The 131022-nt window shown below is 31.7% G+C and overlaps 7 protein-coding genes and 2 long non-coding RNA genes across 13 annotated transcripts; 3 read left to right on the top strand and 6 right to left on the bottom strand.

Annotated features, from left to right (window-relative positions):
• Window positions 1-14444: 14444 nt before the first annotated feature.
• Window positions 14445-21448, bottom strand: LOC126741871 (uncharacterized). Its single transcript, XR_007662416.1, has 5 exons — window positions 20903-21448; window positions 20407-20517; window positions 16610-19942; window positions 15729-15895; window positions 14445-14916 (listed from the first exon to the last, which is right to left on the bottom strand). It is a non-coding gene; the product is annotated as an uncharacterized LOC126741871 (long non-coding RNA).
• A 377-nt stretch (window positions 21449-21825) lies between these two features.
• LOC126741869 (integrin beta-PS) lies at window positions 21826-71636 on the top strand. 2 transcript variants are annotated; one of them, XM_050448318.1, is made up of 14 exons: window positions 21826-21990; window positions 24617-24789; window positions 26348-26660; window positions 30492-30720; window positions 31387-31471; window positions 37214-37384; window positions 37444-37830; window positions 42425-42592; window positions 42650-42877; window positions 49415-49702; window positions 50399-50531; window positions 69719-69852; window positions 70719-70871; window positions 70928-71636. In XM_050448318.1, the coding sequence occupies exons 2-14, from the start codon at window positions 24634-24636 to the stop codon at window positions 70994-70996; spliced, it is 2514 nt and encodes an 837-aa protein (XP_050304275.1). In that variant the 5' UTR covers window positions 21826-21990; window positions 24617-24633; the 3' UTR covers window positions 70997-71636. The 2 variants fall into 2 exon arrangements, with proteins under 2 accessions (XP_050304275.1, XP_050304276.1); XM_050448319.1 differs by lacking the exon at window positions 31387-31471 and adding an exon at window positions 30846-30930.
• Window positions 50560-69364, bottom strand: LOC126741870 (equilibrative nucleoside transporter 1-like). Its single transcript, XM_050448320.1, has 9 exons — window positions 69096-69364; window positions 64690-64935; window positions 64356-64623; window positions 56790-56840; window positions 56554-56733; window positions 56213-56503; window positions 51154-51239; window positions 50900-51096; window positions 50560-50799 (listed from the first exon to the last, which is right to left on the bottom strand). Exons 2-9 carry the CDS (start codon window positions 64798-64800, stop codon window positions 50688-50690), a joined length of 1296 nt encoding a protein of 431 aa, XP_050304277.1. The 5' UTR covers window positions 64801-64935; window positions 69096-69364; the 3' UTR covers window positions 50560-50687.
• Window positions 71637-74347: 2711 nt separating the features above from the next.
• Window positions 74348-89190, bottom strand: LOC126742242 (dnaJ homolog subfamily C member 16). The gene is made up of 11 exons (XM_050448870.1): window positions 88916-89190; window positions 88522-88782; window positions 88164-88444; window positions 87929-88109; window positions 87690-87876; window positions 87425-87635; window positions 80864-81057; window positions 80637-80809; window positions 80306-80545; window positions 80057-80255; window positions 74348-75115 (listed from the first exon to the last, which is right to left on the bottom strand). Exons 1-11 carry the CDS (start codon window positions 89077-89079, stop codon window positions 74909-74911), a joined length of 2298 nt encoding a protein of 765 aa, XP_050304827.1. The 5' UTR covers window positions 89080-89190; the 3' UTR covers window positions 74348-74908.
• Window positions 89191-89446: 256 nt separating this feature from the next.
• LOC126742092 (ADP-ribosylation factor-like protein 8B) lies at window positions 89447-97051 on the top strand. The gene is made up of 4 exons (XM_050448628.1): window positions 89447-89743; window positions 89962-90116; window positions 90168-90329; window positions 90557-97051. Exons 1-4 carry the CDS (start codon window positions 89621-89623, stop codon window positions 90675-90677), a joined length of 561 nt encoding a protein of 186 aa, XP_050304585.1. The 5' UTR covers window positions 89447-89620; the 3' UTR covers window positions 90678-97051.
• On the bottom strand, window positions 94088-95151 carry LOC126742493 (uncharacterized). The gene is made up of 5 exons (XM_050449134.1): window positions 95108-95151; window positions 94887-94975; window positions 94623-94766; window positions 94433-94546; window positions 94088-94335 (listed from the first exon to the last, which is right to left on the bottom strand). Exons 1-5 carry the CDS (start codon window positions 95149-95151, stop codon window positions 94088-94090), a joined length of 639 nt encoding a protein of 212 aa, XP_050305091.1.
• Window positions 97052-97085: 34 nt separating the features above from the next.
• Window positions 97086-98109, bottom strand: LOC126742093 (MICOS complex subunit Mic10-like). Its single transcript, XM_050448629.1, has 2 exons — window positions 97770-98109; window positions 97086-97409 (listed from the first exon to the last, which is right to left on the bottom strand). The coding sequence occupies exons 1-2, from the start codon at window positions 97846-97848 to the stop codon at window positions 97237-97239; spliced, it is 252 nt and encodes an 83-aa protein (XP_050304586.1). The 5' UTR covers window positions 97849-98109; the 3' UTR covers window positions 97086-97236.
• Window positions 98110-101208: 3099 nt separating this feature from the next.
• On the top strand, window positions 101209-130652 carry LOC126742395 (proto-oncogene tyrosine-protein kinase receptor Ret). Of its 4 annotated transcripts, none has more exons than XM_050449049.1 (19): window positions 101209-101446; window positions 120036-120109; window positions 120180-120354; window positions 120526-120761; window positions 121465-121627; window positions 121684-121775; window positions 121828-121910; window positions 123039-123209; window positions 123264-123470; window positions 124579-124745; window positions 124800-124961; window positions 125012-125283; window positions 125339-125453; window positions 125504-125690; window positions 125739-125886; window positions 125935-126064; window positions 126212-126413; window positions 129755-129930; window positions 129983-130652. In XM_050449049.1, exons 1-19 carry the CDS (start codon window positions 101389-101391, stop codon window positions 130168-130170), a joined length of 3006 nt encoding a protein of 1001 aa, XP_050305006.1. In that variant the 5' UTR covers window positions 101209-101388; the 3' UTR covers window positions 130171-130652. The 4 variants fall into 4 exon arrangements, with proteins under 4 accessions (XP_050305006.1, XP_050305004.1, XP_050305005.1 ...); XM_050449047.1 differs by having other exon boundaries at window positions 121675-121775; window positions 125015-125283; XM_050449048.1 differs by having other exon boundaries at window positions 121675-121775; window positions 129989-130652.
• Window positions 105617-106193, bottom strand: LOC126742397 (uncharacterized). Its single transcript, XR_007662550.1, has 2 exons — window positions 105966-106193; window positions 105617-105914 (listed from the first exon to the last, which is right to left on the bottom strand). It is a non-coding gene; the product is annotated as an uncharacterized LOC126742397 (long non-coding RNA).
• Window positions 130653-131022: the final 370 nt, after the last annotated feature.

The following is a 131022-nucleotide window of genomic DNA, read 5'->3' as shown; positions in this document are numbered from 1 at the left end:
AATATCATAATTCGACCAGTCAAAAATTACTATTTATGGCTAATGAGTTTCATTACTGCCATATTTAAAGAATTGAATAAATTTTCGTTGTCATAAATATTGAAAATTCCTTTTCCATGTTTGTCTGAATATAAATTAATGCAAAAGTTCATAAAACCCAAATTTAAAAAAAATTAACGGCTTACCAATAAAAAAATCTATAAATAACTATCCAAAACAACTACACTGAACCGCACTGTTTGTCCTAAACGTATTACACTCAATGAAGAACTTCTAATAATTAAATAATTAGACAATTTGTTGCTCCTTTAAACGGTTTAAAATGTCCGTTTCCTTATCAGCTATGAACTGTTTGTTGGAGGGGTCCGTATTTTATAAATTACCTTCGACAGAAAGAATGTTAACCAGATGTATTGGAAATTTCGAACATTACCAATATAAGCCCCAGTGCACATTAAATAATGTATTATAAATGAAGTTTTTGGGAATTTCTCAGTAACGCTAATGATGCCTAATAAATAGAGCGGTTTCTTTCAATTGATTACTACTACTATTTGGTGGCTGAACATCGTCTTTTATATTATGTGGGAATTGAAATTATTTGATTCATTCGAATATTTTCCCACAGTCAAATGGGGCAAAAACAGAATAGAAATTGGTAAATACCGTATTTATTTCATTCCTTATTTGTAATCGATATAATTTTAGGTATTGAATAGAATATGGTACAGCTTGGAAATTTGCTATATACCCTTATACGATGATTTCACGTCCTAGGGAATCTTTCCTAAGAAACGCAAAAACTTGACGAAAGATCCCCTTGAAGTTTGCTCGCCTACCACATTAAAATTCATTATACTTTTCATCAGCGAAAAAACCAATGACTTATTACCTACATAGAAGGCTTATTTACAATCGCGGTTTGTTTAACAAAAAAAATATATAATAAAACTATCTCTGTCGCACCGATTATATCTTTATATAGATCTATCTCTATTGGATATAATGACTTGAGTTTGACAGCTGAAGATGATTAATTTTGAACGCTCTGTACAACAAGGCAATAAAATCCTAAGGAAATTAGTGGTACGTATATAGGAAATCCTTGTATCTATTTTATAAGATTATTATGTAATTATAAGCAGGTAGAGGTAAAATGTTGTGGTTGGATTTTTTACAATTAATTAGCGAACTGTGGTTTCTTACCATGTGTGTCGACGACCGAAAATATACGTATATACAATTAAGGTTTTTAATATAAACAGTCTCGTGTCTTTAGTATTTAAAAAAAAACAGTTTTGGGAATTTTACGTGTATTTTGTGAGTAACAAATAATTGGAAAATTATCTTGTGCTATTCTACCTTGAACCCTGGAGAAAAGTCTAAAAATAAGACATTAAAATACATATCCCAGTTCAACGTTTACCTCTTAAAAAAAACCCTTACTTTTTAATATTCCCATATTAACGACACACATGTTCCATTCACCTCGGCCTCAGAAGGGATTTCCAACAAACATGCGGATGAACACACACTTTTTATTATTGCGATAATGGGTTTAACTTTAAACGCCGCATCTGATGCTTTTCAGGCTGTTAGGAAAACCCCGGTAGTCACTATAATAAGCCCGAAAGAAAGTCAAGCACAATTAAACATGGACTTTTGGAACATTAAAAGGTCTGTCATGTTAAAATTATTGGAAAAAAAAATAGTCCCAAACTAGTGCTTTAACGTGTGTTGCCTGAACTCATATCTTCCTGTTTCCAGGCACAAGGAAAAAAATTACTAGAAATATTATATAAAATACCATTAAACTAAGCTAATACAACATACATAGCTTTTTAACTTACTAATGTAAATAGACCTCATTATAGTACTATTTTAGTATATAATTACTGTATTAAAGACAGTTCATCTACAAAATACCTTGGAGTTGTAATTGATAGTTGGTAAAATGGAAAAATTTCTACACAAAAAAAATTATTTCTCAAAATCTAAATTTTTTTTCAAAAAACCTTGAAATAGGTGTCTAATGAAATTAATTGAGGAATCCGTGTACAAATTTTCAAAACCGTATTTTGAGTGGTTTTTGAGTTATGGTCATTTTTTGGATTTTTCACTGAAAAAAATTCACTTTTAAAAAAAAAAATTATTTCTCAAAAACTAATTTTTTTTTCAAAAAACCCTGAAATAGGTGTTTAATGAAATTAATTGGAGAATACGTGTACAAATTTTCAAAACCGTATTTTGAGTGGTTTTAGAGTTATGGTCATTTTTTGGATTTTTTACTAGAAAAATTCACTTTCTACCAAAAAAAAATTATTTCTCAAAAACTTAATTTTTTTTCAAAAAACCCTGAAATAGGTGTCTAATGAAATTAATTGGAGAATACGTGTACAAATTTTCAAAACCGTATTTTAAGTGGTTTTTGAGTTATGGTCATTTTTTGGATTTTTCACTGGAAAAAATTGACTTTCTACAAAAAAAAAATTATTTCTCAAAAACTAATTTTTTTTTCAAAAAACGCTGAGATAGGTGTCTAATGAAATTAATTGAGGAATGCGTGTACAAATTTTCAAAACTGTATTTTGAGTGGTTTTTGCTTTATGGTCATTTTTTGGATTTTTCACTGGAAAAATTCACTTTTTTGAAAAATAATAATTTCTCAAAAACTTAATTTTTTTTCAAAAAATCCTGAAATAGGTGTCTAATGAAATTAATTGAGGAATGCGTGTACAAATTTTCAAAACCGTATTTTGAGTGGTTTTTGATTTATGGTCATTTTTTGGATTTTTCACTGGAAAAATTTACTTTTTTGAAAAAAAATGATTTCTTAAAAACTTAATTTTTTTTCAAAAAACCCTGAAATAGGTGTCTAATGAAATTAATTGAGGAATGCGTGTACAAATTTTCAAAACTGTATTTTGAGTGGTTTTTGAGTTATGGTCATTTTTTAGATTTTTCACTGAAAAAAAGTCACTTTTTTGAAAAATATTATTTCTTAAAAACTTAATTTTTTTTCAAAAAACCCTAAAATAGGTGTCTAATGAAATTAATTGAGGAATGCGTGTACAAATTTTCAAAACTGTATTTTGAGTAGTTTTTGAGTTATGGTCATTTTTTGGATTTTTCACTGGTAAAATTCACTTTCTACAAAAAAAAAATTATTTCTCAAAAACTAATTTTTTTTTCATAAATGCTAAAATTGGTTGTAATGAAATTAATTGAGGAATGCGTGTACAAATTTTCAAAACTGTATTTTGAGTAGTTCTTGAGTTATGGTCATTTTTTGGATTTTTTACTTGAAAAATTAACTTTCTACCAAAAAAAAATTATTTCTCAAAAACTAATTTTTTTTTCAAAAAAACCTGAAATAGGTGTCTAATGAAATTAAATGAGGAATACGTGTACAAATTTTCAAAACTGTATTTTGAGTGATTTTTGAGTTATGGTCATTTTTTGGATTTTTTACCGGAAAATTCCCATTCTAGAAAAAAAAAATTATTTTTCAAAAACTTAATTTTTTTTCAAAAAACCCTGAAATAGGTATCTAATGAAATTCAATGATGAATGCGTGTACAAATTTTCAAAACTGTATTTTGAGTAGTTTTTGAGTTATGGTCATTTTTTGGATTTTTTACTTGAAAAATTCACTTTCTACCAAAAAAAATTATTTCTCAAAAACTAATTTTTTTTTCAAAAAAACCTGAAATAGGTGTCTAATGAAATTAAATGAGGAATACGTGTACAAATTTTCAAAACTGTATTTTGAGTAGTTTTTGAGTTATGGTCATTTTTTGGATTTTTTACTTGAAAAATTCACTTTCTACCAAAAAAAAATTATTTCTCAAAAACTAATTTTTTTTTCAAAAAAACCTGAAATAGGTGTCTAATGAAATTAAATGAGGAATACGTGTACAAATTTTCAAAACTGTATTTTGAGTGATTTTTGAGTTATGGTCATTTTTTGGATTTTTTACCGGAAAATTCGCATTCTACAAAAAAAAAATTATTTTTCAAAAACTTAATTTTTTTTCAAAAAACCCTGAAATAGGTATCTAATGAAATTCAATGATGAATGCGTGTACAAATTTTCAAAACTGTATTTTGAGTAGTTTTTGAGTTATGGTCATTTTTTGGATTTTTCACTGAAAAAATTCACTTTTTTGAAAAAAAATTATTTCTCAAAAACTTAGTTTTTTTTAAAAAACCCTGAAATAGGTGTCTAATGAAATTAATTGAGGAATGCGTGTACAAATTTTCAAAACTGTACTTTGAGTGATTTTTGAGTTATGGTCATTTTTTGTATTTTTTACTGGAAAATTCGCATTCTACAAAAAAAAATACTTTTCAAAAACTTAATTTTTTTTCAAAAAACCCTGAAATAGGTATCTAATGAAATTAATTGAGGAATGCGTGTACAAATTTTCAAAACCGTATTTTGAGTGGTTTTTGAGTTATGGTCATTTTTTGGATTTTTCACTGGAAAAAATCACTTTTTTGAAAAAAAATTATTTCTCAAAAACTTAATTTTTTTTTAAAAAACTCTGAAATAGGTGTCTAATGAAATTAATTGAGGAATGCGTGTACAAATTTTCAAAACTGTATTTTGAGTGATTTTTGAGTTATAGTCATTTTTTGGATTTTTCACTGGAAAAATTGTGTACAAATTTTTAAAACTGTGTTTTGATTGGTTTTTGAGTTTAGGTCATTTTTTGGATTTTTCACTGGAAAAATTCACTTTCTACAAAAAAAAAATTATTTCTCAAAAAGTAATTTTTTTTTCAAAAAACGCTGAGATAGGTGTCTAATGAAATTAGTTGAGGAATGCGTGTACAAATTTTCAAAACTGTATTTTGAGTGGTTTTTGAGTTATGGTCATTTTTTGGATTTTTTACTTGACAAATTCACTTTCTACCAAAAAAAAATTATTTCTCAAAAACTAATTTTTTTTTCAAAAAACGCTGAGATAGGTGTCTAATGAAATTAATTGAGGAATGCGTGTACAAATTTTCAAAACTGTATTTTGAGTGGTTTTTGAGTTATGGTCATTTTTTGGATTTTTTTACTTGACAAATTCACTTTCTACCAAAAAAAATTATTTCTCAAAAACTAATTTTTTTTTTCAAAAAACCCTGAAATAGGTGTCTAATGAAATTAATTGGAGAATACGTGTACAAATTTTCAAAACCGTATTTTGAGTGGTTTTTGAGTTATGGTCATTTTTTGGATTTTTTACTTGAAAAATTCACTTTCTACCAAAAAAAAATTATTTCTCAAAAACTTAATTTTTTTTCAAAAAACCCTGAAATAGGTGTCTAATGAAATTAATTGGAGAATACGTGTACAAATTTTCAAAACCGTATTTTGAGTGGTTTTTGAGTTATGGTCATTTTTTGGATTTTTCACTGGAAAAAATTCACTTTCTAGAAAAAAAAAATTATTTCTCAAAAACTAATTTTTTTTTGAAAAAACGCTGAGATAGGTGTCTAATGAAATTAATTGAGGAATGCGTGTACAAATTTTCAAAACTGTATATTGAGTGATTTTTGAGTTATCGTCATTTTCTGGATTTTTTACTGGAAAATTCGCATTCTACAAAAAAAAAAATATTTTTCAAAAACTTAATTTTTTTTCAAAAAACCCTGAAATAGGTGTCTAATGAAATTAATTGGAGAATACGTGTACAAATTTTCAAAACCGTATTTTGAGTGGTTTTTGAGTTATGGTCATTTTTTGGATTTTTTACTTGAAAAATTCACTTTCTACCAAAAAAAAATTATTTCTCAAAAACTTAATTTTTTTTCAAAAAACCCTGAAATAGGTATCTAATGAAATTAATTGAGGAATGCGTGTACAAATTTTCAAAACTGTACTTTGAGTGATTTTTGAGTTATGGTCATTTTTTGTATTTTTTACTGGAAAATTCGCATTCTACAAAAAAAATACTTTTCAAAAACTTAATTTTTTTTCAGAAAAACCCTGAAATAGGTATCTAATGAAATTAATTGAGGAATGCGTGTACAAATTTTCAAAACCGTATTTTGAGTGGTTTTTGAGTTTTGGTCATTTTTTGGATTTTTCACTGGAAAAAATCACTTTTTTGAAAAAAAATTATTTCTCAAAAACTTAATTTTTTTTCAAAAAACTCTGAAATAGGTGTCTAATGAAATTAATTGAGGAATGCGTGTACAAATTTTCAAACCCGTATTTTGAGTAGTTTTTGAGTTATGGTCATTTTTTGGATTTTTTACTTGAAAAATTCACTTTTTACCAAAAAAAAATTATTTCTCAAAAACTAATTTTTTTTTCAAAAAACCCTGAAATAGGTATCTAATGAAATTAATTGAGGAATGCGTGTACAAATTTTCAAAACTGTATTTTGAGTAGTTTTTGAGTTATGGTAATTTTTTTGATTTTTCACTGGAAAAATTCATTTTCTACAAAAAAAAATTATTTCTCAAAAACTAATTTTTTTTTCAAAAAACGCTGAAATAGGTATCCAATGAAATTAATTGGAGAATGCGTGTAGAAATTTTCAAAACCGTATTTTGAGTGGTTTTTGAGTTATGGTCATTTTTTGGATTTTTTACTTGAAAAATTCACTTTCTACCAAAAAAAAATTATTTCTCAAAAACTAATTTTTTTTCCAAAAAACCCTGAAATAGGTGTCTAATGAAATTAAATGAGGAATACGTGTACAAATTTTGAAAACCGTATTTTGAGTGGTTTTTGAGTTATGACAACTTTTTGGAACTTAAAATTTCTCAATACTCACTGAATAGAAAATAAAATTTTTATTAAAACGGTCTTAAACGTGTGGCCTCTATTAGTGTCAATCAACTTTAAATAGGTATCTGGAAATTCCGATAGGAGGGGCTTATCATTAGTATAATGTCTATGTAGTTTTAAAGCTAAATTAGGGTAATTTGTCATGTTAATTATAAACATTCAAAATGAAAGAATATATAGAAATTAATGTTCAGATCAGAACATTATTGCTCAGACCTTTTTTTATTATTAGCTTATTGGCTAATGTGATTTTCTTAAAATGACTCCTTTATTACTCATAAAATTCAAAAAAGTTCCAAAGAATTAGCCTTTTTCCCAGATCAGGTAAAATATTTAAGACCCCCAACATAAATCACGTATATTTGCACTAAGAGGATGGCGCCAGATATTGATTGTCCTAATGAGTAATAGGAATACCCTGTAAGTACTTCTTATCTCTGTGAGTGAACAGTACTTGGGCATCTTAATAATCAATCATTGTGAAGTTTTAGCAATAAGAAACGCTAATTTTTATGAAATGTATACACACCTATGTATTATTCTAAAAATAACAAAAAAAATCTGAATTAATGGCCGTGGAAAACCCACCAAAAATCGACACTCGATGAGGAATTTAACTATAAAATGATTGATTTATGTGACGTTTAGTATATAATAGTTTATTAATAGCCTTAAAATGTTAATGCACGTAGACAATTTTTAAAAGGTTTTATATCTAAAAGACGAGCCTCATTAAAATTATAGTTTTTTATCTGATATTCTACTGAAGGTAAAAATGTTGAAAAATAAGTCTATTTATTAGTAAATTTTTTTTCATGATATAATACACCTAATCTTACTAAATCCGCACATTATCTGGAAAATAATTTGCGAAGCTTTAACGAACTAATGCCACAATTAAAAAGTACAAGACCAACTCCGTCCATAAATTGCTCGTAGCTCTTCAACTCTGGCGAGAATCCTAAGCCCAATTGTGCCAGTAATTCCAAGGATGAATCGCTCATTAAATTGAAAAAGAAGTGGATTTTCTCTTGGTCGTCTCTGATCATCTTCATCTCGAACAACAGGTCAAGTCTTTGACGTAGCACCACCCATTTCATCGTGGTTGATTCTTCTTCGACCACATATTCCACCACGTGACGCTCACCCATAGTTTTTTTAAAAATTATCAATTACACCGAAAAATTAGATAATGGTATACTGTTGTCACTGAAGAGCAAGTGGATAATGTGTAGAAATTGGGCTTTTAAAATACTCTTATACGCCAAAAGGGTTTTACAATCATGCAGGTACTATAATATAATAAGGTGTATCCAAGTAATAAAGCCTTATCTATTATTTCTTTTAAGAAAGGGCTTCTAGGAAAAATTACCTGCACCAAGATTTCTGAAAAATATAATAATAAAATTTAAACTTACATTTGTTTAAAGCCTGAAAACGACCCTCGAATTGGTTCTGTCAGCACTAAAACCTATTAAACAAAAGATTCCCGATTCAAAGTATTTTGTCAATTAATTTCGAATGTGACAATCACCGAATTAAATCCAAATTTAACAACGACCAAAATGTAATTTTCGGTAAACAAGAAATACTCGTTCCCGCGTCGAGGCGCCAACAACAACAAATTCATTAAGTTAATAACAATTATTAACTCGCGCTGGAAGACTTTCTTCTCTTTTTATCACGAACGTAAACAAACGACGATGATGATTTAAATCCAAAAAAATGCACGTTTCTTCTGCGGGGAAATTATTCGCAACAACGTTGGTGAACATCGTGTGAATAAAATCGTATCGGAGCGCCTATTTTCACGGACGTATATATTAGTACAGTCAAATTGAAGCGAAATATATTTATTATATAAGCGGGAAAATGACTAGTGCTAAATAATATTTGTTCAAAAGCCCAACCCAGTTAAGTTTTTTTTTAAATGCCCTTCACAACAACCATAAATTTTTTTAATAATAAAAAATATATTTAGTCCTTGATACGACCCTGATTCTAAGGTCACTTGTCAAAACTCCAAATGACAGTTGACGTTTAAGCGATGGCACATCTGTCAATAAAAAGCCAATGACGTAAAAGTAAGGGCGGTATCCAGGTAACATTCTATGAATATTTTTTTTAGTGTTTAATATAATTTCGAAGTTGACCGAATTAATGTACGACCAACGGGATTTCCGAAAAATGACTAGGGCCAAATAATATTTGCTCAAAAGTCCAACCCAGTCAGTTTTTTTTACTTGATATACAGGGTGTCTCACGACGAATAGACGCGATCGATATCTCAAAAACTAATTTTTCAAAAATTTTTTAAATTTGGCAACATGGCACAGTCGATGGGGGCTACACAACTAAAATATTTTGACAGTTGTGACGTTTCCGGTTATACCGAAAGTAAGTGTCAACTTCGTTATTTTAAATGGAACACCCTATATATTTTTCCAATTTACTAAAAGGAAGTAATCGGTAATTATGTTAGGGCTTATAAACATAGTTTTTTACATGAAATTAAAAATATGTCAAAAACAGTTACACTTAGGTATAGGATATTATACACAAAATATACTTAGAATTTCACGTAAAAGCCAAAAATGTAAAAATATATAGGGTGTTCCATTTAAAATAACGAAGTTGACACCTACTTCCGGTATAACCAGTAACGTCACAACTGTCAAAATATTTTAGTTGTGTAGCCCCCATCGACTGTGCCATGTTGCCAAATTTTAAAAATTTTTGAAAATTTAGTTTCCGAGATATCGATCGCGTCTATTCGTCGTGAGACACCCTGTATAATACTTACTACTTAAATGGCCCTAAAAAATATATTTATAAGTCCTTGGTACGACCCTGATTCTAACTCCACTTGTCAAAACTTCAAATGACAGCTGACGTTTAAGCCATGGCACATCTGTCAATAAAAAACCGTTGACGTAAGACTCGGGGCCGTATCCAGGTAACATTCTGTGAATATTTTTTTTGTGTTCAATATAATTTCATTTTTCGGAAACAGGATTTCCGAACTAGGGCCAAATAATATTTGCTCAAAAGTCCAACCCAGTCAGTTTTTTTAACTTGATAAATAATACTTCCCATTTAAATGGCCCTAAAAAATATATTTATAAGTCCTTGGTACGACCCTTATTCTAAGGTCACTTGTCAAAACTCCTAATGACAGCAGACGTTTAAGCCATGGCACATCTGTCAATAAAAAACCGTTGACGTAAAAGTCAGGGCCGTATCCAGGTAACATTCTGTGAATATTTTTTTTGTGTTCAATATAATTTCATTTTTCGGAAACAGGATTTCCGAACTAGGGCCAAATAATATTTGCTCAAAAGTCCAACCCAGTCAGTTTTTTTAACTTGATAAATAATACTTCCCATTTAAATGGCCCTAAAAAATATATTTATAAGTCCTTGGTACGACCCTTATTCTAAGGTCACTTGTCAAAACTCCTAATGACAGCAGACGTTTAAGCCATGGCACATCTGTCAATAAAAAACCGTTGACGTAAAAGTCAGGGCCGTATCCAGGTAACATTCTGTGAATATTTTTTTTAGTGTTCAATATAATTTTATTTTTCGGAAACAGGATTTCCGAACTAGGGCCAAATAATATTTGCTCAAAAGTCCAACCCAGTCAGTTTTTTTAACTTAATAAATAATACTTCCTATTCAAATGGCCCTAAAAAATATATTTATAAGTCCTTGGTACGACCCTGATTCTAACGTCACTTGTCAAAACTCCAAATGACAGCTGACGTTTAAGCCATGGCACATCTGTCAATAAAAAACCGTTGACGTAAAAGTCAGGGCCGTATCCAGGTAACATTCTGTGAATATTTTTTTTAGTGTTCAATATAATTTCATTTTTCGGAAACAGGATTTCCGAAAAATGACTAGGGCCAAATAATATTTGCTCAAAAGTCCAACCCAGTCAGTTTTTTTAACTTGATAAATAATACTTCCCATTTAAATGGCCCTAAAAAATATATTTATAAGTCCTTGGTACGACCCTGATTCTAACGTCACTTGTCAAAACTCCAAATGACAGCTGACGTTTAAGCCATGGCACATCTGTCAATAAAAAACCGTTGACGTAAAAGTCAGGGCCGTATCCAGGTAACATTCTGTGAATATTTTTTTTAGTGTTCAATATAATTTCATTTTTCGGAAACAGGATTTCCGAAAAATGACTAGGGCCAAATAATATTTGCTCAAAAGTCCAACCCAGTCAGTTTTTTTAACTTGATAAATAATACTTCCCATTTAAATGGTCCGAAAAATATATTTATAAGTCCTTGGTACGACCCTGATTCTAAGGTCACTTGTCAAAACTCCAAATGACAGCTGACGTTTAAGCCATGGCACATCTGTCAATAAAAAACCGTTGACGTAAAAGTCAGGGCCGTATCCAGGTAACAATCTGCAAATAATTTTTTTAATGTTCAATATAATTTCGAAGTTGACCGAATTAATGTACGACCAACGGGATTTCCGAACATTCATTTACAGCGCACCACTTTGAAAATGAGATCTGTTTAAATATATTCGTAATTTATTTTTTTTTTTTGCTGAAGGTTGGTTTATAGGTACAATATGTGTGTGTGTGTGTGTTATCGATTTTACTGTTATCAGTAAACGTAAATAACCCACTTTTTCAAGAGGATTTGAAAACCTAAAGGTTTATTACCGTCATTAGTTTTTCCCAGTTTTATCTGTAAAGTATATGACGCAACATAAAAAATTGATTTTTAATGGAATTTCTTAAACTTTTCTTAGGATTATTGGAGATTATAAGAAATCTTGAATTCTTATTTAAGTACATTAATGTATCGTTTAATGCTTCGGATTTCAGATATAGATACCCAAAAGCCACTCTCATTACATAGGCAAAATTTTTGATTTTGACCTAGATTTTTTTCCACGATATAACAATAGGGATTTACCACAGCCAAAGTACTATATACTTGTGTGAATTACCTTAACCCCAAAACGTATATTGGATTTTCTATGTTTTATCAATAAATTTTAACCATAATGATATTTATTATTTATGATATACCATAAGTCACGAGATATATATTTATGTAGAACTATAACCATCGTAAATGTAAAAAGTCCATTATTAATCACTGTTAAAATAAATAAATAGGTTTTATTAATAAGTGCTTCCAATAAAACCCTTCCCTTCTTATTTTTTTTTTAAATTTTCAGGTGAATGTAACAATAATATTAATAATAAAAGTTTCTATTATGCATAATATTATTTCATAATTCTTGGATTAAGCGTAGTTGACGTTTATTGCAAGAGATTACAACAAAATGACTGATAAGGCGATATTATAAAATGTTTACACTCATATACCACAAAGAGTAATAAGGAAAAACCCTTTGGAAAAGCCACCAATATAAATTAAAACTTATTATTTATATATATGTATTTAGGGATTAGCAGGGGTGCGATAATAAAAAGCTCATTAACCAGTAATGCAACTCTATTATTTGAAGGGCGAAAAAACGATTAAGTTAGATAAATAATTTATATTTAAGCTTGTTATTACTATCATTAAGTTGTTATAGTTTTTTGAGATTGTATCGCATTTCATTCTTCAGTTACGGTCTAAATCTTCTTGGCATGTACAATGACTTATACTAAACATTATTTGCGCTAGCATTAATTACTGTCCTGGTCTAAAGCAAGCTGACGTGAGGGGAAAAAAAGGAGATATTCGAGTAAAACAAGTTAAAAAATAATTAGTCTAGTAGCAAACCGCACAAATATTTACATTCATTCTATTAACAATAAATAATTTCGTATTTATTAGCACATAATATGTTATTCCTGATATATTAGAGCGTTAACCGAGTGGAGAACTTCTGCAGTCTATTTTGTTGTTACTGGACTAACTGCTAATTAACTTAATTCACGTCATTTTAAAAAAAGGATAGCACAAGACCCTAGTCTATGTTTTTATTTCCCGTTTACCCAGTTTTTGCCCAATGTATTTCTCCCGCCAATCCAACCAACAAAAATGGAACAGTCAGTGTTTTTGTGTAATAGGTTCCATTTTCTTTTCGCGATTTACTATTTTCTTTGAAGAATTCCGTTTTTTTTTCATACTAGAATTTTCTGTTATATGTCGCTAATCATGGCATGATTTGCAGAAAAATAAGGAATTTTTGCAAGTTATTAAGCGTCAGTAGGAACAACACAAAATATTCAACATAAAATTACACAGTTGACATGCATCAAACATTATTTGGAGTAACGCGTTTTGGTTATAAGGAGATAAATCCTACTTACGCAGAAAAATCCAATGAAGTATTTTTTACGCACATAATTTATTTATATTACATTATGTTCTAAATATAGAACGCTCTAAAAAAATAAATAAATATGTATTAATACCCTGTTACTACTGGACAAATTGGATCTTTTTACAAAAATCAAATTGAATCCTGTAGCAACAGTCTGTAGTTTTTTACTTTTATTTAAATAATACTGTATTTATAACAGATATTTCTCCAACAATTATAATTAATATAGAATAATATTTTACTAAGGAAATATGCAAATAAACACTGTTGGACTATTAAGTCTTACTATTCAAACAAGCTTAAGTAATCCGGTAGCAACAGTATATAATTTTATTATTTATATAGAAATCAAAGATTAAGCAAAAATGTGTGAATTTGCTTAGTTGCTACTGGACCATAGACTTATAACCAAGGATAGACCAAACTACTCATTCATAAATCGCAATAAGTAGCGATCAGTCATGGAAATTTAGGAAAAGCGATAAACTATCGTTTGGCAACGTCGCACCGTCCGCTGCAGCGACTGCTGCTCTGATGTCGCCGTGAAACACGCATGCCTCAATGTATCGATTTTTCATTTCGGTCATTTCGTTTCAACAGCCATAGGCGTAGTTAATTTTTTGTAATACTATTTTTTCTTTTCAATATATTATTTATTTTAATTGACTTTACATTTAATAAATCCTTAATTCTTATAAAATATCTTTATCAACTGATAAAATATTGTAAATATGATATACAACCGGATGTCATTTGGATTACTGAGACAATTTGAAAATTTGTCAACAAACTTATACCTATTACGTGTGGCAGATAAACGAAAAAGTGGTAAAATGAAAGTACACACCCGTTTTATATCATAATAACAATAATAATAAATTATTATTGCCATGCGAAACGTACGGGCTGTTTTTGGAGCGGAAATTTTAAAAATTGCAAAAAAAGTAGGTCGGCAGCAGGTTGAAATTTAAAGGGCTTGTTTATTTTCGTGTTAAGATAGCATAAACAAATTGTGTCTCTACCGCTCAGTGTTTTAGAAATTGAAGCTTGAATTTACGCGAAAATTTTCATTTATTTTTTTTAAATCGGTATAAAATATTATTTAAAATTGTTAAAAACCGACAGCTTTGGCCGGTAACATTGTTATGAATTTATTAATCAATTACATATTTTAAAAAAAAAATATTGTCTTTAAGACTCGAGGTATTAAGGTTCTCCATGGGATCAATACTTTTGTAATAATTGTTTTTTCCACTATGAGCATTTTATAAGAGATTCTTTTTTCTTATAAAATGTTATGGGGTATGCAGTAAAAACGAAAACCAAAGATTTTCTAAAATAATATATAAATTTATTCACATAAATAAATTCACAGTATTACTGTCATCACAGTATTAATCTGATACAATTAATTACTAAGTCTGCTTTAGCAGCAGATTCAAGCCCATTTAGAAAAAAATACCCAACAGGCACTTTTCAAGAATCATTGATGGGTACCACCATAAACACCAGTGCCTCCTTAGCTTCAGGAAGGCTATCTCCGTCAACTGCCTTGGGCTGTAACGTGGAATGATCAGCTGAAACACTAGTACAGGCCTCTGATTCAGCTTCAGAGGCAGTAGCTGTCCTAGAAGATGTAGGTGATGATCTCTGTATCATTTCTGAAGGGCCAGGTATGCAGGATAATTCATGATCAATGTCTGGTGAACATTTCGCAGTAACATTACGAGCGACCGGCTCATTTTCTGTAAGCTTGGATCCACAAGGTGACAAACTGATGTTAAAACTTTGAGATGATAAGCTGAAAAAGTTTTACTTATAAATCTACAGCAATTGTAGGTACTAATATACAAACGTGACATAAAAATTATATTGTACATATTATTGATAAAAATATGTACTATTAAGGTTTTTTCTTCCATTAAAGTAGGCTATACAGGGTGTCTTAAATGCCATGTGCCACTATTGCTATCTCGGAAACTATAAAAGATATATGAGGGCGGTTAAATTAGAAAAAGGTTGCCAATTTTGATGCTCACTCCAAATCTTTTACATTGTTGCAAAATTCATATTAGTTTCTAAATGATAGGAAACACTGTAAAAGGATTTGGAATGAGCATCAAAATTGGGAACTTTTTTCTAATTTAACCGCCCTAATCGCCTATCTTTTAGAGTTTTTAAGATAGCAATGTGGAACATGGTATTTAAGACACCCTGTATATATTTTGTTTTTTTTTTAGGATATAAAGATTAGAGGGGAAAGATAAAGACTAAGAAATTTAATTAGTCATTATTATAGTTCAAATTTCAAGAACTGTTAATAGGATTTTTTTTAATAAAAATAGTAATGACTGAATTTCATTAAGAATTACTTAAGCAATTATTAAATAGACCCATATCGATTTTTATTATTGTAAAATGCAGGTTGTTTGAAGAAGAAAATTGTAAAAATCAAATCTATATATACCTATACATACATATGTATATTTCAAAATGTCATGAGACTTGAAATTCCAATATTTTCTTGGTAAGTTTAGGTAAGTTTTTTTAAAATTTTTAAAGAATATAGCAAATATTTTAAAATAAGCAGAAAATAATTAACAAAATTCTTACCTAGTCGAAGAACTATCATAAAGAGATCCCACTAACTTTGGAAGGGAACCTGGCTTAAGACATTTTTTGTCATCTCGACTCTGAAAAAAGTCAGATGACTTAAAATGTTCAGAGCAAATCAGTGCAGATTTTGGTAATTGGTTTATTCAGCAGGTTCAGATGGAAATCTAAAAAATTAAAATCTAGTATTTATAAAGTACTTTAGGGGGTAAGTAATAAAATAACATTATTACTAGTCTAGAATAAAATAGATATTTTTAACGAAAGATTTAGGTACCTAATATTTGTTTCATGCCAACAAAATAAAATAATAAGTGTTTTTATTTTTATGAGTTCATGCAGGAAAATAAAATACCTACTTACTCTTACTAAACATTGCACAGCATGATAAATTTTCTTTACTTGTTTGGGATAATTACAACAAAAAAACAAAACAAACAACTTATTTTCAAGAAAAAATATCAAAAAATAAATTTGAAAAAAGCAATCACTTAAAAAAAGTTTATTTTACTATGGACAAATGCAAATCCAAGGCAAATCAAATTGATTTTAGTATAAAAAGTTAAAAGTTGACCAATCCTTATTTTATATAATGAGATAATGTTATTTTGCCTAGCATGTACTGTGCATAAAAAAACAAAACATACCGTGAACTTTTTTTATTTAATTTCTTAATTTATTTTATTATACCTACCTAAAAGTTATAATATTTTATTTCGTGAATGAACTCACAAAATACAATATATAATATTATAAAATACACTACTTTATTGTGATGAAATGAAAACGACATTATTTTATGGTATGGTTTACTATCATTTCGTGGCGTAGCGCCGCCACTGATACTCAAAATCATGCTTGACGTAAATATTCTCGCTTACCTATGAAAATATACATTTTCCGACGTAGTACTCGTTCTTTGGCACACGTGACACTTTTTAGTCATGGTATTAAGTCTTAATAGTCCAAAACAACACAAAAAACGTTAAAAACAATCAAATAATCACAAAAAAACGACTATAAAGCTCGAGATCTCTGTTAGGCAACAGCGCACACGAAAAATGAATGAAATAGTAAAAATGAATTTACGTCGTAAACAGATGAGTTGCCACTTTCGTCACCAGGTCAGTTTGTTTCGGAAATTCCGTTGTTTTGGGTGCGGTCGTATAAAACTGGTATTTTATTGTATTTTTAGGTATTTAGGTACCTGAGGAACAAATTTTGCATGACACGAATATTTTATATTTGATATGGGAACTTGTTACAGTAAATAGTGTGATAATTTGTGGATTATTGGCAATTAAATAGAAAAATAATACATTTTCCGGCGAAACATCTTTTCAACTTGGCATCATGGCCTTTATATCTATATGCGTGTATGATTTCATTTAATGTAAACATGCTGGGTCTATCCTTGGTTATAAGTCTATGTACTGGACGAAATATTTTTTCACTTTGCTTCACGTCAACTCGATTTATCTCTTTCTAAACAAGGACAACCAAATTCGCTGATCTACATTTTGTTTGCCGCACGTCACGTTACTCAGACAAATATTTTTACCATTTACCGTAAGCAAAGATACAGACGGAATATACCCTTATTACTACTTACCTGTATCATACAAATAAAGAAAATATTTGTTAAAATAAAAGACTTTAAATTGCCCTACATATTTTATTCACATATGCATAATGATATATCGATGGTTTAAAGCGCAAATATTGTATGTCCAAATTTATAAATTTTGCAGAAATACGAAAAATAGATTTTCTTCCGCATTAATTCCGCAAGTAAATTTCTGGTAAATATTTGGTATTTTTTAAGTGAGTTCAGGTATTTGTAATACCAATATATTATGATATTACAAATTGCTATCACCATTTTTAATAAAAATAGTTATAATTCGAAATATGCTGGAGATACAATATATTAAATATCCTCGAGTGGACATACTACAAATAGGCTTAATAAAAAAAACAATTTATTTATTATTACAATTTCAAGATTTTATTGAGAAAAACACATTCGGTGACAAATTGAAGGTAGAACAAAGCTTATCGTATTATCGGCATTTTAATCCTCTTCATCGTCGACGTTAGGATTTGTTTTATATTGAACAAGGGAATAATTTGCTTACCAAGCAAATAAAGTAAGTCTTTTTTTTTGGCTTCTGAAATTGGCAATCTTTTATTTTATTTCTTTTCTATTCTTTATATTTTTGTGCTCCAGAGTTTCCCATGATACAGTTTTCTTTTTTCTTTCTTGCAAAACATTTAATTCTAAGAATTCATTATCAGTCAATGAATATTTTTATTGAATGATGAATGGTTTAGATTTATCAAATCTTAGCCATTTAATGTGAAGCCATTTCATTTGTTCCTTAGAAGTATTTACTTTGGTATTTTGCATTACAAGTGACGCCAAGTCCTAAAAATCTGGAAAAGCAACTATATAGACCTGATACGGACATGGTTTTTTTCTTGCCATTTCTATTAACAACGCCTATTCTTCGGTTGTGAAAATTTTGCGATGTTTACGTGCTCGTTCAATAGTGGCGTGTATTGAATCTGCCTCTAGATAGGAATGGCCGGATTTCATGAACTTTAGATCTACAATTTGTAAGTGTTCAATTTTATTGACAGCAAACAACATCGCTGCAGTAACAAATTGATCCCGATTTTGCCCTCCGCAAGTATCAGAAAAACTAGAAACATGTGACACAGTCTGAGGTAAGTTATACAAATACTTTAATAGGCACGTACCAATTTCTGAAGCTCCTTTAGAGCCATGAGTTTCATCCCAAAGAAAACAGTGACCACTGTGATCAAAAGAATCAAATATGGTGAAATTAAAAACAGAGAGCTTACGCTTGTAATAGATTTGAAAATCAGCGGGGAAAAGGGACTAACAAAATAGCTTCTAAATCAAAAGAAATTGCTGGATAGATTGAGTCTTCTAATGATCTTTTTTTATCTCCATTGCTTCTTCCTCCTTCTTTTTGTGAAGTTGCCAGCTTTCCTCCAAATTGGTTTTGTCTGTAGCGCTATAATACACATTGCATGTGGAACATTGGTCCTTTTTAGGGACATGGAACGACAGTTGTGAATCAAAACTATTAAATATTTTTCGGTATACATTAATAAAAACAGAAGGGATTGATTCACTTGTACAATAAATTTCAACATACAAACGATACATAACAGATAAATTCAAATCAGCTGCCAAATACAATTTTTTCGTATCGCGCCGACTGTAGTGACTTTCCATACGAGGAAAGCTGTCTATATGTTTTTTAATATGATTTGTTGCTTTTTCGGATGTAATATTGGCAGGAATTTTTCCTTTTCGTCCATCAGTACCAATATAAGCTTCACCTGGACCACGTTTTTTCAAAGCAAGGTCAATAATTTGAAAACTTATGCTAAAAGTTGCACAAAAAAAATTTAAGCAAACTCGCACATTAGAGCCTTGTTCATCAGGTAGTGAATATACGCGTGATTTAGTTTTTGTGATATTGCTTTCTGGCTTTCGTTTCCTGTGATGTTGAATGCTATTTTCTGTGACCAACGAGCATAAGCGTGCTTTTTGTGCTCTCCAAAGATATCTTATCAGAACATTTGAATCTGCACCTTGAGCAATTGATGTAGCTTGGCTTTTTTTCTCGCATAACGATATTTTTTCTGGTTTGATAGCTCTTACCAGACATTCTTTTTATTTTTCGTTCGTTTCTTTTCCATGTATCTGGTTCTGCATTCCTTTTCTGTGTTTTTTTAACTTCAGGTACCAAAACTTCTCTGGATGTTGTTGGTTGTAGAGGTATTTCTATAGAATTTGTTTCACCATCTTCATCATTGTCACTTGTTGACTCGTTTTCTTCCTCTTCTAGGACATATTCCTCAGAAGTAAATGAACTTTCACTCGGTATTTTATTAGTGAGTAAGTCTTTATCATTCTCGGTTTCAATTGTATACTCGAACAGATTGAATTCGTTGACCGAATATTTGATGTTTTCTATCAAGTTTTCTGGAACTCGTGGTTTTTCTGCAAATTCTTCGCAATGGACCACAGGCAGGATTCGTCTCAATTGACTCTACCAAATTTTCTAGCACTTGTAACGATGCCGATTGTTCTTCTGCAATCTCTTCGCATTGGACCACAGAAACACCACAGGAGGGATTCGTCTCAGTTAACTCTTTAGCTGAATCTGTAACAACTGCGTACAATAAAATTTGATCAAATTTTATTAAGACTCCTAATAAATGAGGCTTTGTTCAATGAGGTAATTATTAGAATGAAGCAATAGTTATTTACCTAACAAGTGCGGAAAGTGATACTTTATCGCACACGATAGCAGTTGACCGAACAATGCAAAGCGAAGTTCGGTCAAGCCATCAAGGACGGTAAAGGCACTTTCTGTATGTGTCAAGCACAAAATTTTACCTACGAGCATTAAAAAAGGCATTATTGACTTTGACTTTAATTTTCAATTTTACTTTACCGCACACTATGCGATAAAGTAACTTTACTGCATTGTGTGCAGTAAAGTGATACTTTCCGTCTTGAAAACAGTGCTGTAAAGTGCACTTTATTGCACGCGAGTAGGTAAAAATTTTAAAAAAGAAGATTTAAAATTATCAACGATATGAGTGTGGTAAGTGGTAATTCAATATAACATACCAAAATGAATAATCAAAATATCTGATTGAGCAGAATTTGGATCATGTGAAGAACTATAATCCTCGCGAAAATCGGTGGACTCCTTGCAGGTTTGTAATGCATTTTGCAGATCTAAAATTAAATCAGAATAAGATGTGTGCATATCCTATAATTTTTAATTTTGCACCAACCCAGTAATTTTTAAATAATAATATAAGGACCAATAGAATACAATAGTAATTATTAGTTAAGCTGGATTTATACAGATAAATAACATAAAATAGCAAATAAGATAAAAAATTAAAGAAAGGCCTTATTGATAGTTCCCATTTATACAGGTAACAAAATAACAAATAAGAAAAAAGGGTAACCAATCACGTTATCGAACATACATCTGACATCTCTCTTGTTAACTGGATATTATGACTAATACAGCCTGCGCATTTGCATTTTATTCTAACCTTATTCGTTATTTTATCTTATTCCTCTGTACAAATCCGGCTTTACTGTTTCTTACTCGTTTTAATTCTCTTAGAAGCTGTTTATTTTACTACGTTTAAACATTGTTGCAACAATAAAATTTCACTTTAACGACGTCAATAAACACTAACACTAACCAACCAATCCCTTACGGATTCTGTCAAAACCCGATCAAACAGCGTTACCCCCAATAATTCTTTGTTTAAATTTTTTACCACGGTCGTAAGACCCAAAACTTCCACACGTCTCTAGGCGGCCAGCAATTAAAACCATAACGTAACAGCGTCAATGTCACGCAAGGTCGAAGTTAGCCGATGATTTAGGGTTGGCATTTCTCGTCCTTCCCCACCCCTCATCAGCAAAAGGGGTTAGAGGTCTGCCATGGCGCCCCCGTTCCCGTTTCATCACTTTTTCAAGTACTTTATTCAACTTTTTTTTGAATCCATTGTCTCAACGCGTATGCGTTGAATTTTAACGCTTTGCTGCTAACCGTCGCGAGACCATGTCATATCCGGAAGTTCTCGGAACTACGACCAATGGGGTCCAATCTCTAATGGACAACTTTAGCGCGATAAACTTTAACACTTAAATAGCGTTTACAAATTTAACACAGCAGGATAATAGCAGGGTCGACCTCTGTTGAAATTACTTCTAAGTTCTCTAAATAGGCTTTATCCCTTTTTAATACTTCATCTCTAATCATAAGAGAATAAGACAGACATATTACTAAAGACTGGGGCCATCTATACGCCAACTGATAACACTCCCAAGCAAACGCAACAGAATTCTGTAATTTGAATTCACTAGCACAGTTGCTAAGTAACATCATATAAGACTAAAAACATGTATTCTTAAAACGTCATTTTCTTGCATTCTACTGATAATTCTGGAGCAACGGCAACACCGCTTCTTCTAATCCATCTCTCTCACGCCTGCGAGAAATTCCCGAAGGTGATCTCTCTCTAACACATGGCCGAGGCCAAAAATGGAATCGGTTTTGTTCCTCAGCTTTTGGTGCTGTGCTGTGTACTCTGGGAAGTGTAAAGGGTGTGCGAGTCTTTATCTAGTGACTAATGTGATAAAAAGCCTTATCTTTCCTATTTATAGAATCTCTATTAGATATAGGTAAGCACCCGTTCGTTTGTTTTATTGTAAATATAACATGTAATCCTAGACCTCCTCATCATCATCATAACATCCCAATCTATAAATAAACACATTACTAATGCAATCTTATAATATGTTACTTCCGTTGTTTAAATAATAATATTTTGGCTTCAAAACACCCTTATAATAATTTAATCTAATCCACACTCCCTTGGGAATAACCTCTCATTGACCTCGAGATTCTTTTAAGTACAAAAAACCCAATTTAGGCCAAGAACATTGATATCCAAAAAGAGTAAACAATATTTTTAACCTAAACAAATTCACCCAGAGTTTGTTTACGTCTTGAAACCCGTTCTAAGGGTCCTTAAAAGGGCTTTAAAGGAACATACTTAGGCTTAAAATTGCATAAAATAAACGGACAGTGTAGGCGTTAAATTATGGTTTTAACACACCATGGCTTGTTATTGAAACTTTCGATTTCAGATGGTGTTCCAAGAAATAAATTTATTCATATAATCGCATTTGTCACAGATTTACTGTTAATAATATTGAGACCAATAAGTTTCCTAAAATAGAAGATGCTGTTATAGAAAATGGATTTATTTAGTTAAATGACTCATTATGTTGTCTATTATATACATGGTGGTTCATAATAGTCAAGAGGTGCAGTGTTGAATTTCTTCATGATACCATGGGTTGTTTATTAAACCAAAATTCCTGCTATCGATTTGTTGTCATAAGAAAACTCACTAGTAGAGAGTTTTGGTTTTTTTAGTCTATTTTTCAGGAACATAACCCTACTTTTATTTTTAGAAAATCAATTCCTTACATTTCCAAGGCTTTTCTTGACAAGTTTGTTATGCAACTGATCCTTCGGTCAGCCCCAACAATATTCTGACCCCATTTTTACCAAAAAAAACATTAGCTAAGATGTAGTCGACAGAGGGTAGTAAAGGGAACATTTTTAGGTTAGAATTTTTCAGATGTCATTATAAAAGTCAAATTTAAACCCATAATCTGTTCACTTATCACTTATAAAACCCTACTTGTCTAATTCATTAACCAAATGATCCTTTGGCCAACCCAATTGTTATTCTGATCCTCTGTTTACCCTGAAAATGTCTAAAATTTACTGACATACTGGTAATAATAAAATAATGACAAAAGGTTACAGCATACAAACTGATGAAATTATTCTGACAAATCTGCTAGCATCCTCTCGCTTGGCAATGGTAACTGTTGTAACTAACTTGGCAGTTTGTGGTACCTAATTGGACGAATCAAAATGGTGTAAAGGCTTGTCCAATTTAAGGCGAGAAAATTCAAATTTTATTTAATAAGAAATCGCATAATTTTATTATTTAATTGCAACATTTAGAGCAGATGCCCAATCAAAAAGATTACTGATTAAAAATAGGACATTTTTGATAGTGTTTAATGCCCACCTATTATATTAGAAACCCTAATGATTTCATTCTAATTGATGCAATACTCTACAGATTTTAAACATTATTGTGAATAAAAGTTTAATCATTTAAAAGAATAATTAAAAATTTTGTTCTAATTGCTTTTAATATTGTTTTATTATAAATGTATTTTTCTTTTCTTTTCATACTTACCATACCATTGTAAGTGCTAAAATTGTACAAAAAAGATATAACCTTAAAATGTAGGCGCAAAGCAAATATTTTTAGGTTAGAATTTTAGGAGATAACCTTTATAAACCAGAAACCCATCATTTCTTTACCTACAGATCGTTAATACCGATACGGGACGTATAAAAAAAGATCGGCGAACCATTTACGTTACTTACGCTATCTCTACCTAGAATACCTTATTTGTTCTGTAATAAATCCAGGATCATCGACCTTTAATCGTTTACCGAGTTTATCGATCTCTTCTATTGGATTTCTTTCGATTGTACTTAAGAGACAACAAATAATATTGACAATTACCTAAGCTTATCCCTGCAAACTTTTTTTTGTTCATTCATCATTAATTAATTAACCATCTTTTTATTGGGGTAGGCCTCAATAAAAATTCACATAAAATTGTGTATGCGGCTTTTTTCAAAAGCCTTTGATACCATACTTCCGAGGGGATGTGACCATAAGTTACTTCTACAAAGATTTATTTTTTTATCTCTGAGGCATTGTGCTATTATAAGTATAGTTTACTCACGGTTCAATATTATACACAGCAATAATGATATTGACCTGTTACTGTTACATTTAAAAACAAAATTACTGCAATTACGACCTTATAAACATCAATTATTCTCTCTTTCTTTTTTGTTAATTTAAACTTCCTAAAGTACATAGTTTTTTTAAGTTTCTGCTTTGCATAATTACTTCTTGATCTGTCAAGCATATATAAGTTGTCTTATTATTACAAATTTCCTGTTAGACAATGTTTGATAAATAAATAATGTTTAATGAAGCAGAAAATGTGGTTTTCTTAGCACATGCCGTCAAGGTAAAAATCAAATTTTTATGGTTTTTTAACATGTTTTGGTCCCTATGCCACATGTTCAATTTTAAACAGTACAGCTGACCCAAATTCAAGAAATAAAGCGGTTAAACACTGAAACGCGTTATTTATAATGAAATATGTAATTTAAAAATTAAATGTCCTTTTCTAGGTTAATACATCATCATCATGGGTTACTCCAAGTGCATACTTTTAACCATTTTAAGTGTGTCTACAGCCTTGGCTCAAGTTCCACAAAGATTCACCGCCCAAAACCCATGCAGCTCGAAAGGTACTTGCCAGGACTGTATCCAGACTCCTTCTTGTGCTTGGTGCTACGATCCTGTAAGTATATTATATATTAATAGTGATTAAATAGGAATCAAATACAGAAACGAGCAAATATATAACAAACATATCAGAGTGATTAAAGTTATTACCCGAAACAAAACATCCTGTTGCATAATAATGGTTTATTCCTAGTCATGATTAAAATGTTCTGACAGACTATAAAATGATTCATTTTTAAGGAGTGATGCAACAGATCTTTTGAAGCAAAACTGAGTGTGTGCAAACTTTATCTCAAGTGGCAGATGGTTGAAATTTGTATTTTTATAAATTAAACATGTTGCTTCCTATATAAACAAACAGCACAATATAAGTTTTATGTATTTTTATAGTTTACATGGTTTACATTTCATACATCTACACTTTATTCCCATTCTCTTCTAATTCTTCAACTGAGATAAGAGAGAGAGATGAGAACTGAGATTATATAAATGAGAATTCAACTTTTCCCTCTATTTTCTATATCATGGCTTCATAGTGGGTAATTATTCAATTCCAGGGTAATTTCATCAGTTTTTAAGGCAACGGAATTAATTTTTCATTTCTTCCAGGCAGTTGAGGCCAGTTTTTAATTAGATTTCCATGATCTATTGGGATTGACTTGACAATTTGCCTCATGCCAGACAAGAATTCCAGAGACAACATCTCTGAAACCATAGCATCGGAGCTTATTGAGTATTCATGCAATCAAATGCTTTGGAGGAATCACAGAACACTGCCATTTTTTTTGTTTTCTCTAAGGAACTCAAGTAATTTCCTATTCATTCTCTTTGAATCCAACTGTCCAAATATTAAAGTGACATGAACTTCAACTACCTAGAAGCAGCTAATCATTTTCTCAGATGAGATAAAGAATGATTTCCACCACATAGAAGAAACCGATAGTGAACTGCCTGGAAGAAATAAAAATTAAAAAATAAAATAAATATATTTTTCTTAACCAACATATCTATGATCTTCAATGGTAAAAGTTAGTAGCAGGGTCATTTAGTTCACCACCTTTAAATAGAGGTTTCACAATAGATAATTTGAGGCAATTTGGAATGTTGCTGTTGATCTAGTAGACTTTGAAGAATCTTGACAGAAAATTGATTAATCCCATAAGTGTGCTTATTCTTAACTGTATGAAGAACAATTAACCCCATGTGTTAGTGAATCCTTGGCAGAAGTACGTTGAGTAAACTGATTAAACATATTTGCATCAATTGGATATTGTTTAGTTTCCATTGAGTTCATTAATAATTCTGCAATTTTCCTTGGGTTTATTGTGTGCCATCTCCAATTTAAGCTTGTAGTAATCTTCCTTGGTTGTAAGGAACAAGGGAACTGTATATCATCGTCCAGTCTGTATTATCGTGGCCAAATTATAGAAACAATTAATTAATTAAAAAGCTGTCAACTGTAGTTTCACTTTGGAAAGGTTGATCCTGGCTACAACTGCTTGGTGATCAGATAGAGATGCAATTCTCCTGTGTCGTGTAAACCAAGATAGACCATGAGTTTTTTTTTTACTACAACTCCCTCTGTTCTCTTCTAAATACGATAATTCCTTTAGGAGTTCAAGGGTACTGCCAGGTGCTTCCAACCGTCCTTCCCATTGACCGTCAAAGAAGAACAATGCAAAGAGGAGTACATCCACAACCCTGACAATATCATGAGCGTCATCTCGAACGTTAAATTGACCAGAACCCACTCGAAAGCAAACGAGGGGGGTTTCCATTGGGGTACCGGATTCGAGGGTTCCACGAACCAGTCCTCCAAGACGGAATATCACGGTTCCTCGACGTACGCTTATACCGAGGGCGGAGGACATGGCGGTGGAATCGTACAAGTTGGTCCGCAGAGGATCAATTTAAAGTTGAGAGCCAGTAAGTCTTATTTAGAGGTGATTAATGTGAAAAGTGTACTAAACTTATGATATTTGATTAGCTTTTTGAGTTATGAATTTTGTGTCGAAGGAATATTAAAAAAAAATGAATATTTTCGAAAAATATTTTTTTTCTCAATTTCTTGTTAGAATTTTGAAAAACGCTGAAATAGGTGTCGAACCAAATTGTTCATAGGTTATGTGTACAAATTTTCAACATGATATTTGGTCAACTTTTTGAGTTATGAACTTTGTGTCGAAGGAATATTAAAAAAAAATCAATATTTTCGAAAAAATATTTTTTTTCTCAATTTCTTGTAAGAATTTTGAAAAACGCTGAAATAGGTGTCCAACCAAATTGTTCATAGATTATGTGTACAAATTTTCAAAATGATATTTTATCAACTTTTTGAGTTATGAATTTTGTGTCGAAGAAATATTTAAAAAAATCAATGTTTTCGAAAAATATTTTTTTTCTCAATTTCTTGTAAGAATTTTGAAAAACGCTGAAATAGGTGTCCAACCAAATTGTTCACAGATTTTGTGTACAAATTTTCAAAATGATATTTGATCAACTTTTTGAGTTATGAACTTTGTGTCGAAGAAATATAAAAAAAAAATCAACATTTTCGAAAAATATTTTTTTTCTCAATTTCTTGTAAATATTTTGAAAAACGCTGAAATAGGTGTCGAACCAAATTGTTCATAGATTATGTGTACAAATTTTCAAAATGATATTTGATCAACTTTTTGAGTTATGAACTTTGTGTCGAAGGAATATTAAAAAAAATCAATATTTTCGAAAAATATTTTTTTTCTCAATTTCTTGTAAATATTTTGAAAAACGCTGAAATAGGTGTCGAACCAAATTGTTCATAGATTATGTGTACAAATTTTCAAAATGATATTTGATCAACTTTTTGAGTTATGAACTTTGTGTCGAAGGAATATTAAAAAAAAATCAATATTTTCGAAAAATATTTTTTTTCTCAATTTCTTGTAAATATTTTGAAAAACGCTGAAATAGGTGTCGAACCAAATTGTTCATAGATTATGTGTACAAATTTTCAAAATGATATTTGATCAACTTTTTGAGTTATGAACTTTGTGTCGAAGGAATATTAAAAAAAATTCAATATTTTCGAAAAATATTTTTTTTCTCAATTTCTTGTTAGAATTTTGAAAAACGCTGAAATAGTTGTCCAACCAAATTGTTTATAGATTATGTGTACAAATTTTCAAAATGATATTTGATCAACTTTTTGAGTTATGAACTTTGTGTCGAAGGAATATTAAAAAAAAATCAACATTTTCGAAAAATATTTTTTTCCTCAATTTCTTGTCAGAATTTTGAAAAACGCTGAAATAGGTGTCCAACCAAATTGTTCATAGATTATGTGTACAAATTTTCAAAATGATATTTGATCAACTTTTTGAGTTATGAACTTTGTGTCGAAGGAATATTAAAAAAAATTCAATATTTTCGAAAAATATTTTTTTTCTCAATTTCTTGTAAATATTTTGAAAAACGCTGAAATAGGTGTCGAACCAAATTGTTCATAGATTATGTGTACAAATTTTCAAAATGATATTTGATCAACTTTTTGAGTTATGAACTTTGTGTCGAAGGAATATTAAAAAAAATCAATATTTTCGAAAAATATTTTTTTTCTCAATTTCTTGTAAATATTTTGAAAAACGCTGAAATAGGTGTCGAACCAAATTGTTCATAGATTATGTGTACAAATTTTCAAAATGATATTTGATCAACTTTTTGAGTTATGAACTTTGTGTCGAAGGAATATTAAAAAAAAATCAATATTTTCGAAAAATATTTTTTTTCTCAATTTCTTGTAAATATTTTGAAAAACGCTGAAATAGGTGTCGAACCAAATTGTTCATAGATTATGTGTACAAATTTTCAAAATGATATTTGATCAACTTTTTGAGTTATGAACTTTGTGTCGAAGGAATATTAAAAAAAATTCAATATTTTCGAAAAATATTTTTTTTCTCAATTTCTTGTTAGAATTTTGAAAAACGCTGAAATAGTTGTCCAACCAAATTGTTTATAGATTATGTGTACAAATTTTCAAAATGATATTTGATCAACTTTTTGAGTTATGAACTTTGTGTCGAAGGAATATTAAAAAAAAATCAACATTTTCGAAAAATATTTTTTTCCTCAATTTCTTGTCAGAATTTTGAAAAACGCTGAAATAGGTGTCCAACCAAATTGTTCATAGATTATGTGTACAAATTTTCAAAATGATATTTGATCAACTTTTTGAGTTATGAACTTTGTGTCGAAGGAATATTAAAAAAAATTCAATATTTTCGAAAAATATTTTTTTTCTCAATTTCTTGTAAATATTTTGAAAAACGCTGAAATAGGTGTCGAACCAAATTGTTCATAGATTATGTGTACAAATTTTCAAAATGATATTTGATCAACTTTTTGAGTTATGAATTTTGTGTCGAAGGAATATTAAAAAAAAATCAATATTTTCGAAAAATATTTTTTTTCTCAATTTCTCGTTAGAATTTTGAAAAACGCTGAAATAGGTGTCCAACCAAATTGTTCATAGATTATGTGTACAAATTTTCAAAATGATAGTTGATCAACTTTTTGAGTTATAAACTTTGTGTCGAAGGAATATTAAAAAAAAATCAATATTTTTGAAAAATATTTTTTTTCTCAATTTCTTGTAAGAATTTTGAAAAACGCTGAAATAGGTGTCCAACCAAATTGTTCATAGATTATGTGTACAAATTTTCAAAATGATATTTGATCAACTTTTTGAGTTATGAACTTTGTGTCGAAGAAATATTAAAAAAAAATCAATATTTTCGAAAAATATTTTTTTTCTCAATATATTGTTAGAATTTTGAAAAACGCTGAAATAGGTGTCCAACCAAATTGTACATAGATTATGTGTACAAATTTTCAAAATAATATTTGATCAACTTTTTGAGTTATGAACTTTGTGTCGAAGGAATATTAAAAAAAAATCAATATTTTTTTTCTCAATTTCTTGTAAGAATTTTGAAAAACGCTGAAATAGGTGTCCAACCAAATTGTTCATAGATTATGTGTACAAATTTTCAAAATGATATCTGGTCAACTTTTTGAGTTATGAATACTTTTTGAGCGACGCTTTTTATTTTTCTGCACAATTTAACCGTGAATCCTAGATCCTGGCAAAGATCTATCTAGAATTCATGCTTAAAGTAAAAATATCACTGCCCAACAAATCACTGAATAGTGTTTTTACCCTTTATTACAAAGAGCCAAAGAACAACAAAAAAAACTAAAGTACATACAGTGTCAAGATTTTAATTATTTTATTTATTTAAGGCTAATCATACAACCGCATCCTGCTTTTTACCCGTAAGCTTACTGTCCCTGTCTCTTTTAAAAACAATCATCAAAACTAAATTGTAGTTCATTATAAACTGAATCATTTAGCAATGTTTCAGTAAAAGCAATAATATCACAATTAATGTTCAATAAGTTGAACTTTTTCTACAATTTTGGTCCTAAACCTGCTAAGTTTTTCTTTGATCACATTCATATTTTGAAAATTACATGTGGAATTTCATTATTGGCTGCTTTATTTGTCAAATCATTATTACTATCAAAATTTAGCTCATAGTAGGTTTCTCTCTGAGACTTATGCCTTGAACTTAATGCTTCTTTGCTATTAGAGTCTTATTTTTTTAGTGATTATTTCATGTAATAATCAATAAACTGTCCTTTTTATTACAAATTTCAAAAGTTCGAGAAATAAATGCTCTTGAATTTAAATTAACGTGCTTTTATTTTTTTTAGGACAATCATACAGTGTATATATGAGTTATACCCAAGCCGAAGACTACCCGGTTGACATGTACTATCTTATGGACCTGAGTAGGTCGATGTTGGACGACAAAGAGAAATTATCGTTATTAGGAGACCAGTTGGCCTATACTATGCAGCAAGTTACCTCGAATTTTACCCTGGGGTTCGGCAGTTTCGTCGACAAAGTGGTGATGCCTTACGTTAGTACTTTACCGGAAAAGTAAGTTTATAAAAAAATGAATCGAATTATGGTGATGAGGGTTCGACTTTTGCCCCCTATAGCCGCCCCAGCACCGTTGTGCCGTCCCGTCTTTTTTTTTTCTCACACTTTTTGTCTATATATAGGTTAATAAGGCCGTGTAGCGTGTGCGTTGCTCCCTACGGATTCCATCACCATATGAGTTTGAGCTCTAACACTTACATGTTTTCAGTAAGTTCGCACAATTTAAGGTCCTTGCGCATTTTTCACAACTCATCGGGGATTTTTTCTTTAGATTTTTAAACAGCTTTCTCCAATGCATGTTAGGGTTTTTTGTTGTTTATGGTAAATTATTACTGTAGTTGGTAGAAGTGACGTTTATTATTATTATTATTGTTGGGTGCATACGTTCGGGTTACTAAAGGCATGAAGTTATTTATGAAACAGTTTAGCGTATTATACCAGAATTTATTCCATATGAAAAAATCAATTCACTTGCGGAAGTTTGTGCATGAATAGACTCGCGTCCTAAATATTCTCATTTTTATCCTATTCAAGTAAATAAATGATCACCGACCTCAATATTTGAATGACCTTAAAACAAGTAAATTATTTAGAAAAAATGTATGTAGAAATGTAATAATTTAGTTGCATCTGGATGTTAGTTAGTCTTGTTTCTGGTTGTAGTTTAAGGCATCCATGTAGTGACTGCGCCGCCCCCTACGGTTACAAGCACGCGATGACTTTGTCTCAAAACACCTATCAGTTCTCAGTAAGTGAATGACTTAACACGCTCTAACTGTCTTAATTTCTTTCCTCTTTTTTTAATAATAAAACAACTAAAAATGCCTTTTTGTCATATAATAATAACAATACATAACAACCGATTATTCACATGAAAAAAGATTCTCATAAGAAGTCCATCGATGTAATTTTCATGTATTTTTCTTTCAAGGAGGCCGAAAAAATCAACTGCTCGGGAAAAAATTAATTTTCCAGGGAGGCAATTGTGAAAATCACTGTCATAATTGAGTTTAATTTTCTCAAGGAGGGTTTTCAGTAAAGTCAGTTAAGGCTATTTATTGTAACCTAAAGAGTCAAAGAAAAAAATTGCCTCAACTGCCTGGAAAAATGCATTTCTTCCCCAATAATTCAGAAAATTCCTCCATGAAAGAAAGTTCTCGTTCAAAGAAGAATTTAATTTATTATTCCAGGCAGTTGCACAGAGGCACTTTTGAGGGGTTGAAGTTTCTCTAAAATGAAAATACAGTACGGCCTCGTTAAACCGAATCGAAATAAGCCAATAATGGTTCTCGAAATTCCACAAAACGCCCATAACTCAAAAACTACTTGAAATCAAAAATTTGAAAATTCGTGTGTACGTATTCTGCAGACAATATGACCAGACACCTGGATTTTAGGGTTTTCTAAAAAATGTACAGGATGATGAGAGAGAAAAGTAGATTTTTTGGAAAAGGCGTTTTTTTTTCTAAAAATTTGATAAAACGCTCATAACTCTAAAGTCACTGAGAATAAAAATTTGAAAATTCGTACACAGATTCTTCAGACAATTTGACTAGATATTTATTTTAGGATTTTTCCAAAAATGAACAGGGTTTTGAGCAAAAAATACATTTTTAAAAATGACGATTTTTTTTTCAAAAATACCACAAAATGTCCATAACTTTAAAATCACTAAACATAAAATTTTGAAAATCCGCATACGTATTCTCCAGACAATTTCAGTAGACACCTATTTCAGCGTTTTCCCAAAAATGTACATGGTATTGAGAAAAAAGTGGAATTTTGGGAAAAAACGCTTTTTTTTTAATTTATTGCATGAAATACCCATAACTCAAAAGCAACTGAAAATTTCGTTTAATTCTTCAGATATTTTGACTCCATCAGTTTAGAAAAAATGTAAAAGAAAAAACAAAATAAAGTAGAGAAACAATAAAGAAATTAAAGAAACGCACGGAGAAACCTGACAACGCTTTAGGAAAACCCTTGATAAATTTGTAAATAAAGCCCGCAAAGCGACGCTTTTTATTTTTCTGGATAATTTAAGCGTGAATCCTAGATCCTGGCAAAGATCTATCTAGAATTCAGGCTTGAAGTAAAAATATCACCGCCCAACAAGTCACTGAATAGTATTTTCACCCTTTATAGACACTTGGATTTCAGGGTTTTCCAAAAAATGTACAAGATGATGAGAGAGGAAAAAGTAGATTTTTTGGAAATGGCGTTTTTTTTTTCTAAAAATTTCATAAAACGCTCATAACTCAAAAATCACTGAGAGTAAAAAGTTGAAAATTCGTACACGGATTCTTCAGACAATTTGACTAGATACCTATTTTAGGGTTTTTCCAAAATTGTACAGGGTATTGAGAAAAATGTGGAATTTCAGAAAAAAAAGTTTTTTTTTATTTATTTTTATTTTATTGCATAAAATGCCCATAAGTCAAAAGCCACTGAAAATATCGTTTTTATTTATCAGATATTTTGACTCCATCAGTTTAAAAAAAATGTAAAAGAAAAAACAAATTAAAGTAGAGAAACAATAAAGAATTTAAAGAAACGCACGGAGAAACGTAACAATCCTTGAAAAAAACCCTTGATAAATTTGTAAATAAAGCACGCAAAGCGACGCTTTTTATTTTTCTGGATAATTTAAGCGCAAATCCTATCCTGGCAAAGATATATCTAGAATTCATGCTTGAAGTAAAAACATCACCGTCCAATAAGTCACTGAATAGTATTTTCACCCTTTATTACAAACAGCCAAAGAACAACAAAGGTAACAGCAAAAAAACTAAAGTATTCAAACAATAAAGAAATTAAAGATAAGCATTCAGAAGCCTCACAACTTGAAATTTTCATGTAATTTTTTTTCAAGGAGCCCGAAAATATCAACTGCTCGGGAAAAAATCAATTTTCCAGGTGATAATATCCTGAATCTGAATATTGTTGAAATAATTTGTAATCATCCAGGGAGGCAGTTATGAAAATCACTTTCATAATTGAGTTTAGTTTTCTCAAGGAGGGTTTTCAGTAAAGGCAGTTAAGGCTATTTATTGTAACCTAAAGAGTCAAGGAAAAAAATGACCTCAACTGCCTGGAAAAATGCATTTCTTTCCCAATAATTCAGAAAATTCCTCTGGAATTCCTCCATGAAAGAAAGTTCCCGTTCAAAGAAGAATTTAATTTATTATTCCAGGCAGTTGCACAGAGGCACTTTTGGGGGGTTCAAAGGCACGTTTCTCTAAAATGAAAATACAGTACAGCCCCGTTAATCCGAATCGAAAAAAGCCAATAATGGTTCTCGAAATTCCACAAAACGCCCATAACTCAAAAACAACTTGAAATCAAAAATTTGAAAATTCGTGTGTACGTATTCTTCAGACAATATGACCAGACACCTGGATTTCAGGGTTTTCTAAAAAATGTACAGGATGATGAGAGAAAAAAGTAGATTTTTTGGAAATGGCGATTTTTTTTCTAAAAATCTCATAAAACGCTCATAACTCAAAAATCACTGAGAATAAAAATTTAAAAATTCGTATACGTATTCTCCAGATAATTTCAGTAGACACTTATTTTAGGTTTTTTCCAAAATTTTACAGGGTTTTGAGCAAAAACAAAATGTTTCAAAATTACGATTTTTTTTTCGAAAAATTCCACAAAATGCCCATAACTTTTAAATCATTAAACATAAAATTGTGAAAATCCGCATACGTATTCTCCAGACGATTTCAGTAGACACCTATTTCAGCGTTTTCCCAAAAATGTACATGGTATTGTGAAAAAAGTGGAATTTTGGAAAAAAACGCTTTTTTTTAAATTTATTGCATGAAATACCCATAACTCAAAAGCCACCGAAAATTTCGTTTTATTCTTCAGATATTTTGACTCTATCAGTTTAGAAAAAATGTAAAAGAAAAAACAAAATAAAGTAGAGAAACAATAAAGAAATTAAAGAAACGCACGGAGAAACGTGACAACCCTTGAGGAAAACCCTTAATAAATTTGTAAATAAAGCCCGCAAAGCGACGCTTTTTATTTTTCTGGATAATTTAAGCGTGAATCCTAGATCCTGGCAAAGATCTATCTATAATTCATGCTTGAAGTAAAAACATCACCGCCCAATAAGTCACTGAATAGTATTTTCACCCTTTATTACAAAGAGCCAAAGAACAGCAAAAAAACTAAAGTATTCAAACAATAAAGAAATTAAAGAAAAGCATTCAGAAGCCTCACAACTTGAAATTTTCATGTAATTTTCTTTCAAGGAGCCCGAAAATATCAATTGCTCGGGAAAAAATCAATTTTCCAGGTGATAATATCCTGAATCTGAATATTGTTGAAATAATTTGTAATCATCCAGGGAGGCAGTTATGAAAATAACTTTCATAATTGAGTTTAATTTTCTGAAGGAAGGTTTTCAGTAAAGGCAGTTAAGGCTATTTATTGTAACCTAAAGAGTCAAAGAATAAAATGACCTCAACTGCCTGGAAAAATGCATTTCTTTCCCAATAATTCAGAAAATTCCTCTGGAAACTCCATTAAAGAAAGTTCCCGTTCAAAGAAGAATTTAGTTTCAGTTGCACAGAGGCACTTTTGGGGGGTTCAAAGGCACTTTTCTCTAAAATGAAAATGCAGTACGGCCTCGTTAAACCGAATCGAAATAAGCCAATAATGGTTCTCGAAATTCCACAAAACGCCCATAACTCAAAAACTACTTGAAATCAAAAATTTGAAAATTCGTGTGTACGTATTCTTTAGACAATTTGACCAGACACCTGGATTTCAGGGTTTTCTAAAAAATGTACAGGATGATGAGAGAGAAAAGTACATTTTTTGGTGGTGGTTTCAAGTGGCGATTTTTTTTCTAAAAATTTAATGAAACGCTCATAACTCAAAAATCACTGAGAATAAAAATTTGAAAATTCGTACACGGATTCTTCAGACAATTTGACTAGACACCTATTTTAGCTTTTTCCCAAAAATGTACATGGTATTGAGAGAAAAGTGGAATTTTGGAAAAAAACGCTTTTGTTTAAATTTATTGCATGAAATACCCATAACTGAAAAGCCACTGAAAATTTCATTTAAGTCTTTAAATATTTTGACTCCATCAGTTTAAAAAAAAAGGAAAAGAAAAAACAAAATAAAGTAGAGAAACAATAAAGAAATTAAAGAAACGCACGCAAAAACGTGACAACCCTTGAGGAAAACTTTTAATAAATTTGTAAATAAAGCACGCAAAGCGACGCTTTTTATTTTTCTAGATAATTTAAGCACAAATCCTATCCTGGCAAAGATCTATCTAGAATTCAGGCTTGAAGTAAAAATATCACCGCCCAATAAGTCACTGAATATTGTTTTCACCCTTTATTTCAAAGAGACAAAGAACAACAAAGGTAACAGCAAAAAAACTAAAGTATACAAACAATAAAGAAATTAAAGAAAAGCATTCAGAAGCCTCACAACTTTGAGGAACCGTTAACAAACTGAAATGTGACCCAAATACTTGCAATCAAATGAAATTATTTCTAAATGTTGTCCACAGTCTTGACTCACTTGAGTTGGTTTGATAATGCAGGCGCGCAATTTCATAAAAAAAGTTTCTTACTGCGTTACCTTACTTCTATAATTTTGCTCATTGTACAATCACTATACATGTCTGATCAATTCAGAGCTAAAAATAACAGGAAATTAGTACTTTAAAGACGGTAAAGAATGAAAACGCGATTAACAGTTTAAATATGGTCCTAAAGTGACGTCCCTTTAAATGCAGAAATATTATTAGACATTAGACTGTTTAAAACAAAATAGTTCGCTAGTCCGGATTTGTTATTAATCCGAAACATTTTGGTCTTTATTAGTTCGGATTAACGAGGTTCTACTGTATGAACTTTCGCCCCTTGAGAGAGAAATTAGCATCTTTTGCCCCTCGTGTTCTAAAACCCTGTTCTTACACTAATCCACTATCAAATGGTTTCTATACTAACAGACTGAGACAAAAAAAACTTTTATGTGTTTCATTGTAACTTGGTTGGTGTGCGTATATAACTAGTTTTTTGCTTATTTGTCGTAGAGTATAATTTAGGCATATAGTTTTAAAGCTTTAAGCATGATTCTTAAAAGCACAGCTGGTTTTGTGTAAATATAGGAGCACTATACTGAAAAATGAACTTGCATAAACGATGCTTGGACTTCGGTGTTTTTATAGTCATGTTTCATATATTACTACAAAAAACTTCATAATTAATAAAAAAATTAGCAGTGGCATGTAATAACGAGGCAATTAATAAAAAACGCCGGATTCCAGGCACATTTGTAATATAACACTACACATTTGCGACTAACTAATACACTTCAACATCCATCTCTGGTTGCATTGCAAAACTGGGATTTGGTCTATAAAAGATCACATTTCAAGCAAATCCCACTTTTGAAATCTCTCCGTCCTTTAACACTTTATAAATCAATTGAAAATAATTGCGTTCAATAGCGTATGGTGAAAGCGGCAAACGTGTCGGGCAACTTGGACGGTCCGGAGGGCGGTTTCGACGCAATCATGCAAGCGGTCGTGTGCCGTAACCACATCGGTTGGAGAGAGAAAGCGAGACGACTCCTCGTCTTTTCCACTGACGCTAGCTTCCATTATGCCGGAGACGGAAAAGTATTCATGCTCCCGCTTGGCCCGACAACAAACAAACGAATTTAAACTTTTTATTTCAGTTGGGCGGAATCATAAAACCGAACGACGGCAGGTGCCATCTGAGCCGCGACGGTTACTACAGCGAGTCTTCGTATCAAGACTATCCGTCCATCGAGCAGATCAACTTGGCGGTAAAACAAAACTCCATTAATGTAATTTTCGCCGTCACTGCCGCTAGTATAAGGGTGTACGAGTTGCTGACGAAACATATAGAGGGTGCCTCGGTCGCGAAACTAGAGAAGGACAGCTCCAATATCGTCGAACTGATTAAGGAGCAATACAAGCAGATTTCTTCGTCGGTCGAGATGAAACATAATGCTTCTAGTGCCGTTAGCATTCGGTTCTTTAGCAAGTGCCTTAATGCTACTGGTGCCTCAGTCAATACCAACAAATGTGGAAACATTAAGGTAATAATTGGGTTTTAGCTAGGGGTTTATTGTCAATTCTTGAAACTGTATGCTGTTTTAAAGGTTTTAGTCATAATAATAGACGTTTTTTATTGAAACTAAGCAACTTATAAAATTTACGTTTCAAAATTAAAAGAATGTACAAATGGACATTAATTATTAAACAAAGGTAAAACATTGCATGTAAAAAAATTAATATAAATAAATCAATTTTAAATTTAAATACCATACTTTCTAGTGCTTCTTTTTTAAAGGATATTTAAACTTGGTATCCTTAAGGTCTTTAAGTATAAACAGTAAATAGTTAAAAGATTATATAGCATCACATGTAAAAGACTGTGGAAAGAGAGCCAATTGGTGGTGAAACACTTTTTATACTATGTTTAACTACCCTTGAAACTACCCCATGAAAAAAAAAACTTTCTAAAACCATATGTTAAGTACACACATGCTTTTTGTATTCATCTTCATTATCAATAAAAAAAACCCGTATACAACTCTACAATAATTAAAGTGAGAAAGTACCAAAGAATCACATAGATTTTTTCAAAATTCATGATTTAAAAGATTGTAAGATTCCGGACACTTTGGACCACCTTATTTATCTCAATATTTTCCTTTATAGTATTGACTTGATGATCATTTTCTCAGTACATGTAAATCCTGATTAATCAAATCCACAGCCAAAGATTTATTTTCAACATTAAAACTAAAATAGACCTGAGTGTCATCTGCGAATGCTTATACCCTGCAATGCTTTAATGATTTCAAGATAAATAAGATATAACAAAGAGACCCTTGTAGTACCGCAGAGTTAATCTTGATTGAATCAGAGATCTTATTTAAAAAAAAAAAAACCTTTTGACGCCTGCCAGAAATTATTTTATTGATTGATAACACTCAGAATAACTATAAAAAATTAAAGCTTAAAGAATCATAGTGCAAGAGTAAACACTACTAACAAAACTGAGGTTATGACAGTTATATATGAAAAACAAACTTATCCGTTAAAATACAATCTTAATGGAAAATTTTGTTTAAGAAAAAAAATTGAAACTTTAGGATAATTACAATATTGTGGTTTTTTCATATTATAATTAGCTTTTAATATATTTTTTAATACTTTAACAAGAAATATGAAAATAGTAATAATCAATTTTTGATTAATAATTGTGTGTGCAATAATCGTTGCTTTTTATATTTTTAGTCTTTTAAAAAAAAAATTGTAAATTTTGGTAATGTAAATTTAATACAGAAATTTATTGAGAATTTCCTCAATAAAAAAAAAAGATGAAAAGATACTGGATGCGAATATGCTCATGACATTTAATAGTCATTAAAGAATGAAAGGGAAATAGTGTTCAATAGAGTTGACATTGAACCTTTAGATCAGATGACATGAAATATTAGTTAAAACAGTTTGTAATTTGAGTAGGTGCTCCATGAATGAATATGATATATTTTTTAAGAATAGAGTAGATATTTCACTAGGTCTAGGATTAGTATCAATGCTTAAGAGTCTTCAATCATTTTTTGACTTATCAAAGGCTTTCGGTTGCGTAGAACAAGAGAGTCTAGAGGCCAGAAAATATGAGAAATGATTTGAATTGCTTATAAGGTGCTGAAAATGATTTTAAATGCCTGGAAGGTACAAGAACTGCCCACAAAATCTTGTGCATAATTTAAAAAAACCTGAAAAAATTGTGCCTAGTCCTGTTTTGGAGTTGCACCAAAATAGTTATGGTCCAATATCATCCCACGTGTTGGGCGCCAAAATGTTGTCCCGACCAAAGCCTGTGAAATTTTGTTCATTTTTTTGGTGGCCTAATTAATTTGCGGAATATGAATTCACTATAATTAATTTATGAAATCTAATTAGAGGATGCTTTAATTATATATTTAAGAGTATATATTATTATATATACCTAAATAGAATAAGCAAATGAGTTTATGAATACTGCCTGGAAGAATGCCAATTAATTTCCAATTTTTACTTAGTTAAATAATTTAAAAAAAAATTGTCTAGGCAATTGGTAAAGTAGTTTCTTAACTTCCAAGTGCCTGGACTGATTAAAAATAATGTTCTTTTAATAATTCCTAAAAGAGACAAAAAATTGTTTAACTACCCAAAAGAAGTGAGAGAAAGAGTTTGAAATGCCCAGGGGTAGGAAGAAATGAATATATGCTTAGAAAAGTTGCTCAACTCTCTGGAAAATGATCCTTTGAGTTCAAACTTTAATGGTTCAGTAAAGTACCTATTGCGCCCATTGTAACCCTGTACGGCTGATGTTAATTTAATTTTTTATTTAAAGTACTGACAGATGCTGTTAAAATCACAAGGATTAAAGGGTGCTTTCTCAGTCCTGAACGTGTTGTTTTGTTGCAACCTGAGATATGGTACATTTAGTTATAAATGATCCATCAAAAGTTATCACATATAACTTTTTTAGTACCTTTCACATTCGTTCTTTGCATCTTCATCCTTTGCTCGCATGTCGACATGTATTACACGAAAAACGTTCCGTCTAAGAATGACACGCCTTCTCAAGAGAAGAGAAAGAGGTCCTTCAGTGCACATAGAACGATGAAATGGTTATCAAGCAAAGTTTTTATTTAAGTTCCTTTAACATTGTATGCTATAACTCATTTTGAACCGTGTGAAGGAGTGAATATTCTGACACTGGTTATAGAACCGACTTCCTTGGCTAAGGCACTGCTATATTTAAAAGAGGAACTAATTCATCTGGATCGGGACTTTCTCAAGATACAAAAGTGTATTTCCAGTAGTGTTTAGAACGCAAAGAGTCATTCTAATAAACAATCTGAGGTGTATCAGAGTTTTTTGAACAAAAGTTAATGCTACTAACAAAGAAATATGGACTGTATTATGTTTTTTGAAAACGTTTGACTTATTTCATTAAATAATTTTTTTGAGAAAAAAAATTGAACATATTCAATGAAAATTTTAATAAAATCAATTTTTGACCATCGGTATGTTATGGTATCCTAGTATATTCTTTATTTATAATGAATATCATTCAGGCTTTTGAAAAGTCTAATAAAATAAAGGCACTAACCTTGCTTTTGGGCTTCCCTTAAGGTTTTCTTAATATTTTCCATGCCCTTTTAGTCTATTGAAAATGAATTCTCTATTATCCAGGCAATTTAGTTGATTTTTTATTGGTTGACTGCCTGGACTAATTAAAAAATTCCTTTAAAAGTGTCATAGGAAAAAAATGCCCACAACTGCCTAAATAAGAAAATTATTAATCGGAAATCCTGGACGAAATAGAAAATAGAATATGCATTTATAGGTGACAAGTTGGAACCCATTGCAAGATCCCACTTTTTCCAATGTAATTTATTATCAACTTGAAAAGGGTCTTGTTTCAACACACTCGCAATAAGAGAAGAAATTTTTAAGATGATAATTATTTCTTAACTTAGATGTCGTGCAATGTACCATTCGAGAATTATTTGTTACTGTTTACATTTTGTGAATGTATTAAGTAACTTTCTTTACATTTTCAAGTACCAAAAACTTAAAGTGCTTTTTCCAGTCGATAACTGGACAATCTTGACCCAACAATCTTACAGTGCCGTGGTCTTGGAACACGAATTATGTAGAATTTGGCAGATGGCAGAAAAAAGTGTCCAATTCGATGGGGCAATATTGGACAAAAAGTAAATTAGCATGCCAATCATTGTCGAGTTGCGACCATCTGCGCAAAGTCTAATCACAGTGAAACGTGAAAAATCAATTTTGGAAAGAGTGTGATATACTGCTGAGCATATTTCATTCGACCTTTTGTTATGGTCATTCTCCATCCAGGAATAAGTAAAATCATTTTTATTAGTTAGCTTTGCCTTGGAAGAGCCTTGTATAATGGTAAAATTGTACGCATAAAGCTGCCTGCTATAATAGGCAATTTGATCTGGTACTTAAATTTTTTTGACAGTCGAAAGAAAAAGTGACCATATCATCCCTAACTGCTTTTAGTTTATCGAAAAAGGTATTTGCTCTTAATTTGTGCACCCTTTTTTCTATTATATCTTTTTTTAGATCAATATTAGTTTCTGATTTTATTTTATTTTCGCACCCAATTCAATGCATTTTGAACAGGCATCTCAGGAGTTCCGAAACCAATATTATATTCCCTATTAAAAAGCCTATCAAAAAAAAATGTTTTTGAACTGTTTGTAATATATTTTAGGGTCTGATGATGGCAAGAACACTTGCCGAAACGCGTCACTCCTGAAATTAGGATTAGCATTTTATTCTCCACTTTCGAATGGACTTTGTCCTTAATATTTTCAATTTTATTAATATGACCATCATAAAACGGTGATAAGATTTGGCATGTATATTCCAAGATAGACCGCGAAATACAAAATTTTGTAATAAAATCTACATTTTTATAAGCACCTCGCAAAATATTATTTCTGTAGTAACAAAAAGATAATTTACTCCAACAGGAACCCAATATTCTTTAATTTTTTATAAATACGATCATTTTACACTATAATCATATTCATAATCTACTCTACTAGTTTTTTTGCAATAAACCTTGTACATTATTGATCGGCATTATAGGTCGGTGACTTAATAGACTTCAGAGTCGAAATAGAGGTACTCAAGTGCCCGAAAGAGCGAAAAGACCGTTTCCAAACCATCCAAATCTACCCTGTCGGCATTAACGAAAGCTTGATCGTCGACCTCGAAATGTTGTGCGAGTGCGACTGCGAAAAGCCCGGAGATAAGGTACCAACTCACTTATAAAACCAATGATTTATTTAAATAATCAATTTTTTAATACAGTACTACCAAGAGAACGCCCCCGCGTGCCATTATCAAGGCACGTACAAGTGCGGCATTTGCGAGTGTAACCCGGAAGCGTTCGGTAGACGGTGCGAGTGCAGCGCCGCCACCAAACTGACGAAAACCACCGGATGTTTTGCGCAAAATAACACGTCGGGCGTGGAATGTTCGGCACGCGGTACTTGTATTTGTGGAAAGTGCGAGTGCGAGACCAGAAGCCCGCCAGAGGTAAGGCTCTATCTTAGAAAGTAGTAGCAATAAAAGCGAAAAAGTCGAGTAGCTATAGTCTATTTCTGTATAAGCGTTGTACTGTTAACAATTGCTTCTGAACAAAAACATTTATTTGAACTTCTAAGGCCAATAGCATTGTTCTTACTGTCTGTTACTTACACATTTTATTGCATTGGTAATTTAGTTAAAAGATTCGTATTTTCTCAGCAAACAGAAAAGACAAGGGCATTTTAATGTCGTTTTTTACTTTAGTGCAGGAATTTGGAAGTCAGGCATTCAAAGTTATAACTGTTCATTATAGTCCAGATATTTTAAGACATTTTAGTCAAGGCGCTCGGTATAATTGAATCGTTCATTTCAAAAACCACGTAAGTCAAATTTTCAGGAAACATAAAAAACTGATTATTTAAAAAAGTATGTTTTTTTAGTAGAAATAAATATTTTTTATTTGAAGTGATTAGTTACCAAAAGCAAGCGCATCGAGAAAAATTCCAAAAAAACTAGAATTTGTTGTTAAAAAAAATGAAATAAAAATTTTGACTTATGTTGTTTTTGCACGGAGAAAATTTGTTAAATTCTTTTTTGCATTTTTAGGAAGATATAAACTAAAAATTACATGTTCAAAATATAGGTTAAATAATATTTAGGGTACATAGTCAAAATCTTCGTCATTCGCGACATTCTCTTGGACATCTTGCTCTTCTCCTGTTGGCCATCGAAAAATTTCCTCATAAAATGGCATATGCTGTTGAAGTATGCTATTTCTGACTTGTTTAATGTTTTCAATTTTTTTGGGATTTATGGGAACGTGGCCCTATGGATAAGCCTGCTTGTCTGGTAAAGATATTTCCATAGCTTTGTTTCTAACCAACTGGAACGTATGTCTACTTAAGCCATCAATGAACTGTCTGGTAACAATGGCTCCTTTTTTATTCCTATCATATTCAAAGGACATATACGTGGATGGAGAAAATGACTCCTTATTTTATTTTGGAACGTGTCTTCCAAAACTCTCATCTGATAAAACATCTTGTCGAACTTGCATTGTCTTATTTATTTAATGTAACAGGACGTTTCGGTTGGTAAGTATCTCCAACCGTTATCAAGTGTAAACTGGTCTGATAGGCATCTGATAGGCATGTTCTTAGTAGGTAGGCCACCATTTTGAAAAATTCATGACTTCACGCGTTGACAACAAAAACACGGAAAAGCTTGGGTTTGCCTTTGGCATTATGTCATAATACTCTCCAGGGACATATATACGGTCACATTGCTTTATTTTTCTCTTCATAACGCCAAAGTCTTGGTCATTGGGAAGAAATGAATGACCGCGTATGGGAAAATAATGTGTTATTTTCGAAAAACGTTTTGTGTCAGTTAAAGATAATAAAAATCTTATCATTGTATTATTCTTATTTTGACCTGGACAGTTGTCTGAGAAAAGTTCTTGGATACTTTTCCCCAAAAAATTATCCAAATAGAGATGGATCATGGAACAAACCTCGTTGGCACCTTTATTTGCCATTCCTTCATGAAAAACGTAAAATACGGATTCATTAGTTTTGAGATTCTTGATCCCAAAACAGTTGACCCATAGTTGTCTAAGGTAAAATATCTCCTGTATTGGTATATTTGGGAGTGGCAAATTTTGCATATAATCATCAAACGTTAAAGCAGCCAGATCGTCCCGATTCTGACAAATTTCTTTTACAGCTGCAATCTTGTTATGAAATTTTTTCGCTCGTCTTTTATGAACCGCGAGCTCTGCGTCGGCTGCCATTTTCGCACTATGTCCTAAAGTAGGGCTCCAGATTTTGATCCCTAATTCTTCACAAGTAATGCATGCGTCGACCTGTGGTCTTCCAAACCGTAAAGAAAAAGTGTTTTTGAAATAGTTGGCGTAGAACGCATAGGTAACTTATAAATTCGGATGTTTTCTTCTAAACAAATCATGCATGGTTTTAACATCTAAATATGCAATATCTTTGCCTGAGTAATGAGTTCTCTTTCGAGGGAAATCCATAATATGATCGTGTATTTCTTTTAAAATTTCAGGCTGTGTAGTATTGGCCTTGGGATGTTGGCCTCGTTTGTCATGAGTAGTTTCCGATCTAACAAGTAGGTCGCATATGCGTCTTACTCGGTTTTCTGTTATGCCAAAAATGGAGATAAAAGCTTTCTTGCATACGACTTTATTTTTCAATTTTGTAACGATGAAATATTTGAAAGCATAATCTCTAGGTACAGCTCCTTCTTTACGTGGTCGGTGGGTCTTCACTGCTTTTTTTTCCAATAAGCTGTTGCATGAAAATATCCTGTTTATTCTTAGTTTGAAAAGAATTGATTTTACTGGTACAAAATGCCAAATCATCTTGAGTAAGATTTTCAAAGCATGCCATTTTACATCTAAAATATATTAAAATATCTCACTAATGATTCATGCCAATTAGAACGAAAAACTTACGTGCAACGGGGTCCGGTAGCACGTGGCGGCAAAACTTTTCCTTTCCAGTTGATATGTTCAAGCCCCTTAACTTTTGATTTCTTGATAATATTCCTTTTGTATGATTCTGGTCGCCGTTGCCTCTTTTTCAGAGGTTCTGGTCGATCTTCTATTTCACTACTTGAACTATCGCACATTTTTCGACGATATTTACGTACCAAAATAAAAAATTACGTTACGACGACTAACAGTCAACGACAAACTGAGAATGTAAACAACTAAGAATAGCCACACAGAAGAAACGTCATGATGACGCCCCCACTCTTGATAAGATAATCGTTGCAAAAACAACATAAGTCATTGACTAATGTGGTTTTTGCAGTGAATTCTGAAATTGGAGTCGGTTCATTTCTATATCGGTATATTTGACTTGCGTGGTTTTTGCCTATAACGTGCAGGAACACATGACAAGCCGTTTCATGGCAAAAACGACATATTGGAAAAAATTGACTTATGTGGTTTTTGAAATGAGCGATTCAATTGTAAATTTTACTTCAGGCATTTTGAATTTATTTTTCGTTTATTCCTTGGACTTTGAAGTCATATTTTATTTCATTCAAGGTCTTTCCGCCGTCCAAAGCATAAAAGTGGCTAATTGACATTTTTGTCGAATTTTTGCTGTTTTTTAATGCTAAAAAAGTGGCTGTGCTATCAAATACAAAATGAAATAGTAAAAATTTTTACGATTTAACTTAAATGCAGTTTTAGGCTTTGTACGTTAGCTTTGGTGTAATTCTAAACTTTAGTCCGGGCAGTTTAAAATCGTTTTCCATTTTACATGAAGAAATATCGATGTTAACTTTCCATTTCCAGTCCAGACATATTTGAAGCCATTTTAGTAGAGGCATTTGGTATGATTCTAAATTTTTTTCCAAGCATTTTAAAGTCATTTTCCATTTTAGTCCAGACATTTCTAAGTCATTTTTAGTTTATTTCGGGCAATTGAATTCATTTGGTGTGATTTTCAAATTTAGTCCACACATTTTAAACTAATTTTTCGTTAATTTATGACATTGTGAAGTCATTTTTCACTTAGTCGAGCCATTTAGTGTTTTTCAGTCCAAGCATTTTAAAGCCATTTTCCATTCTAGTCCAGGAATTTCGAAGTAATTTTTCTTTTATTCCAGGCATTTGAGCCCATTTTTGAAGTCAAGCACCTGGTCAGTAAACAGACTAAACGAGGGTGGTATTTTGTGTTTCTGCTTATTGACTTCTTCAGAACAAGGAAACATTCAAGAGATTAGGCGCAAGCTTATTAGATCTGTCTATGTTTTCTTTATCCCCTTTCCTGTATTTCTTGCTCACTTTGCCCTGAAGAAGTCACTATGCAAAAAAAAGTGTCAGGAAAGTACATATCACCCTTTGTCATTTAACCCCTTGTTAAGTTATTTACTACATATTTAAAGGTTGAGTAAATTTAAATTGAAAGTAAAAAAGTGCTTTTAACTTAATTCAAGAATATTTGAACACTGATTTGATATAAAATATCACACTGATTTTTTGTTTGTTAGATTTAGAAATTTCGTTTCTTATATTCTATTAGTATTTTTTATAATTTTATATATAGGAACCTTAAAATATCCCATATTTACATATACAAATCACTTGGAAATAAAATATATTTTTTTATTATTTACAATAATATGCAGACGATTCGCAACTTTATATGTCAATAAACCATGAAGATCTGACAGATTTAAATAAAATCAATGCAAAAAATCCCAGACAATTCTTATAAGCCAAAATAAAGAAGCAAGGGAGCACGTGCAAAATAATATGTCGATTATCCTAAATAGCAATATAATTCCTTAAATTTAAGGAGCAAAAAACCTTTACTTACTTTGTGATGCCCTGATTTTATTATTATTTAATTCCGGAGATGTGGTATACTCTGATTTTAAGTTTATATAACAAAAAATGCAGATATGACAAAAAACTTCTTTCATATAACTACACATCTAAATAATAATAATCTACTAGAAGAAAGCTTCATATTTACTGCTTTGTTCACGAGATAATCAAAACTGGCAAACCGGAGTATCTGCATTTAAGAAATATGTACATACATTTTTGCTTTATGCTTGTTTTTGGCTTTTCTTTTCTTTGTTTTTAAAAATATAAATGTACACATTCGCTTTTTGATTTAAAATGCAATCAACAAGTCAACATTATTAAAAATTGTCTGAACCGTCTATTATCCGTCTCTCACTATTGGTCGTTTCCTCTGTCCCATCTAGCTCCTAATTAATTATTAGGAGCTATTAAGGGAAAATTAGTAATTACTCTAACGTGTAAATCTGTTGTCGCTCTTGTTGTAATAGTTTATTTAGTTTCATGATTTTTTTGTGTATGTATGTAATTTTTATTTTCCTTATTAATTAACTTTAGGTTGACAAGTTTGTCTCACTCTTGACTTCTTTTGTCAATAGCTGAAGAATACACTACCGCTCAAAAGTATTTGCCCACATATGACTGTTTTAAAGTTATAACTAAAAATAATAAACCCATCAGTTATTCTTATGAAACGGTTTATTTATAACAAAATGAATATAAACAATACATTTTTCAATAAATTAAATTTAAGACAATCAAATTTTGGATTCATCCACATGTCCGCCTTGATTTTTAATAACATCTTCACAGAGTTTCGGTAGTCTTCTAATTAATTTGTCCAAAGTTTCCTGAGGTATCTTGTGCCACTCTTCTTGGATGATCCTCCACAAGTCTTCTTTAGATATGGGGCATGATTTTCGCACTTGGCTATCCACAGTTCATCCCACAGTAATTCGATAGGATTGAGCCCCGGTGATTGTGGGTGCCATAACATAACTTTCAGAAGATGTTGCCTTTGTAATTGACCTAAATATTGCTTGCACAATTTCGACGTGTGCTTGGGGTCATTGTCATGTTGAAAGATAAGGTTTTCCCCAATTATTCGAGTACCAGAAGGAAGTACATTTTCACTTAAAATTGTTTTGTAACCCTGTTCTCGAAGAATTCCCTCTATTCTAATTAGATCGCCTACTGCAGATCCTCCGAAGCAACCCCACACCATCACTGAACCACCACCGTGTTTAACTGAGGCCACCGTTCGTCACCCCAGAGAACTTTCTTCCAGTCATCAATGGTTCATTCTTTGTGTGATTGGGCCCACTCAAGTCTTTTTAACATCCTTCAGTAGCGGTTTTGATACAGCAAAAACGTCCTTTAAGACCGGCATTATAAAGTCGCCGTTTTACTGTCGAAACACTGACCGCTTTTTTACGCTCCTTGTCGATTTTTGCTGCGATTTCATTCAGGGGCGGTAAGGCGTCTATTGCGTTTGCTTGTAATTATAATATTTAAATCCTCCTTTGAATTTGTTGCCTTTGGCCTTCCCGATCGAGGTTTGTTGCTAATAGTCTCTTCTCTGGTGAATTTCCTAGCAGTATAATCGACAGTCCGCCTTGATATTCCCAAATCCGTCGAAATTTGACGGTTGGTCTTTCCAGCCTTATGAAGTCCAATGATAATACCTTTTGTTTTAGCCATTTTAAAGAATGTTGAAAAACCACCAAAGAAATGGTGAAAATCGTGAATAAGCAAGCGAAATTATTTACCAATGTTACACAAAATCAATTCTTGAAGATTAAACACCTTTAAATGTTTCATTTCATCGGAAACGAGCTATAAACAGATTAGTTTTTTAGAAGAAGTGCATGTTTTCACTACATTGTTTATTATTTGCAACACTATTTTTAAATACTCAGTGTTTTTCAACGAACCATAGTTGATAGGTATGCTGTTTAAGCATATTATGCAGTTTACAAAAGAGATACAATCTAAATATGGGTATAAAGATAAGATTTTTGTGTCTAGTTTAAAATATTAAAAAGAATACATGGTGGGCAAATACTTTTGAGCGGTAGTGTATATGGTTGTGAAAAATCGCGGGACAGACCTTTTTACCGAGAGACTGTGACTGCTTTCCTTTTTTTTTCGTTTCTAGCAATCGATTCATTCTTCATGATGGATAAATTCAATTATTTCAGCGTATCTACGGCGACTATTGCGAGTGCGACAACTTCAGTTGCGAACGACACATGGGCGAGTTGTGTAGCGGCGAGACGCACGGCACCTGCGATTGCGGCACGTGCCGTTGCAAACCGGGTTGGGCGGGGCCGAATTGCGCCTGTCAAGATTCCACGGCCTCCTGTTATCCGCCCGACGTGATCGGCGGCGAGATTTGCTCCGGCCACGGTACCTGCGTATGCGGCGAGTGTCAATGCGAGAATACGAAAGAGAGCCGATATTCCGGGAAATTTTGCGAAAAATGTCCCGTAAGTATAACTTGAAGGATATCGATTTATGCACCGTAATGAATGAAGCTCCGGTATATCATCATATTAAATTTTTTGTTAAATCATTTACTCGACTTACAATATCGTCGCCTCAGATTAACATTAGGACATTTAAAAAAAAAAAGCGATTCTGAGATAACTGCATATTTGGTAGCGCAAAGAATGCCTTTACTTGATTCAAATGCTACGATATGTCTTAGAAATATTCCCTAATTTAATAAATTCAAATTCGAAACAGTTGTACTCATCATGTAAGTGCAGTTAGCAAATAGGAATGCATTAAATAATATGATACAGGTATATCTTGTTAAATGCGAAACGAAAATGTAAGTGTAGACTTAACCCAGTACAGCTACTGAATGAAAAGAGTGGAAAAAATCCAAGTGACATTCATCTCAATACTAACTCAACACTATACTGGTATTAATAAAGGATAACATTCTCCTCTTTATGGTTTTCTCTAATACATTAGAAAATACACCTACCACTAAAATACGTCTGTAATTGCTCATGTTATTTTAATCAACTGACTAAAAAGTGGAGTAATTTTGCAGATTTTTAATTCTTATGAAAATATTTCTATTTTGTATAGTTTTATTGATTAATTGCAATAAAACAGGTAAAACGTAACCTCCAAAATTGAAAATAGGATAAATTTAACTAATTTTTTCATAGACTTGCCCGGACAGATGTTTGGAGTTTAAAGACTGCGTGCAGTGCCAAATGTACCACACCGGACCATTGAAAGACGATTGCAGCGCCAACTGTACCAACGTACCAGTACCTATTGGCGTAGATACCGTGAAAGGCAAGTAACGAAAAAAAACACAAAAAAAATTAATTAACCAAATCATTGGCGTTTATTCTTACTATTATTAGGGAGTAATACTGAACAGTTAAAGCTTTTACCAGAATTAAAAAAAAATATATATAGTCTCTCTGCTTACTCGTTGAGATTTCTCAGCTACAAAGAATATACAAGTATTAAACTGAAGAAGGAACTCAGCGCTGCGGCAAGCACCGCCAATATCACAGCCACTATCGTTATATCGCGTTTTTCCTCTACGGATTCGGCCCTAAAAACGATATTTTTTTAATGTAAAAACTTTCCTTAATTCCTAACTAACTAAACTCCCTATTGATTGCAAAATACTATTTACGATTAATAGAACTTACTTTTCCGATACGAGTAAGACGCATAAATTGATCATGTGTCCGTTAGAGAAGGCAAACGCTATGGTGAAAATGACGTAAGGCAGATCGTAAAACACCACCGGAATGCGCATTCTCGGTTGGGCGTTACATAAAATCATTAAAGGTATAAAGGCGAATCGAGCCACTGCTATCAAAGTGATGACCATCAAGTTTTTTGGCTAAAAAGGTCGGGTATGTTAAAACTTGTTAGGATTCAATGAATTTAAGAGTCTTACCCTTTGAAGCTTTGCTGCTAAAAGTCTTCCTATCAAGTCGAAAAGGCTTCCTACTAAAAAGGTGATTACTGGTACAAAGTATATCTCTAAAATAGAAAAAAAAAAAACAATATTGAAAAAGTTCGATTATTTCTCTTAGTTTTCTTAGCAATTTTCTATTAATTTTGGGAGTAATTAAAATATTCTTAAAGGCATTTCTTTTCCGATAATTTCAAGTAAGAACGTTACTTCTACCTCAAAAACTTTCTGAGTCACGGAATCTGAATATCATGTATTTGTGGGCATGACCCATTTAAAATAGTTTCATATTTTTTTAATATTAACATAGAATATTTCTTGAGGATGGATTTGAGAGTAAAAACACGTTTCTGAATTCAAAATGTAGGTAGTTAGAGCAGGTTTAGTTTGGACACTTTTTTTCTAATGTTTCCAGGATATTTTTACTATTCTTGAGAATATTCGTGAAAAAGTTACATTAAAAGAATGATCCCTTCTTACTCATGAACTTCATATAAAAGATCATCACTTCATATAGAGGCAGTTTTATCATTCAAGTCACGGAAATTGAATATCATGATATTTGTTAGGGGCTCTAATTCCTTTCCCAACATAATAGATAGAGGTTTTTATAATTATATGTAAATATAAAAAAAATGGTTTAATTCAAAAATGTTACCATTATACATTAAACTGCCAATATCTCCGAAACTAATGCATATAGCCAAATTTTCTTTTTTTTTGCTTAAAGGGCATATATAAGCGCTAACAACTGCAGTAAAATAATTGCAGAAAACTTCAATTCTTGTTAATAAAAAACATGAAAATTATAAAATTTATATTGTTGGTATTGAATTTTTCAGCAAGCGGTAAACTTTTTTATTATGATGAATTTTGCCATACATGCTACGAATGAAATGTAGGAAAAACTATAAGAAAGTTTTTAAAAAAAGCCACAGGTTTCTATCCGAAATAGTTTTTGAAATATGAATTTAGTAACGCGTAGGTGAAAATTGCCGCGCTCTATACCGTTGCCGACCGAACGTACTTCCAACTGCCGCCATTTATTAACCATCTACGAATAATTTATAGATCGAAGTTGGTGAATAATAATAGCTTTGAAAATTTTTAAGTAAACTTAAAAAAATTATTTATTTGAATATTTTAATTAAACGAACTTTAATTTTTAATAGTCATCATCATTTTGTGATTCCAATGAATCTGGTCTGTCTATAATGTCTTTGTTGCTACAAAATAAGTATTGCAGTTTCCATCGGAACATCGAAGAACTAAAATTTTCCGTAGTTCCTTTGGGACGGGATCCTGTGTCGCAAATATTGGAGTCCATATATTAGACTCTATATCATTTGTCCATCTATATTTTCTTGGGTCTTCAAAATTCATATATGGTATGTGACTGTTATACCAAATGTTTAGTTGATATATGCACCTAAAATAAGAAAAGCCATAAGTGTCCAAATTTTCTTTTTTTGTTATTATCTAAACTGTAATCTGTAAAATATGATTTTTTTTTATGTTTTACCTTTTTATGCTGTTTGAATGCATCGTCAGTTGGTGGCAGTTCCACGGCAAATTTATTTGCATTTGTAGTTAAATGCAATCGTAGTGCATTTAGGGTAGAAATATCATTGTCTTTGTTTCTATATAGAGGTAAAATAAATTGTGTACTCCGTTTAACTGCTTCTGTATCCGATACAAATGGCAGATCATATAGTTCTTTTAGCCTATCGATATTTTTTATTAGTACATCAAAGGCTGTTTTTTTACCAATTTTGAAAAACGAACTAGTTGTGTCGCATCCCGTGAGGCAATGAACTGCCAAAATGTTTCTTAAAACTGCTTTTCCTAATTTTTGAACTACATCCTTAATTGCTAAGAAGCGTTGATTTTTTGAATGCTCTTAATTCCATAAGTAATTTACAGTTCTTTATTTGTTTTGTAATAATGAAATGGTGTAAAAGTAAAAGTAATACGTCGGTATCCACAGATTTGACAAGAATAGAATTAATATGCTCTCGCTCTGCCAGGACGTGAAGAATAATTCGAGTATCTGCTTCTTCCTGATTACTTTTGTATTCTTCCCAAATTTGTGGCTCTTTATCGGTGGTTATAATATAGACATTTTCGGAATTTTTAGACCCTCCTGCTACTATTAAAGTTTCATTCTTATTTAGAGATTTTGCTGCAAATTCCAAAAGATAATTTACAGTAAAAACTAATTTCTAAGGCCTTCTTATTGTTGGATGATTTGAGAAAATCATTAAAAATTGGAACTTTTCGAGACCCAAAAATTTTGTATTCTGTTGTATTAGATGAATCACCACGTCTGAATCTCTCAGCAGATTTTAATGAATTACATGTGTAAGTGTCAAAAACAACTGTTATTCTCTTAGCATTGTGTTTCCGTCCGCAACTTAGCATTCGATTTAAGAATATTTGTGCTAAACCGTTAAAAGTCAAAGAGGAAGTTGGTTTCAGTTCTTGGATTATAACCATACCATCAATAATATATGATTCTATACTATTTGGAGAAACTATTGTATCTGCAATTGGCTCTAATCTCTTGCATAATTCAGACTTGGCAGTTTTTCGCATCGAACCATCTTCATAAAACATTGACGAAGGACAACGCAATAAGAACGTGTTTTAACGCACAAAAATCAAAAGCGTTAGCTTTAGGGGTTATGATATGATTAGTCACGCGTCTCCCGCGAACGTCGGTGACTGTTCTGGCCGTCGCTAATCTGGCACAACTTCGCAGGTGGATTTCTCGCAATCTAGCTAATATATCCGATTGCAGTTACTTTTAAAAACTTCGTAACAGTTTTGTCTACCTTTTATTCGCAGATTGTATGGAAAAATGTTTTCAAATAAAAAAGTTTCTCGCTTGCTCAAAAATTCATTGCAGAAAATATAATTTTAATGATTTTTAAATGTTATATTAATAAAAAGAAACGTTTTTTGGATTTATTTTCTCGCAGTTTTCAGCGCTTATGTATTCTCATTAAAACAAAAAAAAGGTCTTTTGAATATGTTAAAAAGTTCCAGAGATATTAAAAGGTTAAGGTTAAAAAGCACTTTTTTTAAATTCCTGCCTTTTGCAATATTCTCCATTTTATAAAACTCGGTACCACTAAAAAAAGTCGTAAATGTAGTGTCTTTCGTATGTACAATAACCTAATTAATGATTTGGTAAAGGTTTCATCTGGTTCTAAGCCGATTTTATTTTTTTTAAGAAGGGAGCTACTTTTATTGTCTTTTTTATATAATTTAAGAATTTATATTAAGAATTTATATATTGACTTTAAGAATTTATATAATTATATAAATTCTTAAAGTTTACACCCATAAACGTTTTAGGTCACTACTTATTTAATTTAGTGAAATAGGGCTTTAGAGATCGATAGGGAGTTATTTTACTTAAAGAGAGATTTTTAGAGAGAGATTCTTTCACATAAAGGGGAGATTTAGAGGAGAGCGCGCCTTGCTTATTTACATGACTTGCCCTATTAAAATCTTGACGGCCACTCTCTCCCGAATTGACGACCAGACAGACCCAATCTTATTTTCGGCGTTTTTTTTTTCCTCGAAACCGACCAATAGGATTAAACGTATGTCGTTTGTGAAGAGCCGCGGGGCCATAAATATTTAATTCCAATTATTATAATTTAGAGGAAACGAGTAGAAATTTGTACAGGGTGAGAGAATTTGAACAATATTTTTTGGCATAACTTAAGATCTATTGATATATTTCTATATGTAATCAATACAGAAAACTTCCTGAGGATGGATTTGAGAGTAAAAAGGCGTTTCTCAGATCAAAATTTAGGTAGTTAGAGCAGGTTTGATTAAGCATTTTTTTTTCTAATGTTCCCAGAAAATTTTCACTGTTCTTGAGAATATTTGCCTCGAACAATGAGAATTTTCTTAACAAAGTTCTATTAAAAGAAAGATTATTTCTTAGTCATGAATTTTATATAAGCAGATATTTTGTAGCTCAAAACCTTTTTTCAATTAGAATCAATTGTATAAACCAGGTTACGGAATTTGAATATCATTTTATTTTTGGACATAACTTAAGATCCATTTCAAATATTTCCATATTTTTTTAATATTATCATAGAAGATTTCTTGAGGATGAGTTTTAGGGTAAAAACGCGTTTCTGAATTTAAAATGTATGTAACTAGAGCAGGTTTAGTTTGGGCACTTCTTTTTTCTAATATCCCCAGGATATTTTATAGCCACGTCATGGAATTTAAATATTTATCATATTTTTGGGCATAATTTAAGACTCAATTAAAGTATTTTCATTTTTTTTTAATATCAACATAGAAAATTTCCTGAGGATGGATTTGATGGTAAAAACGCGTTTTTGAGTTCAAAATTTAGGTAGTCAGAACATGTTTAGTTTAGGCATTTCTTTTTCTATTGTTCCCTGGAAATGTTCACTATTCTTGAGAATATTTTCATTAAGTAAATGGAATATTTTTAACAGTTGCATTTATAGAAAGGTCACTTCTTACTCACGAATTTCATATAAGAAGATCATTTGTATCTCAAAAACTATAATATAATGAATTTAAAATATTTCCATATTTTATTTAATATCAGGATAATACTCGACTTCTTGAGGAGCGATTTGAACAAAAAAGCGTTCATCTGAGCTCAAAATCTTGGCAGGAAAAGCAGGTTTGGTTAGGTCACTTTTTTAATAATTTCCTAAGCAAATTTTTACTAGGATTTCTGAGAACATTTTCATGAAATAATAAAAATTTTCTTAACAGAGATTCATTCAAGAAAAGAGCGTTTCTTAGTTACACTATACATTTTTCTCAAGGTCTGAAACCTACATAATAAAATAAATTTGTTTACACGTGTTTCTCCCGTAAAAAAGCATCATCAGACCCCAGGTCTTAAATTGTGTATTTAAGACTTTAAGAAACACGCGTAACTGCATTTATTTTATTATAGATGTTCATGTGTACTTTTCCTCTACTTGCAAAAAAATATTGTAAATGGGATTTGAATGTAAATTCCTACCTGCCCATTCGTTATCGGTCCTTCCAGTGCTCTCCTGTGCGACAACTAACGACATAAAACCTGGATAAACGGTAGAAGAGACCATCACCACCAAAACCAACGCTCCCAAGCAAACTTTAACCTGCGCCGGCGACGATTTTACCACCCTCCAAATGTGCAAAACTAAATGTTTGCGTTCGCGCGGTTGCTGAACATCAACGCTTATATCGTTCCCGGTATTATAGATGAAATATTGGGAGTTTCGTTTCGAGAACCAATAGACCGCTATGGTGCACAACACCAATAAAGAACCTAAAAAAATATTTTTAACCCGTTGAGGATTGCAGCAAAGCGGTTTTTACCTATGGTGAAAAAAATGGTGCCCTGCGATATTGGATTGTCGGTATATATAATTGTGAGGATTTGTATCACCGCTGATATGGCCGCACTTAACGGCTGCCCCGTTAATATGGCCGCGTAGTATTGCGAGGGGAATTTTCGTATCATTTCGAAAAGGCTTATTAAAATTACGGCCCCGCATACTAAAAATCGCTTATGTGATTAGTACGGGGAATGAATGGGTCAGTAAGGAACTTACCTCCTAGACAGCATACAATCAGTAGCACCAGGAAGAAAAAGGCGAGCTGAACTACAAAAAAAAATTATTTGAAATTTTTAAGGCAGCAGAAACATTAACAAAGTTCTTAAATATGAGACTGCTGATAAATTTTAGACTCAATATAATAATAATTAACTTTATTTATTAATACCGATATAGCAACATTTACTCCACTTAGACGAAATATGAAACAGACAAAAATATACATATATTCATTATGTTCTAACTTTTATTTAATTTATATATTTTTGTGTATTTATTTCTTTTTACTATTTTTATATTAGAGATTAAGAAGGTTTGTATATATGCATACATAAATACTATGTTGAATAAAACATACTTCTTTTCCCGGTGTACAAAGTGACTTTAAAAAAACCTTTTTTTGCATAAATTTCAATTTGTAACATTAACAAAGAATAAGTGTTAAAAAATATTTAAATATAAAAAAATGTTAAAAATGTCCTAACTAGTGGCCAATCTTTAGAAGAATTAAAGTTAAAAAATAGTGACTGGTAAATAGGTACTATATTTTAAGACAACGTAAACAACTATTGGACCAATTTCTTTGTTAAGCCCCTTTAGGAAAATCCTGGATAAAAATAGCTAGATAATAACTGGCATTAATTTGTTATTAAAAAAATGTAAGAAAAAAGGGAATTTTGAAGTGTATATCATGAACTCTATCGAACATACTCTATTCGGGAGTTACTAAAATAGAAAACCGCTAAAAAAGTGTTATTGTTGCCTGTGTTACAATAAACAAAGCTTAAATATTGGAAATGCAGTTTATATAGTTGTAAAGCAAGTTGGTAAAGAACAAATAAATTCTATAATAAAAATAAATGGTAGTATTAAAAAAAGTAAATGAATACAAACATCTTAGACTTATCATTACAGACAATTTAATATAAAGTGTACAAGTGAACAGTATTATAGAAAAAATTGCACCAAGTTTATTGTCTATTGCAACAAGTCTATTGGTGCAATAAGAGGTTTGTTCTCCCTGCAAATTTCTTACAAGTTTGAAACTGTTTCCAAACCATTTTTGATAAGCATGCGTAAAATATTACAACTTCTGATCGATTTGAAAACATCTGTGCGAACATCAAATACGGGTTAAGTGGAGAAGAAAAATAACCTCACTTTTTTATGCCAGTGGGAAGTGGGTAAATAAATCAAACATAAACAAAACAAAATTATACTGCAACCTTGAAATAGCTGTATATTATTAATAGAAATCTTGAGTTTAGTTGTGGGATGGGATCGAAGGAATAAAAACAACGTCACTTTATGTTCTGGCCAACGTTTCGCAATAATTTTATTGCTTCATCAGGGCCCTAAGGTAACAAAAAAGACACAATAAAAAAGGATTATTATATATAAACAATATTTAACTTTTTGGGGTTATGTTAATACCACCAAAAAAGAAAAAAAAAAGAAAAACAAAAAAACAACAAAATCTTAGAATTGAATTAAAAAGATACATAAAAAAAAAATGATAAAATTGCTTACATAACAGTGTGATTTTGCTTGTCATAAAAAATCATGTTTACAGGACACACAGGTAACATAGAATATATAAATTTTTTTAACAAAAACGGTTTAAAATGATGGGTTGTATCACAGACAGTTGCTTTAAAATTGATTCTAGGGTGTACAATAATAATTTAGCATCTAGCCAGAAAAACCGGGTATGCGAGAACACAATAGACGCATTCTTTTTAGCGATAAGAACCAAAACAGTCCCAAAAGTTTACATTTTGATTTGATCTATTAGATTAAAATAAGAAGAACTTAGATTGCCTATATCCGTTCTTTTATTTACCGCGTTATTATGTTTTTTTATGTTTATCATTTCGGCTAGAAGTCTCTTTTTAAAAAGCTGCTGTTGGCCCATAATTGTAGTCTTGCCAAAATTAAAATTGTGTCCTGTATTCATTTTGTGCTCAGCTAAAGCAGTAGGGTTTTTTTTTAAGGGCTAAATTCCTACAATCATACTCATGTTCGTATAGGCGCTGCCTCAAATATCTACCCGTCTGACCAATGTAACACACATCACACGCAGAGCAAGGTATTTTATAAATAATGTTAGAATGTAAATCAAAGGCGTCTTTAGTTTTAAGCTTCGTAAAGAAATGTTTTCTTACCGAGTTTTCATTTTTTTCTGAGATTTTAATTACGTCAGATTTTGATTGTATGGTCTTTTTAATTTTATGAGAAAGTGTGTTAATGTAAGGAATCTTGAAATAAGCCAATTGATTATTTTCATTGTTTCGTGTAATATTTTGAGTAATGTTCTCGGTGTCGTTAATTATTTTTTTAATAATTGATAGGGGGTAGTTGTTTTTCTTTAAAATTGTCTGAACATAATGAAGGTTTTTTTTTATGATATTCTGGACTAGAAAGTCTCAAGCACCGATGTTTTAGGTTTTTTATTACATTTATTTTATGTGTCATAGGATGTTCTGAAAAATAATTTAAAATGCGTTCTGAAAAAGTTGGTTTTTTATACCAATCTGTTTTTATGGTACCATCTGTGGATCTTATGACTTTAACATCCAAAAATGGAAGACTACAGTTAATTTCTTGTTCGATAGTGAATTGTAAACGTGGATGGAAACTATTGAAGACTGATAGAATTTCGTTTTCTTTTTTATTTGGAATTGCCGTGATTATGTCATCAACGTACCTACAGAAAAAAGGTACATTAAAAGATAGTTCAGAAATACACTGATCTTGTAGTTGTCCTTGTGTTGGATATAATTATTCTCAATACAAAAATTAAACAGAAAAACAACTGTTTCAAGGTCTAGCGATGTATTAGGCCGGATAAGATGCCACGGATAAGATTATTAATAGAGTTTAAGGTTGTGTGATTATTTGCTACTTCAAGACTTACTCTAAAATAGTCGAGAAATTCTATTCTATTAAATTGGGACACAGTTTTATCAAAATAGTTTTGATTTTTGGGCTTTATCTGTTCTTCAATTAAATCTTTTTTTAAAAGTCTGTGTCGGAATCAACAAAATTCTGATCAGATTCTTCCGACGATTCAAAATCACTATTTCCTTAATGTTTATTTTTAGACTAATACAACAATTTAAAATACAATTTTCAAAACGAATATCAAGGAGTATACAAGGGGCAAGTTGATATGCAGTAAATTTTATTACTTGACATCGTTATATTAAGAGAAAGTCTGCGGTAACTACCATTAATACCGACACTAATAAACGCTTAGTCGGTTACGCTAAACACAGAAAAATATTCAACGATGCAGAGGAAGAAGAACTTGCGGAATACACCGAGCGTTCTGCTAAAATTTATTATGGGCTCACTACATCTGATTTACGGAAGCTTGTTTTCCAGTTTGCAACGGCAAATAATATATCTATTCCCGATAACTGGAAGGAAAAGAATATAGCGTCAAAGGACTGGCTATTTGGGTTTTTAAAAAGGCACCAGACCTTGTGAGTCAGGACACCTGAGGCTACTAGCATAGGCCTGCCTTTAATCGCCATAATGTATTACAATTTTTCAATAACCTTGGCCAAGTTTACGATAAATATAAATTCCAACTTCAATTCATGTCTATAATATGGACGAGACTGGACTTACTAGTGTCCAAAGGCCTACAAAAATCATAGAAAAAAAAGGAACTAGGCAAGTAGGGGCCATCACTTCTGGGGAAAGAGGTCAACTTGTAACCATGGCATTAGCAGTCAACGCAAATGGCAACTTTGTTCCTCCGTTTTTAATATTCCCACGGAAGAAATTCAAGGATATTATGGTAGCAAATGGGCCCCCAGGTTGCGTTGGCGCATCACATTCCTCCGGATGGATGACTTGCGAAAATTTTTTATTGTTTATGAAACATTTCGTCCGGTTTGTCCGATTGTCAGTTTCCCGCCACATACATCCCATAAGCTTCAGCCCCTTGATAGGACTGTGTTTGGCCCACTTAAAAGATATTACCTACCCAGGTAAAGTCATGAGCATCTATATTATTATTTTAACCTACCGTTTTAAAAGATTCTTTTTCCCTTGGTGTTTCACTTCACAACATACAGAAGGGGTTTAATGTAACTGGAATTTGCCCCTACAACAGATACGTATTTCAAGATGATGAATTCTTGCCAGCAGAAATAACAAACAGGCCATTTCCGGAAATTATTAACACAACAGTGGAATTGGAACCTACAACAACTGCAGAAACTCAAATCGAAAAACACAGGACGCCATCTCCACAGCCTTCTACAAGCTCCATTTTTCGAATTTCGAAAGCAAATTTGTTCCATTTTCCGAATCGAGAAACGAACAGTGGATCCAATGCACTGCTTGTAAAAGATGGGCACATGTTGCTTGTGGCGACGATAATGATTTTTATGTTTGTATTCACTGTTGCTCCGATACGGACTAGTTTAAGCTGTTTGATTTTATTATACAGGGTGTCCATTTATAAACTGACACATTTTAAACTGCTTATAAGTCGAGAACGAAAAATGACAACAATGTGCGGTTTTCACAGAACCTCATCAATATTTTTAAAGTTTTTTTTGACAGTATTGCCAAGTTTCAAAATTGACCTGAAATAGGAGGAAAAAATTTAAGATTTTCAAAGGCCGATTTCTCAAAAATTTTAAATGTAACACCCTGTACTTTTTAATTTCACATTAAAGCCTGTTAAATCCCCTTTCCGAAAATTTATAAATTGTCTTAAATTCATTATTTTTTTTACAGAGCTAATTTTAGTATATGACAGCTTTTTGAAAATTTTCCTAGAATACATATTCGGTGATTGTCGATTGATGAACATTTTCTGGGAATTGCCTATGTATCGCTTTAGCATGATCATAATTAAATAATTTGCGCTTATGCCATGTCTATAAAAAGTATTTATTCTATGTATTAAATTATAACTATTTATAACAATTTTAACAACAAACAATTAAAGAAATTAATTTTAATTTATAACTAATAAATTAGCTGCTGAATATGACCCCCATTTTGCTCGGAACACAAATGTAGACGGAGAAATAAGTTACCGAAGGCGTTTTGTAGCATTCGCGGTGTAATTTGGTTAAAAACGTTAACTATGTTGTTGCGCAGTTCATCCAAATTTCTTGGGGTTGGATTGTAGCAACGTCTTTTACATATCCCCATATACAAGAATCTGGAATGGTTAGATTGGGAGAATAAGGTGCCCACTCGATTGGACCTCCTCGCCCTATCTGTTTCCAAAAGTAATATCTAAGAAATCCCTTGCGACCCTGGAGAAGTGTGGTGGTGCACCGTCTCGCTGGAAGTAGACCGTGTCTAAAATTCCAAGAGGATAAAAAAATGTTTCCAACATATCAGTGTAATTGTTTCCATTCACTGTTGCTTCTTGAAAAAAAATGGCCAATAAATTTTAAATTTCGATACTGCACACCAAACGTTCAGCTTAGGAGAATCTCTTTCAAATTTGTTATACTTATTTACTCGACCACTGAAATGTGGCCTCATCAGACATTATTAAATTGGTATCCGGCTCATTTCTAAAAAGATCTAGTAGTGTTTTGCACATTAAATATCTTTTTTCAAGAGCGCGATTTTCTATTTTTTGGAAAGTTTGAATTTTGTAGGGTTTAAACTTAATTATAAAAAAAAATAATGAATTTAAGACAATTTATACATTTTCGGAAAGGGGATTTAACAGGCTTTAATGTGAAATTAAAAAGTACAGGGTGTTACATTTAAAATTTTTGAGAAATCGGCCTTTGAAAATCATCATTTTTTGTCCTCCTATTTCAGGTAAATTTTGAAACTTGGCAATACTGTCAAAAAAAACTTTAAAAATATTGATGAAGTTCTGTGAAAACCGCACATTGTTGTCATTTTTCGTTCTCGACTTATAAGCAGTTAAAATGTGTCAGTTTATAAATGGACACCCTGTATTTTGAGCATCACTTTTATTTCTTTTGTCTAACTGTTTTTTGAAATGTTCCTTGACATTAAATGTTAATTCCACGTCATTTATTCGTTTACCTTAGTTTGTCCTGTAACATCTTACCCCATTGACTGTAACAATTTACCCCGGGGAGGGGCAAGTTCTTACAATTTGCAAAATAAATTAAAATCATAATTACAAACCCATTTGATATGTTTTTAATATTTTATTATTGATATCATACGAGCAAATATGTATACTAACTCAACTAAGTAATAAGCTTCGTCTGAAAGATACACTATTGAAAAAATAAGTTACGGGAATGAATTTTGTAACAACGTGCCCCCTTCTCCCCTACAAATAACAATTTAGAGGTTATGTTCATATTCCGAAGATCAGCGTTACACGAATTCTCTGACACTTTGCTTGAAATAAATCCGAAAACAAGTCTGACTATCAGATGACGATCAGAAATTTGTGTAAGAACATCAAACTTTTGATTTGAAACCGATCAGAAGTTCCTGTGCGAACGCATTTTAGTCTATTGCGCATGTTTATTTGTCGAAAACTTGTTTCTTACTGCTGTGAGAACAAACCTAAGGTTTATTGTTATGTATATGTTAAATTAAAACTCAAAATATGTTTTATAGAACTACATCTAAAGTAACTGATTTCATGTTATGGAAATACCAGTGAAAAGGACTTACAAGTGTTGAAAACCTAAGCAGTAAAAACTAAATTTAATAAAGTGAAAGCCTTTTACATAGAATTCTATTTTTTTTTTTAAATAAACAACATAAATACTTTGAATAATTTAAACTAATGTATAAAACTAGAAACAGTTTATAAAAACAAAACTTATCCTTGTCAGGACTGTCACAGCTATGATATAAGAACAAACGAAAGACTTAGAGGTAACTACGCATGTACAAAAAAAGCGTTAGGATTCTCGGGTTTACCAGTGCACAAAAACAATGAATTCTATATCAAATACAGCGTTTGAAAAGACAAATTGTTGCAGGATTAATTACGCTTTAGACGGGATCTGGAGAATCTAAACTTTTATTCATTTGGTTAAAATATTTAAAAATTACCTTGTTATAAATTTTTCTTTCAAAACGTCATGAGTGAGTGAGTGTGAATGAGACAACTGACCAATACATTGAACCCACGAAGCCGGCCTGAGGTCCTTTTTTTATCATTTAATTTACCAGGGCTTCTGGAACCTATCAGACCTAGGAAGTTGTTCTTGTTGTTCAAAACTTTAAAATCAAAACTGTCGAACAAACTCAACTTCCTAGAAATAGTCCCTGTAATCCGGTTAGTCTTGCCGGACTATTATTTATGACATAACAAAATGAAAAGGTTATGTATCCTAACCTAAAAACCTCTGGTTAAACAGGGACAGCTGAGCAAGGAAAAAAATTATGTTAGTATAATTTAATGTCTGTGCCAGATTTGTTGTAATCTGATCTGAATAAATATTTATTTAAAAAAAATATGCAGTACAGAGTTTTGTCCATAACACTATCATATTTAAGAACTTGCATTGGTCCTATGATACCCTAGACAGGTTATATAAGATATTATTTACTGAAATTAACTGTTATACTTACACTTATCGGTGACCAGTTGGCAAAATATCAAATTAACGACATAAAACACCAAAGAGCACCATAGGGCGGCCGAAATCCTTTTATCGGGCGGCGGCAGTTTCTTCGAGCAAGTCGCAGTCAAAAAGATAAAAACCACCAGGGAAATTTGTATAGTGATAAAGTAACACGAGGGAAAACTGGCTTGTAAAACGTTTCTCTCTTTTGGGGGTCCAGGACCTGGCATTACCTCGCTCGGGTCCGGTAGGGGTCTGAGTTTGTACATCCAGTACTAAATTATTATATAATTTTTTTTTTTATTTAAAGAGAAATTTAATTTTATGAGTAAAAGACTTACCCTGCTAGCAGTGATAAAAAAATAGTTCGGGATCGAAGTGAGAATCCCCAATAAGTAAAACATTCCGTAAGTAATATAATATTTATCTTTTACGTTCGGTACGTCGATCATGATTGTTGCATTATTGCGGTAGCACCGTTTTGTTTCTGACCTTAATCTTTTTCAATAGTTGACGCTTCAAGTACATAGTGGCATAAAACTATTAAAGCATTCTATAGTATGAATAAGTTGGCCATCTTGATTTAGCTGAAACAGACGATTATTTTTTTATCAGTACTTAACGTAGATTCAAGTGGAAAATTACTAAAATGGTGTTGTTATAAGTACCACTTAACATACGTTATTAGAATAGGGATATACTTAACCAAACTAACCGATTTTTAAAGCTGTAGTAGTTAGTAAAAAGGGGGACTGTATGGTTCAATTTAATCAAAAAGTTTCCTAGAGAAGTGCTGCCCGATTGAGCACTGAAAATGTATTATTCCTGGTAATTCTTTAAGTATTAATTAGAAGATAACAAGTAATAATAGTGAATCATTAATAATAGGTTAAAATAATTTATTTTCATTTTCTAGGCTTCTGGTTATATCAAATTGCTCTTAAGGTCTCTGAAATGTCTCTAGGTATATAATGGTTTTCCTAATCCAGGCTACAATTCTTAAAGATATGAATAAACAATCAACCGTAAAAGTACTTTTATGTAAAAAATAATAATTTTGTGTTTTAGTCTGTTAGAGACTGATTTAGGCTTAACATGTCATTTATATAAAAAACAATCGTAGATCTGCCATTCTTCAGTTTTACCATCCTATACATTGTTTATTAAATTGTCAAAAGTTTCTCTGCCTATCTGGTTTATCCTGCGTCATGTTTATTTTTTTTTTTTTAATTTAATTGATCTTTAATATTTTCCAAATTCCAAGTCGGTACTATTGCATTTTCATTTATAATAAATAGTAATGGTCCAAGTACAGAGCCTTGAGGTTAAATTATATTTTTGATGATACTTTTTAGTCCATTTATTGTCAAAACTTGTTTTGTATTACTTAAATAGCTTTCAAGCAAAATACCGTGGTTTACAGTACCGAAAGCTTTCGAGAGATCAAGAAATATGCAGAGTAATGGCTTTAAAATTCTCTTATAGGTAATATGTTAACTGTAAAAGAGCATTTTCTTGAAAACAGCACTTATTTTCTGGAATAAAATTGAAAATAACTGTAAATACCTGGAATAATTAAAAAAATGATTATTTTAAGTGCCTGGAAGAAATAAATCGTAATTTTGACTGCAGGATCGAAGAAGTGGCTTTAAGTAGCAGGCCATTAAATGCCTGGAATCTAATTGAAAATGACTTGAAATCCCTGAAATAAATAAAGAAATGATTTTAAAATGTTGAAATAGGATTGAAAACGTTTCTATAAATAAAATAATATTTCAAGTGACTGGAACAAAAAAAAATCATGATTTTGACTGCGCTTAAGAACTTGCTTTAATAAGCAGGGCATTGAATGCCTAGAATAATTAGGAAAATGATTTCAAAAATTACAAATCAAATTGGAACCGTGTTCAAATGCCTGGAATACATAAAAAAATATTTCAATTGTCTATATGTGTATGATATATAGCCAGATATCGTGATTTATTTGGGATTCAAAAATAGTCTTTATGTTTTTTAGCAATTGTTTTAATTTTATCAGAAAAACCGGGGATAAAAGGGTTTTATTTATTTAATTAATAGAACCCAATAAAATGGGTAACTAAGTGAGAAGTGATGTAACATTGACCATTCAATTTTATTGTTTATCTGAAAGAAGAGAGTATCTGGTTGAAAATGACATCAATCTGGTCCTTTTTCGCAATGGATCTAAAATTATTAATTAATTTCATTATGTCAGACTTAATTCCATTAATACCTGACGCCTTTCCCTTTTTTAGACTGTTTTATGAACTGTATGACATCTGTAGGAATTTAAAAAAAATTGAATTCTGACAATTTTGCTGTCCAATTTTACTGAATATTTGTTTTACGGCGATTTGCCATAGATTCTTTATCATGCGCTGTTTCATGTTCAATTTCCTCTATAATGATTTTCTCTTTAGTTTCACCCTTGATTACCCCTGTGTCATATTCATCTGTATTTAAATGACTTTAGAAGATAACACCTCTTTGACCATCACTCAGTAGAGTAAGATATATATTTTTCTTCTTTTCCAAGTTCTCTCCTAATGTCTTATCAACTACTGTAAAATCATGAACCCCCACTGCAGGTTCAATAAGAGCTATTTGATTTTCACCTAGGCCAACATTGTCGGCAAATAATTCTTCAAATTCTTGTTCTATTATATTATATACTTCAATATCTTTTTCCATTTCATCTGTCTTTCCGGACATAATTTTTTATCATTAAAACTTAAATTATTATACTCAAATCTGCTGTCAGGATACGCAACCATATTTTTTAAAGTCAAAATATGGTGATTTTCGCTACAAGCAATTGTGTCTTCTTCATAACTATTTTTTAATTTGACATTATCATGAATAATAATTTTTGGGCACTGAACATTGTTATCATCGTTGCATAATGGTTGTTGGGACAAGGTGTTTAGGTTTCTTTGTTGAAGTATATTTCTAGCAGGAGACATACTATTACTAGGAATTGGCATTGGTGGATCACTGTCATCAAAAATCATATCCGAAGGTTCAACATTTTCAATGAAATCGAGCTGATGTTCGCGATATTCTGGTTCAATCGCATCATCCCTAATTACTGCCATTTCTAAGATTTTCTTGGCACGTGACATTCTACAAGTTTAATATCGATATCAATTATTAAAATCTTTTAATATTACGGTCAAAAGCAAATTTTAGAAGAAAAAAAATAGAAACTGTATTAACTAATTAAAGATTTTAGATAATATAAAAGTTGTATTTTTTAAGGTGGGTTCTAACAGAAATTTAATATTATTTTTCCTCTAATCTAATTTAGGACTTGATTTTATTTAATTTTTAAGTGTTTATGCAGACATATTATTTTGATTTGATTTAATATTTCTTCCAATGAAATAAATATATTCTGGTCACATGGCCGCTGCCAAGGGAACTGCTGATTTTATAGCTTTTAAAACCAGCAGTTCCCTTTTCCCCAGCAGTTAGAGTTAGTTAACTTTTAAATTACTTCTTAAATTAGATCACCTGCATAAATGCCTTTATTTAATACCATTGGTCTAACCTTTAAAATTAAGTTAAACTAAATGCTAAATTAAATTTGCCGTAAATGAACCCACCTTTAGTTAACTCCAACAATGACAAAAATATGTTTTATGTAAAAAATTAATAGCATGAAACATTTACCTGTCTGATTCCTTATGGTGAACAAGTCACAAATTAATAATAGTTACAACACTTACAACAACTTTATTTTAAACTTTTGATAAATTAGCAAACATTCAATTAAGTCAAACTCGTTCGTAGTCAAAACTATTACTATGTTTTGAGGCAAATGCGCCTTAACTGCAGAGTATACACGATTATTACGCATGCGTCGTAAGATCAGGCATTTTAAATTACACGGTTCTAAATGCAGCGTTGACTTGAGGCGTTATTGTAACAAGTTGAGGTCTTTTTCGTTAATATTTGTAGATAGGGCACTCTTAAATAACATGATCGTTAGATTTACACTTAAGGTGGATTTTTAAATGGCCATTATTCCCAAACCAAGGCAAGATAAGGTGTTTTTGTTTTTCATTTAGTTAGAAAATACCTTAATCTTTTTAATGGCACTTAAATCTCAATTTTGAAAAAAAATGTAGTTAAGGCGTTTTTTCTGAGCACGGCAGGTTACATACCCAAACCTTGTCACTGGACACTGCTGCCTATAAAAGGTCTCATATTGCTCAAATTACTATTAGATTGATTTGAATCCAAATCATTATTTGTAGAGAAGCTTTTTCTGAATAACATGCTTTTTATTTCATTTGGATATTCTTACTGGTTCTTAAGATATCGCAGTTTAAAGTGAATCATTACCCAAACCTTGTTACTAAACAATATTACCTAAAAAAGGCCTGATATTGTCCAAATTACTTATAGCGTTCATATGGACCTAAAGCATTATTCTTACTGGTTCTCAATAAAAATTATTTAATGCTTTAGGGTCGTATATTTTAATGTTTTGATAAGTGAATTTTTTTTAATTGTTAATTAGAAATAAAGAAATAAAGCAACAAACAAACAAAAGGCTAAACCTAAAATTCATTATAAAAAAGACATAAGCACCCATCGACTTTATGGAATATTATGCTTTAATTCAAAAGCAGTATAAATGACATTTTTTATTAAAAAAAAGCCTTTTTAGCTTAATCTAATTGAGAACACAAACAATACAATACAAAGAATGTGTACTTACAAAACGTTCGATAAGTACTAACTTCCTGTGGTTATTATAAAACACACCTATAATACGCACGGTTGAACCGCTGTTAAAACTGCACCAGAAAATTATAAATTCCGAAACGAAAATCAGCACACAATAACCCTAAAACTTAAATCTTCGTTATTTACAACACTATAATAATACAATAACCATATTTTCAGAGTTAATGGCCCCGTAAAATAAATAAAATAATAATTTCGATGCGCTATATAGGTAAATCATCTGATAATATATTATTTTGTTTTTTTTTTCAATGGGAAATTTAAAGTGGCGAAATTGCGCTGATAAAATTCCTTGCCGACGATAAGACTATCATCGCTCGGAGATTAAAACAGGTCGATTGTTCGACGATTATACGTTTTCGGTTACCTTAGGAATTTGCACGAATGCTGTTTAAATTTTGTTGGGGGTTTACTTTTTTTTTTTTTTTTGAAATTTTATCTGAATTAAGGGATTACATTCGCTCGGTTACTATCACCATATCCTCAATAAAGTAAGATATCTTATTTAGTTCAGTTAGAACAGTAATTAATTATCTTAAAAGATAATTAATTTTTTTTTTAAATTTGTGAATGATTTTAAATTATTTATTACAGCGAGTGAGGAAAACAACGAATACCTCTGCCGTTACACTGACGAGGATCATTGCCAATTTTCATACGTTTACTACTATGATACCGAGAGGAAACTACATATCAAGGCTCAAGAGCAAAGAACCTGCCCGCCAGAGGTAAAATATTCAATTTTCTCTCACACGTGTTTCGTCCATACTAGGCATCATTGGATCCACTTTTGTATTCACTGATAAAAAAAAAGAAGCAGAGAAATACACTACTGTCAAGGGTAGAAATTCAGTTAAAAGTGGTAAAATCGGACGGACTCTATTTACTACATATTAAAATTATATAAACAAACTCTACAGGGTGTTTCAAAATTCACTACATATATTTTAAGGGCGGATTCCTGAGGTCAAAATAAGACTTTTTTTTTCCTATAAACATGGGTCCATTAATATTAAAAAAAATGTATGTACACATAAAATTTTGGCCGTCAAAAGTGTGCACCTCCTCAGTTTACCCCTTAAAATTAGTTTTACGACTTTTCTAAGATAAAGAGTAAATAGACCGCCTAAAATAACGGGGGTATTCCAAATTTCATTAAATTTGATGCAAAACTGTAGACACAGTTTTAAAAAGTCGATTTTTTTTACACTTCTTACGATGGCTGTAGCTTGAAGGGGGTGCATTTTAGGACCCATGTTTATAGGAAAAAAAAGTCTTATTTTCACCTCAGGAATACGCCCTTAAAATATATGTAGTAAATTTTGAAACACCCTATATAAATATGTCTATCAAATGTAGGTTATCGACTTACCAAATTTATTTAAATTAACTTTTACGAGCAACTACCGGTGAAAGCAAACATGACAACTTAATAAGGTTTTATAAATTTTAAGTGCTAATATCAGGTGCATAAAAATGCATTGTCTTAAACATTTTTTCAAAAATTACGTGCCAAACCGACCTCAGAATAATTCACCAAAAGTGAGTGCAAAAAATCCCCTTCAATTTTACACTTTATTAATGTTATTTCCAGATATACGTTTTGGGTATCGTATTCGGAGTAATCGCCGCAATTGTGTTGATCGGAATGGCCATTTTACTGTTGTGGAAACTGTTGACGACCATTCACGATCGCAGGGAGTTTGCCAAATTCGAAAAAGAACGTATGATGGCCAAGTGGGATACCGTAAGTCTCGTTTTTCTTAATTTATATTTATATCACCATATGTACCACTTTTCCAGGGTGAAAATCCGATTTACAAGCAAGCAACTTCGACGTTTAAGAATCCGACTTATGCCGGAAAAGGTTAATCGCAATCGCCCGACTGATTTTACACAAAAAACCTTTTTATTTGATTCAATTTGTATATACTAATAACACAACACCAGAAACCGTAAAACATTGCCAAGAAAGTCTCTTGAAAGAACTGCCATACTACTTTAAGTTTTTTCTGTGCTATTTACTATGAAAGACTTATGTTTAGAGGGCAATTATTATAAGTGTGTTTTTTTTTTTAAATAAATATCTGTGCCTTTTTCGGCCAGATCATGTAGTTCATGTGCCTAAATACAACAAAAAGTGTCTTATAAAACGTGACTTAGAAAGTGTGTTTTTTTTGGATATAGCGTTTAGTATATAACGCGCACGAATGTTAGATTATATATAGTTAATTTAGTGTGAAGCTATAATTATATAACACGAATCTAATTTGTTAAGCTTTAATACTGTGTTAGGTGTAAGTAAATCGAAGACTAATATCAGATTTTTAAGTACTTATATGGTAGTTAATTATTGTTTTAACTAATTAATTTTTTTGTATTTAAACCCTCAACCAATCGTGTCGGGGATTTCGTTTTTGGCCTTCAACAATCACATTGTTTTTTATTTAAGTAAATGTATGTGTATTATTTATAATATAGTAAAAAAATAAAATTTTATTAATTCCATAAACGAGTGTAACTGGTTCTTGTGTCGCCAAAGTCTTAACTCGACAATTTTCCAAATAACTGTTTTCCTATCTGTAATAGAGCAGCAGTTTAAGTATCCCATGATAAATAATGTGATCAAAATGATATTTTTATAAAAATACCATTTTTTTCTTACAGGCACTTATAGCTTTTCCTTGAGAGCCTTAATATCCTACTTAAATGTTAATATTGACATTAAATCAGTCTTAGTAAAAAATATAAATTTTTCTTCCAGGCACTCCTGGTTTTCCTCAATTTTGGCCTGGACTAAACCAAAAATAATTAAATTAAGGGAAAAATACTCTAAATACTCTCTAATAAATGGCAGGAAAATTCTTAAAATAAGTGGAAAACTACAGATATTTTTAGAGAAATATGATTTTTTACAACAGGCACCAAAACAGTTTCTCCTTAAGTGTCTAATTATCCGACTTAAATGACTCAATATTGATTTTAAATCACTCTTAGTAAGTAGAATTTTTATTTTCTTCCGGGCACTCCCAGTTTTCCTCTAATGTCTGTGTTCGATAGGATTAAAGTCGAGGAGTTGTGCAGGCCATGAAAATAATAAAATTTCGGCCAAATTCAAAAATTCGATGCATATATTCATTTGCTGGGACAAACCCTTGAATAAGGACCGGATTATTTATAAACAAACGGGCAAACCCCCTCCATTAAAAATTTGACTTGAACAATCTAAATACTTGTAGATAATGACAAATACTATTAAATATAAAATTCAAAAGTCGGATAACAACAAACGTACATCCTGGTCCAACAAATGCATCACATTGTTTTAAATGTGCAGCGTTTGTGTCCAATTGGATAAAGGGATAAATATCGATCCAGAATATGTACAGTTAAGTACAGGATATGAATAATTGATTTTTTTTCTAATAAGTTATTGATTTCCCACATTTATTGCAGATACTTTTAGTTCTGGTTATGACCATTGATTTTTTTCTGGACAGTTCAATTTTCCATATTTCTTTGCAGGCAGTTTTAAGTCATATTCTGGTTATGGTAAATTGCTTTATTTTTCACACACATTTTTTTTCAATAGATAAGCTGGTACACTAAGAGCCAACTGCTCCAATAAAGCTGGGCAGTCAATTCAACCATTTTATAGAGAAAACAGACCTCATTAACTTTTCTTCTCTGAGATAAATACTCTAACATATCTAGATAATGACTAACATATTTATTTAAAATTGTAACAGTCTATGAAATGCCTTTGAACTTGTTCTAATTTATCAATATGTATAGTAAACCTTATCAAAGAGCAGTATAAAATTATTAAAGATGAAACTGAAAAAATCACGTGTTAACCTTAGAATAAAGCTCAAAGTTTTCATTATATTTCATATTAAAGATTCCCAGATCCTTTCATAACATTTTCAAGTTCTCAATTTTTATAGAATATACCCCGTTTCAATCCGGCTTTAATTTCTAACAAAACTAATGAAGGAGCATTTTCAGACATTAAGAAAGTGAAGGTTTATACGACTGCATCAATGAAAGAACTTAACCAAGCTTTGCTGCATAAGGGCTGGACTAAATTTAGAAGTAATAACCTTGTATCATGTCATCTGTAAACTTTAGATACTTGCAATATGTATGTTCTCTGTCATTAATAATCAAATTGAATAGGACAGGTGCACAGTGTCTATAAAATGATACATTGATCATACGAATATATCAATCCAGTCTTTTTTTCTTTAATTTTTTAATTCCAGAGCATTTTTTTTGTGTCTTTCAACTCAGTTTTCTTTGTTTTTAAATAATTCAGGCTGTATTGCGATAGGGATGAAGAAAAACTAAAAAGTTAAACTTTTTTCTCCCTTTGGTTCAACTTTTTCTAAGCAGTGTTTTATGGCCTTTGGTCAGCTTTTTCCTTCATTTTTCGCCTTAATTCCATTGAGTTAATCGGATTTTTAGGGTCCACAGTCTAGTAAAATTTTTTTCCAATTCCAGGCAGTTGAGCAGTTTTTTTTATGGCAATTATTTCAAGAAATCCGTTGTCTTTCCTATTTCAGGCAGCAGGGATTTTTTTATTGAATCTTACAGTCTAACGATCCATCGAGATGTTGTCCAACCATTTGAAATCTAATTCAACTAAAAGAATTTTATTAAGCGTTTGAGAGAAATCGGTGTAGATAGTTCGATAGATCGTTCATTTAGTCCGAAAAGTCCAAATCATCAAAGTTCCTGAGTAGTTTGCGCACAGACTTAAAAATGGACAACACATAAAAGAATACGTACTAAAGAATCATAGTCTCTAAAAATGTAAATTTTAGAAACTGTTGATCAGGTCTGATGATGCCTTAAGGGTCAAAATACGTGTTACCAATTAATCGTAATATAAATTCGAAACTTTGACCAAACTAGTTTCTTATTTAAAAAAATTATCTGGAATACTCTATTTTACTCAGAAGCCAGTACTCACCTAAAAAATGCAAGTGCTTTACTGGGCAAGTTGGAATATGAACCTCAATAACTCAAGACATGTTTTTTTATATAATGTTGAGCTCTTTGAGCACGATGTTTCTAAACAATTAGATTCATTCCCCATATATTTCCCAACCCAGTCCTAACTATTACATGAATTTGATTACCTTTAGGTGGTGAATCAAAATTGTATATGCCTAAAATGGACACGACAATTTGGGTATTAAATAAATACATAAAAAAACCTTTAAAGCTGGGATCGATACTTTATTAAACTAACACAAAAAAAAACTTACAACGTAGTACTTAAATCTCATTATAAACTATTAACAATCACTTATTTATGGCACAACAATGAGATACTGTTTTCTTGATTTAATCGTTTACCTGCCTGATTCGTGGCTAATTTGGTCCGTTTGGGAAATTGTGTTAAAAAAAACCTGCTTAAGAACTACACTGCATCATCTTAAACCTTTTTACAACTATACTTAATACAGAGTCAACCTTCTCTACTGGTTTACTACAAAAGACATAAATAAATAAATAAATAAAGAGAGTCCTAAAACCGTCCTTAAAAATACTTTAACTTGACTAGAATACAATCAGTATCTCGGTGATCCTAAATTGTCTAGAACCGTGCGAACGACTTATAATAAATAACAAGTATGAAATTGTACGCTAATTAAATAGAACCGTCTCCTATGTAAAGAGAGAGAGGAACTTATAAGCTAGAGTTCTAACGGTACGACTGCTAGCTTAAGAAATTAAATAAAATAAAACCGATCAAGTAGGAAAACGTAGTATAGCTTATTTAATGGGAAATTCGGGCCAATAATTGATGTGGTACCGCTGGGTGGTGCCCTCGAAGAGACGATCCAGCCAGTTGGAGAGTCCATCGAGCAGGGTGCCTTGAAGCAGAACCTCCTCTGGTTCCGATTCAGTGTCCGAGTTAAAACCGATAAATGCGCCGCTTTCGCAGTCTTTTTCTGTTGTTTTTTCGACCGATTTGGTCAACTAAAAACCGGAGAAATCTATTAGTTAAACTATGGGTACTAAGCCACTATTAAAATTAATTATTATAAACAGAAACCGTAAAATTAGCAAGCATTATATATTCTTATTCAAGGCAGTTGGGCCATAATGTATTTATGATGTTTCCAGAAATGAAATCCTAAATTATTGGAAATTTTTGCACTGTTAAGTCGGATTGGTTCCATTTCTATTTTAATTTTAGGTAAATGAGCCATGCATAAGTTTTTCCAAATTTCAGTCAATTGCTTTCATTCTTCATTTTTAAAATTTTTGGATTTTTTCACTTTTAAGTCAGATTGGCTCTATTTCTATTTAATTTCAGGTAGTTGAGCCATGGATAGATTTTCTCACAATTTTAAGAAATTCCAGACAATTTAGGTCATTCTTCATTGAATTCAAGGCAGTTAAATCAAGAATTTAATATAATTATTCCAGGCATTTGAGCCATTACGTCTTTATCGATATTCCAGAAATTAAATCGTGAATTATTGGAAATTTTCGGATTTTTGCACTGTTAAGTACGATTGGTCCTAATTTTTTTAAGTTTCAGATAGTTAAGCCTTGGCTAAGTTCTTCCATTATTTTAACAAATTTCATGCAGTTTTCATGAATTTACTTTACCTATTCCAGACAGTTAAGCCATAATGTCTATATGGATGATCGAGAAATTAAATGGTAAATTACAGACAATTTTTGTTTTTTTTTCACTTTTAAGTCAGATTGGCTCTATTTCTATTTAATTTCAGGTAGTTGAGGCATGGATAGGTTTTCTCACAATTTTAAGAAATTCCAGACAATTTAGGTCATTATTCATTGAATTCAAGGCAGTTGAATCAAGAATTTAATTTAATTATTCCAGGTATTTGAGCCATTACGTCTTTATCGATATTCCAGAAATTAAATCGTGAATTATTGGACATTTTCGGATTTTTGCACTGTTAAGTATGATTGATCCTATTTTTTCAAATTCCAGATAGTTGAGCCATAATGTCTATAAGGAATTTCCTGAAATTAAATCATGAATTATTGTAAATTTTGAATTTTTCCTCTTTCAAGTCAGATTGGTCCTATTTCTATTAAATTCCAGGTCCAATCAATTAGAGCCATCCCTAATTTTAACAAATTTTAGGGAATTCGGGTCATTATTTATTAGATTCCAGGCAGTTGACCCGTAAGATCCCTATGGAATCTTTAGGAATGAAATACTGAATTTTTTATTTATTTTTTACTTTTTTCACAGGAAAGTAAGTCTGATTGGTCTATTTTCATTAAAATTCCAGGTAGTTGAGCCTTGGATAAGTTTTGCCATTATTTTAACAAATTTCATGCAGTTTTCATGAATTTAATTTCCCTATTCCAGGCAGTTGAGCCATAATGTCTATATGGAATATTCAGAAATTAAATGGTGAATTATTGAAAATTTTGAATTTTTTAACTGTTAGGTCATTGGTCCTATTTTTATTAAATTACAGGTAGTTGAGCTGTTGATAAATGTTTTCCAAATTTGAAGGAATTCAGGTCATCCTTTATTGAATTCAAGTCAGTTGAATCATGAATATAAATTCCCTATTCCAAGCAATTAAGCCGTAATGTCGTTATGGAATTTCCAGAAATTAAATCGTGAATTATTGGAAGTTTTTGTTTTAGTTAAGTCCGATTGGTCCTATTTCTATTAAATTCCAATCAATTAGAGCCATCCATAATTTTAACAAATTTTAGGCAATTCAGGTCATTCTTTATTAAATTCCAGGCCATTGACCCGTAAGATCCTTCGATAAGTTTTGCCATAATTTGAACAAATTTAAAGAAATTCAGGCCATTCTTCCCGGATGTTGAATCATGAATTTAAATACTTTACTCCATGCAGTTGAGCCATAAGGTCTTTATGGAGGTTCCGGAAATTAAATCGTGAATTATTGGATTTTTCCACTGTTAAATCAGATTGGTCCTATTTCTATTAAATTCCAGGTAGTTGATAAGTTTTTTCTATAATTTTATCAAATTTCAGGAAATTTACGTAATTCCTTAATAAATTCCCATCAGTTGAATTATGCATTTAATTTTCTTATTTTGAGCAGTTAAGCCGTAAGATTCTGATGAAATTTCCAGAAATTAAATCGTGAATTTTTGAAACTTTCTTGACTTTATTCACAGGTAAGCCTGGTTGGTCTATTTTGTATAATTTTAACAATTTTCAGACAATTCAGGTTATTCTTCATTTAATTCCAGGCAGTTGAGCAATAATGTGGTTATGGATGTTCCAGGAATTAAATCAAAAATTATTGCATTTTTGCAATGTTAAGTCCGACTGGTTCATTTTCTATTAAACCCATGTAGTTCAGCCATGGATAATTTTTTCACTAATTTTAAGAAATTTCATTAACAATTCCGGTCATTCACTTCATTAAATTCCAGTCAAAATCCGATCACAAATTGCGAATAGTGAACACACTGGCAGTTGTGATATGGCTTTTAAATGCCTGAAGATGCTCTAGTTAGAACGAAACACGTATAGTCTATATGTTGTGAGACTGTGTGTTTTCTTTGTTTTCGTCCAATTTGTATATCGCTCTGTTTGATAAGAATGGATGAAATTTCCAGTCAGTTGAATTATCACAAATGAAATCCTAAATTATTGGAAATTTTTCCACTGTTAAGTCGGATTGGTTCGGTTTCTATTATAATTCTAGGTAATTGAGGTTTTTCCAAAGTTCAGGCAATTGAATTCATTCTTTATTAAATTCCAGCAAGTGTTAATGAATTTAATTTCCTGATTCCAAGCAGTTGAGCCGCAATGCATTTATCGATGGTCGAGAAATTAAATGGTGAATTACAGACAATTTTTGGATTTTTTCACTTTTAAGTCAGATTAGCTCTCTTTCTATTTAATTTCAGCTAGTTGAGCCATGGATAATTTTCTCACAATTTTAAGAAATTCCAGACATTTTAGGTCATTCTTCATTGAATTCAAGGCAGTTGAATCAAGAATTTAATATAATTATTCCAGGCATTTGAGCTATTACGTCTTTATCGATATTCCAGAAATAAATAAATCCTGAATTATTGGACATTTTCGGATTTTTGCACTGTTAAGTACGATTGGTCCTAATTTTTTTAAGTTTCAGATAGTTGAGCCTTGGCTAAGTTCTTCCATTATTTTAACAAATTTCATGCAGTTTTCATGAATTTAATTTCCCTATTCCAGGCAGTTAAGCCATAATGTCTATATGGAATTTCCAGAAATTAAATCATGAATTATTGTAAATTTTGAATTTTTCCTCTTTCAAGTCAGATTGGTTTTATTTTTATTAAATTCCAGTCAGTTGAATCACGAACGTAAATTCCTTATTCCAAGCAATTAAGCCGCAATGTCGTTATGGAATTTGCAGAAATTAAATCGTAAATTATTGGATGTTTTTGTTTTAACTCGAAAAATTCATCCATTATCCCAAAGATGCTGGTCATACACTTTTATAAAAGGTAAAAATACGAAATCTATTTGTGATGCTGTAGATTTCGTGTTTTTAACTTTTATAAAAGTTTTTGTTTTAGTTAAGTCCGATTGGTCCTATTTCTATTAAATTCCAGGTTTAATCAATTAGAGCCATCAATAATTTTAACAAATTTTAGGCAATTCAGGTCATTCTTTATTAAATTCTAGGCAGTTGACCCGTAAGATCCTTATGGAATTTTTAGGAATGAAATACTGAATTTTTTATTTTTTATTTTACTTTTTTCACAGGAAAGTAAGTCTGATTGGTCTATTTTCATTTAAATTCCAGGTAGTTGAGCCTTGGATAAGTTTTGCCATTATTTTAACAAATTTCATGCAGTTTTCATGAATTTACTTTACCTATTCCAGGCAGTTAAGCCATAATATCGTGAATCGTTGGATTTTTCCACTGTTAAATCAGATTGGTGCTATTTCTATTAATTTCCAGGTAGTTGATAAGTTTTTCTATAATTTTATCAAATTTCAGGAAATTTACGTAATTCCTCATTAAATTCCCATCAGTTGAATTATGCATTAATTTTCTTATTTTAGGCAGTTAAGCCGTAAGATTCTGATGGAATTTCCATAAATTAAATCGTGCATTTTTGAAATTTTCTTTACTTGATTCACGGCTAAGCCTGGTTGGCCTGTTTTCTATAATTTTAACAAATTCTTCGTTAAATTCCAGACAGCTGAATCCTGAATTTAATTCCAGGCAGTTGAACAATCATGTGGTTATGGATGTTCCAGGAATTAAATCAAAAATTATTGAATTTTTTCAATGTTAAGTCCGACTGGTTCATTTTCTATTAAACCCATGTAGTTGAGGTGTAGTTGAGCCATGGATAATTTTTTCACTAATTTTAACAAATTTCATTAGCAATTCCGGTCATTCACTTCATTAAATTCCAGTCAAAATCCGATCACAAATTGTTAATAGTGAACACACTGGCAGTTGTGATATGGCTTTTAAATGCCTGAAGATGCTCTAGTTAGAACGAAACACAAAGTCCAGTCAGTTGAATTATCAATTTAATGTCCTTATTCCAGGCAGTTAATCCATAATTTCCTTATGGGGGTTTCAAAAATTAAACGGTAAAAGACAATTTTTTTTTTCAGTTTTAAGTCAGATTGGTCTATTTTCTAGTAAATTATTTTTTATTTTTCCCATATAGTCGAGTTATGGATAAGTTTTTCTATAATTTTAAGAAATTTCAAACAAGTCAGGCCATACTTCTCCAAGCCAATAAAATCATGAATTTAATGTAGAGCCATAGTTTCGTTATGGAATTTTCAGAAATTAAATCCTGAATTACTGAAAATTTTTGGATTTAAAAGAAAATTAAATATATCGATAGTGTGTTTGTCCTATAATATGGAACACTATATAATTAGATTCTGATTGTGGAAATGTGTGATTATTCACTTACTTTCTTCTTCTTTTCCGTATGTTTCGCGTGAAACACACAAAAATACTTCCTGTGACCGTTCAGGGCCAGAACCGTGCCCACGCAATTTCTCGGGTTGATGTTGAGCTCTCTCTCTTCAAACAGGGACATCTGCAGTAATTCTTTGTACCAGTTCAGTCCCCGCTCGATATACATAAACGAGAAATGCAAGGTTTTATTCCTAAAAAATAATTAACAATTTATATGCCTTTACTCCATCACTTCACTTACTTTCTATAAGGCCAAACAGCTTTATGAAACGGTGGAATCAGTTGCTGCCTCGACTGCATATCGAGTATAAGTAAAATGGTTCTGCAGCCCGGTTTTAGTAAACGTACGAGTCCGTTATACTTCTCGGAACGTAACTCGTGCAATTTCAATTCCGGTTGGTAGTTTGGGTTCGATGTGTTATTGTTGTTGCCTTTGTCGTCCTCCGCTTTCTTTTTCCTTATGTTTTCCTCCTCTTTTTCTCTATAAAAGCGTAATAATGACAGTTTGCCCTAATTGCTGACCCACAAATTACGAACAAGCATAACTAATGTTTTATTAACAGTTTACTTACACCAAGTAAGACATTAAATATCCGATAGCGACAATGAAGACGAGCGTGCCAAATATCGACACGACCGGTAAAATTTGCTCTTTTCCCAAACTGTCATAAACAGACAGTAAATACATCCACACCCTATTAAGCAGCTTCTTAATAAAACCTATAGCATGTTCATCGAAAAGATCCTAAAAACATTTACAATGATTTCCCTCATTTTCCTCCTAATTTCAAACGCTTACAGTGACATATGCTTCATAAGGGAAATTCTCGACGTTTTTCAACAATTTCATAATGGTTTCAGCTAATTTTTCATGGGTGTGATTGAGGGGACCCTCCAGTTCCCATTTGATCGGGGCCCAAATGTATCTCACCAGTGATGTGTCTCTTCTCCAGAACACCAGGACTCTTAATACAGGTTCGATATATTTGCCGTCTAAGGATTATTGATTTAACAAAAGGTGTAACATACTATCATATCATCAGTTATCTTATATTCATTAATTAATTATTTAGAAACAGTTAAAGTTGGATTAAACATGTTTAAATAATTATCAAACAGTATACAATGAGAATCTTGTGGCACAACAAAAAGCTTTTGTTAAACAAAAAATAATAAGTTATTTAAATTCAAGTTTATAAGTAGTCAGCAAAAAATCTTCCTTTATTCTTTCAGTTGTTATTTATCCAATTTAATTATTTTTCAACGGTACAAAATTACAAAGCCAATTTTGTTTAATTATAGAACTCTTTTTTAAAACCAATAACCATCTTTAGAGATTTAGGAGCGTTTTTCAATCCAATTTTAAGTTTTAAAAACCACTATGATTATATTTCAAATAAAGCATTTCATCTAAAACTGTTGGGATTTTTAAAAAAGGACTCTAATAATATTGTGTGTTTTAAAAATGTTTACTGTTCCCTTGTGAGATTTGTATTAGAATATTTAAGTAGTATTTTGTCACCATGTTTTTTTTAGCAGATACAAAAAATAAACTTAAATTACAAAACTCGTAAACTATTAAACCTCAAACAAAAATAAAACAAGTTTTCTACTGCTAAATCCAGTGCACAATGATATATAAAAATATTGTGTGTGCACTCACATCTACATAACAACAATATAAATAAAGAGGTCATATTACATGAATATAAATTTATACTTTATCCCATTAATACACCCTACCAATATAAATTAAAACTAAAGAAAAACAAAACATTCCAACAAGAACGGCAGACTAATTCAGATCAGATAGGAAATTCTATAATTACTAATAATAATCCATTTGGCTATTTCTGACTTAGCTTTAGAATACTTTTGCATCTTTATATTTCTTGGAAGATCATTAAATATGTTTGGACCAACACAATAAATGTGATTTCTACATCTAGTGAATTTTGGATTTTCTAGTTGTACATTTCCTTGTGATAAATTTCTATTGTTTAGACCCTGCGTTATATCATCTCTGAAATATTTCGTTTTTAGCATAAATCTAATAATTACTGTTTTAACATATAGTTGATTTATATTTGGCACATTACTCTCTTTAAATACTAGATCTGTTGGATATGTTCTCTTTTTGTGGAGCATTATCTTTAGAATCCATTTTTGTGTAACTTGCAGCTTAGAGAGTATTGATGAGCCAGCATTCCCCCATAATACTAAGCCATAGTTCAAAATAGATTCAGCAAGAGCATAGTAAACAGTTTTTAAGGTTTTGAATGTTAAGATCTATCCGAGTTCATAGAATTTGTAGATCAATTTCCTGATTTTATTTGTAACATAATTTATATGCTCCATCCAAGTAATGTTTTCATCAAGGATTACACCAAGATACTCCAACGAAGGTTTTCTAGAAATTGATTGTTCACAATTACAGTTTAATCCATTACTACACAAAGAATCATGCATTTTCAGCTCTTGAAAGTCAGGCAAGGAACGAATAGAGAGGGAGAAGGTCATAAATTTAGTTTTTTCTATGGTCAATGAAAGAAGACTATTGTCTAGCCACTTTTTAATTTTCTGTAGAGCTGATTCGGCTCTCATCTTTACCTCATTCCAACTATTGCCACTTAAAATAATTGCTGTGTCATCAGCAAAGCAGAATATAGCATTATTGTCTAACAGCTTCATAATTCCGTTAATATATATAATAAACAAAAGGGGTGAGAGAACTGTTCCTTGTGGCACACCAAACTCCATTCGAAGGCTGTCACTTTCTTGACCTAGAATAGTTGTATTTTGTTTTCTCTCTTTTAAATAGGATTCTATTAATTTAGAATCGTAGAAATCGTACCTCGAATTCCAATTTGTTCTAGACGCTTCTTTAATTAAGGCCTTCTTTAAATCTAGAAAGATACCCACTACCTTTTTTCCTCCATCTAAACATCTCATAATTCTTTCTGTAGCTCTTACTAATGCGTTCTCTGTACTTAGGCACTCTCTAAAGGCAAATTGGTTATCATGAAGAAGGTTGTATTTTTCTAGAAATTTCAATATTTTTGCCTTGAGACATTTTTCAACTATTTTGCTTAAACTGCTAGTCAATGCTATTGGTCTATAATTTGATACCGATTTTTTATCCCCCTGCTTATGTAATTAAATTATAATAGTTGTTTTTAAAATCTCAGGGAAAACACCTGTATTAAATATGAGGTTAACTAGATGTTTCAGTGGTTTAATTAGTGAGTTATAGTTTAATTTAATTATATCAGAGGAAATATTGTCTTCACCACCCTTTACCCCTTTATTTAAACTTAATATTGCCTCTACTATATCCTCATTTGATGCAGGGCTCAAAAAGAATGAATACGTCCCTCTCTCCTCCCTCCAGTTCATTATGTTGCATTTGTTCAGCCAGTCTTTCTGCAATACTACAAAAGTAAGAATTAAATTCGTTTGCAATTTCCTTTTTATTGGTTATTTCTACATTTAGGTCATTTTTTATAGAATTAATTACCGATCTATTACCCTGATCATTTGTGGCTTCCTTGATCACCTTCCACAACTTTCCGGAGTCATGAGCATTTTCCTGTGCTAATGTTTTATAAAAAAGATATTTAGCATTTTTTATTCATTTGCTTAACATATTTCTGTAGGTTTTTTATCGATTGACTAGCATAATATTATTTTGATTGTGTGTGCATTCTTTTTTCAATCTATTTCTATTTCTAATTGATATTAAGAGACCACTAGTAATCCAAGGTTTCAATCTCCTATTTTTACTTTCAATTCTTTTAGTAAGGGTGGACTTAGAAATCATAACTTTTAGTTTATCTATAAAGATATTCATAGCTATGTCAATGTCTGTTTCCCTCATAATATCATCCCAGTTCTCATTATTTAACTGCTCGGAAAGATTTTCATAATTAATAGTGTTGATAATATAATTTTTGTGTGGAAAGTCTTTCTTTTCATTGTTCAGTTGTATATTAATAAGAATAGGATAGTGATCTGTAAGATCGTTCTCCAAAATAACAGAATTAATATTTTCAAATAATTCACTTTGAAATTTAATAAGACAATGGTCTAGACATGTGCCTGTATGCTCAGATTTTCTTGTTATGTTATTTATTATACTTCCAAAGCCATTTCCCTGAAGTACTGTAAGATAGTTATTTGTTATATCAGACTCAGTAGCTAAGAAGTCGATATTCATGTCCCCAACCCATACATTTATGCTGTTTTGATCTAACTTTAGAGATTGAAGTATTCTGGTCAAACTCTCAAGATAATTTTCCGGTGATAGAGAAAACGTTCTATATGTAGCTAAAACATTTACATTTTTGCAGTTCTTTTTCAGTGAGACCTTAAGAATCTTTAGACTATCATCAACTATTACCCGAGATTCAGTAAAATATTCATTTTTAACATAAACAAGACATCCATCACACGGGTTTAAAATGCTCTCATTGAAAAACACTATATACCCAGGTATGTTAAAATCACTCTTAGAGTATATGTTATAACATACAACAACTATCACACTTAGAGTATATAACAAACTATCACAGGTATAAGTAACTCTAGAGATTTGTTTATAATTATCCAATATACTATTAAGATCAGTGAATGTAAAAAGTTTTAATTTCTTATGTACTAAGTAAGCCTATATCTACTTTTTACTTAAGTTTGGGTAAGGTCCTCTTCTCTCCTTATTTTGATGGGACGGTCCTGGTCTGTCTTTTTCAGATAAATTATTCCATTCACACAAAATGCAGCCCGGTAACCTTTAACTTTCTGAATTTCTCAAGCTTTTCGAAAAAGGTTTCTTTTAAGAACGGGAAGGTCTTCATTGATGTTCTAAGGGCATTAAAAATTATTGAAAAGATTCCTTGAGGATTCCCCTGATTTTCTTTTCATCCATTTCTTGCGGAATATCCGATCTTTCACTGTTTTTCCTGACTTTTTTCGGTTTAACCTCACTTTGTTTTGGCTTTTCACAATAAGTGAACTTTTGAAAACATCTTGTCGGACTTGCATTGTCTTATTTATTTAATGTAACACGACGTTTCGGTTGGTAAGTATCTCCAACCGTTATCAAGTGTAAACTGACCCTAGTTTTCGTCAGTTTACACTTGATAACGGTTGGAGATACTTACCAACCGAAACGTCGTGTTACATTAAATAAATAAGACAATGCAAGTCCGACAAGATGTTTTCACTGTACCATTGTCTACCACCTTCAAAAACAAGTGAACTTTTCTTCCTTATTCAGCCTTCCCACCCTGGTAGAGCAACTTGGGTGATAGCGAGCTTCACAAAGGACACAAACAACAGGATCCAATGCCTTTCTTTTGCGATATTTACAATTATTTTCACTATTTTCTTTCAGATATTTACTTTGCAAACAATCCATGTCAACATAACCTCAAAAAAAATTTACAAATGCGATAGAAACAATTTTGAAAGTATTCAAAAAAAGTTCCTATGGTTTATAGCAGTGGCGAAGCGTGAACTTTTTTTTCGGGTAGACAAACAATAAAAATCGTAAGAAATTATTAAGAAATGTGTATTCGATATTATTCAATTTAACGAAATAGAGAATGAAGGCGCATGAAATATTAACTCAAAGAGAAATATTATGTAGTAATATAAAAAATTAAAAAATAATTACTACTAGCATAAAAAGATAGATAGATAAAAATAAATACAACTTACAAAAAAACACAACATAGGTATAACATACTATAATTACTATATCCACTATTTTAAAATTAATTAAAGACAAATAAAAACACAACTAAAATAGAATTGCCAATATCGAACAGTCGTCGATAAATAACCACTAAAATATCCACTAAAAAAACCTTTTCTATACACCCAAAAATAAAAATACTAATTATTAAATTACTATAGCACGCGCCCGCACTAAATGCAAAATGCAGATTCATCAAAACAAAACTGAAGATGTATTACGGCCGACCAGATCAAGCGTGTCCAAAAACAATAACCCTCAACAGCATAATAAAATAGCTGGTCGACTTCGATAGACAAAACCTCGAATGTCTTTCCCGCGAGTAAATTTTGCAGACGTAATAGGCTGAATACTGATGCGGCCGGACCTCTGTCACCTGTTTGATGTCTATTTGGTTCGATTAGATGTTCCAAATTTCGGAAGACAAATATCAATGTGTCTTCTTGGGGCTCATATGCATTAATTGGGTGTCAACCCTGCATTTTTATTTTAATTGGTGCGTCAGGCGGATTTGTTTGCCTTCGGATCTGTCATGTTTAGATACTATTTAATAATAGTAAGGAGAGGCTACGTTCTGTGTTAATTTTTTTTAAATTTTAATTCAACAATTACATGAAATAATTACGTGATAAATTAATAACAAATAACTGGATAATTTTGGGTAGACAGTGTCTACCTTGTCTACTCGTACGCTTCGCCACTGGTTAATAGCATATAATCTCCGCAGAAGAAATTAATTATTTTGATAGAAAGCAATTACTAAAGATTCCAACCGTAGAAAATCATAAGATTATGCTTGATTTAACTTAAAATTCTTAATAGACTCTCCAGAACTGTTGGGAAAATTTGGTTTAAGCATTCCCCAGAGAAACACTAGGTGTAGATTATTTAGTATAAATTATTGTTAAAATACAATTCTCTCTTCTTTTAATTTTTTCCAGACAGTTTAGTGAATGTAAGGGAGAACATCAAGCTACAAGTCAACTGCCTAGAAAAATATTTTTATTTATTCCAGGCAGTTGTGTGATTATCCTTATAATGCCTGAAGAAACATTTTATTTATATTTGAGGCAGTTAAATATTATTATAAGCAAACATTTGCCAATTTGCCAATCTGGTAATGCATTCTATGGATATTGATTCTATTTTACTTCTTCTTAAATTCATTTAAAAGGAAAATTAAATCTTAAAATTGTCATTGCCATAATTATTATAACAAAGTTGTGAAAGATGTTTTTCATTCAGCGCTAAGGCTCAGTAACATATAGCACTTTAGCACTGTGAGCAGCAGTTTACTTCCTTAGAACTACCTAGATTTTAGTACATGTAATTGATTCCCAATGACAACTTGCTTAAATATTATTCTTAGGGTAAGTTCAAAACTTTTGCATTTTACTAAAAGTGTTTATTATGTAATAAGAGTAACTTAGTATATTCCACTTTTTGTAACTCCACCTGTATAAACATTGCATATGCGTAATACTAATAAGCATTTCACTTGATGTTGAAACTTGATGTTGGCACCCTTTAAGAACCATATGATTGACAGGAAATTGATTCTTATAAAAAGGGACAATATGGAAGTGGAATTTGGATAAAACTTACCAGGTTTTAATGCATAAATAAACGAAGCTTGCCTCTTATGATACATATAAGCAAATCTAACTTTTTCAGTTCCATATGGAAAAGTCAGAGCGTACTCCCTAAATGTTTGCCTATGCGGGTCATGAGCTGCGGATTCTTCTGTAACTAAGGCCACACAAATTCTCTTTCTCGGTTTGTTCCATTCGGGGGGACATAACTCATCCAATATTTTCTAAAAGAATTCACTCAATTTAGATAGAATCTTATGGGTCGTATCAAAATCTACCTGTGATGAGAGCCTAGGAAGTGCCAAATATTGATTAGAAGAAATGATATTATATAGTGTATTACTTGGAATATCTTTCATAGTGATGCTTGCCATTGGAAAAGAGACATTTTCATTAAACAGTAAGACAGTGTCCTTGTCCAAAGGTACTTGATACTTCAAATGAATAGTTTCTGTGTCAGCGATACTGGAAACCCATAAAACAATAATTTAGGCAATCAATTATTTAAGTTCCTTACCCAAAAGCGACCCTATGGCGAAACTGGTATGCCGTAACCAAATATCTCAGCCTCATGTGTATTTTATGAGGCAAAATCAAGCCTCTTACTCTATTATCGGTCCAACCTTCCAGAAACTCATCCAAATTATCCTCTTTTAGCCTTGTAACCATTTTATATGGGAACTTACTTTTAATAAACTCTGCAACAAAAAACCCTTAACCAAAACCCTTTCAATTAAATAAACAATGCTTACCAATAACTTTTGGAATATTAATAACTGAATGCTTATAAACGTAAGCATTGCCATCTATGAGGAACACTAGGCAAGGTAAAGTGTGAACATTTAACCTCCTACTTAAATTAGGTTCCCTACTCGAATGTACAGTAACAAAGTTGATTCCAAGAGGTTCTAAATTATCATTTAGTTTCCGGCAAGTTGGGGCCGATTGAAGACAAGGAAAACACCAGTCAGTGTAAAAAAATAGGAGGTAAGGTGTTTTGTCACTTTTTGGTAAAATCACTTTGTCATATTGCCTAAAAGGACGGCAATTATTTACTTGCAAGCATAATCATATTTAATCACATTATTTAGTGTTTTAGTTCAAACCTACCTTGTGGTTATAGAAAGTTTATGAAAAAATGTAATATCATTTTCCTGAAAATTAAAGTGTCCTCCACTCGAAGCAAACAGGTCATCAAAAGGGCTCGGAGTAAAATATGAATGTTTCTCTGGCCTCTTATAGAAGTCATCCTCGGTAATCCCTTTTTTATCATACAGAGATCTTCTCTCTGGATCAGAAAGTAACTCATATGCAGATTTGATTTCTACAAAACGCTCCTCGGCTTCAGTGGATTTTGATTTATCTGGGTGCCTAAAAAAAGGAAGTTGTGGAGTCAGTATTCAGTTCTACATAGCAAAGGAACTGAAGAAGCCTTAGTAACTTAACTTGTAAGAAAACATCCCATTGAAATAATCATAATTATTATTAGATATAAAACTATTACCATTCTTTGGCCAGTTGCCTGTAGGCCTGCTTAATTTCTTGGGAGGAGGCTCGCCTGTGGACACCCAAGATTGAATAGGGGTCACCGAGCTCCCCAAAAACCCCGATTATCAACCAAAACACGAAGCAAATAAGGCTTAAAGAACGTGTGACGTTCCATATCATCGTATTTTCCTGGGATTCGTACAAACTACACTCATGTATCTAAAATTAGGTGAAATTTTAATAAAAATTGCAGTAATATATTTATTGATTGGCAGTGGCTACGGTTTCGAGGTTGTGATTATTCCTGTCAACTGTCAAATCGATCTGTCAATGTGACGTACGGATTGCTGACAGCACTAAGGTCAGTATAATGAATGAAAGGTGGTAAGAAAATTTGAGGACAATTAAAAGCCTAGTGAGTTTAAAATAATAATTTAAGAGTAACGTTTTATTATTATCATCAATAAAGCATAAATTAAATATCGATATCTCGTTGCATCTCTAGTCAGCAATATTGATTGATTTCAGCTGTCATCGACACTGACAGTTATGTCAAGTCGACAAATCGAAATTGAAAACAAAAAAGATTGAACCAAAATCCTCCCTAAATTTTTTTTCAAGCCCTCTATCTAAAATTAAGAATAAGTTTCGCGGCCTTACATCCAATAACGTTGGTCTATAAGTTGTTTAGTAATAAACCGATAAATCTTCAAACACCACTATGTTAGCCCTTATGAATAGAATTCTGGATTGGTTCAGGAGCCTCTTCTGGAAAGAGGAAATGGAATTAACGTTGGTTGGCCTCCAATACTCTGGAAAAACCACTTTCGTTAACGTTATAGCCGTAAGTAGTCCATTTGCGTGTTCTTTGTCAGCTTGCAATATGTTAAAATTATTGATCTAGGCATTTTTAATGATAAGGATTGTTTATCTAGTGCAGCAACTAAAACAATCATTTATGAGATGAATGTACATGGATTATTTAAATAATATATCTATTTAGTATCAGGGTTTTATTATCTAATTATATTGAATCCTAAAATGGTAAAAATCCTCTTCCAGTCAGGACAATTCAGTGAGGATATGATACCAACAGTGGGTTTCAATATGAGAAAAATCACCAAAGGAAATGTAACAATAAAAGTCTGGGACATTGGGGGACAGCCGAGGTTTAGATCCATGTGGGAAAGATATTGTCGGGGTGTTAATGCTATTGTGTATGTATTATAAATGCCTTTAAAACAGGCATTATTATATACTAATTTTAGTTATATGGTGGATGCAGCTGACTCAGAGAAAATAGAAGCTTCTAGGAATGAACTTCATAACCTTTTAGATAAACCACAGCTCGCTGGTATTCCAGTGTTGGTTTTAGGGAACAAGAGGGATAAACCAGAAGCTTTAGATGAAAATGGCCTTATTGAACGAATGTAAGTAGTATTCAATTTACTCTTAGGGCAGTTTTAATATAAATCATGTTTAAAAAGTTTTCTAACTAAATAAAATGTTAAATACAAAGTTCCTATTACAATTAAGTAAATTTAATATTATTAATGGTATTAGTTTTGAATAAGAAATACTCTTGAAGCTAAAGAACATAGTTCTCAATGCCAATTGCCTGTTTACATAAAGTATTTCTTTTTGGTGGGTTTCTCAGGAATCTCTCGGCAATCCAGGATCGTGAAATCTGTTGCTACTCAATTTCCTGCAAAGAGAAAGACAACATTGACATCACCCTGCAGTGGCTCATAGCACATTCAAAATCTGGCATGCGCTAAATTTAAATTATTTTTTTAAGTGTATTTTTTCGTTCCATATTGAGATTTGTTAGAGTAGCCATATAACTTGCTACAATTCAGTTATTAATTATTAATAATAGATTGGTAAAATTATATTTGATGCATAGAAGCAAAAGATTATTTATGTACATAAAAGCTCACATTTTACTGCAGGTGAAATTTTTTAGGGTTTTCTTTTTTTTGGTCAGATGTACAGGGTGTGCTAAAATTGAGGCTCACACAGTGGGAGTTAGAGATACAGGGTGTAATTTTTAGAGAATTTAGTGTAATATGAATTCTATGAAACATTGTATGAGCATTACTATCAGTTCTAATGAAATGTGAGTGTAGTGACATGCAACAGATGATAGTAGATATACAAGGCACAGTAAAAATATTCAGTCTTTTGAAAAATGCATCTACACCCTGTCTGATAGTCCAAGTTTAGCTTTGTTGCTGGTCATTCTGCTGAGTTAAATCTTGAATCTGTTACACAGTCTTCTCTAAGAGATGTTAATAGATTCTGGCTGTAGGTTGAATTGTATTTGATTGATATAGAGTTCAGGTTGTTTGAAATGAAGGTTATCAATCTAGATAGATCCCTGTGCTGGTGTTCCACAAGGGACTCAAGGGCCTTTGTTATTTATATTAACATCTTTCATTGTTTTCACTACTATTCTTTGCTTCTTTTTACTAATGACATGAAGATGTACTTGAAAATAAAATAGCATGATAATTGTGTTTGTAGAGTAACTTGATGATGGTGTAATAATAATTCTATGGACTTAAATGTCACTCAATATGTTTCAAAAGGAGTCAGTATATTATTGATCATTCTTACTATACCAATAACAATATTCTTATATTTGTTTCACACATAAGGTATTACACTTGTTAGCTGTTTAAGTTTTATACTCTACATACATGAAATCACTTCAAAGGCACTTCAATTGTTAGGCTTTATCTGAAGATGTTGTAGAGAGATTTTCAAAGCATTCAGAACATTTTGTTTATGCGATATTATGTTACTTTAAATTTCTTTTATTGGTTTGTAATTTTTTTTCTAATAAAAGTTTACCACCTAGTTGTTTTGGCATATCGCTTGCTGAGAACCATAGTGGCAAAAGTGAAAAAATGCACATTTTGAGATAATGGACTGCAAAGTATTGATTATTATTTAAAAGAAAATTTTAAGCTCATAAAATGGGAATTTTTGAAAACTAAAATTTGCTTTTACCTTGTTTTGTTGTGGTCTGATTATGGATATTAAATTGAAAAAATTTAGGTGTATAGGTCAAATTTTGATTTTGTTTTTTTGCCACTATGGAAAAAAAAATATTTTTTTATTTTAAATTTAAGTTTAATAATGACTTATGAAAAGAAAAAAAGAAACTATTATAATTGTTAAATGAGAAAAAAACCTTTATACAACAATGATAGTTTATAAATAAAATACAATAACAAAATGAAAAAACTTTATTGTCAGAAAACATCACTTTTTCTGTCACTTTCAAAATTTTTTTCTTATTAATAGTAGGTACAACAGTAGTAGCTTAAGTGGTAAACAAAAGCAAGTAAACACATTTAAATTTTAAAAAACCTAAAATAAACGCTTATTGACTAACAACTTAACAACTAAATTTAATAAGCAGTCTTATAGTGCAGAGATCAATAACACATTTTGTTTTGTTTAACAAAAAAAGTAGACTTCTGTTTCAGTACAGATTTTAATATTCGTGGTGAAGGTTTTCGAAAAAGGGTGCATGCGCTCGAGGAATGGATTTATTTTTAATAAGAGACTGGAGATCGTCAAATTTCTTTTTTCCAATAGAAATACTTTGGGTATATGCAGGCAATAAACCAAATCCCTTTGTCTTTTTGAATCGATTTTCTAGTTTTTGTAGCATTGTTAATAATCACATAGCGAAAGTTGATGTCGCTATAAGATGTTTTAAAAAAGAAACGATCTACGTGGTCCTTTTCAAAGGGGATAATAGAAATAGCATTAAAGTTAAACTTTTCACCATTTGAGTCTCGGTTAAATTCTTTATTTGCAATGCCCTCCTGTAACTTTTTAAGATCATAAAAATCCCCATGTCCCAGTTCATTAACAACAAATCTTGCACCCTTTTTCTTTGCGTTGTTAATAATTGGTTGCATATTGCGCGGGTACGTAAATAGGACCATTTTTAAGAGCTTTCTTGATTGCTTTTTCTATCACGGAATGACTTGCATCCCCTTCATTTTGACCATGCCCGACAACAAGAAATTTGTGAGTAAAGCCGATATGATAAATTTATTTTTTCCTTGGCCCCCACAATTATCAGAATATAATACTATATCCAGTTTTTCAAAATCACTAGCAGCCTCAGAGGTTTTTTTTAAGTAATCTAAAAGGCACGAGCCAATTTCGTTGGAACCACGTTTTCCTTCCCCTTCGTGCCAGAACTAGCATTGAACTGGTCCCAATCCTTTTTGTTCCAGTTGGCAAATGGTAAATTTATATGAATTTAAACGTGATTTGTAGTAGAAAGAATTTGGAGTGGGTAAAGCGGCCTGCAAGTCGAAGCAAGCGACTTTATAATTATCGTTCATCGGTGTCTTATCTATTTTTTTTCCTCTCTGGAAAGTTCTTTTTCTTTTATATGCGCATTGAAACTGACATTTAAAGCTATTTTCTCTTCAGGATTTGAGTTTTTAAATGTTTCACAAGTTTGGCACTGGTCCTTTTTCGGTGAGTGAAAAGACATGTTAAATTCGAAGAGAAAAATATGGCGGTACATGGAATATTTTCCGTAAGAAGTGTTATTTGCTTTACACATCTCAACATAATCCCTATAAGATTTTTTACCCCATCGATGAATTTTCTCTGTGGATTTGCCCTAACGTAATGACTTTTGACTGCTGGAATGGAAGCCAGATGCTCTCTTATGGTATTCTTTAGTTTCTGTGAAAGCATATTACTTGGTTTTAGGCCACGTTTTTCCCCCTCTAGAAATCCATTGTTATTTTTAGCCTTTACAGTTCTTACAAACCTTTCAGAAATACCTAATGTGTTTCTAAAAAATTTGAAGCACACAAGTATCTGTTCATCATTTTTTTTTTTTTAAATATGAGTATTTAAGGGTGCAGGTTTGAGTCGATTTAATACGAAGCGGCGAGATAATGGCTGTATACTCTGCATGTGTCCTAAGACGTAGTTCCTCTGCTTGTGCAAATTTCCCGATGTCCAAAATTTTTCAAACAAAAGTTTCCTTTCCTCTTCGGAAAATTTAGTAGCACATTTAAATCGACATTTTTCAACGTCGCATGCATTACGAATTGTTTTAGCTGGTTGCAACTTTCCACTATTTGCAGAGCAGTACTCTTGACCTGAATTGCGAAGAGTTTTGGCCACAGACTTTTTCCATTTATTCTGATTTCTTTGAATTTAAAGCTGCGTTATCATCAGGTTCGGTTAAATCATTACTTGAAGAACTCTCATCCGCATAGCCATCTGTATTTATATTAAAAGTGGGGTCAGCATCATCATCGTCCAATGAATCCTCTGAGCTGGATCCGTCCGAAGAAGAAGTATTACAGCTCGAGCTGGAAGAGGATGAGGAACTTGATGATTCCTGGGAATCCGACTGTTGATTATCTTCCAACGTTTTGATTCCTGAAGAAATAAAAAGTTAAAATGCTTAAAACAATAATAATTGCTATTCCTAAAATGCATGCATGCACTTCCTAAAATGTATTATGAAAAAACCTACCGTCTACAATGGGACTTGACTGGGCCATAAATGTTTCTTCATTACATTTCTCTGGTAGAGGAATCTGTAATTCAGGTTCAAAAAGAGGAACTTGCGATTGCAATTTTGATTTCACTATAAAAGTACTCTTTGATGTTTTCCTTGTAATAAGATGCGGACTACCTAAAATAATATTGACATTAAATAATACGAGTACTTCTAACGTCCAACTTGGGAGGAATAGTATGTTGAGCAACGTGTGTAGAAGATTGAGCAATTGTCGAAATTGCTTCAAAATCTTCAATGGAATATTCAAAAGTATCCATTTCAGAGTTTTCACTGCTGTTAATAATATCTGAAAAGTAAAGAACTAAAACGTATAAACGATTCCAAAGATTGGTAACAATATGCCTAATAAGTAACAGAGATAAAGATTTAGGTACTAAATTATATTTGGTTGCATACACCGACTCACCATCACAATTTTGACTGACTTGATTTGATTGTACTTGTGTCTTATCACTACTAATTCCTGGATTTTCGATTTGTTCAGACACCGGTGGCCTGTAATCAAAAAATATTTATCTAAGTTATTAAGGTTTTTTCTGTACATAAACAGGCCTTAATTGTGTATATAACTATATTATTATAAAATACTAAAAACGTAGAGTGTAAAATGTGATAAAAAAAACCTACCCAATACCTAAGGCATCAAACATTTTTCTTGACCGCTGATTCATCTTCCTGCAACGATTTATAGCTAAAAACAAAAACATTCTTATAATATTTATAAGATCCCATGTATGTATGTTAAGCTTTTATCTAGATAATTTAATTTCTTTAAATATTAAAACAAGTGCCTATTTTTTTTGCAAATTTTCCACTTTACTTCTTTAACCTTGATATTGTACAAAAACGTAGTAGACCATCTAAAACCTCTTTTCTGTTTAGGAAAGGCTAAAAATAAATCGCAAGCCTCAAAATGTTATAATGCTGAGTTTAATGTTTGAAACAAAACAAAAACGTAAGTTAAAGATGGTGCTTTATTCACTTTTGTTTTTGTGGAATATTTATAATAAAGGTATAAAATTTCAAAGCAATAATGGCGAATATTTTTTTTTTATCATAATGGTACCAATAAGTAACAAAAAAATTAGAGTAATAACGACGAAAAATCACACTCGCCGAAAATCAATCAAGTTTTTTTGGGTAATTTTAAGCATTACCGTCGAAAAATCAGTTTCGCCACTTTCGTACATAAAGTTTCAATATAAAATAAAAATTTAGTCAATGTAACTTACCTTTCATCACTAGTTTTTAATATTAATCCCTTTAATTTTGTGCAACAAAAACGAATCTGCCTTTTCGCCACTTAAGAATGAAAAATGGTAACCGTTCACCTTGACTTTTGACACAACTCTGAATTCGCCGCTATAGCACGTAATTGGCTGATCACTTTCTGCGCTGCCATAAAATGACGGGTGGCGCCTCTTGGATTCGCCGATATTGAATTTAAAAGAACGTTTGATTTAGAATATTTTAGATTATTTTCCCGATTTTTCTATTTTTGTTGTTTCGCCACTATGGTTCTCAGCAAGCGATATGAAGTTTACTTCATCTTATGGCATGCAATTGCGATTTGAAATCAATTTATTCTTTGTAATATCAGGCTATTTTTACGAGTCATACTTTAATTATTCAAAATCAGTAATTTCTTCTAAACTTTGTTTACTGGAGGAAATATTTATATGGCTACATTATCAATTAAATCGATTTCTTTGTATATATTTTGTTTAACACCCTATACCACATTTTAAGTGCAGATGGAAGAAACATGTAATTTATGAGCTTTAGTAAAACCCTAAGTGAGCCTCAAAATTAGGATACCCTCCCCACATTGCAATTATTTAACCGATATGGCGACTGTAACACCAAAACTGTGTAGATCTTAATCAAGTTATAATAGATTGATGTTGATTGAAAAAACAAAAAGAGAATTTGCAACACTGCAAGTGATAATAATTCCAGTTTTTTATACAGAAGGTTTATCTATGTGTGCTTCTTTTTAATATTTTGTATAACTATTGTAAACCCCACAACATATTAAATAATTGGTTCAGAAACGCTTTTAGGAAGTTTTTATCACAAAACAAAATCCTTGTTTAATTATTTCTTTGCTGTGTTATCTTTATGTGATAAAACGGACGTTTTAATGCGACTGATTGAGGTAATAAGCTGTCGCCCTTAGGCTCATTTTTGTTTGAAGATTTTCACTTTACAATTAGCTAGTAGTACGTAATTACCCCTAATTAGTTCTACGGTAGGCATCCTAGTCAATAAATGATTCTATAATATAGGGCAAGATTAATGTAATTTATTTTCCTATAGTTTTTATCTTATTTTTGACTAAATTACATGACAAAAAAAGATTCAGAAGTAAGATATGAACTAATTAGAATAATTCTCTCCATAAGATCTTGAATGAATATAGTTTAGACACCTCATATATTTATTAGTTTTAAGTTATCATAAAGTCTATGTTTGTACACACCATAGTTAATTATTATTTTATTTTCCAATTTTATTTGTGTTGGTACTGTAATGCTTTTAAATCAAAACAAATAAAATTATTGTAACAAGTTTCCTGTTTTATTTCACTCAAACAAAAACCAAATTATCGGAAAAACAAACATAATTATTTATTATAATAGAAAATATATATACATGCAGCCAGTAATTTCTGAATTAAAATAAATAACCATACAGTATATTAGTATTTACTAAGAAAAGGCAGTTGTATCCTAACCGATGTCTGCTATCTAGGTTCACTTTTCTGCAGGTGGACTCGGGGGTGCACAGCTGCGTATTGTGGCATTTAAGTCTTTTTCACAGTTGGAATATGCCATGCCCACCCCGAAACCTCCTCCCATTAGGATTGGCCACCTTTTCCTTTTGAAGAATAATAATGAGAATACTGTGCCTAGCACTATACCACCACCTGAAAATGCAAACACAAATTGTTTATCGTATTTTTACACTATTCAAGTAAAAATGGCAAGAAAGGAAACACCCTAAGTCTAAATTAAAATAAAAACGAAGAATAAATCCAAAACATATAAGTGGGTTCATGTCAGATTTTACTGGTTTTTCTCTCAATAAAATATTTAAGAATTAAGTAAATAATTAACAAGTTGTTCTCAATTCATACTGTAGAGTTTAAGATACCATTAAAAATTGTTGTATTTAAATACCTACATGATTTTAACTCTGCTAGGAGTGTACTATGAACTAATGTGTGTAAACTCGGGTGATGACATAACAGGGTGTTAATCTCTATAGAACCTCACTAAAGACTTACCGAACTTAATAACGGAGTCCGATATACATTTATCCCACTTTCGTCCCAGTTCCTCTTCGATATAAACGGGAGAACTCATTTTTTAAGGGTTAAAAATAATGTGGTTCGCAAGTACGGCCGTAGTCCTGTTGTCCCCGTGTGACTACAGTATCACGAAATCGACCGAATTTAGACCAAAAAAAAATGACAAAAAAGTTAAAAACTATTATGGGGAACTACTTCTTTTGCGAAAAGCAAAAGGGGTTTCCGATAAAATGGAAAAATTGGCCTGTGATTATTTTTTTAATTTTTCGATTTAGTGACAATTTTTTTTTGACAGGTCATATTTTTGACAGTTTAAACGTCATGATAGACGGCGGCCTCTGATAACCACATTTAGGCGTGTCTAGGGTTTCACTTGCAAGTCAGCAATAATAGGACTGAGACTACATTATCAGTTTTATAATTAATACAAGGTCAGTAAAGCTCTCATATACTTCTATTAAGTATTAATTCTTTTCAGATTATTCTAGGATTCGCCACACTATTTTTTTGAGAGTTAAAACGTCAAAGCATAGAGTTGCCTCTGATGACAGTTTCTCTAACTATAAATCAGTTTCATGTACAGTCCCAGACTACATTATCAATTATTACAAGGTCATTACATCTCTTGATAGTTAAACATTTAAACCGATTCCAAGCGATCTATCGGTTTTAACCGCGGTTAAGCCCTTGGTTGAGCTTGAAAAATCCCTTTATAACATAACCAATCGTGTCCGCTTGAAGTAACTTCGTAACTTGTCAGCTGTCGCTGTCATCATTTTGTTTGTTTGTAAATAATACCTCAGACGCCAGTAATGTTATATGTAATTAGTTCTTAAACATAACTATCAAAAAAGAAAACTTATTAGTCATAATAAATGTGTCATTTTTGAAAAGGAAATAATTTGTTGTTTGTTTTTATTTTTTCCCGCACTTATTTCAATATCTTTGACATTTGACGTTTAGAAAACAGCTCCGGACGTGGGTAATTTCTGTTCGAAATTGATGACGTATAAAGGGCTAATTGGTGACGTCACGTATCTTGTGACGTCTTGTCACTCTAACTTGGACGTGTTTGGTTAATACCATTTATGAATGGTATTTACCGATAGACCGCTTGGAATCGGTTTTAGTTCCGGTATTTATGTTTTTTTACTCCATATTATTGAACAATATTTTTGACAGTTAATATGTCATAACATAGGGCGACCTCTGGTGACAATTTCCGCAACAAATAGAAGTGTCTAGGGTTCCACGCACAGTCAGCAATAATAGAGCTGGATTTAAACTATCGTCTTCTATTAATGAATAAGGTTACTTACTAATGCTCTCAAAGGATAAATATTCAATTCCGTTAAGAGTGTTCAAATTATTATTATTATAGGGCTTAATAAAGATATCAATGATTCTTCCAAGAAGATGTCTCCACTTGTTCGTCTTCTCGCCATTTTGGCGCCATTTTCAAATTAAACTCATTTTCTTCCCCGTATTACGTACTATTGAATTTATTATTTTATATGACTGTGTTTTCGGGCCGCACAATAAATTTCCATGCCCGTTCTACAAAATAAATTAATCCTTACATAAATAAACCTCGATTTTCTACGAACGATTTGACTTTGACCCCCATTCGAGGCATCGCGTTAAAAAGGTCAAAAAGTAATTAATTCATTAGGGTAACTAATTTTTTTCCTGGGCAATTCGAAATAACGACCTGTGCGGCTTCATCGGCATAAATCCAACATGTGGGCATGATTAGTCCGGGATCTAGGGATTAAAAATTCGCAAGTAAATGCTGGATGACTTTGAGGATAAAAGTGTGCAAATAAATGGGGAAAAACAGCTGTGAAAAGAGCTGCTCTTTATAAGAGCTGAAACAGGCAAGAAAATAGTAAAAATGTTAATAAATGTCCCTATTCTATAGTTTGTTATTAGACTACGGACTACGATATATATATATATATACGCCTTATAAAAACACACGCAATCCGGTATGATGGGAGGGAGTGTCTCCATTAGAGGAATGGGCGAAATTTCGAAGAAACATGAAACTTCGGAGAGAGAAATTCGCCCCCAGCTTTTTATGATTAATATGTCGGACAACTTTCGGATTTGCACAAAAATCCCCATTTGATGAGATTTTAAATTTAGTTTTTCCTTCTTTTCCAAATAACATATTATCCCGAGAAAGAAGGTTAGCTTTAAAAGAGCTTTAAAGAAGTTGGAAGGAAGACTTGACACATCTGACGCTTTGTATGAATTAACCAAAAAATTTAAATAAAAATAAAAAATGTTGGGCACTGTTTCTAGACTTAGAAAAGGCTTTTGATACTGTATCCCATGACTTCTTGTCAAACATCTTAAATTTATATGTAGTTAAGGGTTGCAAATTTTTAAGAGTTATTTGAAGGATAGAAAACAAATTTTAAAAATAAATAATGAATTTATTTATGCCAAGATTGGTATTCCTCAGAGAACAGTTCCGCCCATACGTTTTACAACATATAGGTACTAACTCACTTACTAATAGTAATATTAACAATGGTTCGCTCATATCATATGCAGATGACACAGTCCTGCCATATTTTCTGGAAGCTCTTGGTAACCAACAAAATAATCAGCAAAAGATGAATAAGGGAAAATAAAAGATTAATGGTTAGATTCTTTTAGTAGTTAGCTTATTGGTAGTACCTATATAATATTTTACTTGTCAATTTAGTTTTAATTGAATCTAAAATGTACACTGAAACACTATGGTATTAGAGGTATGGTCAAACAGATATTTAAAAGTTACTTCGAAAATATACAAAATACCTAAAACTAGCTACTATACCTAGATATTACCTAAAAATAAATGATATATATAATATAAATATGTATACAGCGACCCAAAGTTAATAAAAAATTAAATTTCACACAGAACAGCAATGGGTCTAATTCTTTTATTGTCTATGTTAACTTAATGCCTAAGGTTAGAGTAAGACTAAAGTATCTTGGGATCATAATTGATCTAAACTTAAAATGGAGTGATCATACGGTGCGATAAAATTCGTAGTTTGATTCATAAATTCTACATACTTATAAATCTTTGATAAAATGAAATGTAACAAATGAATTATCTTAAATGTAATCCTGGAATTTTTATTTTATTTTTCAAAAGAAATTAAATTGGCAACATTGCTTACTACGCATATGACATTTGATAGATGCCCACCACTATTGCCATTTAGTAAGTACAACAATATCGCTGTCAACTGTCATGTTGCGCAACATTAAATGAGGACAATAATTAATTGAGGATCTAGGTTGGAAGATATATCGGAACCTAAAAAAAATCGGCATAAGAAAGTATAAGCGGTAATTAATTGTTTTCGTGCATGCAAGAGCGCGAAACTACGGTAGGTATAATATGCAGATATTTAGGCGGACGTCATACACGCAACCTGTTAGAGGGGCGCGCCGAGGGGTCCGGGGGGAGAGACGTCCAACGTCCCGACGCTCAATTTCCCACGCGATCCGACGCTCATTTCGGGATTCGCGTCCTCTAGGATAAGTTTCCCTTCGTTCGCAGGATAATATTGCGGTGGCGGGAAAGTTTATGCGATTTTACGGTAAAATCATGTATTTGGGCGTTTTTTGTGCTTTTCTCATTTTAGGTAAGTCGTGTTACTGTTTTTTCCAGTTTTATATAGTTATATTCTTAAAAAAATATGAAATTTTGACTATAAATCTTACTTTTTTAAACACAAAAAAATAAAAGAGGTAACTGGAACCTATAAACAGCGACAAGTTATAAATATCATATAGACACAAATGGAAAAATTATCATTGAAAAACAGATCAAATGGAAGTCATACCTAGAAAAGCTTTTTGATGATCAAACTATCGAACGAAGCTACATGCCCACCCATATTAATCCACAAGATAGAAATAGTACTAAAACGAATTAAAAAAAAGCAGTCGCAGAATTTCTAAAGCTAGACGAAGGAATAGCTTGGATTACCGATATTTTCAACCGAACCTGTAACTCTAGATTTGGCTTGGAAAAATCTCCGAAACAGATGAGCATCTGAAGAAGAAGAAGAATTTCTAGAGAAAAATGAATGTAGCCGAATGCTACCTGGTAAAAAAGATGTAATTACTGGGAAATCTGTTTTTGTATTACTTATAAAATTATGTCGCTAATTGTGAAAAAGCTGCGAATACTAACCACAATTTGCCTAGATTGCAACGAATATGTATGATCCAAGTCAGCAATTAGCTTACAAATTCTGGATTATAGAAAAAGAAAACAACCGGAAAAAGTTACACAAAGGACAGTTAAGGAAGACATCAATAAGAATTGTCAAGCAAGAAAAAAATCTTTTATCAGTACAAAATATTAACAGAATTAAAAACAACTTTGTCTGCAAATTCTGCACTTATTCACAAAACCACCTCATACAGTAGTTTGGCGTTATCAAAGCCGGCAATTTAAGTTTGTAGTGCATCAAGGTTGTGTTACTATATCCGATAATCTAAGACATGATTCAGCCATGCTCATTTACAACGCCAAGATACAAGAACTAGTTACCAGTGAAAAATATCTATATTTTTAAAGTGACCAATATTAAAATAAAAAAAATGGTTTTGTATGAAGTGTTGTCTAAATGTTTTTGGAGGAAAAACTTAATTTCTCAGTATATTTTTCAAAAAAAAGCTAAAACAGGTGTCCAATAATTAAGGATCTGTATTGAAAATTCCAGGGTTATGAGTTCTTTTGGGTCATGGATTTTATATAATTCATTAAGTGCATTTTCGAATTATTTAGGGAAAAATCTGAAGAAATCATTCAGTCGAATCAATTTAACTTACTTTTTCCAGACAGTTGAAGTAGGCTTTCACATTTTCCAGGCAGTAAAAATTAACTGTCTGGAAAAAAGCGAAATTCATAAATTCCTTCCAAGCAGTTCAGGTATTTTCTGTAGGCAATAGCATAGTATAAAGAACAAGGACATTCTAGTTTATGTTCGGTGGCAATAGGAATCAATAAAGAGTTAAAAATCCTGAAAGGATTTAATTTTTATACTGGGTTAGATTGGAGAAAACAGGAAAAATGTTTCAAGTGCCTGGAAAGAAAACAAAATTCTTTCAGGTCTCTCTGGATTGATTTTTTCCAGGCAATAACAATAAAATTAAGCTCAAATTCCTTGAAGATTGTTTTTTTGTATTCTATTAGGTTGAATTGAAAAAAAGACAGAGATCAGTTTAACTACTTGAAAGAAATTGTTAATTTATTCCAGGCAGTCAAGTTATTATCTTTATTTTCCAGGCCAAAAAAAAATGTAGGCAACTGCCCGGAAAAGTTAATTATTTCCTTCCAGGCGACTTGGTTAGTTTTATATTAATCCTGGAAAAATTAAAAAAAAAAACAGGAAAATTATTTAAACTACTTACAAAAAAAATTAATTTCTTTTAAAAATTTCTGAAATAAACCTTTTATTAAAAAAAATTTTTTTTTTCCAGGAAATAGGAACCGAAAAAAAAACTGAAAATCCTGATTTTTAGGTTGAATTTAGGAAAATTAGGATTGAAAAAAGACAGAGGAATTAGGTCCCCATATTTTCCAGGCAACAGAAACCAACTCAATTGCCTGGAAAAAAATAAAATTAATTATTTTCTGCCAGGCAGTTGAGGTAAATCGTAATTTTTTCCACATATGAAAAAAATGAAAATAAACCCAAAAAATCATTAATTTCTTTCAGGCTTTAGTCTTAGATATTTATGGAAAGTTTTAATTTTTTTACTAAAATTAAAAAATTGAAAGGGACCCAAATTCCGGGAAACAAAAATTAATTAATTAATTTATGCCAGGCAGTTGGAGTAAATTTAATATTTCCTCTACATATCCAAAAATTCTCCAAATTCTTGAAAAAGAAAAAATAATTAATATTTCCAGGCTAAGGCACATCATCAAAGTTGATCATGTTTCTACATTTCCTCATTTCAAACCCAACAAACTTGTCCAACTAATAATAAATTTAAAAAAAAAATTAAAGAAAGCATACACCCTGTCGGCATGTTATATTGCAGCAATAATTATTTTGATATATTACTTCTGCAATATTGTTACAACCTTACAGTAACATTGCATTTAAAATATAACAAATATAATATTACATATTTATTGCTACAATATTGCACATACATTGAAAAGGTAATAATGCACATATGCAGTAATTGTAATATTCTTGCAATATTTCATTATTGTTGAAAATGCAATTTATCGGTGAAATGTTAGTGTAACGTTGCATCTGTATTGCAAGCACACTATTGCTATAATATTGTTTATATAAAATTCCAGCAATATATTATTTCAATTTATATTTCAATATTTCATCTGCAATATTGCATATAACTTTATTTGAACCTGCAATACTTTTGCAATATTTAATAACCGTCACAAATGCGATATATATCACTGAAATTCGATGTGTAATATTGCAGCCATATTGCTTATGTAAGATATTTAATGATTGATTAAATAGCTGATTAATTTCACAGGGATCTGCTAAATTTTGCAAACAAATGTTTATTTATTAAGTGGGTTTCAATGAAATATAATACTATAATAATCTAAATATATAGAATATACATATATATAGATATATGTATTTATCATATGATTTTATCCCAATATATAAAATATCCTTTAACTTATTCATTATCTTTCATCAATAATATTATTAATACGAATGGAATATTAATTTTGTTATATTTTATCATTATTGCAAATTCAATATAAAATATAGCAGCAAAATGAGTGAAAGTTATAAGTAATATAACGTGAGTATTACTACAATACAGCGCATACATTAATGCAATATTACAGTAACATAACCCATTAAATATTGCTATAATGTTTCAGCAATGTTGCGGATGCAATGAAAAAAGCGGACAGTAAAACATTGCTGCAATATGACTGTAATGAACTAGTAATATATGTGCAATATTGCTGCAAGATGCAAGATTGCAGATGTAAAATTCTTGTAATATTTCTGCAATATAATTTGGCGACAGGGCAGTTACGGTCTCACAACATTATAATAAATAACTACACGCGTTTCGCTCTGACTGAACCGTCATCAGGTCTAAAATCGAACCTCATAACCACTGTGGATTGATGGTGATGTTGTTGAGTTCTACTTAAAAAACTATATCTGCAAAAAGTTAAACCTTGAAGAAGTATACTGGCCCTCATAAAGACGCACCAGATGATATAGGAGTTGCTGTAAAACAATTGGCAGATTCACTGGTTGCCAGAGGTACTAATATTCCCAATTTTGAAACACTAGGTGGTAGCATTTAATAAAAAGAAGGTCATAATTTATCCAGTTAGCGGTAATGAGCTAACACAGGATGATAAATTGTTAATAGAAAATATAGACAGTTTTTAAGGCACTATGCAGATTCACGGATTGATATGGACACTTCAACAACCCTCGGTATTGCAGTTCCTTAGTTTTAGATGCCTAAATTGCTCTCCATCATCAAAATGCTTACATAATCACTTGAAAAATATCGACTACAATGCAGCTACCAAAAGTATCATTTTCATATGCTCATATATTTAGTTTATCAATCTTTGTGAAATAAAGCAAAATATTGATTTGAACAAAAATTCGAAAAGATACAAATTTGAAAATTTGCACATAAGTTATTTAATTAATTTTATTAGGTACCTATTTCAGAGCTTTTTATTAAACATTAAAAATTTAAAGAAAAAGTGAAATTTAAAAAAAAATTAAAATCACAAAAGGCCCATAACTATAAAAAAAAAAACAAAATTGAAAATGGAAATACAGATTTTTTAATTAATTTTATTAAACATATATTTTAGAGTTGATTAAAATAAATCCAAGAATCTACACCCATAACTGAAAAATTTAAAAAGATCTTAAATCCCTTAAAATTATAACAGCAAGACAATTCGGATTTCAATCATCTAAATGTACTCAGGATGCAATGTACATCTTCCTCGAGAGTGTTTACTTTGGTGTGAACCAGGGTAATGTGTCGGCAGCGGTCTTCTGCGATCTGTCAAAGGCATTTGATTGCGTGGATCGCGGAATTCTACTGTCTAAGCTGGAAAGATATGGGTTTCGTGGAGTGGCACACTCATAGTTTAAATCCTACCTTGAAGGTCGAAGCCAATCAGTTGTGCACTCGGGTGGGAGACCATCAGCCCTTAACATCAATTGTGGAGTCCCTCAGGGTTCTGTTCTTGGGCCAATATTGTTCCTAATTTATATAAATGACCTTGTCAAACTGAATATCTCCGGAGAATTCACTCTATTTGCAAACGACACATCTATCCTGTGGAAAGTGAAAGAAATTGTAACTGTGTAATTGAAATTGAGCCATTTTTGCCAACGTTTTGTCAGGTGTCAAGTGAACAGCTGCTGGTACACGTGACTTCATTATGGTACCAGTGCTATACAAATTCCGTTCTTGGACGTATTCAAGAAGTGGAATGGTTGTAAAATATCTGTAGTGGTAAATATGTGATCCTGGAAGTAAAGTCTCTACCAACCGAACGACAGCAGACGGCCCAATGCCAAGATTTTTAGCTGTATTATCCAAAAATGTATTTTTGCCTTGATACATTTCAAAATCTACAACAAGGCCATCAGCAGCAGCACATACAAAATTTTCCAGTCGCTCAGGGTTGGGTTTACCTCTCACAAACTGCTTCATGTGACAAATTCCCCTGAAAGGAATCATCTGCTCGTCTACAGCAATAATTTTTTCTCTGGGTAGCTGCAAACATCCTTGTCTCACCCTTTCTAAAATTGGACGTACTTTCCAAAATCTATCAGATTTACGATTATCTTCAGAGATGTCACCATCTACCACAAGTTTTAAATTGCTCCTTATCGCAAAAAATCTGTCTCTGGCCATAACATCTGCAATCGCTGAAACTCTAGTTGTTTTGGCCCAGTACAGCCTAATCCTTGGATACTTTAAATAGGACATTAGGCATACTACGCCAAAAAATTGTTTTATCTCATTTAACGTAAGTTTCAGAGATAATCCTTTTAATTCAACATATCTAGCATTTGTACAGTCACACATTGTTTGAAAAAGTTCATCATCGATATACATTGCGAGGTATTGTATAGTCTTTTGCGGCCCATGTACTTCGACTTTCACAATCAGATTCAGCAGGAGAGTAATCTCCAAATTCCTGAGGTGAGAATACAGGATTTTTCTTCCAAACAGCTCTCCTTGAAGAAGTTGGAACTTCATTGGAAGTTGTTAAATTATTTTTAAGGACACTAAGAGGAAGGTTGTCCTCCTCATCTTCACTGCTAGACTCAACATTTCTAGCCTCATCTTCTTGCTGGTTGTTTTCAATATCCAGATCTTCAGTTTCCCCTTCGTCGTCGGACATTCCACTGTCTGAGTCGTCCTGGATAAGATTCAAAATTTTCTCTAACTTTTCGTCGTCTTCTCCAGGCCTCAAAAACTTTTTTCGGCCGAATGCAGCTTAAACAAACAAAAAGACGGTAATAACAAATTGTGGTGATTAAGTCCCAATGTCCATTAAAATGGACAGGTAATGTTTAGGCAGATTAAAGAAAAAACAAAGGACCAATAAAAAAACAATTTACGTTAAATTGTTAAATAAACATTATATTTTTAATTTCTCTAAATAAATTACCAGATGTAGAGTACATACCATCATAGGAAGTACGGCGCCCTGTCGCCATTTTTTTTTTTAAGGCACTATGCGGATTGATATGGACACTTCAACAATCCTCGTTATTGCAGTTCCTTAATGATGCCTAAATTGATCTCCATCATCAAAATGCTTACATAATTACTTGCAAAATATCGACTATAGTATTGCAGTAACCAAAAGTATCCATTTCATATGCTTATATATTTAATTTATTAATCTTTTTGAAATAAAGCAATATATTGATTTAAAAAAAAATTCGCAAAGATACAAATTTGAGATTTTGCACATAAGTTATTAAATTCATTTTATTAAATTTCAAAGCTTTTTGTTAAACATTAAAAATTGAAATATAAAAAAAAATAAAAAAACAAAATCACAAGAGGCCCATAATCGACAAACTAGAAAAGATACAAAATTGAAAGTGAAAATACAGATTTTTTAATTAATGTTATTAAACATGTATTTTAGAGTTGATTAAAAAAAATCCAAGAATCTACACCCATAACTGAAAAATTTAAAAAGACAAAATTCTTTAACTAATTTAATTAGATACATGTTCCAGGGTTTTTTTAATGAACGTTTTAAGGATTTTTCAATTAATTTACCAGACCAAAAAAACACTTTTAAATTAAAAATAAATACACACAGTATAATAAGAAGAAAATATACTTTGTATACACGGTAATATTTCTAGTAAGAAAATTTAAAAAACGACTATTTGACCCATAAATAAACTCCGGTGGGCACGCGAGAGAGTTGTAAAGTGCAACCGGTATCCACGTGGAGTTATTTGCCCTCATAAAGTTTGTCCGAGGAGTTATTATAACGTTTTTATTGCTTTTCATACCGTTTAAACTTTCAATATTCACAGTACATAAAATAAGAGAAAATTTCATGCAATAACTGTATTCCCTGTATTTAAAATTAATAATGTACAAGCTTCCCTAGATGACCCAACCTGTATAATATACTTTTTTATGGTCGCTGTTAAAAAGAGAAAATTTAATTTTTACCAGGAAAATATTAAATTCTTCATAAAAGTTACCGGAAAAACCTTTTTCAGCCCATTTCACTTAACGGGCCAGTGCGAGGAAAAATTTATTTATTTTATGAAAATCCCTGAGACCTTTATCCTAAGAATGACCGATAAAGTGACTAAATATCATACAAGAATACCCAGAATTAAGTGAAAGTCCATGAAATTTGTGTACGTTTTAATTTAAAAAAATAATTTGAACCTCGTCAAAATGCCGAATTTAAAAAATGAAACTGCATCTTTCTTAAAGAAAATTGAATGAAACCTGTCCTTTTCATACTGAAACTCTTCCGCTTTCAAAGGTGTTTAAAAAGAAAACTGGTCTGCATTTTCCTTTTTGATACTGCAAAATGTCGGCTATTGTTGAGCATTTAAGTCTATACGGCTTTTATTTGGTTTTATCGATTCCCTTATTATATGCACCAGTTTTAATTAATAACTCACCCACCAAACCCGTAATCAGATAAGAAAAATTGACACATGTTAACATGGTATTAAACATGACGGAAAGATAAGGATTATTTAGGTAAGTTGTAAATTTATCTAGTCACTTTTTAACCTCAATAGTAAACAACTCAATAATGGAAAAAATTCCCCACATTTCTTCCCTATATTAAAACCACGAGGCCCTTAACCCGAATACATGGACCTAAGGGGATGTCGTCACGTCTCTAAACGACACTTTTCCATGATTCATCCGGATGCAAAAATTCCTGTGATGCTCCAAATGAAATATTGACATTCCCAGTCTAGAATACGAATATTAAATAATAAAGAAATGCCATTTAAAGGGAAATGCTGTGCGTGCTAAAGCGTTTTATTCGGTTTAATACGATTTAATAGTTTTAGGCTATTAGGTTATATATGTGATAATTTAGGCATCATATATTACTTGCCATTATTGATTTTCTGCTGCTTATCTCACTCGGGACCATGTAATATATGTAATAATTATTAATAGAATATTATAGGCTTATCGAGTCAAATTTTTAAGTTAATAATAATGATATGCCTGGAGGAAACCTTCAATAATTTCCCGTAGGATTTCGAGCTTAATCTCGGTTATATACAAGTTTCTTTACTTATAGCTACAGATAACCCTATTCCATAAATAAACTTTTAAACACTAAACCGCTAACAAGAATTCCTGATAATTATTTTCGGGGAAATTAAGGGAATTCCCGGAAACGATTCGCATGATAGTGCGGGGGTTTTATAATATAGAAATAATCAATCAAGAGGTATTTGAATTTATAATTTTATGTACCTATTTTCAGCACTTATTTGTATAGAAAGGGTGGGAGTTAAACATTTTTGTTAGTATTAAATAAATAAATGCGGAAAAATTACAGTCGTCTCCGGAATCCAAATTCCCCGTTAAGTATTAAATATTATTCAAACCGATTGGGAGAGCGACTTTTCAAACACGCTTTCCACACTATCGAGTGGGAATTATTGCATTGGGGGTACGTTTTATTGGCATGGACTTTTAATAAATAATGAAATATAGTGTATATTTTATACAGGGTTTCCGAGATCTCATATCAATACTATCATTCATCAATACAAGGGTGAAAATACCATTGTGTGTTTCCCCGATCCTGAAATTGCAATACAAAATCCAATTCCCAGTTCATAATCTGGATTTGGCAATCGTGGTGCAATGCACAATTATACAGCATTGAATTTCTCGAAAATGAGTGTGGAACTATGACATTAATGGGACTAAATTGTCTATTTATGATAGTAAAAATTCTATTAATGTTTTTATGCAAATGATGTCAAAATATACCAAATAAATGAACTCAGTTTTGTTTGTTGAATAGCGACAAATGTCATTGTCAAGCAGTTTTAGATTGCCGAAGTTTCCTAACTAATAATAACTTCCAAACTAATTTGCATCGATAATAGCTCAATCATTGAATGGCCTATAATTTGAGTTTGACTCAAACTGTATATTTTTCGGGACAATTGAGTTGTTTACCTTAAGCAACTACAAACTACAAACAGAAATTAAACTTGAATTTGCTCTCGGAACTTTGTACTTCCTTAAAAAGTCTTTTATTTTTTTTACTATACAGACGCAAGAGAATCGTTTGAAAAGGAGTTTTCTTTAAAAAGTGAATTATAATGGATATTTACTTTGAAATCGGTACTATACCGAGGAATTTAATACAAAACAGTGAGTTGATGATGGTGCCCAATAATAAGGAACCATCATTAATTTATTACATTACCCCAATTTTTTCTATTCACACTTCCTTGAACGCTGTAAAAATAAAATAAAATTTACGATTAACTGCGGCCATGGCACCTGGAAAAGTGTTAAGTAAATATTAAATTTTCGTAAGTGAAACTCTATGAAATTGTTTTATTTACCCTGAAACTTTTACGGAAAGAGTTTTTATTTGGTTTAGAAACTTCTTGTTTGAGGCCCTTAAAGTTGTCCAAAGTTTCAATTAAGTTATTTATTCCTTTTTATTTAATGCCATTCAAGATTGGTATATTTCAATCAATAAAAGCATATCTACTTTCTATTCTAATACTAAATGATAAAGGATAATATAGAACGGGAATATAATGGAGGTGACCATATTGATAACGGATTTTATCGTTATTTATTCGAAACTTCTAAGCTAATAATAGGGGAGAGGGGGGTAAAATGATCCCCCTAAGAAAAAAATACTTTAAAATGGGAAAAAATTTTCTTTAAGCTTCAGTTTGATAGAATAGGCCTATAAAAGAGTAATTTCTCTTTAAAAAAATTATTTACTTTCTAAAAATTTAACAAAATCATAAAAGTGACAAAGGGATCATTTTACCCGCGTATTGGGGATAAAACGATCCCTTCTAAAAAACTTAAAAAAATACTCCGACAGTATAATACCGAGATAAACTGTATTTAAAACCTAAGCTTTCTCTGAACTTTTGCTAGTGCTAAAGGAACATCGGAGCAATGTTCGCAAATTAATTCATCCTCATCTTCTTCAACACCCGCACAATTCGTGAGCCCATGCTAAACACTTTTTGCATTGAATCCAACCATCAGGCATCAACTGATGTAAAATATTCTTCACAGCAGTAAAGACAAGTTGGATTTGTCTCGTCTCCCGAATCCGAAGAGTTGGAAAGGCTTTCTTTTATTTTATTTCCATTTTTCGGCGTCTTCTGCTTTAGTGTCTTCTTGTCATTTCTCTTTTTTGTTTTAATTGTGTTTTCTTTTACTTCCTTTTTCTTGATACTTTCTTCAAGCGCAGTTTTGTATGGCGTGCTGGTCAAGACTGCACTTCCACAAGACTTTCTCTTGCCTTGAATTTTTGGAAATGGTTGACATTCTTGTGGTGTCACTGAAAAACATGAATTTATTTGTTCATCTCGTTTTGAGCTGGGCCCAGGCTCAGGATTCAAGTACGGATCGTTTGAATCACTAGCATCATTATCAGAAGCTATATTGGATATATCTGTCAATGGGTTACATGGATTGGAACCTGGTGCCACATCTTCTACAGTTTCATCAGTCTCACTAGGTATTCATCGGCCAAAAAGTCAACATCTGAAAAAACCTCTGAGTCAAATGGAAATATGCCAGTTTTACGAAACCCGTTTATCCCATTTGATGGTATGCAAGCCTTTAAGTAGCCTTCGCAAAATATTTGACTTATTTGAAACACCGTCACGGTTCTACCAGGATGATGGTTTAACCATTTTTGCAATGCTTGGTCTAAATAAACACTAAGGGGACCCGTAACAGCAACGTCCAACGGCTGCAGCTTGTGAGTACAGTACGTGGAGGTAAACACAAGATGGTTACAAAGTTTTCTCTGGCACTTAAAATAACATCGAGATTTCTTGTGTGCGATAAATGTCCATCTAATATAAGTAACACTGGCGCATCCTTACTCGGCTTGACGAAAGATACGAAGTGAGTAAACCACTGCTTAAAAACTTCGGTACGCATCCAACCACCCGGAGGAGCTTCATCATGTTAGTTTCTACTAAAAATAAGCATCGGTGGGACAAAACTTCCAGCAGCTGATACACAAACCACCGCTGTTGTCGAAACCCCACGCTCCGCTGATGTTATCCTTGCCACTTGTTTGGAACCTTTTCGTGCCAATATTCTTGAGTTTCGCCCAGGAACAGTAGAAATCGAAGTCTCGTCTACGTTAAAAATTCGGTGAGGCGCATAATTATTTTTAGAGTAAATCTCTTTCAACAAATTGAAGAACTTTGTCACAACTGGTTTATTAAAGGCTCTTGTCCTAGCAGCTGACGTCGCTTCAGGACACCTCAAGGAAATCTCTAAATGTCTTCTTCTAAAACCGCTTAACCAATCTTTACCAGCAGCTTTTTCTACATGAGAAAACTTGTGTGGAATTTTCTTCTTTTCAGCAAGTTGATAAGCTAGTTGTCGCAAATCACGAGTTGTGAGTCCATACATCCTGCTTTCAAAATCTAGGATATGAGTTACTAACTCTTGCTCTTGTTTCGGCGAAAATACAGGGTGGCAGCTCCCAAGTGACTTTATCTCTAGCTTTGCTACCTTATTTTTGTCCATTACACGCCGTTTAAGCGACATTCTTGGTACGTTAAAGATTTGGGCAGCGGTTTTCAGAGGCATTCCTTGCTATGTCATTTTTCATGTGCTCAGCATCCCAATTTTGCCTATTGGTTATTCGCTTATATGTTCGTGGCATCCTGTAACAATACGACGTAAAATGAGTTTGTAAATAAAAATTAGGATTTACAACAATTTGGTAAGAACTAGGGGGTAAAATGATCCCCTTTTTAAAACGGGATCGTTTTGCCCCACGCTTAGAGGATCGTTTTACCCCAAAGGGACATGCAGAACCATTTGTTAAATGAAAATTTATTGACATATATTAATTGAAAACAAAAACCACAAATCAACTCAGCATCCCTTCCTCAACAAAACAACGTAAGAAGAAGATGGATCAGTCACATTGTTAAAAAAATAAATAAAACAAAACAAATACCTTACCTTATATTATAAACGTAAAAAACACAAGTTCACGCAACAATTGTTGGATTCGAACTGAATCGCAAATTCGCAATTCCGATTGTGCTCTATTTATAACCTAGAACATTGTTGCCAATATTACGCTTATTTTGCATAAAATGGGAACTTTTAAATTGCGGGATCATTTCAACCCGCAGGGATCATTTTACCCCCCTCTCCCCTACAAACAGAAGAAAAGAACAGTCAAGAGAGAAAATTTTACTGTTTGTTACACATTTTCTTCTCTAAATCTAATAATTAATTGACAATAAAATTTCGTCTCTATTTGTTTGTGATAGTTTAATCTTCATGAATGGGTACTTCAATGTATATGAATAGTTAACACACTATAGCTCAAACACTATAAATATAGTCAATTTTATAAACAAATATTAACTGTCTTAAAGGCGCAAAATCATTTTTAGTTCTAAGTCACATAAAGCCTTTTCTACAACGCTTACTGAGGAATTAATGTTAGTTTATTCATTGCTATGTGTATACAAATTCAAACTTAATTGGGAAATTAAAGAGAGATAAAGAAAACTTCACTCGTAATTTTAGTATTAAAATACATATTGAAAATATTAAATTTGTTGACAAAATAACATACCTTGAATTTATATTAAATAATCAATTAAATTTAAATGCTATATATGATGTTGTGGCATGATATATGGCATATTATAAACTAAAAAAATAATAATTAAGAATCATGAAGGCCTTTTATATATTTCCAGGCAGTTGTAGTGTGTTTTTTTAAATTTTCGTTTATACGTGAAAAATACTTTACTTACTAAGAATTTAAGCTTTTTAGTATTTTCTTGTAAGAATATATAACTTTTCCACAAAAATTAAGGTGGATTTGTTTATTTCAGAAATCATTAGGAAAGGTCCATAACTTCAATTTTAAAAAAAAGTATAAAATTGAAAATTTGCATGGAAGTTACATAATTAATTTGATTGGATATCTATTTCAGGAAATTTTGATATATCTGAAATTTTTTGAGAAAAAGCGGAATTAAATTAAATTAAAAAAAAATAGAATTATTTTTTTCATCATCACCAAATGCCCATATAAGTTTGAAAATTTATACATGATACCTAATTAAAAATTTTTGGAAAAAAGCAAAATTAAAAAAAAATAATTATTACCAAATGCTCATAACTGAAAAACCAAAAATTATACTAATTTAAAAATTGGGCCATATATTCTATAATTATTTTTATTAGACATATATTTGATAAATCTTAATATTTTTGAAAAAAGGCAAAATTTTGATTTAAAAAAAAATGCAAAAATCATCATAAAAGATCTTTAACTAAAAAATTCAAATTTAACATTCGCACATAAGTTAATTAATTAATTTCATTAAATACCTATTTCAAGCTTTTCTGATAAATTAAAAATTCATTAAAAATTTTAAAAACTTGCACATAGATTTTTCAATTAATTTCACTAGACACCTATTTTAGGGTTTTTGGCTAAGTCTTAATATTTTTGGACAAAAAGGCAAAAACATTTTTTTTCCTAATATCATCAACCGAAAAATTCAAACTTGAAGATTTAGTCACGAATTACTCAAATAATTTCATTGAACAGCAGGCTTTCCTGAAACCCCTTAGGTCCTACAGGAATTTTTCCTATCGATATTTTTGTGAAATTTTAAGGTTTTTCCTTGTTCAGACGGCTTAATCCAAAATAAATTTCTGCCTGATATGGAGTTATTCTTGACCAAAAAAAACTAATCCACTCCCAATTATACGGTCGTAACCGATCACGTCTAATTTTACCCCGTAGACTCGTAAAATGTCCATCTCGACCGGAATATTTTCGCGTGTCAAAGTGCTGTCAACCCCCGCATCAACTTTTACAACCCCAAAGGAAACACTGCTTTATAGTCAATACTGCCCCGGACCTGCCGTCGTCGCCTCGACATTTTATCCAATGTTTGCCAAATAACATTTGATATCCCCTGCCCGCACCTCTTACTCTTCTATCCCATATACCTTTACCTCGCCATTTAATTAACCCTTAATTTCTTCCCCCAACGATCGTTAATAATAATAATGAGGCGATGAGATGGCGGATAATATGCCTCTTAGGTGATTTCAGGTGGATTTTTTATTGTCATTAATGACCTGCAAAAAATCAAGTGTTGTTGTCATATGGTGCAACAATTACCTGAATTCATCTGGATTATTCTTGAAATCTATAAAAAGTGATAAAAGGGTCATTAGTTCCCTTGACGCCTTCACAGGAGCAAAATTGATAGTGAGTTTTTCCACGTTAGGCACGACACGAAAATCAATAGAAAAATGAATATTTTAAATAATGAGAAAAAATGTGATTTAATTTGACAATCAAACTGGTACGTTTTGGCGTACGTTTTTATTTTACATTTACCCTAAATTTTATATTAATGCCCTGCTCGCAGTAGCAATTTGGCAAATGAGCAAATAACGGGGTGTAAAATGAAAGTATTACGTTTCCTTGATGTAAGGCTGCTGACCTGAACTAAATAAATACACGGGGCAACAACGGAAATGAGCTTTGAAAGGATTAAAGTCCAAAAAGTTCGGGAAGGGGTGGAATTTTTTTATTCGGTTTGGGATCCAGGTGGGGATTAGGGGCTGTTTTTAATTTCCCTTGAGGGATGAAACAGATTTAGTACGTCCAGGGATTTTGGGACATTTATGCAGATTTTATGTCTCGATTGTCTACTAAAATTAAAATAATCATCAAAGGGAAATCAATCTATCATTGGGAATTTTCATGAAGAATATGAAATTTGTGGCTTAATTGTCTCGAAGTTCGAGAAAATAATTATGCGTGAACTGCTTGGAATGGATTTAGTGTCTAAAATAAAAAAAAAATTGTAAAACAATTGCCTGGAATTAAGAAATAAATTATTTCACCATCTAAAGTGAAAAAAGATAACCAGAAAATAGTATCTCAAAAGTCTAAAATTAGTAAACAAATTATGACTCAATTACCTATAATATTTAAAAAAAAAACCTTGTACAGAAAAATGTCCTTTTAATTGCATGGAAAAATAAAAAATACTATTTAAAGAAATATCTATAGTTTGGGTGCCTAAAATTTCAAAAATAATATCTTTTAAATAATTACTTGAAATTAACAAAAAAATAATTAGTTTCACCAGCTGAAGAAAAATTTTAATAAATTTATGTAATATTTACCTAAAATTGGAAAAAAAATGGTTCAAATGCCTAGAATACAAACAGTATTACATCCATTTAAATTCCTGTTGTAAAAAAACTACTGCCTCAAAAGTCTGAAATTAATTTAAAAAAATTACCTCAATTGCCTGAAATACCGAAAAATGGGCCTAAAAATACAGAAACCATGACTTATTGCCTGCAATTGGAAAACAGATTGTGGCTATAACTGTCTGGAATTAAAAAATAAAAATTATTTCACCATCTGAAGAGAAAATTCACAAAATTTGTGCCTGAAATTGTAAGAAAACTAATGCTCAACTGCCTGGAATACCAATAATATTACACCTATTAAACTTCCTAGAGTAAAAAAAAATATTGTTTTAAAAATTAGCCAAAATTTTGCAAAACAACTGTAAAATTAAAAAAACAAATTATTTCAACATCTGAAAAAAAGATCCACAAAATCTCAGTCCTAGCGGCCTGAAATGTGATAGTTCTATAAAATAATTGCCTAAAATTAAAAAAATTACTCGTTTAACCATCTGAAGAAAAAAATCACTAAATCTATGGCTTTGAACAATTGTCTGGAATTAAGATATAAATTATTCAGTGAAAATCCAGTAAAATTATGCCTGAAATTGGAAAAAATCTATGACTCAAATAAATATACCAGAATACAAAAAAATTTGGATAGATCGCATGTAATATTACAGGAACCAAAAATACAGTATTGCTAACTGTACTGCCTGGAATTAAAAATATCTCTGGAAAAACTGCCTGGAATAAAAAAATAAATTATTCCACTATCTGAACAGAAAACGGAAAAAACTTGAAATTGGAAAAAGACTATGACTCAACTGCCTGGAATACAAATAATTTTACACTTATTTAAAGCCTCACAGTAAAAAAAAATATGTCTTACAGATGTAAAGTTAATTGAAAAAAATATGGCTTAATTGGCTTGGAGTAGCAAAAATGCCTTTAAAAATACAGAATCTGTGACTTGGAAAAAATTATGGAACAATTGCCTGGAATTAAGAAATAAATTATTTCTAAAGTGAAAGAAGTCACAAGAAAGTAGTATCTCAAAGGACTAAAATTAGTAAACAAATTATAGCTCAATTACCCATAATTAAAAAAAAAAACTTTTCTATTTGATTGAAGAAAATACAGAAAAATTTACTTTTAATTGAATGGAAAAATTAAAAAAAAACTATTTAAAGAAATATCTATAGTTTAGGTGCCTGAAATTTGCTTGAAAAATAATAACAATCGAATAATTACCTGAAATTAAAAAAAAATAATTAGTTTCACCAGCTGAAGAAAAATTTTATAAAATATATGTAATATTTACCGAAAATTGAAAGAAAAATTGGGGCTCAAATGCCTAGAATACAAACAGTATTACATCCATTTAAATTTCTGTTGTAAAAAAACTACTGCCTCAAAAGTCTGAAATTAATTTTAAAAAATTGCCTCAATTGCCTGAAATACCAAAAAATGGGTCTAAAAATTCAGAAACTATGGCTTATTGCCTGCAATTGGAAAACAGATTGTGGCTATAACTGTCTGGAATTAAAAAATAAAAATTATTTTGCCATCTGAGAAAATTCACAAAATTTGTGCCTGAAATTGCAAGAAAACTATTGCTCAACTGCCTAGAATACAAATAGTAATACATCCATTTAAATGCCTGTTGTAAAAGAACTACTGCCTCAAAAGTCTGAAATTAGTTTAAAAAATTGGCTCAATTGTCTGAAATGCTGAAAAATGGGCCTAAAAATACAGAAACTATGGCTTATTGCCTGAAATTGGAAAAAAAATATGACAATAACTGCCTGGAATTAAATAATAAAAATTATTTCACCATCTGAAGAGAAAATTCACAAAATTTGTGCCTGAAATTGTAAGAAAACTATTGCTCAACTGCCTGGAATACCAATAATATTACACCTATTAAACTTCCTAAAGTAAAAAAAATTATTGTTTTAAAAATTAGCTGAAATTTTGCAAAACAACGGTGGAATTAAAAAAACAAATTATTTCAACATCGGAAAAAAAATCCACAAAATCTCAGTCCTAGCGGCCTGAAATGTGATAATTTATAAAATAATTGCCTAAAATTAAAAAATTAATTATTCAACTATCTAAAGAAAAAAATCACTAAATCTATGCCATACCAACTTAAAATTAGAAAAAAATCTAATGGCTTGACTACCTAAAACGAAAAAAATTGTCTCAATTTGGAAAAATTGACTAAGAAATACAGAACCTTTGGTTTACTGCCTAAAATTGGAAAACAAATTATAAAACCATTGCCTGGAATTAAGACATAAATTATTCAGTGAAAATCCAGTAAAACTATGACTCAAATAAATATACCAGAATACAAAATAAATTGGATAATTCACGTGTAATATTACAGGATCCAAAAATACAGTAACTGTACTGCCTTGAATTAAAAATATCTCTGGATAAACTGCCTGGAATAGAAAGAGTTTTAACTATTTAACTGCCTGGAAATAATAGGAAAAGCCATAATGCAACTACATGATTGTGTGCTTTCAAAATGCAGAGTTTGCGGCTTAACTGTTTAAAATTAAAGAATAATTAACTCCATCACCTGAAGAAAGAAATCCTATATAAAATCCCATATTTCAACTGCTTGAAATTAAAAAAAAAATATGTCACTACCTGAAGAAAAATACTTGGAATAAAATAAACTGGCAGGGACAATATATGAATTAATTCACAATTGCCTGGAATACAAAAATTTTCGAACACCTTAATAACCTGGAATATTTGCCAACAATTTCCCATTAAAATAAAATTATCGTAGGACCGTAAAAATGCTAGAAACAAAATTAAGAATTATTTTATTATAAAAAGCAGTGTAAGACTCTATATCTTTGAAAGGTGTAATTAAAGTAAGAAATGCAGAATATGTGACTTGATATCTAAAATTGGAAAACAACTGCCTGGAATTAAATACTAGATTATTTCACCATGTGAAGGGAAAATCTACAAAAATTATGTGCCTGAAATTATAAAAGATAACAAAGGATAATCCTTGGGTTATATTCAGCTTTAATATACATACATTATGTCTGATGTTGAAAAAAGACAATGGCTTAACTGCCTGAAATATTAAATCTCGTAAAATCCATAATCCATCTATCGCTGAATTACGTCGAATTAAACAAAATCTATGACTTGTCTAGAAAAACTTTTATTAAATTATATCAACCCATTTTCACTTATATAAATCCATCTCTATTCCAGGTATAAACCCCGTAGAACCCTCAATAAATCTTCACAAATTCTTCGATACAACTTACTCGGACTATCTCCTTAAGGTAAACATAAATTAACACTTTGCAGGATTTCCAGGGAGTCATTTTTTTTTCGTTTAATTTATTACTTCAGATAACCACATCCCCTATGTCCACGTGCGACGAACATCAGCTGAAGGACATTTGTTTCTGGAAAAATATGTCCTACTTAATTAATCCCGATAAGGATAAACGAATTGGAACTATCGGACCTCCCCAGGATCCCGATTTATGTAACGTCGGGAATATTAAATATGACGTAATAAGAGGTGGGAAAAAACATATTTTTTGGCTACTATTAAGTGTATTATTGTGGATTTCTGGGTGAATGTGTGTGATTTATTATAATTTCAATTGCACCTGACTGATTGCCTATGTGTTTATTGTAGGCCAGTAAACAATTTATTTACACATTGAAATTAATCAATAATGGTTTTCAGGTGCGGATTTTGTCAAATTATACCCTCCGGACTCCGATTCCGCTTTCTGGACTATAGGAGTCAAAGCAGGAAGAGTTGGTAAATTTGAAGCTAATTTGGAATGTACCTTATTAGCTAACGAAAGGACAAAAAAATTTATTAAAACGGTGGATATTAGGTTTGAGGAGGAGTGTACAGTGCCAGTGCCACAAGATCCTGAAAGTATCATAAAACTGGATAGTAAAAAAATATTAAAGGTAAGACGTTTTGAATTTCTTATTGAAATATTAGAAGACTCATGGATTATCTGAGAGTTACAGCTCAACTGCCTGGAGTTGATGCCATAGTAATTGATGGGTTAACTGCTTAATAAGCCTAAAATTAAACGAAAATTTGGTCTTGGATCCTTGGAAATTTATAAGAAACCTTGAGGAAATTCAATTCTTAATTAGCAAATAAATCTATGCCTGAAATTAGAAAGAGAATTATGTCTCAACGGCCTGGAATTTAAAAAATCATTTGTTCAATTACTGGATAAATTATAGCTTAAATGCCTGAAATTGGATCAGCATTTTGTTCCTGAAATTTCATTTTTCTTTTGAGAATTTTCAAGACTGATTTCTTTATTTAAATTTTTTTTGTTTGAAAAAATGATACGATAAGTATCAAATGATTTTAATTGAAGAATCTATGGTCCAAATTTCAGCCCACTAACTTTCTTGGATTTAGTCCCACTTGAGAAAATTCATACTAATTATTAGACTACTTGAAGATGTAAATCTATGCCTGCAATTTAAAGAAAAGAATGCCTAAAATTGGTCAAAAATCATTAGCTCAGTAACCTTAAGAAAAAAGGCACAAAATCTGCAACTTGACTTACTGACATTGGAGAAAAATCTATGGCCTGGAATATGGAAGAGAAATTGCTGAAAAATTAACTAAAATTCTCTTCTATTTTAGGGAGAGACCTTTCAGGTGATGCTATTTCTAGATAAAAGCGCTAAGGGGGTAAACACTTATAAGGCCTACATAAAAGACCAAACAGTTGCTGACTATCTATCGCCAAATTTGTTAGAATTCCAGGATTCCAGAGAGGGAAGAAACGGGACTATTATACATTACAGTAAGTGAATTTATGAATAATATTTATATTTATTAAATTATTTACAGCTTTAACAGCCACAAAAACCAAAAATCTTAAAAACGATTTGAGTTTTATGGCAGCACTGGAAAACACGAATAAAAATTGCATTAAGGAGAATAATATTACGGTAGGTATTAATTTAAAAAACAATAAAAAATTATTTAAAAAAATATTTTTAGGGATTTATTAATGTGACTATTAAATGTGGAACCAAACGTATCAAACGGTCCTATATTTTCAATAACAACAGCAAGATATTAAGGTAATATAGAAGGTTCAAAATGTCAAAAAGTTGTGGAGATATTTGCATGGAATAAAAAGGATGTTATCCAGTAAAGTGTTTTTTACAAATTTTATTAATTATTCCGTTAATAAAACCGATGGAATTTTTCAAATATCTTTGATAGTTTTCTTGTAATCAACTTTCCAAGTTTGGGAATTTTGTTGTTTTTTATAGATGAATTTCTTTAGACGCCTCTAGATAAAAAGTCATATAATTCAAAAAGTATTACTTGGAAAGCTCTGATTGCTTAACTAATATTTTAAAGAATATTCGCCTGAATATTTTTGTTTTTATTTCATAAAAATATTCCTGATAATTTCTTAGATATTGGGGTTTAAATAAGTGGTACCCTAAATAATCCTTACAAGAACAGTTCCATTTAAAAAGCCCAATATGTTAAAAAATATTGCTAGGTAAGCTTTAATTGCTTAACGAATTTTTTAACGAATATTCCTTTGAATATTCTGCTTTTTACTACATAAGAATATTTCCATTAGTTATTTAGATATTGGGGTTTTAAGAAGGAGGTTCCTTTGAAAATTTTTTGTAGGCAGCTCTACTACAAATGCTCAATACTTCTAAAATTATTACTTAAAAAGCTTTGACTGCCTAATATATTTTTTAAAGAATATTCTGTTTTTTTATTTTACAAGAATATTCTTATAATTTAGCCTTGTTAGACAGTCCCACTTAAAAAGTCACATATTTCAAGTAGTGCCCGAAAAAACTTGATCTGCAACTCCCATTTCAAACTTCAACAACTAAAAAAGTTGTAGAGATATTCACATGTAATAAAAAGAATATTATTAAGTAAGCTGTTCTTTACAAATGTCATTAATTGTTCGAATTAAAATGAAAAGTAGTTTTTGATCTATAGAGCTTTATAGATAGTAAAGTCCACAAAAAAAAATTGATCATCAAGTCTCACTTCAAAGTCCAATAACTAAAAAAGTTACAGAGGTATTCGCATGAAATAAAAAGCATATTATGCAAAAAAGCTTTCCCTAAAAATTTTATTCAGGGTCCAACTTAATCTGAATACTAGTTTTTCAAATATTCAGCTTTTTAAGTAGTAGTGCCCCAAAAAAAAAAACTGAATTCTTCTAGGACTGCCGCTGCTTACGCCAGAGTAACCCAACCACACTCACCCTCCAGCATGACAAACTTCAAATGTACAACCACGAACGTGGAAAACAACCCTTTCAACATCACCCACGAAGGCATCATCTACGTGGCAGACTCCAAAGCTATCCGAGAGTCACCTGTGAACACCATCACGTAAGTTTCACCACCCAGTCTCCAGGTGCCAAGGTGTATAACCAACTTTTCCAGCTTAAACATCTCTTGGACAAAGAACAACGTGTCCCAAAGCGAAGAAATAGAAGTCAAGATAATCAATGAAACGGTCACAACCTGTGATACTTTGGGAAGTTCACCGATGGAGTGGGAGAGCTGCGCCTCCAAGGACACAGCCAAATCTTGTGAAAGGAAGAGTTTCTGCGGTCAAGGTACTGGTGGAGCCAACAGTGTCCAAACTAGGTACTAAAATTCATGATAGTTGATACAGAAAGGTGGAGTCCCAATCAGGTTTTCGAGTGGAAGCTCCACCCACAAGACCCTTAGGTTGTGCGTTCAAAAGCTTCTTTTATATAGGTAATAGGCGGAGTCCCGAGGTTTACCGACCAGGTTTTCGGGTGGAAGCTCCTCCCATAATGCCTTCAGTATGTCTTTAAAGGTTTAAGGTGGGTGGAGCTTCTCTTACAAGAGTTATGGGTGGAGTTCCGAAGTTACTTGATCCAGTATTCGAGTGGAAGCCTCACCCACAAGTCAGTATATGCGTTTAAAGGCTTAATGTGGGTAAGGTTTTTCCTATAGAGGTAATGGGCGGAGTCCCGAGGCTTCCCGACTTATTTTTCATCTGAAGACCTTTCCCATAAAGCCCTAAATTTGAATTCTAATACTTCTATTACCTAAAGCGGTAATAGGCGAAGTCTCGAGGTTTACCGACCAAGTTTTCAGATAAAAGCTCCTCCCAAAAGGCCCTCAGCTTGTGCGTTCCAAAGCTTCTTTTATATAAACAATAGGCGGAGTCCCGAGGTTTACCGACCAGGTTTTCGGGTGGAAGCTCCTCCCATAATGCGTTCAGTTTGTGCGGTTAAAGGCTTAATGTGGGTGGGGTTTTTCCTATAAAGGTAGGTGATGGGCGGAGTCCCGAGGATATCGGATCAAGTTTTCATATGAAACTCCTTCCATGAGACCTTCTTCAGTTTGCGTTTAAAAGGTAAATTGAGTTTTTCTCACAAGTGTGATGGGCCGAGGCTTTCCGGCTTATTTTTCATCTGAAGACCTTTCCCATAAAGCCCTAAATTTGAATTCTAATATTTCTATTACCTAAAGCGGTAATAGGCGGAGTCCCGAGGTTTACCGACCAGGTTTTTGGGTGGAAACTCCTCCCATAATGCCTTCAGCTTGTGTTTAAACGTTTAAGGTGGGTGGAGCTTCTCTTACGAGAGTGATGAGTGGAGTTCCGAGGATATCCGCTCAAGTTTTCAGATGGAAACTCTTGCCATAAGACCCTCAGCTTGCGTTAAAAATCTTAAGATGGTTAGGGCTTCTCTCACTTCCTAATATATCTCCCTCATTTCAGATCTCAACTAAAGAGATGCATTTGGCGTGGAGATGATCGAATAATAAGCAGCGAAACAGTTTTTTATCACACTTGTACACCAGATCCGGTGTATTGTCCGGATAACAAGTGTGACTCCTTGGAGATGCTCGATGTCGAGTACCTTTGCCCTCAAGATTGCTCAGAACGTACTGATAATATGCCCCAGTTACTAAATAAGATGATGTTTAGGTGAATTTTAGGTGTAAGTTTTCCTTCGGTGATTAATCCGAAGACTGGAAGGGGTGTGGAGGAGTGCGATGGAGTGCTGGTTTGTCATATGGGATGTTCGTGTAATCCTCCAAAAAATGACACTAAAAAGCCCAATGTGAAGGAGGGGTTGGTGAGGACCCAGGAGAAAAAAGGTTTTCCACTATAAAAGTTGAGGAAATAGATGGTTAATTCAGTTTTTCAGAAGAAAGCGACGTTCTCTGTGACACTGACTGTATCCTTTTTGCTAGTGGAGGAGCGTCTCTAATAATCTTGGCGCTGGGATGTATTGTCATCTGGAAACTCATCAAGACTAAGAAAATGTATAAGGGGAAGTATATGGACAACTTACCGGAGGCGGAAACGCCATTTTCCGACTATGTCGATCGACACGTTGCTTCTGAACCTTTGGTGCTGAACTTTCAGATGAGCAGCAGCTTGGACAATAATAGTCCAAATGGAGTCAGACATATTAGGGTAAGAAGCTTGCACACAGATGAGATATCATTTACAAATTCTTTTATTGGTTAAGGTGGATCCAAAATGGAAATTTTCCAGACACCAATTATTCATCGAGCAAGTGCTTGGCGAGGGAGAGTTTGGAAAGGTCTTGAAAGCAAAAGCTTTTAATATTGCTGGAAGACCAGGTGACTAAAATACCATATAAGCTTGAAACTATTTTAATTTGATGTTTCAGGATATTCTTTAGTAGCAGTGAAAACCCTTAAAGATGACGCCAGAAAGCAAGACTATAACGACCTGTTCTCAGAGTTCCAGCTATTAAAAGAGGTCCATCATCCCCACGTAATACAACTATTGGGAGTTTGTTCAGACGATGGGCCTCTGTATGTTATCATTGAATATGCCATATTTGGATCCTTACGGTACTATTGTTTAACAGTCTAGAAAGTTTACTAAGAGTTTATTTGCAGAAATCACTTGAGACGAAGCAGACACGTGATAGCAGCAAGTGAAGCGGGTGATATCGAAGGCAACTCCAACCATAAGGTCACCCCAAGAGACATTTTGTCTTTTGCAAGACAAATTGCCAGTGGTATGTCCTACCTGAGTGACATCAAGGTAAGACGAGTGTTGTATACAACCTGGATGATTGTTTTGGCTTTTTAGTTGGTCCATAGAGATTTGGCTGCCAGGAATATCCTTCTGGCAGAGAATAAAGTCTGCAAGATCTCTGATTTTGGACTGACAAGGGACATATATGAAGATAACGCCTATTTCAAGAAGAGCAAAGGACGAGGTAATAAAGCCTTCACCATCTGGTCAGTAAAAGCTGCGAGCAATTGATTTTTATCGGAAATCGCTTATGCTCCTTGCTGATCCTTCATCATTTTATCAGAACAATTTGATCCTTCGCCATTTTATCAGAACACTCATGTGTTTTTAGTTCCTGTTAAGTGGATGGCTCCAGAATCACTGGCTGACCACGTATATACCACAAAATCAGACGTGTGGAGTTTTGGAATTCTGATTTGGGAATTGGTCACTTTAGGAGCGAGCCCTTATCCAGGTATCCAAGTGCATAACTTGTATAATTTGTTGAAGCAAGGATATAGGATGGAGAGGCCACCCAATTGTTCTGCAGCCCTGTAAGTATTTTTTTTATAGTCTGGAGACAAATTGAAACATTTTGGGTCGATTATGGCATTGATTTCTTTAAAATTTCTTACGTAGAATGGAGAAAATATAAAAGGTCTGGAAATGGAAGTCCAGCGAATTTGATGACTTATTCAAAAAGTGAGAAAATTTTTAGTAATTTGTAACGTAAAATTTGATTTTGTACATCGTTCAAACTTATGGTGACATATAAACTGCCAGGAATATATAAACATCGACTTTTAATACCTGAAATGTTAAAAAAGGACTGCGTATGTCTGCGTATGTATTCGAATGCCTGGAAGATACACAAAATTACTCTAGAGCCTGGGAATACATAGAAAACTAAGTGCAAATGCCTGGAATAAAATTGAAAGTTTCAACACAAGTTTGAATGACATGCAACATGCCTGAAATATATAAAAACTGACTCTAAATACCTGAAATATTTAAAAATAGACTGTGTTTGTTTAAACACGTATAGAAATGCCTTCGAATATCTGGAAAACACACAAAATTCCTTTAGATCCCTGGAATGCATAGATAATTAAGCACAATACCTGGAATATAGAAAAATTGGCTTGAAATATCTGGAATGTATAAAAAAGGAATGCGTATTCCTGGTACGTACAAAAATATCTTCAAATACCTGGAAGACACACAAAATTATTCTAGATCCCCGGAATGTATAGAAAATTAAGTTCAAATGCCTAAAATAAAAATGAGAGTTCCACCATAGGTTCCAATAACCTATAAAATGCCTGAAATCTATGAAAATTGACTCTAAATACCTAAAACGTGTAAAAAAGGACGGCGTATACCTGGACATGTACAAAGATGCCTTCGAATGCCTGGAAGACACACAAAATTACTCTGGATCCTCGGAATATATAGAAAACTAAGCTCAAATGCCTGGAATAACATTTAAATTTTCACCATAGGTTGGAATGACTTATATAATGCCTGGAATTTATAAAATTTGACTTTAAATACCTGGAATGTGTAAAAAAGTAATGCAATTGCAATTTTTTCTAAAAAGGTAAAAAAGTAATCCTGGTCTATACAAAAATGCCTTTGAATGCCTGAATGACACCCAAAATTATTCTAGATCCCCGGAATGAATAAATAATTAATCTCAAATACCTGGAATTAAATTTAAAGTTTCACCACAGGTTTGAATGACATGCAACATGCCTGGAATACATAAAATTTGACTCTAAATCCCTGAAATGTGTAAAAATAGACTGTGTTTGTTTAAACACGTATAGAAATGCCTTCGAATATCTGGAAAACACACAAAATTCCTTTAGATCCCTGGAATGCATAGATAATTAAGCACAATACCTGGAATATAGAAATATTGGCTTGACATATCTGGAATGTATAAAAAAGGAATGCGTATCCGTTGTACGTACAAAAATATCTTCAAATGCCTGGACGACACACAAAATTATTCTAGATCCCCGGAATGTATAGAAGAGTAAGTTCAAATGCCTAAAATAAAATTGAGAGTTCCACCATAGGTTCCAATGACCTATAAAATGCCTGGAATCTATGAAAATTAACTCTAAATACCTGGAATGTATAAAAAAGAACTGCGTAACCCTGATACGTACAAAAATGCCTTTAAATACCTGAATGACACCCAAAATTACTCTAGATCCCCGGAATGAATAAATAATTAATCTCAAATACCTGGAATTAAATTTAAAGTTCCACCACAGGTTTGAATAACATGCAACATGCCTGGAATATATAAAAATTGACTCTAAATCCCTGAAATGTTGAAAAATAGACTGTGTTTGTTTAAACACGTATAAAAATGCCTTCGAATGTGTGGGAAGGCACACAAAATTCCTTTAGATCTATCTATCGGAATCTATAGATAATTTAGCTCAAATACGTGGAATATCGAAAAATTGGTCTTAAATATCTGGAATGTATAAAAAAGAAATGCGTATCCCTGGTACGTATAAAAACATCTTCAAATGCCTCGAAGACACACACAATTACTCTAGATCTCCGAAATGTATAGAAAAGTAAGTTCAAATGCCTAAAATAAAATTGAGAGTTCCACCATAGGTTCCAAAGACCTATAAAATGCCTGGAATCTATGAAAATTGACTCTAAATACCTGAAACGTGTAAAAAAGGACGGCGTATACCTGGACATGTACAAAGATGCCTTCGAATGCCTGGCAGACACACAAAATTACTCTGGATCCTCGGAATATATAGAAAACTAAGCTCAAATGCCTGGAATAACATTTAAATTTTCACTATAGGTTTGAATGACTTATATAATGCCTGGAATTTATAAAATTTGACTTTAAATACCTGGAATGTGTAAAAAAGTAATGCAATTGCAATTTTTTGTAAAAAGGTAAAAAACTAATCCTGGTCTATACAAAAATGCCTTTAAATGCCTGAAAGACACCAAAATTACTCTAGATCCCCGGAATACATAGAAAATTAAACTCAAATGCCTGGAATAAATTTTCATCATAGGTTTGAATTATTTATAAAATGCCTGCAATTTATAAACATTGACTTTAAATACCTGGAATGTGTAAAAAAGTAATGCGTACTCCTGGTCTATACAAAAATGCCTTCAAATGCCTGAAAGACGCACAAAATTACTCTAGATTCCCGGATTGAATAGATAATTAAACTCAAATACCTGGAATAAAATTGAAAGTTTCACTACAGGTTTAAATGACGTGAAAAATGCCTGGAATATAGAAAAATTGACTCTAAATACCTGGAATGTGTAAAAAAAATGCGTACTATTGGTCCATACAAAAATGCCTGAAAGATACATAAAATTACTCTACATCCTTAGAAATAATAGATAATTAAGCTGAAACACCTGGAATAAAATTAAAAATTCCAATACAGGCTTAAATGATATCAAAAATGCCTGAAATGTAGAAAAATTAACTTTTCCAGAAATTCAAGCTGATTCAATGTATTGAGAGAAAATTTAGGATTAAATGACTTATTTATGATCAAAATTCTTCAAAAATTAGAGAAAATCTATAAATATTCCTGCAACTAAATGAATTTTGACTCATCGACTCAATGATCTAAAAAATGCGTTTTTTTCATATTTTCCAGTAATTTTGCTTGGAAACTAAATTTACTTTTATATGGCATATTTTACCCAACAGTGCCTTATCTCCGTAAAATTTAATTTTAAACCTAATAATCTGCCATTTCCAGGTGGTTATTAAAAGAGTTTAATATCTAGTTAAACGACTCTGATCCGGTTTAGAAAATTAGCTGCTGCCAGGAATTTTAATTAAACATTTCGGAATTTTCTCTCTTTTTCCTAGATACTCAGTAATGAACCGCTGCTGGCACAGCAGTCCAGAGGACCGACCCTCATTTCTGGAACTCTATCACTGTTTCGACAATTTATTGACTGACAACGTGAATTATTTGGACTTGTCTGATAACTCCATCATTAATAAGAGCTATTTTACCAATTTCTCTATAGAGCAAGACACTGGTGAGTAAGACATTTGCTTATCGAATTTTGCCTGTTTCTGATCATATTTTAGGTTCAGATGAAAAGGTGAATTTTTTGAAAAATGACGTTGAAAAACCCTGCAGCGAGGAGAAACTATTGAACGCAAACATGAAAGAGAGCGTGGTGGGTTACGAAACTCCTGTTAAAAACCCACGGCCTGTTATAGTCACTAGTAATAAAATAGATGAGCAGTATACTGATATGGATGCCAAAAAATAATTATATTTTATTTTTAAATATTTTACATTCCAGGTTGATTACATACATATATAAAAAATGCTGTTATGTGTTGCCTCTCATGGAGTTTTCGTAAATTTTATAAATGTCACTAGAAATTTAATTGATAAGGAAAATTAAAGAGAACTCTTGCTGCTGGTAAATTGCCACCTTGCATTTTAATGTGAATTATTAAGACTGATGAAAGCAGGAAATTGTTTATTAATGATTGTTGGCTTAAAAAATGATGCTTTTTGATAAAAGTGTTGCTGTGTCTAATGAAATTTGGTTCCCGTCTTTGGAATAACAAAAGACATTTTTGGTCTTAAATATTTTTTAAAATTTTAAACTCTAAAGTCGCCTACCAAATCTTTTTTTTGCAATTACTGCATCAATGCCTTGCATGTACATATATACCTCATAATCGATATAATAAACATTGTATAAAATACCTAAATATATTATTATTGCTAAAGCTTTTATAATTGTTTATTTTTATCTCAATTTCTTTATTAATCTGCCCCCCTTTAAAATTTTTCCATTTATTTACATATGTAGACTTACGCGCTAGCATCTAATTTAAGCACTTTTCTATGCCACTCCCGGGCATCCATTAAATTATTTATGAATTTAGTTACTAATTAAATTCCGTGCAGTCCGAGCGGTAGCAATTAAAATCCCGTAAAATTTTTCTTTTTTGGCGTCGAATTATGTGATGTCCAGCTTTTGTTGTCAATTGATAAAAAATTGCGTAGGATATAAACTAGTTTTTGGGCCCATATAAATGAAACGATTGTAGTAGGTAGGGTGAAATTTCATGGGGGTGTGTTTTTTCTGCATTAAATTAAAGGGCAT

This window comes from Anthonomus grandis, chromosome 11, assembly GCF_022605725.1.
Source record: "Anthonomus grandis grandis chromosome 11, icAntGran1.3, whole genome shotgun sequence".
NCBI lineage: Eukaryota > Metazoa > Arthropoda > Insecta > Coleoptera > Curculionidae > Anthonomus > Anthonomus grandis.
This window is presented reverse-complemented; position numbering and strand designations above follow the sequence as displayed.

Bases quoted from the DNA above. Each gene is read 5' to 3' on its own strand.
- LOC126742493 (XM_050449134.1), bottom strand. From the start codon at position 95,151: ATGAATCAGCGGTCAAGAAAAATGTTTGATGCCTTAGGTATTGG. The intron at 94,976-95,107 runs GTAGGTTTTTTT...TTTTGATTACAG, and splicing joins TTTGATGCCTTAGGTATTGG to GCCACCGGTGTCTGAACAAA. The intron at 94,767-94,886 runs GTGAGTCGGTGT...TTTACTTTTCAG, and splicing joins AGTCAGTCAAAATTGTGATG to ATATTATTAACAGCAGTGAA.
- LOC126741870 (XM_050448320.1), bottom strand. From the start codon at position 64,800: ATGATCGACGTACCGAACGTAAAAGATAAATATTATATTACTTACGGA. The intron at 64,624-64,689 runs GTAAGTCTTTTA...ATAATAATTTAG, and splicing joins TTTTTATCACTGCTAGCAGG to TACTGGATGTACAAACTCAG. The intron at 56,734-56,789 runs GTAAGTTCCTTA...AGCGATTTTTAG, and splicing joins GATTGTATGCTGTCTAGGAG to TATGCGGGGCCGTAATTTTA.
- LOC126742395 (XM_050449046.1), top strand. From the start codon at position 101,389: ATGCGATTTTACGGTAAAATCATGTATTTGGGCGTTTTTTGTGCTTTT. The intron at 124,962-125,011 runs GTTTTCCACTAT...TCAGTTTTTCAG, and splicing joins GAGGACCCAGGAGAAAAAAG to AAGAAAGCGACGTTCTCTGT. The intron at 129,931-129,982 runs GTGAGTAAGACA...ATCATATTTTAG, and splicing joins CTCTATAGAGCAAGACACTG to GTTCAGATGAAAAGGTGAAT.
- LOC126742093 (XM_050448629.1), bottom strand. From the start codon at position 97,848: ATGAGTTCTCCCGTTTATATCGAAGAGGAACTGGGACGAAAGTGGGAT. The intron at 97,410-97,769 runs GTAAGTCTTTAG...TTGCATTTTCAG, and splicing joins GGACTCCGTTATTAAGTTCG to GTGGTGGTATAGTGCTAGGC.
- LOC126741869 (XM_050448318.1), top strand. From the start codon at position 24,634: ATGGGTTACTCCAAGTGCATACTTTTAACCATTTTAAGTGTGTCTACA. The intron at 42,878-49,414 runs GTAAGGCTCTAT...CAATTATTTCAG, and splicing joins AGACCAGAAGCCCGCCAGAG to CGTATCTACGGCGACTATTG. The intron at 50,532-69,718 runs GCAAGTAACGAA...TATTTATTACAG, and splicing joins TGGCGTAGATACCGTGAAAG to CGAGTGAGGAAAACAACGAA.
- LOC126742092 (XM_050448628.1), top strand. From the start codon at position 89,621: ATGTTAGCCCTTATGAATAGAATTCTGGATTGGTTCAGGAGCCTCTTC. The intron at 90,117-90,167 runs GTATGTATTATA...TACTAATTTTAG, and splicing joins CGGGGTGTTAATGCTATTGT to TTATATGGTGGATGCAGCTG. The intron at 90,330-90,556 runs GTAAGTAGTATT...TGGGTTTCTCAG, and splicing joins AATGGCCTTATTGAACGAAT to GAATCTCTCGGCAATCCAGG.
- LOC126742242 (XM_050448870.1), bottom strand. From the start codon at position 89,079: ATGATATGGAACGTCACACGTTCTTTAAGCCTTATTTGCTTCGTGTTT. The intron at 88,445-88,521 runs GTAGGTTTGAAC...CCGTCCTTTTAG, and splicing joins AAACTTTCTATAACCACAAG to GCAATATGACAAAGTGATTT. The intron at 81,058-87,424 runs GTAAGTTTTATC...AATAATCCTTAG, and splicing joins TATTTATGCATTAAAACCTG to ACGGCAAATATATCGAACCT.